Source organism: Bufo gargarizans, chromosome 3 (assembly GCF_014858855.1).
Source record: "Bufo gargarizans isolate SCDJY-AF-19 chromosome 3, ASM1485885v1, whole genome shotgun sequence".
NCBI classification, from domain to species: domain Eukaryota; kingdom Metazoa; phylum Chordata; class Amphibia; order Anura; family Bufonidae; genus Bufo; species Bufo gargarizans.
The window spans coordinates 120,661,630-120,797,674 of record NC_058082.1 but is presented as its reverse complement, the minus strand read 5'-3'; the positions used below and the strand labels follow the sequence as shown (position 1 = coordinate 120,797,674).

General features: G+C 45.6%; 1 protein-coding gene across 4 annotated transcripts; it reads right to left on the bottom strand.

Moving 5' to 3' along the window:
* Window positions 1-15,699: 15,699 nt before the first annotated feature.
* BAZ2A (bromodomain adjacent to zinc finger domain 2A) lies at window positions 15,700-98,212 on the bottom strand. 4 transcript variants are annotated; one of them, XM_044287293.1, is made up of 29 exons: window positions 98,077-98,212; window positions 87,303-87,440; window positions 86,244-86,774; window positions 81,425-81,622; window positions 80,049-80,264; window positions 78,050-78,223; window positions 62,755-62,815; window positions 62,245-62,353; window positions 56,098-56,199; window positions 55,178-55,385; window positions 54,955-55,016; window positions 53,206-53,313; window positions 44,828-45,070; window positions 43,965-44,219; window positions 43,657-43,871; window positions 43,101-43,175; window positions 41,819-41,975; window positions 33,085-33,147; window positions 32,189-32,333; window positions 30,394-30,896; window positions 27,458-27,656; window positions 26,315-26,470; window positions 26,027-26,187; window positions 24,999-25,291; window positions 24,770-24,902; window positions 24,543-24,689; window positions 23,574-23,779; window positions 20,770-20,913; window positions 15,700-20,507 (listed from the first exon to the last, which is right to left on the bottom strand). In XM_044287293.1, the coding sequence occupies exons 2-29, from the start codon at window positions 87,436-87,438 to the stop codon at window positions 20,339-20,341; spliced, it is 5,169 nt and encodes a 1,722-aa protein (XP_044143228.1). In that variant the 5' UTR covers window positions 87,439-87,440; window positions 98,077-98,212; the 3' UTR covers window positions 15,700-20,338. The 4 variants fall into 4 exon arrangements, with proteins under 4 accessions (XP_044143228.1, XP_044143230.1, XP_044143229.1 ...); XM_044287295.1 differs by having other exon boundaries at window positions 24,999-25,273; XM_044287294.1 differs by having other exon boundaries at window positions 80,058-80,264.
* Window positions 98,213-136,045: the final 37,833 nt, after the last annotated feature.

Genomic DNA, 136,045 nt, shown 5'->3' with positions numbered 1-136,045 from the left:
ACTCACCCCCTTCCCGCTCTACCCAGAGTTAATGGTCTGAGAAACTCAAGTGACCGTTTGCGGTGCTAAAAGTCCAGAGCAGTAAGTTCAGGGAAACGTGTCACCAAAAATGTTATCTGCCAGTTAAAACCAGATAGCATTAGGAAAATTGCTTTCCAGCAGCTCCATGGTCCATAGACACACTGGTCAGGAGGGGACCTCATTGACTTCTATGGGAGAGTTTTCTAGGCATGCCCTGTGACGGATGCAGAGGTCATTGTACACGGAAAGAATAGATGAGCTGGGACAATCACCGATTGTGAATGGTAAATCCTGTCTGATCTGTCTTATATCATTAGAAGCAGGATTAGAATGACAAATAAACAGATCACTGCAGTAAAGTGGTCTATACAGACCCAAAAGTAGCAATTATTATTAAGCTTAGTGGCCAGAGTGAAAACTGCAGGATTTTATTGTTTTTGTTTAACTATAGATATTGACATGGAAAATTAAAAATAATATGTTAATTTTAAAAAAGTGATTTAAACGGTACATCATTTTCTGATGACACATTCCCTTTAAGAGCCAGGTCAGGACGTAGAATACATGGAGTGGCTCCAAAAATGATATCCAGAAAACTGCCCACCTGTTTTTGTAGAAAAAAAAATGACCTATAATATTCCCATATAGGCTGTTAATATGTGATAAAATGTCATAGTAGTGTCCCTTTAACTAACAATATTTACTGTAACATTAGAATACGAATACTAAAGTCCAAAGAAGAGGATTTAGCATAAACGTGATACCTACATCATCACATTTTAAATGACTTCCATCGATTTAACAGAATAAAAACAGTTTTGTAAGAGTGTTCCTCTCAGTAAGGCCCCATGCACACGGCCGTTGTTCACAGCAGTGTGCGGGCCGTGGAACCGCGGCCTGGATCCCTCCTGAGAGCAGGAGCGCACGGCGTCACTGGTTGCTATGACGCCGTGCGTTCCCTGCTGCCGGCACAGTACAGTAATACACTGGTATAGATCGTACCAGTGTATTACTGTACTGTGCCGGCAGCAGGGAGCGCACGGCGTCATAGCAACCAGTGACGCCGTGCGCTCCTGCTCTCAGGAGGGATCCAGGCCGCGGTTCCACGGCCCGCACACGGCTGTGAACAACGGCCGTGTGCATGGGGCCAGAGTCACATGGAGTTTCATGGACACCACTATGGATCTTATGGATGATATGGGAGGAGATGTTTTAAAAAAAACAATGCAAAGGAAAAGTAGAATAGTACCCATGGCAATTATTCAGATTACTACAGTATCTTCAAAAAATATTCAACCCCTCGGTGTTGTTCCTGTTTTTTTATTTTATGTAATGGATCTGACAAAGTAATCTACATTATTACAGTGGAATGAAAAAAAAAGCATAAATAAAAAAATATATAAAGTTGTGAGTTCATATGTACCACATTTTTGGCTCTATAAGAGACACCTAGGTTTTAGAGAAGGAAAATAATAAAAATAATTTTTCATCAGACCAGACCCCCAAAGAAGACCCCCAATCCTCATCAGACCTCAGATGAAACCCCCAATCTTCGTCAGACCTCAGTTTTTATCAGACCCCCAATCCTCATCAGACCTCAGAACAGACATAAAATAAAGAACTTACCTCTCCTGCTCCGGACCGCCCCACCGCTCGTGAGATGCAGCACGCTCTTCCTGCTGTGCTGCGCTGTGGGCTGACGTTGCACAGCGTCCGGTCATAGTGCATTATGTCCTGACGCTGTACGCAGTCAGGACACAGCACATCTCTGGAGGAAATCCAAAGAAAAAAGCCATTGATTAAAACAAAATTGCAAGTTCCTGTATGTTGCCCTCACTGATGGCAGCAAAGTATATTGACATGCCCACTGATTTCACAGTCTGTCACTCCTGTGACGGCATTCAGTACTTTTAGGAAATCTAAATGTATATGTAAATTACTTTAACCCTTTCCAGACCTCTATATGTACAGCGGAAGTCCGATCTTTAAAAATGGTGCTCATTCACATGCGTAGCAGACACCATAGCCGCCATGTTTCTGCTGTTTTAAACACCAGACACCTGGAGCTAATAACTGCAATTGCCGATAATGCAATCTTCAGATGCCATGGTCAGTTTATAAAAAATAAACAATAAAAAAATTAAAGATCATTTGCACCACAATGACCCAAAGCAGCTGTACTATTAAAATATATACATATTTAACCTGTACAGTGAATGTCATATTGGGGAAAAAAAATTAAATGGCCGATTTGACATTTCTTTTCTCCCAAGTTGGATTATGTGGATGTGTAATGCAAGTACAGCAACCTGTTAAAAAAAAATGTGCAGAAGAGTTTGCCTGCCGTGAGGGGACCGCCCATTGATTGCATTGTCTAACATATACACCCCACATCTGGATGCTTATGTCAAAGTCAGCTAGTGAAGTGCAGAGTACTGAGGACTACTTGAAAGAGACACTTTGGAGTATCAACTACCTCAGCAGCTGTGAAACCTGTAACATCCATAAAAAGTGCATTTGTGAACAACTGTCAGTCCATTGCATGCTTAGAGCTGTCCTGTTTGCATTTCATTCTTCAGTAAAGAACTGTTGTGATGCACCACTGCCTCATCATTGCTTCCTGCACTACTACACTGCAAAGTGTTGGCATCACAACACCGAGACCCTGTCTTGCACCTACCTCAAAGCAACCAACATCAAGGGCACCTCAACCGTCACCAGGCAGTAAAACCCCAGAACCGGAGTGTGCCCCGAAAAGGTGCACCCTTCTCATCACTGTACGTCAGCCCAGGGAGATTCAGAACCGTAAGCACTAGGGATGAGCGAATCGACTTTGTATGAAACATCCAAAGTCGATTTGATAAAACTTTGTTCCAATACTGTACGGAGCAGGAGGAATATATTGGCTCCGATGAGCCAAAGTTATTGCTTCACGAAGTCTTGCGAGACTTCGGGTAATAACTTCATAAATTAATTTGTACTGTAAAAAAAACATTTCCCGAACTCGGGTTCGGTTCGAATTGCAGGATTTTTTTTTAAATGTCCCTTCCCTTCTACAAACACACTGCACACTGGTATTGACAATTTACAATGGTAGTACAGTGAGTTAAATGAAATTGCTATATTAATGCAGTACAATTTGCAATACAATGTTAACTAAAACTGGTTTATTAATGCAGTTACGGTATTGCAGTAAAATGTGTTCACAAAAAATGCACTCTCTCTTTACAATACGAAGAGCGAATTAAAACTACTAAATTAAGCAGTTATCATAGTACAATGCATTCATAAAACTGCATGCTATATTGACACAATACAATTGGGGCCATTTATCAAACTGGTGTAATGTAGAACTGGCTTAGTTGCCCATAGCAACCAGATTGCACCTTTCATTTTTGACATCTCCTTTGGAAAATGAAAGCTGGAACCTGATTGTTAGCTATGGGCAACTAAGCCAGTTCTATTTTACACCAGTTGGATTAATGACCCCAAATGTATTTACAGTACAGACCAAAAGTTTGGACACACCTTCTCATTCAAAGAGTTTTCTTTATTTTCATGACTATGAAAATTGTAGATTCACACTGAAGGCATCAAAACTATGAATTAACACATGTGGAATTATATACATAACAAAAAAGTGTGAAACAACAGAAAATATGTCATATTCTAAGTTCTTCAAAGTAGCCACTTTTGCTTTGATTACTGCTTTGCACACTCTTGGCATTCTCTTGATGAGCTTTAAGAGGTAGTCACCTGAAATGGTTTTCCAACAGTCTTGAAGGAGTTCCCAGAGATGCTTAGCACTTGTTGGCCCTTTTGCCTTCACTCTGCGGTCCAGCTCACCCCAAACCATCTCGATTGGGTTCAGGTCCGGTGACTGTGGAGGCCAGGTCATCTGGCACAGCACCCCATCACTCTCCTTCATGGTCAAATAGCCCTTACACAGCCTGGAGGTGTGTTTGAGGTCATTATCCTGTTGAAAAATAAATGATGGTCCAACTAAAAGCAAACCGGATAGAATAGCATGCCGCTGCAAGATGCTGTGGTAGCCATGCTGGTTCAGTATGCCTTCCATTTTGAATAAATCCCCAACAGTGTCACCAGCAAAGCACCTCCACACCATCACACCTCCATGCTTCACGGTGGGAACCAGGCATGTAGAGTCCATCCGTTGACCTTTTCTGCGTCGCACAAAGAGGTGGTTGGAAGCAAAGATCTCAAATTTGGACTCATCAGACCAAAGCACAGATTTCCACTGGTCTAATGTCCATTCCTTGTGTTATTTAGCCCAAACAAGTCTCTTCTGCTTGTTGCCTGTCCTTAGCAGTGGTTTCCTAGCAGATATTCTACCATGAAGGCCTGATTCACACAGTCTCCTCTTAACAGTTGTTCTAGAGATGTGTCTGCTGCTAGAACTCTGTGTGGCATTGACCTGGTCTCTAATCTGAGCTGCTGTTAACCTGCGATTTCTGAGGCTGATGACTCAGATGAACTTATCCTCCACAGCAGAGGTGACTCTTGGTCTTCCTTTCCTGGGGCGGTCCGCATGTGGGCTAGTATCTTTGTAGCGCTTGATTGTTTTTGTGACTGCACTTGGGGACACTTTCAAAGTTTTCCCAATTTTTCGAACTTTCTTAAAGTAATGATGGCCACTCGTTTTTCTTTACTTAGCTGCTTTTTATTGCCACAATACAAATTCTAACAGTCTATCCAGTAGGACTATCAGCTGTGTATCCACCTGACTTCTCCACAACGCAACTGATGGTCCCAACCCCATTTATAAGGCAAGAAATCCCACTTATTAAACCTGACAGGGCACACCTGTGAAGTGAAAACCATTTCAGGCGACTACCTCTTGAAGCTCATCAAGAGAATGCCAAGAGTGTGCAAAGCAGTAATTAAAGCAAAAGGTGGCTACTTTGAAGAATCTAGAATATGACATTTTCAGTTGTTTCACACTTTTTTGTTATGTATATAATTCCACATGTGTTAATTCATAGTTTTGATGCCTTCAGTGTGAATCTACAATTTTCATAGTCATGAAAATAAAGAAAACTCTTTGAATGAGAAGGTGTGTTCAAACTTTTGGTCTGTACTGTACATTAATGCACCGAAATGCGCAATTACAAGTGGTAGCTAAATTGAAACAGGTTTTCAGTAACTAACAGAGGAGCAATTAAAGGTGCCCTGCTTTGAACATACTGGTAAAGTAATGAGCTATTTAATTATACACGGTAGCAAAGTTGCCGCTGTTTTTGTGGTAAATAAAAAAAGAGCAATTATACTTCCCCTTCACACACTGAATATACTGATGTGCTTAATTATACAAGGTGGTAAAATTTAAAAAGGGAGCAATTGCGCAATGTTTGCAGCAGAATGTATTCTATTGATGCTGGTGCGGGAGGTGCTGGAAATAAGCCTATAAAATACTTAACTCTAGAAACTTTTTTGCAAAAAATGTTGTAGATTGCAGAATCTGCAGTGCAGCTGTGTGAAAACAGTATGAAACATACACACACAGGACTCTAATTGACCAGTCCCTCCCTCCTACTCTATACTTTCCCTGATAAAATCCTGACTTTTTTAACTATTGATTAAATCTACCTAATTAGATATGTCCACATACTCTCCATACCACACCTAGATTACTGGATTGTGTCTATAATTGCTTTTTTGGGCAGACACACGTTCTCAGATTGCAAGCAGAAAAGGCATGCCCTGGGGGAAGGGGGGGGGGGGAAGTAGGGTCATAGCGACCCCCAATTAGGGACAATGCAGGATTACACTTACCGGTAATCGTTTTTACATGAGCCCATGACAGCACCCTTGAGAGACCGCCTCCATCCAGGACAGGAAACAGGAACTTCCATGGAGAGCTTTTAAGGAGGCGCTCTTCCCCCATAGCACCAGTTAATTTGGAGAACTTGTCCTAATCTTATTTAATCTATATATATATATTTATAATTTATAATACATAAATACCGGTACATCATTTCTAAAATCATAGGGCAGAAATAAATCCCGGGTGCTGTCACGGGCTCATGAAAACTCAATTACCGGAAAGTGTAATCCTGAATGTTCCCTACGCCCATGACAGCAACCTTGACAGACGACTAGAATAGTAACTAGCCTAGGGGGAGCAGAGGGGAGGGGGGGACAACTGCTTGTAAGACCTTTCTTCCAAAGTATAAAAGGTAATTAGAGTACAAATTTAAAGGGGTTCTGCAGTTTGTTTAAACTGATGATCTATCCTCTGGATAGATCATCAGCATCTGATCTGATCGGCGGGGATCAGCTGGGCGCGGCTAAGCTCCGTTCACTTGAATGGAGCTTAGCCCCGCCCAGGGCAGTTGATACTAGTCGTGACATCACTGGGCCAGCGGTAAACAGTGAAAAGGCAGCGGTACTGCTGGAGCGCCGCTGCCTTCTCAAACAGCTGATCGGCGGGGGTCCCGGGTGTCAGACCCCCGCCAATCAGATGCTGATGATCTATCCAGAGGATAGATCATCAGTTTAAATAAACTGCAGAACCCCTTTAATCTATAATGCCAGAAAAAGGCATATGGAGACTTCCAAGTGGAAGCCGTACATATTTGCTCTAAAGAAGCATTATCCCTTTCTGCCCAGGAAGCAGAAATAGATCAGAGACTCATTCACTGAAGAATAGGCTAAAGCAATAGCCTCCACTATCCATCTAGCCAAAGTTCTAGAGGAAACCTCATTAGCCCTATTCTTCCCTTCGAACTGCACAAACAGTTGAGAAGACTTCCTCCATTGACTGGAAACTCTTAAATATTCTGAAAGGCATCTTCTGACATCCAGACAATGGAGCCTCCCTCTTTCTCATTCTTTGGGGACTGACACAAAGATGGAAAGACATTGTCTTGGGACCGATGGAACAGGGAACCTCCCTTGGGAAGAAAAACAGTATCAGGCTTAGGCTACATGCACACGACTGTATGTGTTTTGTGGTCCACAAATTGCGGATCCGCAAAAAAAAAAAAAAAGGATGACATCCGTATGCCATCCGTTTTTTTTTTTGCCGGATCCATTGTAACAATGCCTAAAACGGACAAGAATAGGACATGTTCTATTTTTTTTGCGGGGCTACGGAACGGACATACTGATGCGGACAGCACACGTTTTTTTGTGGACCCTTTGAAATGAATGGGTCCACATCCTATCTGCAAAAAAACAGAACGGACATGGAAACAAGCAATGTTCGAGTGCATGTAGCCTTAATGAGAACTCTAGCCTCCAGAATGTTAGTATAAGGGCTCATGCACACGAACGTATTTTCTTTCCGTGTTCGTTCCATTTTTTTGGCGGACCGTATACGGAACCATTCATTTCAACAGGTCCGCAAAAAAAAAAACTGAGGTTACTCCGTGTGCATTCAGTTTACGTATGTCCGTATTTCCGTTCCTCAAAAAAATAGAACATGTACTATTATTGTCTGCATTACGGACAAGGATAGTACTGTTCTATTAGGGGACAGCTTTTCTGTGCCGCAAAATACGGAATGTGTGCATGAGCCGTAAGGAGGAGAGGCAGAAAAAACAGAGAACACGCCAACCCTTCTGGCTGAAGTGAAAGCCATGAGAAAAGCTGTTTTAAAAGACAAGGTCCTAACTGGAAAATCCTGGAGAGGTTCGAAAGGAGGCTCCATCATCCTTGATAAGACCAAATTAAGATCCAACGGAGGAACTGAAGACCTAAGGAGAGGTTTAATTCTACTAACTGCCCTAAAGATGTGTCTAATCCAAGGATGATTGGCAATAGGGGAGTCAAAGAAGGAGCTAAGGGCAGAGACTTATACTTTTAAGATAGCGGAGCGGGTGCCATAGCCGCGGCTCATGTCCACAAACGGCAGTAATGTCGATCGCGGACATTTAACCCCTCAGATGCCGTGGTTCAGTTTCAGCTGGGCATTTGGGAGCTGTTTTCAAGCAGAATAAAAGTGCTTTTCCTGGAAATGGAATATAGGCACAAAGTGCACACAGGTATGTCTGGAATGTTTGGAAAGAGAGAGATAAGGCGGCTCAACTGCTTAATAGAATGACAGAGGTGCTGAGCTGCTGGTTTGACTCACCCAGAGAAAGTAGTTTAAAATAAGGAAGTAGCAGGCACACTTATAAATGGGATTAATTAAAATAGTTTCATTTTAAAATACTTAATTGAAATTTAGTAAGGATTTTTGAAGTATAAGGTGAGTAAGTGAGGAAATCTGGGCACTGGTTGTGTGTGCCAGATAAGGGATGGCTGGTACCAGGTTTTGGAATATTCTGTGAAAACAAATTAGTGATCTAGTCCATTTGGATAAATGGTATGTATATATACACTACGTGCAGAATTATTAGGCAAATGAGTATTTTGACCACATCATCCTCTTTATGCATGTTGTCTTACTCCAAGCTGTATAGGCTCGAAAGCCTACTACCAATTAAGCATATTAGGTGATGTGCATCTCTGTAATGAGAAGGGGTGTGGTCTAATGACATCAACACCCTATATCAGGTGTGCATAATTATTAGGCAACTTTCCTTTGGCAAAACGGGTCAAAAGAAGGACTTGACAGGCTCAGAAAAGTCAAAAATAGTGAGATATCTTGCAGAGGGATGCAGCACTCTTAAAATTGCAAAGCTTCTGAAGCGTGATCATCGAACAATCAAGCGTTTCATTCAAAATAGTCAACAGGGTCGCAAGAAGCGTGTGGAAAAACCAAGGCGCAAAATAACTGCCCATGAACTGAGAAAAGTCAAGCGTGCAGCTGCCAAGATGCCACTTGCCACCAGTTTGGCCATATTTCAGAGCTGCAACATCACTGGAGTGCCCAAAAGCACAAGGTGTGCAATACTCAGAGACATGGCCAAGGTAAGAAAGGCTAAAAGACGACCACCACTGAACAAGACACACAAGCTAAAAAGTCAATACTGGGCCAAGAAATATCTCAAGACTGATTTTTCTAAGGTTTTATGGACTGATGAAATGAGAGTGAGTCTTGATGGGCTAGATGGCTGGATTGGTAAAGGGCAGAGAGCTCCAGTCCGACTCAGACGCCAGCAAGGTGGAGGTGGAGTACTGGTTTGGGCTGGTATCATCAAAGATGAGCTTGTGGGGCCTTTTTGGATTGAGGATGGAGTCAAGCTCAACTCCCAGTCCTACTGCCAGTTTCTGGAAGACACCTTCTTCAAGCAGTGGTACAGGAAGAAGTCTGCAAGGTAAGAAAAACATGATTTTCATGCAGGACAATGCTCCATCACACGCATCCAAGTACTCCACAACGTGGCTGGCAAGAAAGGGTATAAAAGAAGAAAATCTAATGACATGGCCTCCTTGTTCACCTGATCTGAACCCCATTGAGAACCTGTGGTCCATCATCAAATGTGAGATTTACAAAGAGGGAAAATAGTACACCTCTCTGAACAGTGTCTGGGAGGCTGTGGTTGCTGCTGCACGCAATGTTGGTGGTGAACAGATCAAAACACTGACAGAATCCATGGATGGCAGGCTTTTGAGTGTCCTTGCAAAGAAAGGTGGCTATATTGGTCACTGATTTGTTTTTGTTTTGTTTTTGAATGTCAGAAATGTATATTTGTGAATGTTGAGATGTTATATTGGTTTCACTGGTAAAAATAAATAATTGAAATGGGTATATATTTGTTTTTTGTTAAGTTGCCTAATAATTATGTACAGTAATAGTCACCTGCACACACAGATATCCCCCTAAAATAGCTAAAACTAAAAACAAACTAAAAACTACTTCCAAAAATATTCAGCTTTGATATTAATGAGTTTTTTGGGTTCATTGAGAACATGGTTGTTGTTCAATAATAAAATTAATCCTCAAAAATACAACTTGCCTAATAATTCTGCACTCCCTGTATATATATTTAGTAATAAAAAATTAATTAAGATTGAAAAAATTGTAATATGAAGAAAAAAGAAAGAAAAAAGAAGGAATGGCAAAAATATTAAAAATATTGGGTCTTTTCCGGTGGGCTCCTGTGGATATAATCTCCTTTCCCAGTAGTTGGTAAATAGTCTATGTCCCTTTAGTTATATATATTTTTATGATTGCGCTATGAAATGATAGTGTTGCACAGTCATGTACAATATGGTCTGATGTGAAGATCTTGCTTGTGGAAAAAACAAAAAAAACTGTGGGGGAATTGGTGTTCTGGACCTCGGTACGGCATCCCGTACTGTCTTAGATTCAGAATTCACTTACAACCACGCGGTGATGCCCTCCGTCAGTGCTCCAACCAGGTATTGCTTGCGGCTCTGCTCTCCGGCTGCCGGCGTCCCACGTGGTATCCAAGTGCGCGCGTCTGTTGTCTGACGTATAGCGTACACGTGACCTTGTGTTGGTCTCGTGATCGGGATCCTCCGGGCCGTTTTGAGTGAGGCAATAAAGTCACGGGAGCGCTTCTGCTTCTGAATTCTTGGTTGTACACGGTTGTTGATGTATTGCCAATGCTCCTCCGTACTCTTAAACGCGTTTCGGGACTTCACTTGGTCCCTTCTGGAAAAGACACAATATTTTTAATATTTTTACCATTCCTCCTTTTTTCTTCATATTACAATTTTTTATATCTTAATTATTTTGTTATCACTAACTATATACAGGTCCTTCTAAAAAAATTAGCATATTGTGATAAAGTTCATTATTTTCTGTAATGTACTGATAAACATTAGACTTTCATATATTTTAGATTCATTACACACAACTGAAGCAGGTCAAGCCTTTTATTGTTTTAATATTGATGATTTTGGCATACAGCTCATGAAAAACCAAATTTCCTATCTAAAAAAAATTAGCATATTTCATCCGACCAATAAAAGAAAAGTGTTTTTAATACAAAAAAAGTCAACCTTCAAATAATTATGTTCAGTTTTGCACTCAATACTTGGTCGGGAATCCTTTTGCAGAAATGACCGCTTCAATGCGGCGTGGCATGGAGGCAATCAGCCTGTGGCACTGCTGAGGTGTTATGGAGGCCCAGGTTGCTTCGATAGCGGCCTTAAGCTCATCCAGAGTGTTGGGTCTTGCGTCTCTACACTTTCTCTTCCCAATATCCCACAGATTCTCTATGGGGTTCAGGTTAGGAGAGTTGGCAGGCCAATTGAGCACAGTAATACCATGGTCAGTAAACCATTTACCAGTGGTTTTGGCACTGTGAGCAGGTGCCAGGTCGTGCTGAAAAATGAAATCTTACTCTCCATAAAGCTTTTCAGCAGATGGAAGCATGAAGTGCTCCAAAATCTCCTGATAGCTAGCTGCATTGACCCTGCCCTTGATAAAACACAGTGGACCAACACCAGCAGCTGACATGGCACCCCAGACCATCACTGACTGTGGGTACTTGACACTGGACTTCAGGCATTTTGCCATTTCCCTCTCCCCAGTCTTCCTCCAGACTCTGGCACCTTGATTTCCGAATGACATGCAACAGTCCAGTGCTGCTTCTCTGTAGCCCAGGTCAGGCGCTTCTGCCGCTGTTTCTGGTTCAAAAGTGGTTTGACCTGGGGAATGCGGCACCTGTAGCCCATTTCCTGCACACGCCTGTACACGGTGGCTCTGGATGTTTCTACTCCAGACTCAGTCCACTGCTTCCGCAGGTCCCCCAAGGTCTGGAATCGGTCCTTCTCCACAATCTTCCTCAGGGTCCGGTCACCTCTTCTCGTTGTGCAGCGTTTTCTGCCACACTTTTTCCTTCCCACAGACTTCCCATTGAGGTGCCTTGATACAGCACTCTGGAAACAGCCTATTCGTTCAGAAATTTCTTTCTGTGTCTTACCCTCTTGCTTGAGGGTGTCAATGATGGCCTTCTGGACAGCAGTCAGGTCGGCAGTCTTACCCATGATTGCGGTTTTGAGTAATGAACCAGGCTGGGAGTTTTTAAAAGCCTCAGGAATCTTTTGCAGGTGTTTAGAGTTAATTAGTTGATTCAGATGATTAGGTTAATAGCTCGTTTAGAGAACCTTTTCATGATATGCTAATTTTTTTAGATAGGAATTTGGGGTTTTCATGAGCTGTATGCCAAAATCATCAATATTAAAACAATAAAAGGCTTGAACTACTTCAGTTGGTGTGCAATGAATCTAAAATATATGAAAGTCTAATGTTTATCAGTACATTACAGAAAATAATGAACTTTATCACAATATGCACATTTTTTTAGAAGGACCTGTATATACACCATTTATCCAAATGGACTAGATCACAATTTTTTTTCACAGAATATTCCAAAACCTGGTACCAGCCATGTCTGGAATGTGTCTTCAAACTTCTGTGGTGCAGTGCTCTTAGTTATAGTGGTAAAAATGAGGCGACAGACTAACTTTAAGACCTTCCTGAAGAAAATCGAGAATTCTAGACTTAGGCGGAGGACTTAGAGGATCAACCAAGACATTAGAAAATTTTAAGAAAGCTATCCAAACCCTAAGATAGTTAGCAAAGGTTACAGTTTTCCTGGGAGGACAAAAGGATAGAAAATACTTCACCAGGTCCTTCTTGGTCAGAAGGGGGCAATTAGAATGAGCCTTGTCCGTTCCTGCCTCAGCTTCTGCAATACTTTTGGAAGAAGTCTTAGAGGAGGGAAAGCATCCAGAAGTTGAACTGGCCAAGGAAGAGAGAAGACTTCTAGCCCTTACAGAAGGTCTTTTGGATTCAGGGAAAATAAAGTTTGCATTTTCTGTTTTGTCTGGTTGCGAACAAATCTACCCGAGGATGACCCCAAAGATAGACTCTCTTACAGAAAACATCTTGGTTTAGATACCACCCCCCCTGATTGAAGGAAGAGAAAAGACAGGAGGCAGAGTCATGTATGTTGCTGCTTGGTGTGAGATAATAGCAAGTGATCAGTTGCACTTACCGTTTTTAGTTGTGAGAAGTCACAACTGCTTTTCTTCACTTTGCTTATATTTTCCCGTCCAGCATAAGGGATGCCTGCGCTGCAGCCTAGGTTCCTGCCCGTAACACCAAAGCGGTCCTCGGGATGAAAAAAATCGTAGGAAAGCAGAAGAAAATCAGAACCACTATGTCTGCTCTGTGGCAGGAACATGATACCGGGTCGGTATAGAAGAGCAATATTTATTTTATTAATACAGGTCTACGCGTTTTAAGGGCGGAACGCCCCCTTCGTTTGGACAGTATTACCTGATCTAAGGAGCTTCGGCTCAGAAAATCCGCCCCTCTGTTTTCTGTTCCTTTTAAAAGGAACAAGAGGCATAATTAGAGAAAAGATTTTTGCAGCTAAGGACATTAAAGCCTCTGATCTTGTCCCTCCTTGCCTGTTTAGGTAGGATACTACCATAGCATTGTCTAAAAAGATCTTTACCCCTTTTCCCTATAACTTGGGCAGAAAACCTTTTAAGGCTAGAAAGACTGCTCTTAGGGCCCTTTCACACGAGCGTGACAGATTAGGTCCGGATGCGTTCAGGGTGCGTTCAGTGAAACTTGCACTATTTTGCAAGCAAGTTCAGTCAGTTTTGTCTGCGATTGCGTTCAGTTATTTCCGCGCGGGTGCAATGCAGGTTTACAAACATCTCTTAGCAACCATCAGTGAAAAACGCATTGCACCCGCACTTGCTTGCTTGGCATCCGTGGTGATATTTAGGGACTGTATCACCTGAGGAGTAAGAGGAAGTGGGGCATCTAGAGGGAACCATGAACCCTGCCCCTCTTCCAGAATCTGCCAATGAAGCATCCTGGAATAAAAAAAGGGACCAATTCACAGCTGGGATTGTGGAGGTCATTCTGCCTAAGATGGACATTCCCTCCCTGATAGTCCGTTTCCTTGAAGCAACAAGACTATGCATCTCTTCTCTTAGATAAGATGCTTTGTCCTGAGGGTGGACACTGCTGTTTTACAGAGTCCAGGATTAATCCCAGGAAGACACACCTCTCTGTAGGAGCAAGTTTTTTGTTTTGTTTTTTTCAATTTATCTGCCAACCCACATTTTATAGAATTCCTACTACTTCTGAAAGACGGGAAGACAGAAGATCTATGGATTCTTCTACCACCAAAAGGTTGTCAAAATAGGGAACAATTAAAATGCCCTTTTTTTAATCTGAGCCATTACTTCCCTCATTAATTGTGTGAATAGTCTGGAATTAGCGGCCCCCCCAATTAGTGAAAAATAGGCCTACACAGAGTCACTGGGGACCAGAGAGGAAGCAGTTACCTGGGCTGCCTAGTCCCGGCAGAAGCCGAGGGCTAAAGTAGAATGGGGGCCGAGGGATATAACCAGGGACTAGAAGGGCCAGATGGTGACAGAGGGAACCCCGATGGATGGGATGAAGGGGTTTCTAACCAGGTTAGGGAGCATACTGACCATCCGACATGTTCGGGCACCGCAGGATCACCCCTTCTGTAAACTTGCACCTAAGTGGGATTACCCGCACCCCAATGCGGATGCAGTAATGGGGGACTGGGTGACTGGTGAGGTACAAGCCTGCCGGGAGTGCTAGTAAAGTGGAAACCCACGATGAAGAGGGTAAACACCACCTGGGCAGAGCCAACTTTTTTTTTATCTAGTGTTGCCTCTGAGAGGGAGCTGGGTGTATACCCATGGTGCTGTGTCCCCCTAATAATATTAACAAGAAAACATGATTTAAACAATAGGTCATTTTCGGATGACATATTCCCTTTAATAGCACCACTGCCTTCTCAAACAGCTAATTGGTGGGGGCCCCTGGTGTTCAACCCAACAGATCAGATACTGATGACCCAGAGGATAGGTCATCAGTATAAAAATCTCGGAAAACCCCTTTAATTATCTCAGTCAGATCTTGCTGTTGGTTTGAAACGCCTGGCAACAGACCATTTTGAATATGACTTTAAATTTGTATCGTGGTTATCTAATGTAAACCATGAAATTACCTTTCTTTCTTGCTTCCCAGCATTGATTATCATGACAAACAGACTGGGCATTCTTCCACTTGATACTTAAAAAGCTATGTGCATTTGCCTGGAGAGATCTTTACCTTTTAGGCAAATTGACAGACTGTTTGTCAAACCCTTACAGGCCAGAAAGGGCAAAGCAGCTAGCACAGCCTCCTTCACTACAGTAGGAGACCAAAGGGTTTTATTTCATTTTACTGTTTGTTAGAAAGCATCCCAATTCCTAATCTTGTCCATGCTCATACATGATCTACACCGGCTGCCTCGGCAAAAATTGTTGGTCCCTTTTCAATATATTTGGCAGACAGCATCATGGGTCTTCGCACGTAGCTTTTAGAAGCACTGCAAGCTGGATGTCCCATCTTCTGAGTGTTAGACCTTTGGCAGAATAATCATAAATGCAGTCTTGCAAGAATTCTTCCCTCTCTCAAGTTCTCTAAATCCAAGTATTGCCATGGACTATGAGACAGGAAAATTTGCTTTCCTGAAATTTTCTTTTCCTTTAGTCCAAGGCAGCAAAACCTCAACCAATAAATGATTTTTGTGGCCATTTGTTTGCTTGCTGGCTTTTAGTAGGTTCTACCCTTTCTTGGTTTGGAATCCAAAGCCCAGTGATGCTGCCTCAGGTTCAAGGAAGAAAAAAAAAAAAAAATCAGACATGGCACCTATAGGACATGGTTTTACAATACATAGAAACTTGTTATAAACCGATTCAGAGTTTGTGCTTGTGTTGTTTCGAGGTATAAAAGAAAAACACAGGTAGAAATTTATTTCTATGACATTTTTATTTCATTTCAGCTGCTAAAGGGCACACTACAGCACATGTGCAACAACGTGAAGTTCTAAATTTTTTTTTTTGTTTCATTTCTTAAAAACGAGATTGGTCCTAAAAATATAGAAAGAAATAATTTTAAATTCACAGAAAAACTGTACATTTATCAAAAGTCACTATAACACAGTTTGGTTACATATATATATAAAAAATAATATAGGAGAATGTGAGAGCTGGTGGGGTAAATCCTGGTGTGGGTCCAAGCACCTTATAATCTGCAGGACTGGCCTTGAAGTGGAATGCGGTCATACAGAGATGCTTAGCGCACTGGTAGACGATCCACACTCATACTCTCATTCAGTGTCGCAACGACTAAACCTGTGTTTATCCTATTCTGAATTTGAATTATGTTGTTGAGCATATTTTGGGTATATGTCTGCTACCAGTTTTGATACATATACCTTCCGTCAATGTGGCCTGTGTCTTAAACACAGCAACCCTCATAATTGTAAAAACACACACACTGCACTGAAACGTTGGGGCATCCGTCTCACAAGCTTACAAACTGGATTATTAAAGAGAGCAGACAGAGCTCAGTTACGGTATCAGACAGTCAAGTTGATAAAAAAAGGGTCCATGCACAGCAAGAATAAAAAATACCCACATTTGCCAATGATTATTGGGCTTGTGATAAAATAATGTGTTCATCAGGAAGAGGAGGGCTTAACAGCGGCCATGATGGTAAAGCAAAACATTGGATGCTTCCATAACAGAGGACGAACCCAAACTCATAAGAGTGCTGCCATGTAACTATTGACATATAGGACAATAATTCCTACTAAAACTGATTCCATGTCTTTTTGGGATGGTTTCAGCTTGGCAAAAAAGACTGACACCACAAGTTGTAACAAAAGGCTGCCTTCAACCTTAAAGTGATTGTCTGTTTTTTTTTACCTAAAAAGCTCCACATTTTTTTGCCAATTAATTTATTGATAGATCCATACGGTGGCAGGAAAAAAATCTGGTTGCCTGTCTCAGGAGTAGCTTAGTGGTAACTGCATAGTAAATACACCCATGAATGGTAGCTGAGCTGTACCAAGTTAGCACAGTCACTACAGAGTGGACAGAGCCGTCTGCTTCTGGCTCCATGGTATTATTTCTGGTGCTGGCAATTGGTCATGAATATCTTGCCTTAAAAGTGGAGTTCCAACATTAGCTTAATGTTAGGGTCCTTTCACATGGGCAGATTCGTGCCCGGTAATGATCACCAGTCAATGATATCAAGAAGCGAGGGCTCTTTTAAGGAGTTTCACATGCACAAGTAACTACGAACGGCCACAAATGATGGGATAGTTCGTGCACACATCAGTTTACATTAATGTCTGCAGTGCACCCCGTTGACACAGGCATATGTACCGCCGACAAAAGATCATTGTTATGTCAGCATAGAAGAATTGAACAGCCAACAAATGAGCTTGTTTTTGTTAGCTGATCGGCTGGCCTTTTATGCGGGGTAATGATCAGGCCGAACCAATACTCCTTTCATCTGAAAACTGACCTATGTGAAAGACCCTTTAGACCTAAAAAATAATACGACATTCAAAGGTGGACATTCACTTTAAAGCATGGTATAGCGAAAGCCTTGTTAGAGGAGTACTAACATGCTATGTAACATACAAATTTCATATTACGACAGCTTTAATAAAGGTTAACCTGATCATTTCTGCTTGTAGCATGAATTCCCAGAAAAAAAAAAAATAGACATTAAACTCAAGTACTGAAAATATACCAAAAAAGGCTTTAACATTACTTAAGATACGGCAGTCATTTAGAGAAAAATAAATATGTCTGCATTTTATAAATTCATTTTAAAGTCTGTTGTCTACTACTCAATACAAAAAACAAAACAAAAAAAAAAAATCTTGAATATCCTGCATATAAAAATATCTGAGTGCAGTGCCAGCATACATCTAAAGATCTACCCTCGCCCAGTTCCGCCTCAGAACACATTTCATATATGAGGGAACAAGCTAAACACCAAACGCAATCCCCACGACAGGGAATAAGAATAATCCAGTGTCAAATTCCAGAGGATCATTTTCTCTTTGATGTAAAAAGATTAAATTTTATTGGGTTTAGTGCATAGGACATTATAGTTTATTGCTTTACAATGCAACACACTGGTTGCAGCCGAGTATTGCTCCATATATCAACTGCACTATCCCATTGATGTTCCTATTACTTGCAGGACTCAAAGCAAGTCAAAAAGATTCGACCACATTGTTCAGTTCCAAAGGATGTAAGATTGCAACATGTGCGAGTCTTGGACTTTCAGATGTGAAGGGATTAAGACTTGCTTCCTCTAGTGAATGAGATTTTGGTGACGTTCGGCTAGGAAAGATCACCCTTATAAAGTGCAAGATCAGCTATACAAAACGAACCTGAAGACGACGAGACTGAAATGTGTAGATATCAAAAGCCAAAATATATTTCTGGGGGGGGGGATTTTAAGCTGGTCTATGATATCCCCTGTGGAGCCGGAGGATCGGCCTAATTTATGGTGAAGTACAGGCCTCGTTATAAATTAGGCACATCCTCCGGCTGTCTGTGTGCCTAAAGTGACATCTACGCCAACTCGGAAATGGCGTAGATTTCAGGTCTTCTTTTAGGTCAGAAAACTGGCGTAAAATATGATAAATATACCAGGGTTCACGCCTAGTGGTTCACGCCTCCCTTCCTTTTCAGTAAAGTGGCGAGGGCGCGATGGCATTTAAAATGTTGCAACATTTTTACACCAGAAAACTGGCATGGAGGGGAATGATACACTCTCCCTATATTTGTAGGCAGAACTTGGATCAAAGGAATGGGGTGAAATGTGCTGGCACTGCAGTGTCTATTATGGAAGGAGAAGATTTGTCTCTAGAAAACATGAAAAAGTAAAATGAACTTTCAATGCAAAATAAATTATAAGGGGCTGACTGAACCAGACCGCACAAATCTACTCTGGTTTACACTTCTATACATATGCCAAGTGTTATGTATATACCTATACTCACTGCAGCATTTACAGAAAGAACTGGATTAGCGGATGGATCCATGATCCATAATAACTCTGGACAGACCTCATGAAATTAAAAGAAGAAGCAACATTAAATACTCTCCTTCAATCTACACAATGGTCCTGTACTATGGTCTTGGAAAGACAAGAGACCTCAGTAAAGCAGTGGAGTATTAATTGTTGTAAATCAGTTTCTGAAACATTCCAGCCAAAAGATGAACCACTCGATTCTTCTGAGGAAACGAATGAACTAAAACTAAAAACAAATGCCAATAGTCACCATCAGGGTGAAGGTATAAAACAGACTGTTACAACACTTATTCGTAAAAAATAGTCTTCAGGGGATTGGTTCTCTGAAAAATGTTCAAACAGTCAAGATATTAAATACTAAAAGCAAATGGCTATACAACAGACACCATGATAAATAAATACACAAAGTAAATAAAAATTGAGAGGTCACATCAATTCTACACAACGTATTATAAAGTCAAATGAAGAAAATACAAAAACAAAAAAAGTGTAGCAAGTGTCCTCTGGAAACCCTGTAGTGCTTAAGGCCTATAAAGACCAAAGGTACTTCTACTAGGTGATAGCTAGTACCTCTGAGTCTAAACATTAGGGGGCAAATAACAAGAAAAATAATAAAAGCCACTGGCATGGGAGGAGGTAGTGCCAAAAGATGATGGGAACAAAAAATGGCTTACATAAACAGTGATTAACCAAAGGAAGCAGCACATTGAAGAAAACCTGGTTGGAGCCTGGGGCACACAAAATTATTGTTCTGTCAGAGCTAGTGCACTGAATACTGGCCATACAACACCACACGCTATAGGACAGATACCTCATCTATGGTCCAAACCAAAATGCACAACATCACTATTGCTATTGAGTAGGTCCTGGTGCCCGATGTAAGGGTCAAAAACCCGGCCTCAGGACAGAAGTGAGCAGATGCTGAAAGTGTAAAAAAAAAAAAAAGAGAGCTTATGAACAACTCAAGCACACAACTAAGATGTATATCATAAGGTAAGTTTGTGCCCATTGTCTGTGAAGGTATTGGCTATGTATACATGTACAGTATAAATATATGCATTTTGCACATTATGCTAATGTAAAGGTAGGAATGGAATACATGTAAACGTGCATATTTCAGCTGAATTATCCAAGTTCAGTAGATATTAAACATACTGGCTCATGTACACATGGACACTCGGTAGGCATGTCTACATAAGCATACTTAACACTGAGATGTGAATGAAGATGCAGCCAAGATGAGCTGGGCACAGAGGAATCTTGGAGCACAGCTACTTCTAGTTGAGGCAAGGCTGCCCTGGTGAAAGAATTCCACCTCAGAGACACCGAGGGAAGGTAAGGAATTTGGACACACTGGGTTAGAAGAAGGGGCCCAAGGGCACCAGAAAGCGAGTGAATGAAACCCTAAGTTGCCATCATTTTCCTTCAAAGAGGGGGTGTGCACCTTTGAAAGATAAACGGACAACAAGAGAGATGAACCCGTTTTTCAGTGTTGCAGAAATGCACATACAAATGTTGAGCTAAAAAAAATTCTGCGCTTTAGTCTCAAAGGGAATTGTTTTCTTGCTCTTGGTTAAATTCCTCCCATCGGCTTTCGTAGAACTTTTTCAGAACGAGTCCGGCCTTCCCTACTTCAGAGTCATCCTCGTTAAAGAGTTGGCAATTACTGAACACCAGCTCGGCATCTTCTGCAAATTCTTTACAGCTGGAATATCTAGAGACAAGAAAGACGGAGGATGTGATAAAAGGATTGGGGCATGCTATGCATCTCACACAATGGGAAATCAGCTGATCCTAAATAAGCATTGAGTAATAATTTCACCTGACAAAGCTGTTCATGTGAAAAGAACCAAATCTATTTTTGTTTGCCAGACCCCAAAAGATCATACATTTATCTGCCATCACGTGGAAAGGCAATAACAGTTCACAGGCCAACCGCTTTAAGGCAATCAGGAGCATTCTTCTAGAAGACTTACCTTCCATTCAGCAACTTGTTCCGCATAGTAGAAAAATCCATAGGGTTTTTGATGATTTTCCTGTATCCAGGAACAAGGCGTGGGTTCACAGGTTCTAGGAAGGGCCAGGCATCGTCATGCGACTCCATCTCCATTAAGATGATTCTAAATAGACACATATACGTGATTAGACTATCACCTACACTACTATCTGCCATTACAACTGTACTCTTTAGGTGATAGAGAATGGAAGTCACCTGGCATTCAAAGTGCCAAGATTATATTATACCACCAGAGCATCAGCAGACACAGGCATATCAATGATACAAAATGAAATGGCATGGCTAGCAATTAGCTATGGCTGACCAAAATCATCCAAATGGTTGAAAATAATTTTCGTTGCACAAATTGTAACCAATATTTCTATTATAGTTTACCATAACCCCTTCGCGCACCTGGACTTAACCATCTGCCCTAGATATGTTAGGATTGTATGGAGCAGATTCATGGGCTATGCCTGCTCCATACAAGGTGGGTATCAGCAGCACTACACAGCCGACACCTACCTCCAGTGGCCAGGATTAGAGATAGAGATATGGTAAGTATTTAGCCCCTCAGATGCTACGGTCAATACCAACCGCAGCATCTGGGAAGTTAGATGTTAGATACAGGGAGGGTGCTCCCTCTGTCCTCTGAACGGCACCTGTGCAATAGAACCACAGGGTGCCAATCCTTTGCTATGGCAGCCAGGGGCCTTCTGAAGGACCATAGGCCAGCCAGTCAAGCACTCAGCTATCTTCGAAACTCCCAGAGAGAATAAATGGAGTAGCAGGGTGCATGCTCGACCTCTGCTCCATCAAAATGGGGGAATGGGATCAGTGGGGGTCCGGCCCCCTAGCAATCAGCTAGTTATTAACTTATAAAACTTGGCACGATCCCTTTAATAGAATGCTGGGAAAAATAACTATTCGTAGTAATACGGAGACATTGCTGTGAATAGTACGATCGCAGCTTCAAGTAAAAATAGGTTACACATTTTTTAAATATTAAAAACCCAAAATATTAAAAGTTTGCAAAAAAAAAACAACTTTCGCATATAAAAATAAAATTAAAAAATAATTGGTATAGGCACATCCAGAAATGGTAAAAATATGAAAATATAATATTTGATACTCTAAACGTTTTCAAGCTTGGTGAAAGACATTAAAATGTAATACCAATGCTAGAATTGCCTTTTTTGTCACCTTACAAAAATAATTGCATGAAAATTTTTTTTTAATGTTTAAAGTTGAATGTTCCCCAACATCAAAACTACAAAAAAAAAAAAAGAAAAAAAAAAAATAATTACGGCCCTTGGAAAAAACAAAAATATAATTTCCTAAATTGTATACATCCTGAAAGGGGTTAATATATGTGCCCTGGGATGTCTGAACAGGTCTGTCATAAATAGAATAAAAGCCAACCATTCCATTCATATGAGCATGTTAGTCATGGGCCTGCAGTCTGCCCCCTCTTTTCAGTGTGCTTATGGGAATGTGTGCTCATTTGGACAAAGGGGCATTGGTGAGGCTGGATGAGAAGGTCCTGCAGTCAGTGTACCAATTAGTTTCAAAAGTGTCTAGTGGGGTTGAGGTCAGGACTCAAGTTCCTCCACACCAAACTCATTAAATCATGTCTTTAGGGATCCTGTCTTGTGCACAAGGGTACAATGATGAACATGGCAAGGGTCTTCTCCAGAGTGTCACCACAAAAGGCTAAAATGTGTCTTTGTGCATCTTATGCAACAATAAAAGGGGTTGTCTGGGATTTTAATATTGAAGACCTAACCTCAAGACAAGCCATCAATATAAGTGGGGGACAACTGGACACCCCTGCCTCTTCACTGTTTATACATATAGTAGTAGCTGTGCTGAAAAATGTAGCATTGTCCCATTTACGTGAAAGGAACATTACCCTTGACTGAAAGTAAGGGACCTAGCCAAAACCCAGACCATTATCCCCTCCTCCACAAAATTATACAGTAGGCACGATATACCAATAGCAAAAACTGCCACTGAAATGTGATTCATCACACAGTTTCAGCGCTCTGGTCCAGTAGAGGTGTGCTTTATACAACTCCAGCCAATGACTAGAATTGCACAGGGTGATCTTGCACTTGTGCTGATGCTACTTCCACAAGAGGTTTGGAGAGAGTGGTCTACCATTTAAGGCTGAGCTGTTGTTCTAGACCAGTGATGGTGAACCTTTTATAGACCGAGTGCCCAAACTGCAACCCTACAACCCACTTATTTATCGCAAAGTGCCAACACGTATGTAACCTGAATACCACAGTCCAGTATAGTATATCTTCCATGTACTTTATCATTTAGCTATAATAGCCTGCCTGCGTTCAGTGTGCTGTTCATAGTGCGCCTGTGCTGATGAATGGCAGGAGAAGTCTACAGCATATTGGTACACCATAGACTTTATCCAGGGGGTGAGACTCTGGGTGCCCCCTCCGGCACCCATGCCATAGGTTCACCACCACTGTTCTAGACACTTCCACTTCACAATATTAGCACTTACAGCTAACACAAGCAGCTCTAGCAGATCAGAAATTTCACAAACTGATTTGTGGCGAAGGTGGCATCCTTAGCCAATGCCAAGTTTAAAGTCAGTGAGCTCTACAATACGACCCATACTACTACCCCACCAATTTTTCTAGACATTAGTAAAAACTCAAACTCCTGAACACCTCATCAATATGACTGACTGATGGTATCAGAGCAAAATGGTTTTCCGTGGTCCATCATGATGATACGATTGAGAGTAGCTCTGTGACTTACTCGCAAAATGTTAAATCAGGGCACTGGCTTCGCGTTCCAATTCGTTTCCGTTTTGCTAGTGATGCTTCTGCTGGAGAAGGTTGAGAGACTGCTGATGGCTCTTTTCTACGAGACTGCTTCAAGGGACTGTTGTCTTGATATCGTTGCACACTTTTTTTGAATCTTTTTGAGGAGCCACCGGGTCGTAGATACTCGCTTTCTCCTTGCTAAAGAAAAACATGATATTTAGTTACACAAAACCAGTAAAAACAAAAATTTCAACTTGCAAGCAAAACACTTTTTTGTACAGATATTAATTACATTTACGCCTTTCATATGCATACCTGCTTTACTGGTTGCCCTGGGTAACAGACAGCAGTGTTGCTTCACTCTGCTGTCAATCATATGACTTAACAGCTTTGCGCTAAAGCCAGGTGCAGCAGGTCATTTCTGCAGCGGATTCTGCCTTGCACTCTGCCTCACCAGCTTAACCCGACTTATACGTCTACTTCTACTTCCCGGGGGGAAAAAATGGAACAGGTGCTTTCTAAATATGGAACTCTTTCTGAACAACTTATTTCTCAAAGTATTTACACCAGACAACTGGCATAAACACATGGATAAATCTTGCCCAAACAACTCAAAATCCTCTGCTTCCCTTTATATAATACATGATGAATCTTTTTGATATCTAGTGCCTCCTAGTGGTAGCTGGGCATATACCCATGGTACTTTGTCCCCAATGCCATTAACGAGAAATTGTTTGACTGCAGCCACCAGTAGGGGGAGCTCAGTAGATAGGTATTCCGTTTCCATTGAACTTAATGGAAGCTGTAAAAATCTCTGGGCTCTAAGCTTACCCTAGTGGTGGCTGCCAGAAAATGCTATGGATTTATGTTAGGAACAAAAGTTCAGTGCCAGGCCCCCCTCCCCCCAAGACCTATAGCAGCCACGTGGTATGCCTCCATGGCGAAAATGCAAATCACTTACCAAAGAGATACAGTTGGGACAAAACCAGTCTCCTTCTGGAATGTCCGTTATCGGAGGTCGATGGCAATAAGTGTGGCAGCCGCGATCACAACTATCACACAGCAGCAAGCAGTCATCATTGTCACCTTTTCGACAATAAATGCAAGTCTGTAAGAATGGTAGAGTTCATTAAACCATATAGTACAAGATATTAAACAGTAACTGTAGGGGTGCCCTCGGTCTCTTACCACTTTATTAACGGAACGCTCCCAAGCTAAGGACTTCTCAAGCTGCTGCAGACAAAGGGAGAGCTGAGCCGAATTTCGGCATCGATCCACTGTTTGGTGCCACAAACGAAGACGCGATGTAATGCTGTACTGACTGCCACAGACGGAAAGAAGTTGTACAGATTCGGTACATTATTTATGTGTTAAGTGAAAAGGAAAAATTAAGAGACAATAGGATTCCTGCTCTTACGTTTCAGTGGTAGTTGATGTCTCTGGGTCAGTGATGACAATCTTCTCATGCTGCACCTCGCTCAGTATCCACAGTGGTTCCTTCAGGTATCTTCTTTCCACATTCTGTTCCAGGTCCAGAAGCCGCAGCACAGCTATGTCTAATGGATTATCTGGCTCCCTGTGTGCTCGGCCTTCTCTTTTCACTTTTGCTAAAATATCATCTGATGCTTCCACTTTGTGCTCATAGTATTTTAGGTCACTCCGAATAGAGTCTAACCCAGGAGGGGTCCAGCCCTGTAAAAGATATGAAGGCTAAGGACGGTTATGAATGTCCAGTCAGGAGATCAAAAGCAATATATATGTCACTACATACAAGCGACGACTATCTATTTATTTTGCTCCTTGGCAATTTTTTCGCTCAGTTCCACCAGAGTAGATCTACGATCTGTGACTACAGCTTAGGTACAGTGTCTACAGGGACTATGAGGTAGTCGGAGACACCTCCTGTCTCAATATTGAGGCTGCCGCTCTCTTCCTCCCCTTTGAATGTGTAGAGGCAAATAAACCTTAGTAAGGGGGCGCCCCTGGAGAGTTGCTTTAAAGGGAACCTGTCACCGGGATTTTGTGTATAGAGCTGAGGACATGGTATTGCGGATGTGCTAGCGGCCATCTAGCAACCCCAGTCCCCATAGCTCTGTGTGCTTTTATTGTGCAAAAAAAACGATTTGATACGAGTCCTGTCCCCGAGATGAGTCGTGTCCCCGAGACATCTCACATACAGGACCCATCTAATTTAATTTGCATATGAATCAAATCGGTTTTTTGACACAATAAAAGCACACAGAGCTATGGGGACTGGGTATTGCGGGTGTGCTAGCGGCCATCTAGCAACCCATGTCCTCAGCTCTATACCCAAAATCCTGGTGACTGGTTCCCTTTAAAACCATCAGACACATTGTTTTCTACAACCTGCGAGACTAGTCTGACAATGCTCGTCTGAAATAAAACAAGCTCAGTAAATTAGAGAAGAAAATGAATGGGACTGACCCGCAGCTGCAAATCTGACATCATGACCCTCTGTTCCAAGTCTTCCACCCGCTGTAGAACAGAGATATCCACCTGGAATGTCCGCTGCTCAACTGACCATTTGTCCAGTGTTTCTTGGCTCACAGGGTGGCCTTCAGTGGGTTTGAACTGAAAGAGTGCATCTAGGTGCACAGACACATGGTACAAATACAAGTTAGCACAACCACCACTTTGTCATTAAAGTATACATTCATAATGCACAGAAACAATTTCATATTTTTAAATAAAAAAAATAAAAAAACCTCTTACCAGTGATTGGCCTCGTGCACATCTCCTTGAGGTGCGCAAGATGCTTTGTGAGAGGTTTGTGCAAGGATTTTTCACGTATACCTCGTGGATGAAGAGCTTTCAGCAAGGATTCCAGCACAACTGGGTCCTTTATCCACCACCAAGCATTTTTCATATCTGTATTTTCAGAAAAGCACATAGAACTGATCAGGTAATTTTAATTCAGAAATATCTTATCAAATACTACAAAAACAGAACATGCAAGAGTATTCTCCGATGTTTTGTTACATTCCGATCTGGAATTAAAACAGATTTTTATTTAGATTTTTTTGCAAAGGACCTGACAAAAAAATTCAAATTCTTACAGTGGAATGAAAAAAAAATCCTTGTTTTAAATAAACATTGAAAGTCATGAGTGCATGTGTGTCCACCCTTTTTTTAATGACCTGTCACAAGATGAGAGTATAAAAATACGCCTGTTCTGAAAGGCACCCAAGTCTGTAACGCTACTGAGCAAGCGCCATGAAAACCAAGGAGCTCTCAAAACAGGTGAAAGGACATAGAAAGTCGTGGTGTAGTATAGATCAGGTTTGGGTTACAAAAAACGTTGAGCCTGGTGCTGAACTCCTACTTCTGCTCCCGATATTAAAACACTGTATTTTCATGCCGATTACTACAGCTTCACTTCAGTCAAATTCCTATGCACTGAGCTCCTCTACAGGCAGCTGGTTTAGTAATATATTATCTGAAGGGAGGCAATGATTTGTATGAGGGAGATTTATCAACGTATTTATGCCAATATGCTTTTGAGAAAACAAAAAAAAACAAAAAAAAAAAAAAAACATTAATTGTTATTTAATATTTCTTCCGACATGTTTGAACTCTGTGCTTTGCGTTCTGCATTGCCTGGGAGTGATTGACACACGCGTACTAAAAAACTGGTTGAGGCAACGGAGCCCATACTAAAGTTTTGCTATGGGGCCCTGTGAGATCTGTGTATGCTCCTGCCTTCAGCAGAGAGGATCCATTCTAACACATATGGGTGAAACACTTACCCGTAACCACCGCATGTCTAAGCTAGTTCAATACTCTAATATACAAGACATTATTTAACCAAAGTCATTTCCACTACTGTAGCCATAGCTCACTAAACCAATAACTTACTTTCTGGTATAGGCCTTTCTATCAGTTGATTGTAGTACTTTTGCTCTATTTGGGTGAACAGTTTACTGGACGGCCGGCCTCTTTGTGTCTCCCGTGTCGTGACATTGCCCTTAGGCTTGTTACATACTTGGCAAACGGTAGATACAGATGGCAGCTGAGAACCAACAGGCTGATGCTGTTCATTTACCAGTCCACTGACCTGTGTAATGCAAGAAGCTGGTATCAAAGTGTTTTATGCAGGCTACATCAGTATGGAGATTTCTGAATTGGCTACCATAAGCTCTATGGCTTCAGGATCCACAAAGGAGAGCGAGTGGTGGAGACGCATTCAGATGTCTTTATTGGAGTTGCTTTTTAAAGTGCATTAAAGTTTAAGCAAATACATTTTGAGTTTTTAAGATTCCCTGCTAGCGGTCATTGTCACGTTGTTCGTTTTCAGTCATTTACTAGGAACCTATACATTCCTCACACAAATCCCAAATCCATTTTTAGAAACCTTACACAAAATGTGTGCCTCAATATTGCCTCCACCTGACAAAGCTTTGCTTACCTTCTCCCTCACCTCTTGGATCTAACTAACCCTTAGGCCTCTTTTACACGGGCGTCATGGATTAGGGCCAGATAAGATGCGGGTGCATTGCGGGAAAATGCAAGATTTTTCTGCGCAAGTGAAAAACACTTTAATGCGTCTTGCACGCGCGTGAGAAAAAGCGACAGGTTTGGTACCTAAACCCAAACTGTAGATTGCTATTATTTTCCCTTATAACCATGTTATAAGGGAAAATAATACATTCTTAATACAGAATGCATAGTACAATAGGGCTGGAGGGGTTAAAAAAATAAAATAATAATAATTTAACTCCCCTCATCCACTTGTTTGCGCAGCCTGGCTCGTCTTCTTTCTTCTTCTTTGAGGACCTTTGGTGACGTCACTGCACTCATCACATGGTCCATCACATGATCCATCACCATGGTGATGGACCATGTGATGAGCGCAGTGCCGTCTCCACAGGTCCTTTTCCTCCTGGACAGCAAAGAAGACAGAAGAGAAGCCGGGCTGCGCGAACAAGTGGATAAGGAGAGGTTTTTTTTTAACCCCTCCAGCCCCATTTTACTAAGCATTCTGTATTAAGAATGCTATTATTTTCCCTTATAACCATGTTATAAGGGAAAATAATAATGATCGGGTCTCCATCCCGATCATCTCCTAGCAACCATGCGTGAAAATCACACCGCATCCGCACTTGCTTACGATTTTCACGCAGCCCCATTCACTTCTATGGGGCCTGCGTTGCGTGAAAAACACACAAAATAGAGCATGCTGTGATTTACACGCAACACACAAGTGATGCATGAAAACCACCGCTCATGTGCACAGCCACATAGAAATGAATGGGCCCGAATTCAGTGCGGGTTCACCTCACGCATTGCACCGGCGAGGAAATCTCGCCCGTGTGAAAGAGGCCTTAGGCTTCTTCCAGATAAGCGGGTCCAGTGCGGAAAACATGCCCCATGTGTAAGCATGGTTCCCTGTTATGGACACTGCTCATTTCACCGGATAGCATGGCATCATAATGATTTATAATGCTGTGTGTCTCTGCCTAACATTGCATCTACGGAATCATACTAACATAATACCATCAGTATAATTGAGTAGATGCAAGGTTGGTCAGAGTCACACAGCATTATAAATCATTATAATAGCATGCAGTCCTGGGAAAAAGAGCAGTGTCCATAACTGGAAATCACACTCACACTGGAGTGTGTTTTACACACTGGACCTACTCATCTGAAAAAGGCCTTAGGATCAATTTCAGATGAGTGTGTTCACTGCATGAAACAGACTCCATTTTACAGTTAGAGTGGAGGTCAGGCAGAGACACACAGCATTATAACTCATTATAATGCTATGCGGTTCTGTCACAAGAGAAGTGACCAGTCCAGGAAATCATTGCCGCAGTGGAAACGCTCGCCTGAAACTGCCCTTATATATTATAAGCTCATACATTGAAGAGTATCATTCCTAAAGTTTGTTATCTACATGGTTTACATATAATCTGCTGCATTATGAACAGTAGATAATTTTTCTTTATTAGTCTGGTAGCTGACCTCATCATGGGGGTGTGGTTATAGTCGCAGGCAGATGACAGGTACTCAGTCACTCATTGTACTGGGTGCAAAGTCTGTCAATCACATTACCCCCTATATAAACTTTTAGTCTGATAGGGTATTCCTTGCTGCCCAAATCCCCTGAAGAAGCCAGTTATCTGGTGAAACATGTTGGGGGGCAGATTTAGCTTTTAAATCAGCAATCCACTCAACTGTCAGTTAGTTAGCAGTAGTCCGGACGGCCTACTTTTCAAAGCTAGAGTAGTTTAGCAGTGTGATACGGTATTCAAACCGTGAATGTTATGTACGCAGTGTGCACCACCAAAGGGATAGACAGAGGTCAGCTAACATATGGTATCATCCATGTGCTGTATTAGAAGTGGGAAGGGTGAGTTCAGCTCCCACAGCCTAGATGAAGGTGTCACTGCAAGCGACATGAAGGCAGCCAACTGCCTATAAGTGACAGGGGTGAGAGATGGTGCACGTGCTCTCCCTCCTGACTCACTGAGCATCATTTGACCACGCAGAGGTGTGTTTACTGTATTTTTAATCTTTTTATATTATTTGGTTCATCAAGTAAAATTAATTAAAGGTATAAAGCATGTATTTTAACCCAAATAATAATAAAAGTGAAGTATTACATTTTCACCTGGGACAACATAGGTTCAACGCCTGCATAGGCATCTGTAAATAAACTATTTGATAAACCTTACCCAGGGTATGTCTCAAATATGAATAAAGAACTGTAGATGATGGCGCTACTATTGAAATAATATACAACTTAGCACATTTAAAAATAAAAATTTAACCTACATAGTAAAATTTACCTGTATTGGCTGTGTAGTTGCAGTGAGAGAGGATGGGGAAAGGAGAGTGTTTGACTGCAAGTTGGGATTTGGGGAATTTTCAGTGCAAGGAGTCCTAAGGAGCGAGTTGAACAACCGGTTATCCTTCTCATCTGTGTCGGTAGAACCCGGACAGGGCCCAATGTCAAATGTAGACGTTCCTTCAGTGTGAGGAGGACTATTCTCAGGTGTCAACACCGCACTGTTCATAATAGAAGTTTGACACCGTGTCAGCCACGACAGCACTGTTGTCTGGATTATTCCTTGGTGGCTTTCAGGAGGATGCGTATTTGTCTGCAAAAGGCCATTTGGTGGAGCTTGCTGAGACCCAGGACACTGACAGTATTTACAATGCTCTGACTTCCTTGGTCGACCTCGTGAGCGATTGAGTGCAGAGTAATAGTTATCTTCTGTCCCTTCTTCCTCTTCATTCTTCACCCCAGAAAATTCTGACAGTTCGGGTAGTGCAGTGTCGGAAGTTTCACCTGGAAGAGAAACTGGTGTTACAGTTTACATTATTATGCAGCTGAAGACAATGGTTGGCTGTAGCAGTGAGGTGCTGAATCCAGGTATGTCATCTACTACCGCGACGTGTCTGGTTCTGTCACCTCACTGCTGCAGTCAATCACTGTCCTCAACCCTAGACTGCTGAGGACAGCGATTAGATGCAGCGATTACATGCCACGTCCAAGTATATTATGGATTTTTTAGTTTTTTATTAAGACATTGTAGGGATGGTCTGAGATTTTTAATTATCCTAGACAAACCCTTTAAAAAGAGATTATCTAGGACTACAAAAAAATTTGCATGGGGGCTGGGTGTGGTGTAAAAAGAAAAAAAACAGCTCGTCAATCAATGGCCTCAGCGGTGACATATACATGAAACCACCGAGGCCAGCTGTCACATGTATTTAGGGAACGTTAGACTTCCAGTATAAAGAGAACAGGAGCTGTGGGACTGGAACCAGGACACTGACATGGCGAGTGGGTTTTTGCCTCTTTTTCACCGTGTCAGGCCCGCTTCGCATTTATTTTTATTTTTTTATCAGTCTCGGGCGACCACTTTAAAAGGGGTTATCCAAACCCTAAAATGCGCGGGTACCTCATACTAGTTATACTTATCCTGCTGGCATCGCTGGTGACGCTAGGGAGGCTTGTTCCCATCGTGGCCTGCTATCGGTTCAGACCATGAGGACACTATCTATCCTTATGGTCTGAACCATAGGAGTGATCTTGTTTTACATTTATTTTTCTTATTTATAGCTTTAGATATATGCATTTATTAGCCACATGCTATATATCCTGTTTGTATATTTGCTGATTTTCAGATATTTTTGTTTCTGTATTTTATATGTTGGACGCATCCCCTTTGGGTGTGGGGGTAAGACTTTGTAGGACACATGCAGTGGCATATTCACCTCCATTGTCAGTAAGGACTGGATTAGTCTGAAGCAGGGATGCTCAACCTGCGGCCCTCCAGCTGTTGTAAAACTACAACTCTCACCATGCCCTGCTGTAGGCCGTCCAGAAATGATGGGAGTTGTAGTCTTGCAACAGCTGGAGGGCCGCAGGTTGAGCATGCCTGGTCTGAAACATTCTATTTGGGAGCGATTGCCTGGACCAAGTTCACGCCATGTTTCTGCTCTTTTAACGCATATTATAAAGAAGTAATATTTTAGCATGACATACTAGTTCCAAACCACATTATTTCTATCTACTGGTGTCAAGACCCATGCACTAACAAGAGGGTAGATGGATCTGGTTCTATATGTACTCACCAGAACTGTCTGTCATTCCCTCTACAAAGATGCCGCCTATGTGTGGAAGCAACCAATAGAATCTGCGGTACCGATCCTGACCCAGGGACATGCATCGAAGCCTCTGAGAACAGCTAATGATTTTCTTTCTCAGAAACGTTTGACGCTGTAAAGCAAGATTGCAAACAGAAAACAGTGAGAAATCAATTCAGCGTACAACACGTAGACATGAGAAACTTGCTCCCAATGAGTTCTGCCAGATTTTCTGCTTGTTCGTAAAACAAACAGTCTTGTAGAAATCCAGCAGAGAACACATGGGTTTATTTATCCTGCTGATGTCTTCCCTTTTCAGATGAGGCACAGATTAGGCTCCTGCTCCAGCCACCTGTCTTACAATCCACCACATGGCAGTGAGGAGGGGGACATGGCTGAGCATCTTGGACACAAAGACAATTTCTTTATAGGATTCTCAGTTTTAACTGTAAGCGTATACAACACACAAGGAGACATTCTGACAGGGCCCCGCTCTGACTCCTGCTGGACGGTTCTGCTCTGGCTCCCCCCTGGCCATCTGGGCTTGACAGAAAGGTCGCCCTCTATTTGTGCTTGGGAACTGTCCATCAAGCAGAGAAGGGCAAAGATAAGACAAGGAGAGCTGCCCAGTGCACAGGTCCTGTGTCAGAGCCTTTCAGACTAAAATGTATTTTGTGACGAGGGAGCCTGTATTTCATGGAGCAGGAATATGCCGACAGGTTCCCTTTAAATGGCACTCTACTGTGACTATGCTTTAAAATGCACAACTGAAAATCCAAGCTATTGCCATTAATACGAGATTCATTCATTAAAAGTTTATTGCAGGGATTTATGTTTATATGGTGACTACAACATAACCCATACTTTGCACAAGCGAGTGATACCTTGGTGAGTTTTTCTATCTGTCTTTCGAGATCCAAAGTATTTACATTAGAGGAAATTTCTCCCTGCAACAGAAAAACATGAAAGCCGAATATCACTTCTGTTTCTGCTCAATATTTCATTACTTGTGAAAATGTATCTTCGTCTACACAGGTTAATCATATGCTATTGTTCTATATGAAAACGTTTCAATCTAACAAATACGCAGAGGTGAGTATTTAACCGAAATCTATTCGGCTTAATGCACACAATCACGAGTGCGTGCGGAATTTTGTGCACAAAATCTGCATCATAGATCATGTACACTGTGTATTCTATGAGAATTTGAAATTCTCATGTACAAAATGCAGATTTTTTTTATCCACAGCATGTCAATTTATGTTATTTTTCATGACCGAATTTTATGCGTATTTTCTCCATTCACTTAAATGAGGAGAGTGAAATCCACATGATGCACGCATACAATGTGCATTCGCACAAAAATCCACATGCAAATCCACATCTGATACAGATCCTCAACATGGATTTCCCTGAGAACACCTGCAGATTTCAGTGCGGATTCTCCACATATAAATCCTGACATGTCTGTTTAACAGCTATTTGCACTCCCCCTGTAATACCATTTCTGGAGCTCCTTGATATATGTTGTACCATTCATTTATTATTCCCTGTAGAAGTTAAAAATGAATTGCTAGCAGTTTGCAATGAAGGTCCAGCTGAGTATTACCAGTCTGGGGTGTTTCCCTGCAAAGTCTGCCTCTGAAAGCACTGACTGGATAATGCCAGACTGTGCAGGGACACCCCCCCAACTGGTTAACACCCAGCTGGACCATCACTGTAAACTGCTAGAAATTCACTCATAACTTCTAAAAGGAATAAATGTCACAACATAGAACCATAAGAATAGATGCTCCAGAACGGTTTTTACAAGAGGTGTGCATGTAGCTGCTGAAACACGTGTCAGGAGAGGTTCCAGTTCCTCTTTAAAGAGAACCTGTCACCTAGAAAATGCATATTAAACCACCAGCAGTACCTTATTACAGCCTGTAGCATGATTATAAAGGTGTCTGTGTCTTTTCTGTGCAATGCAGTGAAAGTCTAAAAAACTGACTTTTATTAAACTGGCCACACTATGAAGTCAAGGGGCCAGTGGCCTTCTTGCCTGAAGTCTAGCACACCCGCCCCCTTTACCTCCCCTTAGCATTTGATTGATAGAATTTCCATCACTACTGGACGCTTGAATGTAGTCTTGCGCGTGCGTTGTGTCCCTGCAATACCGGCGCCTGCCCACGGATCCATTCCGCTATGATGTATTCTGCAAGACTACATTCAAGCAACCGGCAGTTAGGCTGGGTTCACACCTGAGCGTTCTGAAACGAGCGCTCTGTATGCGCGATTGTACGGGCGTTTACAATCGCGCATACAGAGACTGGCGTTCACACATTGTCGCGCGTTCCCGAATTTCTATGTGCGGGAACGCGCGACAAACGCCCAAAAAAAAGCTCAAGCACTTGTTTGAGCGTCGGGCGTTTTACAGCGCGATCGTACGCGCTGTAAAAAACCCAGGTGAGAACCATTCCCATAGGGAATCATTGGTTCTTGCCTGTTGTGCGTTTTACAGCACGTAGGAACGCGCTGTAAAACGCTCAGGTGTGAACCCAGCCTAAAGGAATTGGGCATCCCATCAATCAAACACTATGGGGAGGTAAAGGGGGCGGGGCGCGCTTGACTTCAGGCCGCTGCCCCGTTGAATTCCAAGACTATCGTTTACATAGCGTGGCCCGTTGAAAAGGAGATTTTTGTATAACTTACCAGTTAAATCTCTTTCTCGCTCTTCCTTGGGGGACACAGACCTTGGGTATAGCTCAGCTCCCTAGGAGGCGTGACACTAAGTAAAACTGTTAAGCCCCTCCTCCATCAGCTATACCCTCAGCCTGGAGATAGAGGCTACCAGTTGCGTGTCCAAGTAGTGAAAGGAAACAACCAACAATGCAAACAACAGCCAACAACCCAACGGGGCGCCAGCCAAAACCCTAGAACCAAACACAGAAGGGTGGGTGCTGTGTCCCCCAAGGAAGAGCGAGAAAGAGATTTAACTGGTAAGTTATACAAAAATCTCCTTTTCTCGCCCATTTTCCTTGGGGGACACAGACCTTGGGACGTTCAAGAGCAGTCCAAGAAGGGAGGGACCATAACCCAAGGCGGACCACCGGAGCATCAGGAAACCGCAGCCTGCAAGACCAGGCGGCCCAAAGCAGCATCCGCCGACGCGTGCGTATGCACCCTATAGAACCTGGTGAAAGTGTGCAAAGAGGACCAAGTGGCCGCTTTGCACAACTGCTCAGCCGAGGCACGATGCCTCTGCGCCCAGGAAGCCCCGACTGCTCTGGTGGAATGAGCAGTGACGCCGAAAGGCGGAGCCCTACCCTTGGCTCGATAAGCCTCAGACACCGCCAGTTTAATGAACCGGGCAATGGCCACCTTGGAGACCGCCAAACCCTTGCGCGAACCCTCCGGGACCACAAACAGGGAATCCGTGCGCCGGAAGGATCCGGTGACCTCCAAGTAAATCCTCAATGCCCTGACCACATCCAGACGGTGCAGTTCCCGTTCTCTGGAGTGGGAAGGAGAGGGACAGAGCGACGGAAGGACGATGTCCTCATTGATGTGAAAGGCGGAGACCACCTTTGGCAGGAAAGCCGGGACTGGTCGGAGCACAACCTTATCCTGGTGGAAGATCAGGAAAGGTTCGGAACAAGAAAGAGCCGCCAACTCAGACACCCGCCGGAGAGACGTGATGGCCACAAGAAAGATGACCTTGCAGGACAGAAGGCGAAGGGAGACCTCCCGCAAGGGCTCGAAGGGGGCAGATTGAAGCGCCGAGAGCACCACATTCAGGTCCCAGGAAGGAACCGGAGGGCGATACGGTGGAACAGAGTGAGCCACCCCTTGCAAAAAGGTCTTAATCGGCCCCAGAGGGGCCAGGGGACGCTGGAGAAGAATAGACAGCGCCGAAATCTGTCCCTTCAGAGAACTGAGGCCCAGCCCCAGGTCCAGGCCCGACTGGAGGAAGGACAGGATCGTGGGAAGAGAAAACCGGAGAGGTGGGACGCTCCGGGACTCACAGAACCCCAGATAGGACCTCCAAACCCGATAGTAGATCCTCGAAGATACGGGTTTACGAGCACGGATCATGGTGCGGACAACGTCCGCGGAGAAACCCCGTCGCGTTAAGACGGCGGTCTCAACAGCCACGCCGTCAAACGTAGCGAGCCTAAATGCTCGTGGAAGATCGGACCTTGAGAGAGAAGGTCCTCCCTGGAGGGCAGTGGCCACGGAACGTCTGCCAACAGCAACATTAGGTCGGCGTACCAGGACCGACGGGGCCAATCCGGGGCGATCAGAATCGCGGGAACACCCTCTGCCGCGATCCTCCGAAGAACCCGTGGCAGGAGGGGAAGAGGAGGAAAGATGTACAGAAGGGAGAATTGGCACCACGGAAGGACAAGCGCGTCGGCGCCGTAAGCCTCCGGGTCCCGTGCCCTGGATACGTATAGGGGAACCTTGCGGTTGAATTTGGAGGCCATGAGGTCCACGTCGGGGCGACCCCAGCGAAGACAAAGGGCCTCGAACACCTCTGGGTGCAGGGACCATTCTCCCGGATCGATGGTGGACCGGCTGAGGAAATCTGCCGCCCAGTTGTCTACCCCCGGGATGTAAATCGCAGACAAGGCTGGCACGTGCGTCTCCGCCCAGAGGAGAATGAGGGACACCCCTTGCATCGCCGCAGCGCTGCGGGTGCCTCCCTGATGGTTTATGTACGCCACCGCCGTGGCATTGTCCGATTGGATCCGAACAGGGCGGCCCCTCAGTAGATGGGTCCAGTGTCTGAGGGACAAAAGAACTGCCCTCAGCTCCAGAATGTTGATCGGAAGTCTGGACTCCGATAGAGACCAAACGCCCTGGACGGATCGGGGAGGGAAAACCCCCCCCCCCACCCCCGTAAGCTGGCGTCGGTGGTAATCACCAGCCAGTTCAGTGGAAGGAAGGACCTCCCCCTCAGAGGGAGATGCAACCACCAGTTGAGGGAAGCCCGAGCCAGGGGAGGCAGAAGGAAGGTCCTGTCCAGACTCCTCGGTGATTTGTCCCAGGCCGACAGAATCGCCCTCTGAAAGGTGCGGGAATGGAATTGTGCGAACGGCACTGCCTCGAAACAGGCAACCATCTTCCCCAGCAACCGCATGCCGGATCTGAGGGAAGGCCGGTGATGACGGAGAAGGCTGCGAACCGACCCGCGAAGGGCCAGACGCTTGTCCGACGGAAGACGGACCTCTGCCAGTTCCGTATCCAGGAGCATCCCCAGGAAGATCAGCCGTCTGGAGGGGGTAAGGGAAGACTTGGGGTGGTTGATAATCCAACCAAACCGCGTCAGGGTCTCCAGAGTGAGATCCACACTGCCGGATGCCTGTGAAAGGGAGGGTGCCTTGACCAAGATGTCGTCCAAGTACGGAAGAAGAAAAACACTTCTTGAACGTAGAAGGGCCAAGACAGGGGCCAGGACCTTGGTGAACACCCGAGGAGCCGTTGCTAGACCAAAGGGAAGGGCAACGAACTGGAAGTGATCGTCCCCCACCGCGAAGCGTAGGAAGCGGTGATGACATGGAGCAACCGGAACGTGGAGGTATGCATCCTGAACGTCGATGGAGGCCATGAAATCCCCCTTTTCCAGGGAGGCCACTGCGGACCGGAGAGACTCCATCCGGAATCTCTGCAGGCGGAGGAAGCGGTTCAGGCGCTTCAGGTCCAAGATCGGTCGCACCGAGCCTTCCTTTTTGGGGATCACGAAGAGGTTCGAGTAGAACCCCCTGAACCTTTCCGTCGGAGGCACCGGGGCGATGACACCCTTGTCCATGAGTGAGCGAACGGCCGCGAAGAAAGAGGCCGCTCGTACGGGGTCCCGCGGAGGACGGGACCGGAAGAAACGGTCTGGCGGAATGGCCGCAAATTCGATCTTGTACCCGCAAGATACAATCTCGAGCGCCCATGCATCTGAGATGTGGTTCCGCCAAACGTTCCTGAAAAGGAGAAGGCGGCCCCCCACCCGGGTGGGTGGGGGCGCACCTTCAGGCAGAGGGCTGCTGGCCTGTGGTAGCCCGTGCAGGCTGGGTCTTGCGCCAGGTAGGTTGCGCCCGAAAAAACGGCTTCTTGCGTCTATCCTGGGTTGGGCCAGAGGAAGAAGAACCGGCCCCGGGTCTAGATCCGGAGGGCTTACGAAAGGACCGAAAACGGGACGAACCCGCGCGACCCCGTGGGGCGCCCTTTGGCCTGGACTGGGGAAGGAGAGTACTTTTCCCGCCCGTGGCCTCTGATATAAGCTCGTCCAGGCGGGTCCCGAACAAGCGGGAACCCGTGAACGGTAGACCGGCCAAGGAGCGTTTGGAAGCGGCGTCCGCCGCCCAAACCTTCAGCCAGAGTTCCCTCCTGACAGAAACCGCCAGGGCAGAGGAACGGGCAATGAGGGCCCCCGCATCCAGGGAGGCCTCACAAATAAATTTTCCAGCCTGGATAATTAGCTGGGCTAAGGAACGGAGGTCCTGAACAGGAACGTCCGACCCCAACTCCTGCTCCAGCTGCAAACCCCATTCAGAGACCGCTTTGCCAACCCAGGCGGAGGCAAAAACCGGTCTAAGGGCTGAACCAGAGGCAGAAAATATTGCCTTGGAAAGGGATTCCGTCCGACGGTCCTCAGCGGACTGGAGGGAAGATCCGTCCTGTACAGGAATAGCAGTGCTTTTGGACAGGCGAGCCACAGGAGGATCCACCTTGGGCGGAGATGTCCAGGTGGTCACAGACTCCGCCGGAAAGGGATAACAAATGTCCAGCTTTTTTGGTGTAACAAAGCGGACGTTTGGCCGAGTCCAAGCCTTGGATACCACAGAAGAAAAATCTGCATGTATGGGAAAGACCTTGGAGGCCTGTCTGGGTCGGAGAAAGGACACGCCGGCCTGTTCAGAGCTGGGGGGGTCATCGTGTATCTGAAAGGTATCGCGGATACTAGTGATAAGATGCCCCACCGCGGATGACAATTTTGACGGAAGCTCTGAGTCCATGTCCACATCCGAATCCGCCAGTTCTCCCTCAGAAGGCGTATCCCTTTGAGAGGATAGGCTTGACTGAGCTCGCACGCATGGCGGAGAGAGCGAAACATCAGGAGAAGATGTGCGCTCAACCCTTGAACGTTTCTGAGTACGCCGGGCCCTGGAAGATTCACTGGGAGGCAGGGAATCAGTGGGGGCGGCAGAAACGGCATTCCCAGCAGGTGCGACAGGGATTTCGGCAGTCTGCGGGAGAGGCGGTCTATCCACGAGACGGCCCACCACGTGTGTAAGGCTCTCCACCGCCAGAGACAGAGACCTAGCCCAGTCAGGGGGTTCAGAAACAACAGGGGGCACAGCAGAAAGCGGGCCCTGCACCGGGGCCTGACATGCAAGGCAATGCGGCTCAGATTGCCCACTTGGAAAAAGTGCCTTGCAGGCGGTACAGGCGTGGTACCAGGGTTTGGGGGCACCCGTGGGATCAGACATGCTGACAAGTGGTCGTACCTTGATACAGGGACAAGGGATTGCAGCGGCTATGACCAGTGGGGTTAGGAGAGGGTTAACAGCCCTACCAGTGCCTCAGAAGAACGTCAGGTCAGATCCCTAGGAGCGAAGGTCCAGATCAGCAGCCGCGAGGCAGCCAGAAAACCAGCGTGCGTCCCCAGCGATGCACCGGTGTCTCCCACGTGTCTCCACTTCAGTCCGGAGTGAGGAAGCGCGGCAAGCTTGAGCAGAGACGCGGGAACAAGCTCCGCCCCCTCCACGCTTGAATGTTTCATAACGAAACTCCGCCCCCATGACGCGCGCGCGAAAAAAAAAAAAAAAAAAAAAAAAAAAACACCCGCACCCCGTGCTGCCCGAGATTCCCAGGCATATGTTGTCAAAGAAGGGCCCGCAGGCCCCAAAAGCGCGGCGGTATAACCGGACGTCGGAAGGTAAGGTGGTCACCTGACCCCCGTCCCGCCGAACCGAACCGCCGATGCCGGGCCTAAGCCCCGCCCCCTCGATCCCGGTACGGAGCGGGCGGCGGCAGGGAGGTAGTAAGAAGCAGGGGCTATCTTTTAAGCAGCGGGCGGCGGCGGGATGTGTAAGATCGGGAGGTACATGAAAAGCAGGCAGATGGGGAGATCCCACAGAGCGCTCTGAGAAGCGCAGGAAACGGCCAACCACGGGTGCCCCCCCCCGAACCCAGTGCAACAGGGACAGGGAATAGGCTGGAAAAGCCATCTTACCTGTCTTCACCCTCATTTCCTTCCAGCAGGGTCGCCCCTTCAGCCCCTGGCACCGCAGTGGCAGGAAGCTGGAAGAGGGGCTTGGCGTGCGGGCGACCCCCTAGCTGGCGGGATGTAGGGGAGCCGGTGCTGCCCAGATCCTCCTATTGCTTCAGTGGGGGAGGCAGCAGCGCAAATACGTTGGCACTGGTGCAGCTCAACCCCGGGAGAACAGAGAGGTCCAATGCGTCTCTGGTATCCCTAGGAAAAAACAAAAATAAAATAACAAAAATTAGAGAAAAAATTAAAACAAGGAGAAAACAGCCCTGCAGTAGCAGGGGGTGTCTTGCCTCCTTGGACACTAAGCTAAAACTGGTAGCCTCTATCTCCAGGCTGAGGGTATAGCTGATGGAGGAGGGGCTTAACAGTTTTACTTAGTGTCACGCCTCCTAGGGAGCTGAGCTATACCCAAGGTCTGTGTCCCCCAAGGAAAATGGGCGAGAAAAGTATTTTGCATTGCACAGAAAAGACACAGACACCTTTATAATCGTGCTACAGGCTGTAATAAGGTACTGCTGGCTGTTTAGTATGCATTTTCTAGGTGACAGGTTCACTTTAAAGGGGTTCTGCACTTTTATTTAACTGATGATCTATCCTCTGGATAGATCATCAGCTTCTGATCGGCGGGGGTCCGACACCCGGGACCCCCGCCGATCAGCTGTTTGAGAAGGCAGCGGCGCTCCGGCAGCGCCGCGGCCTTCTCACTGTTTATCGCCGGGCCGCCCGCCCACTGACGTCACGACTTGTATCAACTAGAGTGGGAGCGGCTAAGCTCCATTCAAGTGAACAGAGCTTAGCCGCGCCCACTCTAGTTGATACAAGTCGTGACGTCAGTGGGCGGGCAGCCCGGCGGTAAATAGTGAGAAGGCAGCGGCGCTGCCTGGAGCGCCGCTGCCTTCTCAAACAGCTGATAGGCGGGTGTCGGGTGTCGGACCCCCGCCGATCAGAAGCTGATGATCTATCCAGAGGATAGATCATCAGTTAAATGAAGGTGCAGAACCCCTTTAACTTAAAGAATTGAAGACTGTGGCAGATGATTCATCATCTCCCTGCACCAGAAAAGTGGCTTAAAAAGTTGCACGTTTTTTTTTTTTTAAGAAAGGGGGTGTGGCAAGGGCAGTAAGGGAGCATGGCCAGCCGCCGCAATAAGTTTATCTTAATTTCCGCCAGTTTTCTGGGGCAAACAAAGCCAGAAATTTACAGCAGCTCCGTTTAGGCGCACGGATTGCCGGAGGATGTGCCTCATTTATGCCAAGTAGAAAGAGCCAGTCTTGATAAATCTCTTGTTTTTCGGAGAATATATTTATTACACAGATGAGGTGGCTGTATGGTGAAGCCTTGTTTAAAGCTCAGTGGTTATGATTTACCTCTTCATCCTCAGGTGGTTTCAGTAAAACAGATTCGTCACCCACAGCATCTTCGTTTTCCTCATTATTGCGGGTGCTGCTTCTTGTCTGATACTCCTCTGCACTGTTAATTTGGAGGTCTTGCTGTCCTGTCTTCTTTCCTAATGCAAACTTCAACCTGTGGGATATTAATATTACTTTACCAGATAAGTGAAAGACCCCGGATTTCTGTGCGTCTGTCACTACTTTAGGCTGCCATCAGTGAGGTGAGATATTCCCGTTAATGACTGGCAAAAATTTTTGGGGTTTTTGCCTTTCCACACTTCAGCAGACATAACTTTTTTAGTTGTTCACCAACGTGGCTGTAGGCTGTTCACTAACATGGCCTTGTTTTATGCGAGAGAAATTGTGATTTTTTGGGGGGTGATTTTTGGAGTATATATATATATATAACTGTTTAAATGTTACAGGTAAAGGATTAAAAGCCAGGACTGGCGCCTCCTCCAGCCCCACAGCTGTTGGTGACATAACTGGTTCTTATAGCAGAAGAGCTCCAGCAGTCTTTTACCCTCCTCTACTGCAGACAGAGGACCCGCACTGCCTGCCATGGTCGTTAAGAGGTTAAATTCTTTTTTTTAAGTATTATTTTTATGTACTCTAGTGCAGAGGGAAATAGGAAGACTGTCTTCAACAATACATTGGCAGCTACACCACAATCTACAAAAAAATAAAAAAAATACATGGTTCTGCACAGTAAATCTGGCCTTCTTTCTGCCCCCAAAATTATGAATGTCACGTATAATACTGGGTGAGACTGACTGGTCAAGTGGTGACGATGATGAGAGGTCAAAAATACATATTTTACATATGGTATCAGAGACCATAAAATGTTTTGTCTTTCAAGTAAATGAACCTGCTGGTTATGTATTCCTTAAAGTAAACCTGTCATTGAAAATGAAATACAATCTGCAGCCAGCATGTTATAGGGCAGATTGATACAAGTTGTACTGGAACTTTTCGCACAAAATTATATTTTATTCATTGAAATCTCTGCTCAGTGAGTCACGTAGGCGGTGTCACTCAGTGACTGACGGATATGGAAAGAATGTCAATCACTGATTACGACCGCCCACATGACTATTTAGCTCAGAGTGAGCCCAGATTTACATAATTAATACAATGCAAGTTACAGTGAAACTTTTCTATCAAAGTTATGTTCTAATTTTACTCCGCTCCTCCTGCACTATAACGTCCTTTCACAAAACCTTTTGACGTGTCATTGCAACAGCTTTGGTGGTGTTACCTGCGAATTTTTCCCTCAATTATCCACTTGTTCTTTCTATAATTAGACATGTTCTCCAGAGTTTTATCAATTTCACTGCAGAAACAAGCAAACATTTAATGTTACGCGTTTATAGAAGATAAATGTACATAAAAAAATCTGATAAAATTCTAGGAGATATTCTTTAAGAAGAAAGATTTTATTTAAAAACATGGGGGCACATTTATTAAGACTGGTGTTTTAGACGCATCGACCTCTACATAACTTCGGAGGATCCATCGCCGTTTCTAAATGTAAGACAGATTCTTTGCTCTCTTACATTTAGACCATTTTCTACGCCTAAACCATAGAAAATGGCCTGTCCCCTTTCCCGCCACAGCGTAGAAAATGGCCTGTCCATTTCCCCGCCATTTTTTAGACCTGGTGTGAACAGGGAAAAATCGCAGATTGCAGCGCAAAGGACCTTTACGCCGCAATCTGTGCCAGGTGTACTTCTGTTTAATAAATGACCCCCATAATTTAGTGCTAACATTTTCTAAAATATAAAAACTGGTCGGTTTAAGAAACAAAACCTCACCTGATAATCAGAGTACTGGCATTGAGTTCATTAATAAGAAATGCAAGCACAGCAGCTTTGATGTGTGGTGGATGTGCCTGAAAAGGATGAGTGCGGAGGCTTTCACAGACCTCAATGTCACCACCATATGCCTCCAGGAAGATACGGAGTATTTCAGATACATTTTCCCTGGTTAAACTGATTTCTGAAACTTTTTCTCCCAGGATTTTCAAAGACTGCAGACAGACAAAAAGACACATATTGATTTTGGGAGGGATTTCTACTAGGTAAACCATACAACATTGGTTAGCATGAAGCTGTTCGGATACCTGGCAGAACGATGGAAGCCCAGGGTCAAACAGTGCAACCTTCAACAGTTTCACCAGCAAGTCTTGCACCTCCCATAAACTGTCACCCATATTGAAGAGTCCTTCCTGTAGGGTGAAGAGGCTGGGTACATCCTTAGTTTCATCCAATCCAAACACTTTTCCATACGACTGTAGAAACTCCACTGTCATTAAGCAATGATGGAAGGCACTACCGGGTAGCACTACTCCCGGAACATGCGGAAAGTCTGGCAATGGCTGAAATGAAGACAGTATTCAAAAAATTAGATGAACATTTGACAAATCCTTGAGGGATGTTAAGTAACCGTTCTCAAAAGCACCAATTCAACAGCATTCAATACAAGTTTTAAATTTAGAAACAAATGGAGAAGTAGGTAAGGTGCAGTCAAAGTCCTGTCAAGTCTCCTTGCTCTCTGGAGACATTTATGTCTTGCGCTGAGAACGCTAGTTATAGACGACAGGCTGGATTATATGGCAATGCAGCTTGACAACCATTTGTAAGACTATAGTAGTTAGGCACTCAATTGTATGTCACCAGGCGGCGCAGAAAATAGTCAAGCTACAATATTCCTACTGCCGATGTATTATTTAACGGGCTATTCCCATCTCAAACATGTATGGCATATCTACTGGAAAACCTATTCTGAGATGGGAATATTCCTTAACGTTTACCACCAAATGTGATTAATGGTGTACAAAATTCCTCTATTATAAGAATGTGGGACAGAGTCATATGGCTGAAACAAACTATCAAGAACACTTTAACACGTATAGGAAACATGTATATCTTCTATGGCACAATACTGTAAAACAGCCCTCATAACTGTTCTAGGCGGATCACACACCTGATGATCAGACAAACACATATCTTCAGTCGGCTTCTTCATCTCCTCCAACATAAACTGCTGGCGCTTACGTTCTTCCAGGCGTCGCTGTTGTGCAAGCTGCTTCCTGTCTGGCTTTGGAACAGGGGGAGTTGCCACTTTTTCCTTCAGTTTTCGCTTTGCGTTCTTCTTTACTTCTATCTGCTCAGCCTCCTTTATCTTTTGCGCCTTTTCTTCTTTTTCCTTCGCTTTCCTTTCTCTTAACTATTAAAACAGCATTAGTTACTAAAACAATCAACTAAACCACAATAATTATATCACCGATACACTTGAAACTGTGTATTGTGGTCACTATAGGATATATAGTACCAGTCAAACGTTTGGAAAAACCTTTTCATTCTATTTTTTTTTTTACATTGTAGATTCATATTGAAGACATGAAAATGATAAACGAAATCATATGTAATTAAGAAGTAATCAACAAACTGTTGAACCAGAATATTTTATTTTTATTTTGGATTCTTCAAAGCAGTTCCCCTTTTGCTTTGACGGCAATGCACACTCTTGGCATTCTCTCAATCGGCCTCAAAGCCTTGTCAAGAGTTAATTTGTGGAATTTCTTGCCTTCATAATATAATTGAGACCACCAGCTGGTCCCTTCTAATAGCTAATCCCCCACCAATCTGATATTTATGACCTATCCAGAGGATAGGTCATCAATATAAATTCGCAAATAACCCCTTTAAAGACATCAAGGTCAGTCCATCTGGAAAATGTCCAAAATTAGAAGGTTATCCTCAAGGGCAGTCATGAAAATCATCAAACACAAAGATGAAACAGACTCATGAGGACTGACCAGGGAAAAAAAAGACCAAGAGTTACCTCTGCTGCAGAAGATAAGTTCATTAGAGTTACCAGTCTCAGAAATCGCAAATTAACAGCATCTCAAATTGGCGTCTACATAAATGCTGTACATAGAACCAGACACATCTCTGTTCAAAAGAGACTGCGAGATTCAGGTCTTTATGGTTAAATTGCTGCTAAGAAGCCACTACTGAGGAACAACAAAAATAAAGGAATTGCTTGGGCCAAGAAACACAAGGAATGGACCAGTGGAAATCTGTCCTTTAGTCTGGCGAGCCAAAATTTTTGATTATTGATTATAACCGCCATGTGTGAGAGAAAAAGCGAGTGGATGGTTTCTTCATGTGTGGCTCCCACCATGAAGCGTGGAGTAGGTGTGACACTGTTGGTGATTTATTCAAAATTCAAGGCACACTTAACCATGGCATTCTGCAGTGACACAAAATCGCATCTTGATCTACCTCATGAAGCTGACAGAGAATGCCAAGAGTGTAAAAAGATGTCCTCAAAGCAAAAAGGGGGCTAATCTGAAGTCGATATAAGACATACTGGTATTCTGGTTTAACATTTTGTTTACTACTTAATTCTGTATGTGTTCCTTTATTTTTTGCATCTTCAATATGAATATACAATATGAAAAAAATAAAAAAATAAAAAAGTGCAATGAAAAGGTGTGTCCAAACATTTGACTGGTATGACTAGTACTGTATATACACTACTGGTTAGACACATCAACATTTACAGTTATTATTGGTTTTACACAGTTCAAGTCCAGCCAATAACATGAAATGGTACAAAGGAACAAAAGTAAGGTTAAATAATAAAAATATTAAATCTTAAAAACTTAAACGCATCCTAGAAGTGTAGATATGTCCTATAGAAAATATGCACACAAAACAAGGGATCTGAGTACAGTTTCCTATACCATCAAAAAGCACTTGGAAACCGGAGGAAACTGACAGGAAGAGGCCTGAAAGACCGAAGACCACAACAAAATCAGAAGACAAGTATTTGAGAGTCAACAGTTTGCTTGATTGGCAGTTCACTGCACAACATCTTCAAGTACAGCTTTATGCGGTGAAAAACTAGATTTCTCATTAGTGTCATTGGGGGACACAGCACCATGGGTATATGCCCAGCTACCATTAGGAGGCGACACTAGATATCAAAAAGGTTGGCTTCGCCCAGGTGGGCTATACCCTCTCCACAGCCACTAGACTAATCAGTTTAAGTCTAGTGTCCGTAGGAGGCAGACATAACCTGCTCTGTTTTTTGCAGGTCTTGCTGCTTTTTATTTTTATTTTATTCTTTTTAAATTTCTTCTGCAGGTCTCTGCCTGCTGCAGGATGGGGCTCCATCGTGGGTATCCACTTTAGTTGCACCCCCTGCGGGCACACACTCTGAGCTCCTCGCCGAACACCCAGTCCCCCATTACTGCATTCGCAGTGGCATGCCGGCAATCCCACACAAGTGTTGAGTTTGCCGAAGGGGGGACCCTGCAGCGCCTGAAGACGCTGGATGGCAAGTATCTCCCCTGTGTCCCTGCCCCAGGGGGTCCCACGGGTTAGCCACCCCCCCTTTTTTTCTGGCCAGGGGATTGGATTCATTCTATTAGAGGGACCTGGGTAGGTTCCTCCTTCCCCTTCCTCCCTTGGATATCCTTTTCCTCCCTGGCCACCCATGCCACTCTCGGCCCTTCCCTCACCTCTTTGGGGACACAGCTACTTTAGTCCCCGGCTTCTGCCGGGACTAGGCCGCATCTTCTCTGGCCTGTCTTCGGGCCCCAGGTGCTCCTTTTGCCTCGTTTCTTCCCTCCCTGAGCGTCACTCCTCCTCAGGAGCCCCCCCACACCCATTTTTTTCGTTCTGGAGGGCCCCCGGTCTCCCTCGGTCCCGTCCCGCCGACGGCACACCTTTTCCGGCCACGTCATTAATCGAGGCCCCAGCTTCGTCCATGCCTAGGGTCACTACACTTGGGAGGGTTGGTTAACCATGGCCAATGTTTTTTTTCCCTAGGGTGGATACATAAAATTTTTCCTTGATTTTCTGGCTATTGTTGTCCTCAGGTGGTCCCGTTCTGTGGACCCTTCTTCCACCCCAATGATTCTTCCACCATCTAGCTGGCCGGTTCCCTCTGGAGAAGCTACTCACAGCATCTCTGACCGCTCATAGTCTGTATGACAGTTGCTTCTTTGGGCCCGATTCTTTGCCCTCCTGGGTCCCCATAGGCTTGTTGCCCTCTTGAGATTCTATCCTCTCTTCCCGTTCCGCCAGGTTCGGTACCTGGTATCTGGGAGTTTATTGCTACGGTTTGCAATTTACATCGTATTGGTCACTTTTGAGATGGAGCTTTCCCTCGTTTTGAGAACTTTTCCTCCTTAGGCTGTTTGGAGTCCGATCCGTTCTACTCCAATATCTCTCAGACAAGTGCATCTCCGCTTGTATTACCAGGGCCTGCTACTGGTTTCCTTTTCCCTGAGACTTCATGTGGGATATCTCTGGTCTTACGTTTCACAGCGATATTTTGTTATTTTTTCAGAGGCTTGATCCTCGCCTCCTTTTTATGGGAAGCAGGTCTTTACCTTCCCTTCTCCTGGCCATTACCTAGGAGCCCCCTCCTCCCCCAGGGGTTGGCTGCTTTCTCTAGCAGGATGGAGTTTCCACCTTCTCATATGGTGTTTCTCTTCCCACCACCTGCCTTGCTGTTGAAGGAGGCTTGCTCCCTTCCCATAGCGAGTCCTTCCTATGATTTCTCTCAATTGTTTAGCCTCCAGTGCTTCCTTGATACCTCTCTACCCTGGACTTTACATGGGTTGGCCACGGACAGGCCGTGTTTTTGGTCTGAGACAATTGAGTTTTTCCTTGCTGGACCCTCTTACTGGTCAGGTCCCTTTTCTTACAGACCTTCTGAATTGCCTTCATTTTGCCGAGGGGTGGTCCACAGGGTCTTTTAGCCTGTTTCCAGGAAGTTTTTTTCCTTAGTTAAGGACTGCTTCTGTCCTTTTTCCAGGCATTTTCTCTCCTGCCAGGCACACTCAGTTATTTTTTCTTTTTGGGTCTGTCCTCTTATGGATTCTCCTCCTGGAGCATCCTTCTATATGCAGAGAGCTAGGTCTTTAACAACAGACGGTGCTGTGCTGCTCTCCTGTTTCTTCAGGAAGAGCCCTGGTTCTTCCGGATCCTTCCTCTGTCTCTCACTAGTGCGCACTAGTTCAGTTCTTGGTCCTAGTGCAGGACATCCAGCCCTGCTCCCTATCAGCTAGCGCTTTATTTTTCCCACCTTGGGTGGAGCTGGGCGTTTACCTTGTTCCTTCTTGCAGGCCTTGTTTTCCAGGCACTTGTCCTTTGGATCCTGACGGTCTCCCATATTTTTCCTTTTCTTTGGAACCATTTCGTGCTATGGCTTCTCCTGGTCTGGTTGGGTCACAGGGTTCTCCAGCACCTGGGAGTCCAACTTTTTGCATGAGATTTCCTTTCCACCCTCAGGGACTGCTTTGGGACGTCCCATGGTGCTGTGTCCCCCAATGACAATGAGAAAATTGGATTTTTGTGCTTAGCGTAAAATCTTGTTCAATTTATTGGGGGGCACAGATCCTACCCCTTGCTTTAAATTCTCTTCCTGTCACCAGGCTAATGTTTTCGTTTCATTCCCCGGTCCAGAACATGTTGGTTCTTCGCTTTTGTTTCTCTCTCCTACTGCTATTGGTATAAATAAACTGATTAGCCTAGTGGCTGTGGAGAGGGTATAGCCCACCTGGGAGGAGCCAACCTTTTTGATGCCTAGTGCCTCCTAGTGGTAGCTGGGCATATACCCATGGTGCCGTGTCCCACAATGAATTGAAGAAAGGGATTTTACGGTAAGCACAAAAATCAAATTTTTTGTACTTACCGTAAAATCTGTTTCTCTTCTGTTCATTGGGGGACACAGGAGCTTGACCATGGGTATAGCTGCTGCCACTAGTAGTCGAACAATAAGCACAAAAAAGTGTGAGCTTCTCCAACCATCAATACCCTTCCTACAGGTCGAAACTTGCCCCTTGAGAGAACTAAAAGCCAGCCCCAAGTCCATGCCCGACTGCAGAAAAGACAAGGGTCACGCCAACGAGAAACGAATGGGAGACAGCTGGTGGCGTTCACACTAACTAAAGTAGGACTTCCAGATCCAGGGATAGATCCGGGAGGATGACTACTGCCTGACACGAATCACGGTATGGACAACAGTATCCGAGAAACCCCGAGCCCTTAGTACAGTAGCTTCAATAGCCATGCCGTTAAATGTAGAGACCTTAAATTCGGGTGGAAGATCAGTCCCTGCGACGCCAGGGTTCGTCAGCGAGGAGGGAGACTAGGGATGTGTGCCACACTTGGAGTGGCCAATCCAGGGTCACGAGGATGACGGGCAGACCTTCGGACCTGATTTTACGGAGAAGATGTGGAATGAGGGGAAGAGGAGGCAACACAAAGGGAAATGTGAACTGACTCCACGGGATCCCTAGGGCGTCCGACACCAGAGGATCCTTGGATCTCGCAACGAAGTTCTCTACCTTGCGGTTGAAGCAAGAGGCCATAAGATCCACATCCGGCCGACCCCACCGCTCGCAAATTGTGAGAAAAACCTGCGGATGCAGAGCCCATTTGCTGGGATCGAGACTCTCCCGGTAGAGAGAGTCGGTAATCCAGTTGTCGACGGCGGGGATGTCAACTGCGGACAGAGCTGGGATATGGCTCTCTGCCGTGTTGAGGATAAGCGCTGCTTCCAACATGGCTGTGGGGCTCCGTGAGGTATGCAACTGCCGACGAATCGCCCGCAATTCCAAAATATTGATTGGAAGGGGACCAGGTGCCCCCCCGGTGGCTGGCGTCTGTTGTCAATATTATTCAGCGGAGGGGAGGAGCGGCCCGACGTCAGCATCATAGAAATCAAGCACCACTGAAGGGCCCAGCGCGACGGATGAATCAACCCAAGGAGGCTGGGGAACAGTCCCAAATAGTCAGAATGTACCGCTGAAGAGCCCTGTATGGAACGGAGCATAGGGCTTCAAAGGAAGAGACCATGTGGCCCAGAAACCTCATGCACTGACGAATGGGAAGAGGCTGGGGCCACAACAAGGAGAGGATCCGACGACGGAGAGTGGAGAGTTTGTCCGGGGGCAAGAATACCTTGGCTCGACTGGTGTCGAACAACATGCCCAGAAACGTCAGCCGCCAAGATGGGTGAAGACATGACATCACCAGAATCCACCCGAAGTGTTCCAGGGTGTCAGGACTATGCACAGACTGTCCGCCGTTGCCCAGAATGACGGACCCTTGATCAGGATATCGTCCAAGTAAGGAATCGCCCCTGGCATGATGCAGGTGTCCCTGAAGAGGATCAGCATCCCAGAGATCTGCAGGGGCCCTCCTGAAGAAGAAGGTGGGTGCGGCAGAAGAAAGAAGCGCAAAGGATTCGTGCCACAACTGGGAAGGAGGAGGAGCAGGGAGAGATTCATGCCCCGCCCCCACCATTGAATTGCAGCCTCCAGGGAGCTAATAGCGCTGTCCAGCCCAACTGCTCCCCCGAAGGAAGGGGAGCACAACCAACTGAAAAAAAAATACTCCTCTGCGAGGAACGCCGATCCAACCTGGATGTCTGTGATGCCGGCGGTGGTGAACGTGCCCCGGAGATGCCGCTGAAGAGTAGGCCGCAGGGAGGCTGTCGCCTCAATTAAGCATTATCCCCCCCCCCCCCCCCCCCCCCGGTGGGGGAATGGCTGGGGTGACTGGAGAACTAGGAGATGTGTCTCCGGGCCCAAAGCAGAGAAACCCCCCCACACACTTTTCCTGCAATCCACGGCATGAGAGCGATGCAGACGGGAAGGGTCTGGAAAATTATAGGGGTCATTCACCTAACGAACCGAGGTGTTGCGGGGGGGATGATGTGGAGACGTGAAGCTGTGACAGGAGAAGAACATACATACCTGTCTGGTGACTTCTGACCCTGCCACTTTCCCTGTCGGTGTGCTGCTCCTTGGGGAGGACCGCTACACCGGAAAAAGGTGGTAGGGGGCTTACCGCGGGCCAGCCATGGTGATAAAAAGGATTTGGAAACCTCTGGTCCTTCTTGTCTTCTAGAGCCCGGAAACGAGCAACGGGCTTGGAGACCCTCTGATCTCCCATCTCTTGGGTGGGAACACAGGCTTCCTGTAGCCCAGCTAACAAGAAAAAAGGGGAAAAAAGAAAAAAAAAAACTGCAGACCTGCAAAAGCAGATATGTCTGCCTCCTACGGATACTTAGCTAAAACAGTTTTAGCTTAGTCCCTGTAGGAAGGGTATAGCTGGCGGGAGGAGCTCACACTTTTGTGCTTAGTATCTGCCTCCTCGTAGCATTAGCTATACCCATGGTCAAGCCTGTGTCCCCCAATGATACGGATAAGAAATAAGGCTTCAAGCTACAGGGCTGACAGGTTGAGTAGCAGTAAGAAAGCCACTGATAAGGCTGCAAAATAAAATAAAATAAATTGTCTTGGCGAAGAAGCACCCCAGTGGACTACTGAAGATTGGATGATGGGTTTATAGACAAATTAATCAAAATTTAACATTTTCTGCTCTATAAGACATGTGTCTTATAAAGTGAATATTGATGAGCGCTTCCATTATGGAAGCATTCATTAGTAAACAGGAGATGCGGTCCTATGGTAAGGCGTCTCATACAGAGCGAAAAATTATATTTGGTACATCATGCAGGGTTTTTGTATGCAGTAGAGTAGGTAAAAGGATGGTTCCTCATTGTGGGACACCAACTATCAAAAATGGAAGAGGAAGTGTGATTGTCTGGGGCTCTTTTACTGGATCGAGAGCTGCTTGCCACACTGAACTAACTCTTCATTGTTTACCTACTTCCCATTTGATGAGCAGATGTAATTACATCTCCACTGTACCATTCACTTCAATGGGGCGGCTCCTTCCCATTTAAGTGAATAGGACAAAGCCATCCCATAGAAGTGAATGGGATGGCTGAGATGCAATTACACCTGCTCACTGCTGTGGTGAAGACTGCGAACAGTGCAGGGAGTCTCCCCGCCACCGATCTGATAATGATGACCTATTCCGAGGATAGGTCATCAATATAAATAAAGATCACAACCTCTTTAAACCCCATTGAGCTTGTTTTGGATAAACAGGACAAAAGGATGAAAGCAAAAGGACCCTACACGTGCAGCACATTGGTGGAAACTTTTGAAACAATTTTGAGCAGAACTTTCTGAACAATATCTGAATTCCATCGTAAAAAGAATGCCTTGATTGTGTTCAGCTGTTATCTACAAGAGGTGGCTACTTTGAGGAGTGATGAAAAATCTAGATTCAATTTTGTCAAACAAAATGATTCCATGAATTTTATCTAAAGATATATATATAAAGATATATATAAAGATATATAAAGATATATATAAAGATATATATAAAGATATATATATATTACACACACACACACACACTGTGTGTAGATCTATTCAAGGGTTGAAGAATATGGATTCCAGTAAAGGCTGATAAACTTACTTTTAGTTTCTTTGCTGCCTCTTCTTTAGCTTCTTTTAGTTTCCTAGCTGCCTCTTCTTTAGCTTCTTTTAGTTTCTTTGCTGCCTCTTTAGCTTCTTGACTCCTGGCCTTAAAAATAAAACGGACATAAGTTGATAAAGATCATCGAAAAAGAAGTTATGACTGGTGACAAAATCATTAAATTACATTGTATTTATTAAGGAGCATTTAGATCCTAGGCTCTAATAGCATTTTTATTTGCTCGTATGTGTTAGTTAGGGAACTAAAATGAGGTTATTCATAATATCGACTGGTAACTTAATCATACGGCACTTCTCACAGAGGCTCAACATCAACTGGATGATGTACCAAATTTTTATACACATCCCAACCTGCAAGGAATATTTTTGAAAGTGGTTTTCTGAGATTTTTAAACTGGTGACCTATCCTCAGGATAGGTCATTAGTATCTGACTGGTGGGAGTCCGACACCCAGGACCCCCACCATTCAGCTGTGTCACGTGGCCTAGGAGCAGCTTCGCCCCATTCAAGTGAATGGGGCTGAGCGCGATCCCAAGCACAGCCGCTATACAATGTACGGCACTGTGTTTGGTGAGCACTGAGAAGGCCGCCGACTTCTCAAACAGCTTATTGGTCTGGGGTCCCAGTTGTCGGACCGAAACCAATCAGATACTTATGACAAATCCTGGGTGTATCATGCCAAATGTCTCTCAAGAGAATTCATGGTCACAAAACCTGCAGTATTTCTATGCTCAAAGAGATGCTGCAGCAAAACTCATTGAAGGAGAAGTCTTCTACAGGTAAGGACTCTTTCACACATCCGTGTGCATCCATGACAAGATGGTCATCTGTGAAGATGTCAGAGAAGGATCTGTTTTTGGTTCCTGTGTCTGTTCTTTGCTCTCCATGTGTCATCCGTATTCCACGTACAATGCCAGGATGAAAATTATCTTCCAGTGCATCTTCTACCAATGGTCCGGGACAGATACTATCCATGTTGTGTCAGTGGTTTTCATAGACCCAGTCTTCGATGATCGTGTTTAGTCTGCATCACGGACCAAAGCAGTGCATGTCTCCGTAGTTTTCCACAGTGGAAAATCATTGAAGTGTAAATATTAACATCAATGGTTACGTGTGCTGTCTGTGGAGAACACGGACAACACACATCCGCGATTCACTGTGAAATAGGCCTTAATATAAAGCCTTTCATAAAAAGTGAGCTACAGAAGATGAGATGAAGTCACACAAAAAAAGAAAAAGAAAATAGAGAATAATGTGTTCTAATGTCAGACCCAACTGCTGACTCCCATATCCCCTGCATGTGCTATGTAACAGCAGAGTTTGAAGTAAAGCGGGCAGCTTCAAGTCAAGATAAACATGCCCCTTTCCCTGCCCCGTCGCCTCTGATTGACAGCAGATAGTTCTCGACTGCTCAGCAAAGAATGCCAAAGTCTCACACATGCCCCCACACTGTTAGGCTGTTTTTAGCGGTTCAATGCGCAGACTCACGGATGCGAGTAGGCATCAAGACGTTTTACACGCATCAATGTCTGGACAGAGAACACTCCACCATTAAGTTAATTGATATTGGGCCACAAAAAACTGGGTGATGAACATTGATGAACCTAGTCTAAAATCTGGGGTTAGTCTTTGATGATTGTAATGTGGTTTTATGCACCACAAAATGGTTCAGTCCTTAGGACCATAGAGCAAAATGAGCACTGTTCCACTGTTCCATATACAGACTTACCTTCCTTCTCATTTTCTTCCTTAACTTACTCAGCTGCACTTTTTCTACATCACTAAGAATATCTACATGGGAGACAGAAACAGATTAAAATTAACCCAGCAAGGTATACTCATACAGTGTTTAAGGGAATATATTTTTTAATACGTGTTCTGTATCTATAGATAAAGCAAACACATCTTTAAAGAATAATGGAACCCTTTAAATTACATAGAGGTCTCTATACCTTGATTTTCCAGCTTCCTCAATAGTTTAGCATCAGGTTTGCTCAGAAGATCAATCATCTTCACTTTTGGAGGACGACCTCTTCCTCGCTTCACCTTATTCTCCTTGGCTCTAGCTTTCTCCATATTACGAGGACGTCCCCTTTTCCCTGTAATCGCCAAAATCCGTGAAGGAATTTCCTCTGATTTCAACAGTACCCACTTTGTGCCCTGGATCAGAAAAATAAAGAGAACTCGTCAAGTTAACTTACAATAAATCTAAGTTGAGCAAGCAGCAGTATTTTATTTCCATTAGGGTCCATTCACACGTCCGTGTGTGTTTTGCGGATCCACAAAACATGGACACCGGCAATGTGCGTTCTGCATTTTGCGGACTGCACATCGCCGGCACTAATAGAATATGCTTATTCTTGTCTGCAATTCAAGACAAGAATAGGACATGTTCTATTTTTATTTTTTTTATTTTTTTCGGGAACGGAAATGCGGACCCGGAAGTGTGAGTCCGTATTTCCAGATCCGCATATCGTGCGGCCCCATAGAAATACATGGGTCCACAATTCCGTTCAGAAAAGTGCGGAACAGAATTGCGGAGGTGTGAATGGAGGCTTATCGTGGTTGTGCCAGACAGACATTATATATACGCAAGTACAACTGGGAAGGGGCAAGATTCCTTGCATCCCTGCAACAACCCTTTAATTAAGAAGGGGTCAAACAAGTGCTGTCAGTGCTAAAGTAAGAAGACGTGCATTAATTCATTACCATGGAAACAGACTGGCCATACCGTTTCCAAAGATAGCTTGGAATTGGCTCTTTCCAGGAATGTAACTTTTCCAAGAGGTATTTGATTTGGATAAAGAGTCAGCAAAGTCCTGCCAAAGTGCTCCGAGTAAGTAGTACTGAGTAAGAGTGGAAATTGACTCACCTCTGGAGTGTGACGCTCTTCATAAAAATCTCCAACTGGCATTCTTGGACTAAAACTAAAGTGTTCTCTTCTGACGTGAGGACCAGAGTATTTAGAGAGGTACTACACAACAGAAAGACAAAGGTGAAAAATGTATAACACAAAAGATCACATGAGGTGAGCCATGAAGCGACCACAGCATGCAAACACTTGATTTACAAGGTTAAAAAGACCCCCACCCCCAATAAAGTAGCCCAGGGTGCACAGTTAATGAGGACAAGTGTGGTAGGGTTGACAACAGTGTGGGTTCACTTAGGACAGGGATGTCCAACTTGTGGCCCTCCAGCTGTTTAAAAACTACAACTTCCACCATGCTCTCAGCTGTAGGCTTTCCGGACATGCTGGGAGATGTAGTTTTCCAACAGCTGGAGGGCCGCAGGTTGGGCAGCATCCCCGACAGAAGAAGATTTACCTCTTGAAGTAGAAGGGTTGGGAGAAACTGAAAAGAGATTGCTTGAAAAAGTGCCCAGTGGTTGATTTTTCTGTATTTGTGAGGAGAGGTTAACAGGAGGATGAAGTTACAATCTATAGGGTCTATTGTAATGTGTGTATTTGGAAACCATTTGTTTGTACCAGGATTAAGGGAGGGAGCTTTTAATTGGTGGCTAAGGAAGGGTATTTTGAAGACTAGGCTAAGGAAGGGTATTTTGAAGACTAAATGTTTTTTGATTGATGGGAAATTGGGGAGTCTGGTTAGCTACAAAATGGGAAGTTCCGGCTAGTGAGGTTCTCAGGCTTTTGCAGATTATTCATTTTATGAGAAGGGACAGGTTAGAGAAACATGGCTTGAAATCAGATTCTATAAGAGGAATGATCGCTGGGTTAGATTTTGATATTAATAATTCGCAAGATAACAAGTTAGATAATACATTGAAATGGCAGCAATATTTAGAACTTGACTGGATGAGGGAAAAATAGAATAAAATAAGTGAGAACTCCGAGTACAAGCAACAGACAAATGTCAGTTGTGGAAATATCTTTAAGCCTATTTGACTCCAGTTCAGATGTAGAATACCGTAGAAGATGAATGTTTTAGAGGTTGTGGTGAGAGAGGAAGTCTGACAGGTATACAAGCTATTCTAACCCCTGATGTACCGCATGTCTTTTGGAAGCGCAGCTGGACAGAATATCAGAAAAGAAGAACACTACCAGGGAGAACATGCTGAATCAGAGTAAAGTATATCTGTGAAGAACAAGAGCTCGAGGGTGTGATCGAAAGGTTAAATCTAAGTGTGGGAAAATTTAAGATTACACTTACCGGTAATCACTTTTCCATAAGCCCATGACAGCACCCTTGAGAGACCGCCTCCATCCAGGACAGGAAACAGGAACTTTCGTGGAGAGCTCATAAGGAGGAGCATGGCCCCGAGACCACCAGTTAATCGCAAGAACTTGTCCTAGACCACACTCCTCTTCTTTTTTTTTTTTTTTTTGTATATATATATTTATATATTTTTTTTTTTTTTTTTTTTCTATATATCCTTTTTTTTTTTTTTTTTTTTTTTTATATGAATATCAGGGTGGGAATAAACCCGGGTGCTGTCATGGGCTTATGGAAAAGTGATTACCGGTAAGTGTAATCTTAAATTTCCCTTTCGCCCATGACAGCACCCTTGAGAGACGATTAGAATAGAAATCCCTTTATTTCTTAGGGTGGGACTACCGCCTGGAGGACTTTCCTACCGAAGGCTAGCTGTTCTCTATTGCCTAGGTCCAATCTGTAGTGACGGAAGAAGGTGCTAGGCGACTGCCATGTGGCTGCTCTACAAATTTGTTCTAGGGTAGCGTCAGCCCTTTCTGCCCAAGTGGTGGAGACTGATCTTGTAGAATGAGCACCAAAGCCCCCCGGGGGCGCCTTTCCAGCTGAAGAATAGGCCAAATTAATGGCTCTTACGATCCATCTGGAAAGGGTTCTAGAAGAGGCTGGGAGGCCCTTATTTTTCCCACTAAACTGAATGAAGAGCTTTGAGGTTTTCCTCCACTGACTAGTAGCCTCCAGATAATGAGATAGGCATCTTTTTACATCTAAACAGTGCAGTTTTTCCTCTTTTTCATTTCTCGGATCTTGGCACAGGGAAGGAAGGATAATGTCCTGCGTTCTATGAAACATAGAAACCACTTTCGGTAAGAAGGAAGGGTCTGGTTTAATGAGAACCCTATCATCTAAGATGTTAGTGTACGGAGGCGGGGTAGAGAAGGCTGAAATCTCACCAACCCTCCTTGCTGAGGTAATTGCCACAAGAAACGCTGTTTTGAAAGACAAAATCTTTATAGGTAACTGTTTAAGTGGCTCAAAGGGAGGTTCTGTGAGGCTAGTAAGGACCAAGTTGAGGTCCCAGGGGGGAATTGAAGGTCCAGGTATAGGCCTAAGCCTGCTGATGGCTTTAAAGAATCTTCGGACCCACGGGTGGCTAGCGATGGGAGAATCAAAGAACGCACTCAAAGCGGATACCTGTACTCTAAGAGTACTTGGCCTCAAATTTTTTTCATGTCCAGCTTGCAAAAAATCTAAAATCCTACACATAGGTGGGGGATTTAAAGGATTCACTGGATCCTTGGCAAACTTCTGGAAGGTGTTCCAAATCCTGAGATAAATAGAGGAGGTGACATCCTTTCTGCAGGATAGTAAAGTGGAAACTACGCTCTTGGAGAGTCCTCTACTTTCTAGGATTTCCCCCTCAAGAGCCATGCTGTTAGGTGTAGCTGCTTCACACTCGGATGATTGACTGGTCCTTGGGATAGAAGATCTTGCCACTCCGGGAGAATCCAAGGGTCCGTCAAGGATAGCTTCCTCAACCAGGTGAACCAGGTTCTTCTGGGCCAGAAAGGAGCAATTAAGATCACTGTTGTTCTTTCTTGTCTCAGCTTCTGTAAGAATCTTGGAAGAAGCCTTAATGGAGGAAAGGCGTAGAGGAGCTGGTTCGGCCAGGGAAGGGAGAAGGCATCTATCCCTGTTGGTGAATCTCTCCCTAAAAAGATGCAAACTTGGGAAGGAATTAAATGGGATTTTTCTCCGTTTATTTGCCAGCCAAGGTCTTCTAGGATCTGCACTACTTTTTTGAGGTGCGCTTCTAGAATGGATTTTGACTCTGCTACCACCAGGAGATCGTCTAAGTAAGGTATTAGTAAAATGTCTTTTCCCCTTACATGAGCCATGACTTCTGCCATGACTTTCGTGAAAAGTCTGGGAGCTTGAGAAATCCCAAAGGGAAGGGCTGTGTATTGTAAGTGCTGGATGTGACCTCCTATAGAAACCGCGACTCTGAGGAATTTTTGACAGTCTAGCCGAATGGGAATGTGGTAGTACGCATCTCTTACGTCTATCGTAGCCATGAAGCAGCCCCTGAATAGATGTTTTATGACTGATTGGATTGACTCCATTCTGAATTTTTTGTAAGAGAGGAATTGATTTAAATCCTTTAGATTTATAATAGTTCTGAATGTTCCATCCGGTTTGGGGACCAGAAAAAGGGAGGAGTAAAAACCCTCGCCCTTCTCTGCCTCCGGCACCGGAATTAGAACATTTTTCCGAAGTAGGGATACAATCTCTTGTTGTAAGGCTAGATTTTTCCCCGGGTTTCCTAGAAAATTCGTGATTTTGAATCTGTCCGGTGGGCGGGAGACAAACTCTAGACCAAACCCCTCCTTTATAACGCCTAAAATCCAGGGACTTGAGGAGATTTTCTCCCAGGCGTATAGGAAGAGAGAAAGTCTGCCCCCCACGGGAGAGAAACCGTCATTGCTGTGATGGTTTAGAGGTTGAGGAGGATTGGGAACTGAAGAGAAATCCCTTGCTTTTCCTATTCTTGTTGTCAGCTCTGAAGTCTTTCCTCTGCCCCCTAAAAAAATCTTTCTTGTTTTTGCGAAAAAAACGTTGTTTTTTCGGGGGTCTGGAGACAGGGAATCCTTTTTTATTGTCCGAGGCTTTATCCAAAAGGTCGTCTAAGACGGATCCAAAAAGATAATCGCCCTGACAAGGAATTGCACAAAGCTTATTTTTAGATCCCGTGTCTCCCGACCAACCTTTTAGCCAAATAGCTCGTCTGGCTGAATTTGAAAGAGCAGCTGACCTAGCATTTAATTTTAAAGCATCGGCTGATGCATCAGAAATAAAGTCTACTGCTTTAAGTAGAGTGGGGAAAACGGTTAACAACTGATCTCTCGGGGTCTTGTTCTGAATGTGAGATTCTAACTCCTCTAGCCATAATTTCAGAGACCTAGCAGTGGATGTGGCGGCAATATTTGGTTTGAATGCTTGGGCTGAGGTCTCCCAAACTTTTTTCAAGTAAACCTCTGCTCGCTTATCCATAGGGTCTTTAAGAGAACCTAAGTCCTCGAACGGAAGGGCCGATTTTTTTGAAATTTTTGCAACAGGTGCATCCAATTTAGGGGGTCTGTCCCAGTTTACTGAGTCTGCCTCGTCAAAGGGATATTTCCTTTTTACATTTTTTGGCACAAAAAACTTTTTATCGGGTCTTTTCCATTCCCTCTGAATTAAAAATTTTATATTCTCGTTAACGGGAAATACTCTAGATTTTTTCTGCCCGAGATCACCAAACATGATATCCTGAACGGATCTTGGGTCTTTGGGTTCGTCTACTTTCATAGTCGCACAAACTGCTTTTAGTAAAGCTTCTGTATCATCGGGGGAAAAAAGTGGCCTGCCCGTGGATTCCTCATCCTGGGACGAGTCTGGGCTATCTAGGATTTCTCCCGTATCGCTTTCCTCTAAAGGATCTGAGTCAGATCTATTAGCCGTGCTTGATCTGGTTCCCAGGGAGGTAGAGGCTACAGCGGGAAAGCTCTTTTTGAAATCTTTCAGGGAATCCGAGACCTCCGTCTTTACCATCTCCCTAATACTCTGTAGAAGGGATGGGGACTCCTCCTCCACTAGTTTCTCAATACAACTTTGGCATAGCTTTTTCAACCAAGAGGGGGCCAGTTTCTTTTTACAGACGGCACACTCCTTCCCTCTGGTCTTTGAAATTGCCTTTCTAGGGCCCTCTTTTGTAGTCTAAATGCAGGAAGAAACAAGAGGGAAAGGAGATTTAGCTTAAAAAATGAAATAAATGGTGGGGAATGATCCCCCTTACCCCACCAGGAGTACCGGTCTGATCTCATGACCCTCCTGTTGATCGGCGCGTAGGGCACTCTCCTCCTCCATACTGCTGTGGGATAGAGAGTGACTCCCCGGATCCAAAGGAAATCTGGCTTCCTGTAAGGCTGGCTGGCTGGCTGGGCTGCTGCTGACCGTGCGCCTGTGGGTCCGATCTCCTCGGTCGGGTCCTGCTGGAAATCCTCTGCGGCCTAAGTAGGAGAAGGCTCTTCCTACTTCCGGAACGCACGCTGCGTGCGTTCCAAAAACCGGAAGTCTCTACCGAGACCCGGATCTCGCTGGCATTGCGAGATTTTAGTTCCCCCTGCGCGCGGCAAAGAAGAAGGCCCCGGCCCGCCTGAGCACTGTCGGGCAGGACCGGCGTGCCGAACGCACCTCTCGGTGAGCCCGGGACTGCAGAGTATCGCCAGCGCAGCGTAAGCCAGACCCCAGCAGCAGACCCCAGACTCCGGCCGGCGGCTCCTAGAGGAGACTTATGCCGGAACAGGTAACCTCACTTTAGAACAATTCCTCCGGGGCCCTGCAGCCTAGCTTTTCTTTTCCTCTCTCCACGAACCGTCCTCTGTCTAGGACAGGAAACAGGAACTGGTGGTCTCGGGGCCATGCTCCTCCTTATGAGCTCTCCACGAAAGTTCCTGTTTCCTGTCCTGGATGGAGGCAGTCTCTCAAGGGTGCTGTCATGGGCGAAAGGGAAAGATTAGATGCAAGTAGGTTTGATGAAATCTACATTTGACGCGATATGGGAATTGTGGAATATTTTTCTAAAGAATAGGATGTATAACTAATGGGTTTTTTTAGGGTGGGGGTTAACATTTTTGGTTTAATGTGTATTTATTCTGTTATGATTTGGATGCATATTTTATTGCCATTATTGGAAAATTAATACAAAATATATATTAAAACGACTTCCAGGGAATTATAGATCACATTTATCTATAGAACATTTATAAGACTACAACCTTACTCCATTACATGGGTTAAAGCAGCATTACCTTTATAACCTCAGGGAACTGTTTCATTCTTTTCCCACAGGGAGCATAGTACCAGGTCTCTCCTTGCCACCGGTGACTGCCCTTCTTTATCCGAACTTCACGCTTCCAACTGCAAAACCAAGGTCACAGTATGGTCACCGGGTGTAAACCTAAAGTTTACAGTTACAGAAGACTACTTCACAGTTCTACTCGGTCTCAGTCTCTATGCACTTATAGGTATAGATTTTTATTACACGTACAGTCAGGTTAATAAATATTGGGACATTGACTCAATGCTAACATTTTTGGCTCTATACACCACCACAATATATTTGAAATGAAACTAACTAGATGTGCTTTAACTGCAGACTGTCAGCTTTAATTTGAGGGAATTTACATCCAAATCAGGGGAACGGTGTAGGAATTACCACAGTTTGCATATGTGCCTCCCACTGTACATACTAGTAGTTTTGCAGGTTACAGACTAGGGATTTTTCCACAATTCAAAGCATTAAAACTAAAGTGACTTACCCATGCAGGAGAGGGTACCGCACGTCTTCAGGAGTAGCTACCCTCCTTCGTATTGCAGCCCCTGCCAGATAAAAGCATTTATTTATTTTGTTTAACTCTTATTGACACAAAAGAAATAACACCGACATCTTACAATCGTGCTGCATGTCATAATACAAACGGGTATAACAAGTCCATTTCGTGTAAGTATTCCAATCATCCACTGCATAACATTCCCTATCCTTTGTTGGAAGTTTGTCCTTTGACTCCACTAAACCGACCGATCCAAGGATCCCTGGGCTGTCGACAGTGCCTGTTGCAGTCTAGAGGCCGAGTACAACGTGTGTGGAGAGCTGCACCACAAGCCCCGGACCTTTTCAAATTTTTGAGGTTTGTTACGGTGTTTAAACACCAACACTAAATATGATAATTTGATTTATCTGTAATTTCCACATGGATAGAGTCGGTGTATTGGCGTCATACTATCCCAAGGCAATACATTTACGTGTCATAAATAATGACTCTCTCAAAAATACTGTCATGTAGTGATCCAAGTTATCTTCGTTCATAAGTCCCAGCAGGCAAATCTCAGGAGTGCAATCTATCTGAACCGGCAACTCCATATCATGTGCCAGAAGTCTGCTTCTAGTTCTCCACATCGTGGGCATGCTGTGGATGATGCTCTACCCATTCTGTAGAGCCTAGTTGGCGTTAACTATGTTTGGTGAATAATGCACAGTTGTATTATTTTATTATTAACTGCTGGCGATACCTGTAAATAGGATTCCAATAAATCTGTTACGGATTCTTCTGAGTGTGGATATCATTCTTTTCCATTTATCCATTACCTTCAGAGGGCTGTTCTTGACCTTTGCTTGTACTTAATGGGAATAAAATGCTGACACTAGTCCTCTGGGACCCTGGGTTTTAACAACCCCTATTAGTGGGTACTACGAGATTGGTGTTGGTGCTTGGGAATATGGTCTGTATGGCCGACCGAAGTTATAAATATGAAAAAGTAGTGAGTGCGAAGAATATTGTACTTCTGAGACAGTACTTCAAACGTCATTAGTACTCCCTGATCGTATATATCTCCAGGAGTTTTAACGTCTGCGGCCTGCCAACTTTCAGCCTCCATGACTACTTGTATCTGTGGCAGCAATTGATTGGTTCATAGGGGTAGATCTGAGACAACCCACGTGAACTGGGTCAGTCATTTAGCATCTTTCCAGATAGTTTGTGCCAGCCTATGCAGCGGCAGCAGCGGTCTCTGGAATTTAGGAGGCATTTCCAAGACTGACCATATTGAATAACAGTTTAGGAAATGCTTTAAGAAGTACTCTGAAGTGGGTAGGACCTCCGCAGTATACCAAGTTCTAATAAGTCTCATCAGCTGACCTGCTAAATAATATATATAGTAATCTGGTAAAGCCATACCGCCTTCTGTTTTTAGTCATTTTAATGTATCTAGACTTAGTTTAGCACGTGATCGTCCCCATATAAAAACTCTAGCCAATTTCTCTAAATATCGATTTAGGCATAGGTACCTCTGAGTGTTGGAGGGCGTATAACACCTTGGGATGTATAATCATTTTAATAAGATTAATATGTCCTGTCACCAAGATGGGTAATGTTTTCCAGTTTTGGAGCTTGTTCTGTATATGGTCCTTTAAGGGGTAAATATTGAGAGACAGGGACTGGGAATATCTTTTAGTAATATTTACGCTTAGATACTTGAAGGTATCAACCACCTTTAGTCTTTCCACATGTGAGGGATCTGTCCAACCCGTCTTGCCTAGAGGCATGTAGACTGATTTCTCCCAATTGATTTGCAGGCCCAAAAACTCCCCAAATTCATTTATTAAGGCCACTGCACCTTTAAGGGAAATGTCAGGTGACGATAAATATAGAATCAAGTCATCTGCACATAGTCCTATACGGACTTCTGTCTCCCATGGTCAACCCGGTTCTATTGCTGCTGGTCCTCACCCTAATTGCCAGAGACTCAACTGCCAGTGCAAATAGGAGTGGTGACAGGGGGCAGCCCTGCCTCGTACCTCTATGAAGAGGAAAGCTTGCGGATAGCTCTCCATTTATCAATAGCCTACTGACAGGGCTGCTGTACAGGAGGGAGAGTAATCCATTTGAGAAATTGTGGGCTAAATCCAAACTCTTTCAGGCAGTTTATCAGCTAGGCCCATTCTATAGAATCGAATGCCTTGGCAGCGTCCAATGAAGCCAGGGCCCAATCCTCATTTAAGGAGAACCCCACCTGTGTAACTACCTGGACCTGCCTGATGTTCTCAGTGGTGGGTTCCCCTGGCATGAATCCTGTCTGGTCTGCATGAACCAAGGATTACCTGATTTAAACGAATGGCCAGAATTCTGGTCAGTATTTTGTAGTCTACATTTAATAATGCTATGGGTCTAAATAAGCCACCCTCTAAGGGAGCCTTCCATAGAAGTCTCAGGCAAGTGTCCCCTTTCCAAGGAGAATTGGAGGGTGGATAACAGTTGATAGTACAGAGGATAGTACCTCCACATATTTAGCATACACTTCTTTGGAGACCCTATTAAGGTCTGATATTGCTTGTGTTATTTCTTCTAAGCCAATTGGTTGGTCTAGTTGGGTACATTGTGTTGTAATAAGAATAGGTAGGGATATGCCCTCTAAATACGCAGCTATCTCCGAATCAGTTGCTGTTATGCTAGATATGTATAAATCTTGATAGAAGTGTGTAAAAGTGCGGAGAATCGCCTCTTGCGTGTCGTGTAATTGTCCTGCGGTGTCTCTAACTGCTAAAATCGTTGAGGAGGGCGAATTATGGCGGACTAATTGAGCCAGTAGTTTAGCTGAGTGATTTCCCAGTTCGAACGCTGTCCGTTTCATGAAAAATAATTTCCTATCAGCCTTGTCCTTAAGTGTCACTAAATATGATCTTCCCGCTTGGAGCCATGCATTTCTGTTGATGTCTGTCAGGTGATTAATAAATTTCTGTTCCGGTGTAGTACACCGGATTTCCAGTTCCGCCTCCAAACGTTGAGTCTTTTTTTTATAAAGGATATGCTGGAGTGTAAGGACCCTTGAAGAAATGCCTTTAAGGTATCCCACACCAGTGCTAGGTTAGGTTAGTTTGCGTGTATTTCCAGAAACTCTCGTAGCTGGTAAGGGATGCCATCTGCTGATCCCAAGAGGTTCAACTAGAATGGATGTATATTCATCCTGTACATTATTGATGGCGTGCCCCGCATAAGAGTGCCCAGTATCGGTGAGTGATCCAATATCCCCCTGGGGAGGGACGTTATCGCACAAAGATTTAACATCACTAACTTGTTACCTAATATATAATCTGTTCGGGTTAAGGAGTTGTGTCCACCACTGTGACAGGAGAATACCTTGTTTGTGGGATATTTAGCTCTCCAGAGGTCCAGCCATCTAAATTCAGTCAGAAACTTTTTAAGTCTTGAGGAAGTCCCTATGTTTATTGGGTCCGCATTGCCCAGAAAGCAGTCAAGAGAGGGGTCTAATGTCATGTTTAGATCTCCCATGCAGATTACTCTAGCTTGTGGATAGGTGGCTGCGAATGTAGCAGCCAGGTGAAGAACTTGCATAGAGCCTGGGGGTGGGTTCTAAATCCCTATTAATGTATATTGTACATTGTCAATTAGAGAGTGAACAAAGACATATCTGCCTTCTGAATCAATGACTCGGTCTTTCATCTTCCAGCACAATAGTTTGTGTAGTAACAGGGACACTCCTCGTGAAGAAGAGGTATGAGTGTGCGGCCCACGAGAGGTGATAGCGATAAGATGCGTCTCTTGCATACACAAAATCTGTGGATTAGAGTGTCTGATAAAAGCAAGCACCATAGATCTCTTTTGTGGTGTCCCCAAACCCCTAACATTCCATGAAAGTATTTTTAGCTCAGCCATGGATTCCAAGGTAGGTATAGGTGATCAGAAGTGAAGTCAAGCGCAGTGGATGTATTAGCGTGCAACATTGCTACATGAATAACTGTAAATAAAACAAAATTATTGCAGAACCGAAAAATAAAAAATTGCGAAGAATCTGGGTTGCCTAACCTTATGTTGTCTGAGTGTTAGGTCTGTAATAATTTCTTAATTTTGTAGGCCAGTAAAACCGCGATGCCCCCGCCTACGATGTCAGTTGGCAGAGACACCGATGTATCCATTTTACTTAGGTGCATGTATATAACAAGGCCCTATATCATTAACGAGAGTAAGTCAAAATGTAATGAAGACATTACGGAGGAATTAACACTAGCATATGTCTTGGTGAAAGCAAACCAGTTCGCCGATGTCGTCAGGTGACTAGTCTCTAGATGTACCAGGAGTCTCAGCATCTTGGGGATCTTCTCCACAAGGCCAGCCATTTAGAGACTTCTCCAGGTGAAGTAAAGAAGACCGCTTTGTCGCTGTCCATCACTCTGAGTTTGGCAGGATAGCCAATAGAGTAAGGGATGTTAGCTTCTCTCAGATGTCTCTTGACATCCATGAAGGTGGCACGTTTTTTCTGCAGTTCCATGGAAAAAACGAGATTTTTGTATTACTTACCAGTAAAATCTCTTTCTCGCTCTTTCCTTGGGGGACACAGAAGACCTTGGGTATAGCTCATCTCCATAGGAGGCGTGACACTAAGTGAAAACTGTTAAGCCCCTCCTCCACAGCTATACCCTCAGCCTGGAGAGAGAGACTGCCAGTTGCGTGTCCAAGCAGTGAGAAAAGGCAAAGTCCAAAAGTGGAACCAACAAGCCAACTACCCAACGGGTAAAACAAACTCTGAAACCGTGCAAGAAAAAACAAGAATGGTGGGTGCTGTGTCCCCCAAGGAAAGAGCGAGAAAGAGATTTTACTGGTAAGTAATACAAAAATCTCGTTTTCTCGCCCAGTTTCCTTGGGGGACACAGAAGACCTTGGGACGTTCAATAGCAGTCCAAGAGGGGAGGGACCACAGCACCAAGGCGAAGCACCCGAAGGCATCAAGAAAACACCGCCTGCAGACCAGGCGGCCCAAGGCAGCATACGCCGAAGCCCGAGTATGCCCCCAGCAGAACTCGGTAAGGTGTGCAAGGAAGAAGTGACCGCCCTGCACAAATGAATGGCCGAAACCTAACACCCCCGCCCCAGGAGGCACCGACTGCTCTGATGAAATGAACGGTGACACCGAAAGCAGAACCCTGCCATTGGTGCGATAACCACAGCAAAAAGCCACATTGAGAAAGCGGAGGAGGCCACCCTGGAGGCCATCAACCTTTGCACTGACCTCCTGGAAACACAAGAGACCGAACGCCGACCGGAGTCGGAGATCTCCAAGTAAACAACCGCAAGGTCCAACAACCTCCCAACGGCAAAGCGTCCGTACCCGGGGATGGGTGGAAAGGACGAAAGCCTCGTTGATAAGAAGGCAGATAACACCTTCAGAAGGAAGGAAGGAAGAAAGGAACAGGACGGAGAACAGCCCTGTCCTGGAAAAGGACAGAAGGCACAGAACACGAAGGGCCATCAATCAGGCACCCGTCAGACATGATGGCAACAGAAACACAACCGTACAAGACAGAAGGAGTAGGAAGAACTCCTGCAACGGCTCCAAGGGAAAGACCGGAGCGCAGAGAGCTCAGTATGTAGTTCCCAGGGCGGAACCAGGAAACGATAAAGAGGAACCACAGAGCCACTCTGTGGCAGAAGGACATGACAAGGCCCAAGAGGGCCAGGAAACGCTGGAAGGGGAAGGACAGCGCAGACACTTGACACTTCAAGTAACAGAAGTCCCAGGGTCAGGCCGGACTAGCGAAAGACAGAACCAAGGGCGAGAAGGCAGAGTGGGGGAATGCCCCGCTTCCCACAAAACCCCAGGTAAGAACCCTAAGCCCGACAACCAAACCTGTACTAAACAGTCGGGAGCGAACACTAGCGTGCTCGCAGGAATCACCCAGTAAGCGGAAGAAAACCCAATGGGATCAGGCGCAGACCAGTAACACGGCCGAAGGATCGGAAACCACGGTCCTGTCGGCCCCCGAACAACATAGCCCCGTATCCGACCGGAGTGGGGGAGCAGAAGGACAGACGGAAGAAACCCGAAGGGTCTGCCCAGCATCCGACAGATGCCCAAACCAGACAGGCCAAGTCCAAGTCGATGTAGCCACCAAAGAAAGGAGTTCCACAGCCCCGTGTGGGAGATCCAAGGACAATCCTGACCGAAGGGCAGTCCTCCCAAGGCACTGAGAAAGTAAGTCCCACAGGACCATACACCCAGAACGGAAAGGCAACCTGCACCCAGTGGGAGGACAAAACGCGGTAGGCCCGGCAAACCGCTAGCACCGCCAGCGAGAACGAGGGAGATGGTACGAGACCGCAAGTAACACCGGAACCATCCAAGCGAACAACCATGCTCACCCCAGAGGAGGGGGGGGGGGGGGCAACGACGGAACAGCCACTGAGGCCTGGCCGGGGCAGCAGCCACATTGGAACGACAAACCCAGAGCAGAAGCCAAAAAAAAAACCGAGCCGGCGAGGAAAGGAAGAGCCGAATCCCCTCTACTCTGTGAGACTACCTGCACACCGTCGCAGCAGGCGAATACCCTGAAGAAACCAAGGTGGAGGTCCCAGGACCTGGACAATCAAGCACCCAAGAAGAGTTGGGCGACCTACCCGAGAGGAGCAGTCTGAACCTGGCAGCAACAGACTGGAGCGCAAAGGGCGCCAATAGGAAGGACCCACACCACACTGCATCCGAGAAGAGGAAATGGTAGTAGGCGAGGGAACCGTAGTCCCGCCAGAGCCAACGTAGAGGTCGAGCGGCACTGTAGACAACACTCTCGACCCCGACCGGTTGCGTAGGGAAACAATGCCACTAAATGACGAATGGGTACGCATCAAGGAACCCCGAACACTCCCCAGGTGGAAAGGCCAACGAACATGGTGGGTGCCGACAACAACGGGACCCCACCGGAGAATGGGTACCACTCAGCTCAGTGCAGTAGCGAGCCAGCAGAGCCCGTCTACGTACATACAAGATATACAGCTGTGAATACATTGAGCATCCATTGTCGCGTGTCGGACAACAACACCTTAGGCTCACAAGTGGACAGAACGATCTCCTCAGAGAAAGTGCAAGCTTGCGACAAGCAAACACACCCCAGAGAGAAAAAAAAAAAGTATGTCGCAGGAAGAAGGGAGGCATACGTACTAGCAACCCTGCAGGTAGCGAGAAGGCCAACCCACCCAAGGGAGGAGAAGGCATACACGGCCCAAAACAACGCACAGAGCGCACAGCCACAGCGTCCCACAGTATCCACGGAAGTGTAAAGTGCAGCCCGAAAGGGAGTTATGCACAAGACCAGTACCGGCATGCGAAGGAACGCAAGTAGTCCGCCCGGAAAAAAAGGGGGGGAAGGTACCTGGCAACTCTGCCGATGGCAAGAGTGGAAAGGCCCTGAAAAGGGGGGGCATGCACCGGATATCCTAGCAATAAAAGATTGTGCAATAATCTACCCAACACCGAATTTCGCGAGAGTGCAACTACTCCGCCCATGAAAGGGGAACGTCCAGTACAGTATACACACGGACAGCCGTGAATCCCGTGAGCGTACAAATTTCCGCCCATGGAATGAAGCACAAGGCCAGCACCATTCCCAAAGGGGGTGCAAGCAGCGCACCCCTGCTAGAGCCATGCTCACGGCCCGCAACGCATTTGGTGAAAATGCAGTGACCCAAACAAAAAGGGGGGAGGGGGGGTGCACAAGGCTACCATCGCATCCCAGGAGAGCGCGAGCATCCGCCATGGATGGGGGTCATGCACCTGGCCGGCAACGTGCTGGCACAATGACACCCAGTCAGTAAAAAAGGTGCATGAATGTCGCCTGAGGAGAAGAGGCATGGCCACGCCGGCAGCAATCCAGCGCGAGTGCGGAACACCGCCCACGGAAGGGGGCCATGCATATAGCCGGCAGCGGATCTGGTGAGAGTGCAAGCACTCAGGCACGTGGCCAGCAACCTACCGCGAGAAATGCAAACCAATAAGAGTGCAGCCATCCGCTTACGAAAGGAAGTCATGCACATGGCCGGCAGTAAATCCAGTAAGAGAGCAGTGTTCCGCTTATGGAAGGGGGACGTGCACATGGCCAGCACCGCATCTGGCGAGAATTCGGAATTCCTCCTATAGAAGGGTTTCATACACATGGCCGACAGCGAACACAGCGGGAGTGCAGCGTTCCGCCGAAGGGGGTTACATACATGGCCGGCAGGGAATCCAGTGAGAGTGCCGCGTTCCCCTAAGGAGAGGGGGGGGGGGGGGTCGTACCCATGGCCAACACTGAATCCGGTGAGTGCAATTATTCCGCCCCAGAAGGGGGACATGCACCTGTCCAGCATTACAACCAGTGAGTGCAGCGTTCCCCTAAGGAAGGGGGGTGTCGTGCCATGGTCAGCACCGATCCGGTGAATGTAGTATTCCACCTATAGAAGGGGGTTATGCACATGGCTAGCCTGCGGCCAGAGAGCGCAGAATTCCACTCAGGAAGGGGTTCATGCCCATGGCCAGCACCATAACTGGAAAGGTGATGTCCTGCCATAGAACGGGCGGAAGAGGGGGCGCCTACACTTGGCTAGCGCCGTATCCCGGTAGATGGCATGGGTCCGCCTAAAGAGGAGACTTGCAGCCGGTCAGAACCGCAGCCGGGGAGCGCGACATGCCGCCTACGGAAGGGAAGCATAGCATGCAGCCAGCACCACTGTATCATGCTGCAGCGTCCTGCGCAGCCATTCCGTTATTTAATAACTCCGCCATGGAAGCCCTCTTTTTTTTTTTTTTTTTTAAAACATAGCCACTCTGAGGCAAGAAAGGGCCACCATACAGTCCTCCCAAGGCACTGAGAGACATAGCCTCGTATAGGCTTATTAGGAAGCCCACCAGGACATAGAGGGGGTCCTCCAGAAGGGAGCCGGCCCTTGGAGATAGCCGGCACCCAACAGGTTAACAAAGATCCGGCCTGGGGGGCGGCGCTGCGATCCTCTGGGGGGGCGGAGGACGTGCGGGCGGGAAGAATTCGCGCCGCGAGACGTTCCCGCCCCCTCCAACAGAGGCCGGGATGTTGCGGCCTAGTAGGACCCGAAGCCGGGGCCTAGATTTTTGCGGCGCCCGGCCGGCCAAGAGGCAACGACGGTGAGCCGGGACCTGGAGGGAGCCGGCTGTCGCATGTACCAAACGGCCGCGGGTGCCCAACCCGCGGGCCGGCAGAGACAGAGGTCCGGAGCAGCAGGCCAAAGCCTGGGTCAAAGTCTGCGGCACCCGGCCGATCGGAAGCATCAGCAGTCGGCCGGGGCCTGTTGGAGCATCGTGCAGGCCGCGAGGCCCTGCGTCTGGCAGCGCCTGGAGCGGCCCTTTGGCTCTAGCACACCGGTAAGGAGGGAGACCCCGGAAGCCAGCACTGCACCCCCTGCCCTAATGGACATCTGTAGTTCCCCTAAGGAGGGAGAGAGAGACAGGGGCAGCTAGCGTGGGCCCCCTACTGAACTGCGACCGGCAAGGGGGATGGACGGCATAACCCCTGTGTTAGGGGCAGCTAGGAGCAGGTCTCTGGCCCTATATTCCTCCACAGCAATGCCATGCTCACCCCTGTGCAATCCCCTATGGAGGGGCATTGTATTGTCGCCCTGCGGCCACCAGTATGGTGGTGGTGTGGGGCTATATAATTATTGGGCAACAGCTAGCCCAGGAGCCAGCGTAGGTCCGCCGGGACCAGCATGGGAGTCCAGCACGCAGGATGGCCAGGGAGGGGGACGTAGGGCTGGAGAAGCCTCTCTCTTACCACAGCCGTCTTCACCCTCGGTCCGTTCCAGCAGGGTCGCCCCTTCAGCTACTGGCACCGTAGTGGCAGGACGCTGGCGAGGGACTTGGCGTGCGGGCGACCCTTGCGCTGGCGGGATGCAGGGGAGCTGGGCTGCCCTGGTCCACCTTGCCTTCTGTGGGGGAGGCAGCAGTGCGGGAGCCCGGCACTGGCGCAGCTCAACCCCGGGAGAACAGAGAGGTCTAGTGCGACTCTGTTGTCCCTGATGATCTGGAACAAAAAGAAATAAAAAAGTAAAAATCAAAAAATTAAACAAAGGAGAAAACAGCCCTGCAGTAGCAGGGAGTGTCTTGCCTCCTTGGACACTAAGCAAAAACTGGCAGTCTCTCTCTCCAGGCTGAGGGTATAGCTGTGGAGGAGGGGCTTAACAGTTTTCACTTAGTGTCACGCCTCCTATGGAGATGAGCTATACCCAAGGTCTTCTGTGTCCCCCAAGGAAACTGGGCGAGAAATGGAGACTCTGGCGTTGCCATACTTTATTTCTTGTCGCCTTCTTGCTAGAGCCAATATCCTGTCCCTGTCTTTGCAGTTAAGGAACCTTGCAAACATGGGGCGATTTGGTACCCCCGGTGGAGGAGGTTTTGCTGGTACTCTGTGGGCCCGTTGTACCACGTAGGCCAAGGAGAAATTTGCATCTGGAAAAAGTTCCTTTATCTAATTTTCCATAAACTTATCTGGCGCCCAGCCCTTGCTCTTTCAGGCAAAAAGATGATTCTGAAGTTGTTTTTTATGGAGCCTATTTTCTAAGTCGTCTGCTTTCTGCTTCCATTGCTCCGCTTTGGTATTAAGATCACAGTAGTGGTGACGTCCCCTATGCGGGATATGTGTTCTTCAGTGTGTTAGACCCTTTCTGGCAGGTTATGCAGGTCTAGGCGCAGTAGTCCCAGATCTATCTTTACTTCGTCCAGTTTTCCTGTGAGGGAAGTCTTGCAATGCAGTAATGGTTTCCAAAACCTGGGTTACTTGTTTAAGAGTGGGTTCTTCATGAGCTTCCTCCTGGGAAGTTACTTGGGTCGGTATTTCCGATGCTGTACTTGCCCTAGTGTGTATATTCCATTGCGGTAATGGCAACCGCGCCCCGTCTTCTGGTTGTCTAGCAAATTTGTGCAATTTTTTTTGTGGCGCTCTGTGTTTTTTGTGGCCCCATTGTTATATCAGAATAGTAGACAGTTCTGTGATAGTTAGGGAAGAATTCAGGGCTCAAAAGGTATAGCGTGCTCTATATATGCAATGATATAGGTAGCAGGCTCAAGGCTTATATTCTTCAGAGATTTCTGGTACCTTTGTATACACAACAGTGGTTTGCTTATGAAGTCAGGCAGTTCGGTCCTGCTTTCTTGAGCTATTTATACAGGAGACTGTATTTAAGCTGCTGGGTGATCAGGGATATTGCTGCATGTGTCGCTGCAGGGATCTGAATCTGTCTGGGCTCTTTTCCCTTCCCCCGGAACTGCGGAGGTGCCGACAAGATGGACAACTGGCGGGAAATTTCTTGTTCCTGTATGCCTCACCAGGTCCGGAGTGTCAGATCTTACTGCCAGTCCTCTGCCTGGACCCACACGTGGCTCTCTTGCTCCGCTTCCCGGAACGTCTGCTCTGCGCTCTCTGCCCGGTAAGTTCGCATGGCGCTGAGTGCTATATGCTGCAGGGCTGGGTCAAGATAAAGTTGCAAGAAAAAGTATGTGAACCCTTTGGAGTAATATGGATTTCTGCACAAATTGGTCATAAAATGTAATCTGATCGTCATCTAAGTCACAACAATAGACAATCACAGTCTGCTTAAACTAATAACACACAAAGAATGAAATGTTACCATGTTTTTATTGAACACACCATGTAAACATTCACAGTGCAGGTGGAAAAAGTATGTGAATCCCTAGACTAATGACATCAAGAGCTAAATGGAGTGAGGTGTCAGCCAACTGGAGTCAAATCAATGAGATGAGATTGGAGGTGTTGGTTACAGCTGCCCTGCCCTATAAAAAACACACACCAGTTCTGGGTTTGCTTTTCACAAGAAGCATTGCCTGACGTGAATGATGCCTCGCACAAAAGAGCTCTCAGAAGACCTACGATTAAGAATTGTTGACTTGCATAAAGCTGGAAAGGGTTATAAAAATATCTCCAAAAGCCTTGCAGTTCATCAGTCCACGGTAAGACAAATTGTCTATAAATTAAGAAAGTTCAGCACTGCTACTACTCTCCATAGGAGTGGCCATCCTGTAAAGATGGCAAAAGCACAGCGCAGACTTCTCAATGAGGAGAAGAAGAATCCAAGAGTGTCAGCTATAGACTTACAAAAGTCTCTGGCATATGCTAACATCCCTGTTAGCAAAACTACGATACGTAAAACACTAAACAAAAATGGATTTCATGGGAGGATACCACAGAGGAAGCCACTGCTGTCCAAAAAAAACATTGCTGCACGTTTACAGTTTGCACAAGAGCACCTGGATGTTCCACAGCAGTACTGGCAAAATATTCTGTGGACAGATGAAACCAAAGTTGAGTTGTTTGGAAGAAACACAAAACACTATGTGTGGAGAAAAAGAGGCACAGCACACCAACATCAAAACCTCATCCCAAATGTGAAGTATGGTGGTGGAGGCATCATGGTTTGGGGCTGCTTTGCTGCGTCAGGGCCTGGACGGATTGCTATTATAGAAGGAAAAATGAATTGCCAAGTTTATCAAGACATTTTGCAGGAGAACTTAAGGCCACCTGTCCACCAGCTGAAGCTCAACAGAAGATGGGTGTTGCAACAGGACAACGACCCAAAGCATAAAAGTAAAATCAACAACAGAATGGCTTAACCAGAAGAAAATACACCTTCTGGAGTAGCCCAGTCAGAGTCCTGATCTCAACCCGATTGAGATGCTGTGGCATGACCTCACGAAAGCGACTCACACCAGACATCCCAAGAATATTGCTAAACTGAAACAGTTCTGTAAAGAGGAATGGTCAAGAATTACTCCTGACCGTTGTGCACGTCTGATCTGCAACTACAGGAAACGTTTGGTTGAAGTTATTGCTGCCAAAGGAGGTTCAACCAGTTATTAAATCCAAGGGTTCACATACTTTTTCCACCTGCACTGTGAATGTTTACATGGTGTGTTCAATAAAAACATGGTAACATTTAATTCTTTGTGCGTTATTAGTTTAAGCAGACTGTGATCGTCTATTGTTGTGACTGAGATGAAGATCAGATCACATTTTATGACCAATTTGTGCAGAAATCCATATCATTCCAAAGGGTTCACATACTTTTTCTTGCAACTGTATCTGTCACAGGCTCAAATGGTCATGGATCTGCCCGGATTTGTCCAGATCTGTGGTCCCAGCCGTAGAGCTCCTCTCACTTGTGTCCGGCCATCTTGGCTGTTGGCCACGCCCCCTCAGATAAAAGCATTTTGAAATGAAAACTATACTGTATTTAAAAAGAACCTAAAGTCATTAGTCACAAACAAATGGAGGTTTCTGGAGATATTAAAAATAAAGTTGTGATCATAACAGCAGACATTTTCCAGGGCTTCCGACCACTAGTCTCTCTCCTCCTGCCAACAACTGAATGAATGTCATTGTATAGACAAAGCAGATAAGAGAGACTGCATCTTTGCATCAATTTTAAGTGGTACTAAAAAAATTACATTACCCTGTGACTGTTTTGTTAATTTGTGGGCGACTTAACAACAAAGATTAAGCATATCACTAGTTCAGCAAGTATCATTATCAGCGGTGAGTTTATACACTGTGTACAGTTACAGGGACATGCCATTCAGCCATATGCTCTCAAATGGTCACACTTGTAGTACAGAAGGAGAAGACCTCCTAGAAGAGCGAGTAGCACACCCACAGCATACCTACTCGGCCCTGTACTCAATCAGGATACTTGTCAACTCCTTAAAAGGTGTTGTTCAGTTTTCTCATACTGATGACCTATCCTCAGGATAGATAATTAACATCAGATTGGTGGGGGTCTGACCCCGGGAATCCAGCTGATTGGCCGTTTGGCGCTACCTTCTCTTCACTGTTTACCGGCTGGCCTTTGACACTGCAGCCGAGGAGCAGTGTAATTACAGCCACAACTACAGTTGTAGTTACACTGCTCCACCTCTGCAATGTGGACGAGGAGCAGGTCAACCGTGAACCACTGTCTCTTCAAACAGCTGATCTGCCGGGTGCCGAGAATCAGACCCCCACCAATCTGATATTGATAATGTATCCTGAGGATAGCTCATCAATGTGGGAAACTGGACAACCCGTTTAACGTGGATTTTTACTTGCATCTGGAACACTGAGATTTCTAGGAATTAAGCAGGATCTTTCACTGGTCCTGACATTACAGTATTAGTACCTGGCCGTGTAGGGCATTGATCAGTAGAATTTTTTCAGATACTCTGCTCTGTTGCCCCGCTGTGCCTCTGGTTCTTATTTGACGCTCTCTATGCTAATTAATAGCATTGGTACAGGGAGGAGACAGTCACGTTTCTCAAGGGGCGGCTTCCCTGTGAACTGTCCAATCGCAGCAGAGAGTGTCACAGCCAGGGAGGAAGGTGAGCTGTTTTTTCTCCCTGGCTGTCCTTCTCATAGGAGAAGGAGACGCCCCTTAAGAAATCTGGCCATCTCCTCCTCCCTGTACCAATGCTAGCATACAGGGCGTTAAAAGAGAACGGGGGGCACAGTGGGGGAACGAAGCAACGCATCTAAAAAGAAAAAAAGCGCACTGACATTTACTCATCATGTCCTAAACTGCCGGGTACTAATTGTAATGTCAGGACCAGTGAAAAGTCCTCTAAGTTAGCCACAGCAATTACAAGTACATCAGCCAAACCCATTCATTTTTGAAGGACCGGAAGACCATCTAACAGTAATGTGGGATTCCTGACCTCCAATGGCAGATAAGGGTCAGACATGTTGATTTCGACTGCCCAATCTTTTTGCTCTCTGAGAGATCAGTGCTGCCACATGTCTTTACCAAGCCAAGCATCCAAGCGTATGAGGGGGATCAGATGTCAGGAGAACAAATCGACAGCTAGGTGGTTGTACATTTCAGACTGTACTTGGGTCACAGTTTTAGCCACAAACATGAGATTTTACCAAAATCTTTTTCCAAAAAGTTGATATTTGATTAAATATGATTTTGTTTTAGAACAGTTTTTTTTGTTGATTGAAAAGTGTGAAAATTCTCCTGGCAACACATATAGTAAATAAGGGGTAAAAGGGGTATCCCCATCTCAGCCATTCCTGGCTAAGAAGATAAAATCGCTGTATAAGGCAGCCAGAGTTATGGAAACAGCCGAGCTAGCTACAGACCTAAGAATACTGCCACAACCACTTTAATGAAATCTTATGGTTGTATTATGAATACAAATACAATATTACAAGGCTCATAGCCGTGCGATATGCCACTAAGGCATCATTTACACTTCTGTAGGCCAATCGGGACTTACCCTTTACTTCCCCAGGCTCCATGTCTTCTTCCTCCTCGGGGTCGGGGACAGTAGCACTTGGTTCGGGGGTTGCATTATCTGTGTAAATTTCAGTCTGTGAGTTGCTCTCTAATGCAGCACTGGGTTCTTCTGCTTTACTTCCTTCTGGACTTTTATGCATTTCAGGCTTATTATCTGTAAACACAGCTATGCTCAGCACTGACATACACAAAAGTAAAAGCTTAAAGAGGTTATCCTGGAAAAGATCGGTGGGGGTCTGAGTTCTGGCAACCCTGCCAATCAGCTGTTTCAGGGAGCCGCTCTGGTAAGCGCAGCCAGCTCTTGCCAGCTTTCTAAGCACAGCGCCATACATCGTATAAGGGCTGCTCTTGGTATTGCAGCTCAGCCCCATTGCCTTGAATGGTGCCGAGCTGCAACTAGGCCATGTGACCAATCTACAGTGATGTCACGGCCTAGGAAGAGGTGTCTTCTACCAGCTAATCGGCGGAGGGTACAAGGTACTGGACCCCCACATATCTGATAATGATGACCTGTCCTGAAGATGAATATTATACTGGATTTTGCAAAAAACTAACACATGAAGCAAAAAGATAACCATGACTGACAGAAATAACTACAATAAACAGCAACTATGAAATTGTCAGTAATAACAGTAATCAGAAACTTGTCAGCAGCAAAAATGTATATTGCCAACAATAGAATAATCCTAATGTCCTAGAGACTTCAGGGCTTCATATATACAGAGCTATGTGATTTCCATGATTATGTGCCATAGAAGAATCATATGCCTCTGTATCGCTAACGGATATCTGCACAGATTATGCAGTAATAGGGTAGTAAAAGTAATATGGCACTTTTGCTGATGCACAATCTTTTAATAGTGTCGTTGGGCAGTGCAAAGTAACAGGGCAGTATGTACAGTGCTGCAGTCTAGTAACAGGGCAGTATGTACAGTGCTGCAGTCTAGTAACAGGGCAGTATGTACAGTGCTGCAGTCTAGTAACAGGGCAGTATGTACAGTGCTGCAGTCTGGTAACAGGGCAGTATGTACAGTGCTGCAGTCTAGGTAACAGGGCAGTATGTACAGTGCTGCAGTCTAGTAACAGGGCAGTATGTACAGTGCTGCAGTCTGGTAACAGGGCAGTATGTACAGTGCTGCAGTCTAGTAACAGGGCAGTATGTACAGTGCTGCAGTCTGGTAACAGGGCAGTATGTACAGTGCTGCAGTCTGGTAACAGGGCAGTATGTACAGTGCTGCAGTCTGGTAACAGGGCAGTATGTACAGTGCTGCAGTCTGGTAACAGGGCAGTATGTACAGTGCTGCAGTCTGGTAACAGGGCAGTATGTACAGTGCTGCAGTCTGGTAACAGGGCAGTATGTACAGTGCTGCAGTCTGGTAACAGGGCAGTATGTACAGTGCTGCAGTCTGGTAACAGGGCAGTATGTACAGTGCTGCAGTCTGGTAACAGGGCAGTATGTACAGTGCTGCAGTCTGGTAACAGGGCAGTATGTACAGTGCTGCAGTCTGGTAACAGGGCAGTATGTACAGTGCTGCAGTCTGGTAACAGGGCAGTATGTACAGTGCTGCAGTCTAGTAACAGGGCAGTATGTACAGTGCTGCAGTCTAGTAACAGGGCAGTATGTACAGTGCTGCAGTCTAGTAACAGGGCAGTATGTACAGTGCTGCAGTCTAGTAACAGGGCAGTATGTACAGTGCTGCTCCCCACCCTGCGCCAGATTTATCACGCTGTTCAATAAGTTTGGAGCATCTAAGATTTTTGTCTAGAGCTGTTCCTCCAGTTCTTGCACGCCACCTGCCTAATGGAGTAAATTTACTCCTTTTTGGTGAATTTTTAGAAAGTGGAAGTTGATAAACCTGGAGTGCAGCTAAGTAAACGTTATACACAACCGCTTTCAAAAGTGGCAAGAGCTGCGTAAAAATGCAAAAAGTCACATAATTTTGCACAAACACAACATGCTCCAGATACTGCCCACTTACTGTAACTACCTTGAACTCCAGAGTCTCCCAACTCAGGAGATACAGACACAGAACGAGATAAACGAGGGGTCTTCAGTTCTCCAACCACAGGATAGAAAGCAGCATCTGACATTGATATACATCCAAAATCTGGAGATTTGACCAGTGGATTCTCGTCTCTTTGTTGCGCTCCAACTTCTGTTTCCTCCCGATCATTTAACATACTGCTGACTGATTCTATTAATTTACAAAAAAAAATTAAAAATGTATTATATGTAATATATATATATATATATTATAGCCTCTAGGAGTGAGGCAGGCCTTGCTGTTACACCTAGACGCTAGGCTCTCTCTACAACTGCTGTGCCCTCTCCACTTTAGCAGGAGTCAGGGCGTTTACTTCGCCTGGCCCTGTCAATCAAAGTCTTGCACTGCGCTGTTGACTTCAGTATCCAGCACAGGTGTAGTCCAGGAAATTCTCTTTTGTGCTGCGAGTGCAAGACTTTAGCAGAAGTCGGGGCCAGGAGCTTATGCCACCTGGCCCTGCCTATCAAAGTGCAGAGGGCGCAAAAGTTGCAGAGAGAGCAGAGTCTCTAGGTGTAATGGCAACGCCCCCGTTGCTCCCTTAGAGGCTCATTTACATATATTAAAACATCATTTTTTGTAGCAATGCGGGCAAATATGAACATGAGACCAACACAGATGCCTCCAGGTCAGCACATGCAGTGCACATGCAACAGGTCAGCCAGTTTAAAATCTAATGCCCAAAATGTAAATGCAGCCATTTGCCCAGGGTAAAAAAATAAAAATCCTACCACTCATGGATAATAGTTTTGATTTGTTAACTACACTGCAGGAGGTCTCTCAGGACTTTACCCACTTTTGATATTCATGGAAGCCGCATTCCCTTCAGAGCTACCTACAGTAATGTTTTTATACTAAATTAAAACATGAATAAAGAAAGCAAATTCTAAATTAGTGGAAGAGGGGAGAAGAAAAGGCAGAACATAAAAGGTAACCAAAAAGAGAAAGAAAATCAATTGGAAATTGTCTGAAAATCAAATGAGGAGATACAGCTTTCTTGTTGTAATTTTATAAAATGATGAAAGGCAGGATTTCACATAACTTGAGAAATAGCACCCAATTAAGCCTATAGTACAAAGAACTTATTGGGGGGGGCGGGGGGGTTATTAAAAATACAAAATACATTAATAAAGTACATTACAAAAAGTCTTATGACATTCGGGACATTTTAAAATCTAAAATATCACCTATATGTACAGGTAGACAGACCTTTCACATGCACCATGACAAAGTATTATATACAATACATAAGTAATATGTACCCATACATTACGTTACAAGGGCAATGATTTGAAGCATTTATTGTAACCTACCATCAGTGGCTTCATTTTCAGAGGCATCCGTGTCGGTATCTATGTCGGAGTTGAGGACATGGCACTCTTCAAGTTGGGTTGGAGGAGGAGATGGGTCATTCATACTACCGACATCTGGAGCCGAAAATGGGCTAAATACAGCGGGACTAAGTCGTTCAGTTGCCAGATCTGGTCCGTTGTGCTCAGATATTTTATTACCTATATTGCAACACACGACTGTCAGCGCAGTTTATCATTTGTACTGTATAACATGAATAAGGACCAATGCACATAAATGGTCAATAGTGACAACTGAGCAGAACTGTAATAACTACTGTATTGTTCATACCATAAGATGCACCTGACCATAGGACGCTCCCTAGGTTTAGACAACAGGAGAGTAGAAAATATTTTCTTCTAATTAAAACTTAACTTGTAGTTTAAAGGGAACCTGTCACTTCCCAAAACCATCCCAAGCCGCCAGCAGTACCTGCGTGTAGCCAGCAGCGTGTTTCTGATGATGCCTTTCTTCCTGAAGGCAGATGCGGCAAAAGTACTGAAAACGTTCCTTTATCCCCTGCCGGCGCGCTCCTCCACACATGCTGGAAGTCAAGGGGACAGCGGCCTCCTTGCTTCAAGTCACGGTAACCGCGCACCCTTCGCTGTGACTGGCAGTTCAGCAAAGGCAGCCGAACTCTCCTGCATAAGCGCTGTCAGTCACCGCGAAGGGAGCACGGTTACCGTGACTTGAAGCAAGGAGGCCGCTGTCCCATTGACTTCCAGCATGTGTGGAGAAGCACGGCGGCAGGGGATAAAACAACGGTTTCAGTACTTTTGACGCATCTGCCATCGGGAAGGAAGGCATCATCAGAAACACGCTGCTGGCTACACGCAGGTACTGCTGGCGGCTTGGGATGGTTTTGGGAGGTGACAGGTTCCCTTTAATGAAGTGGAGGGGTCAATGTCACTAAGTTTATTAGGGTAGAGGGGGTTAGTAGTTTTGGTCAGCTCCTGTTAATCCTAGTGTGACATCTTTTGACCATTGGCGCTTGTAGTCAGATGATAGGAGTATAAACAGTGCAATACAGTACCCACTGTGTAGTCCTCCTCTTCTCACCGCTCCAACTCCTCCCACTGGTGACATCATCAAAAGTCCTTCAGCTACACTAGGGCCCCTTTCAGACGAGTATTCTGCGTGGGTTCAATGCGTGATGCGAATGCATTGCGCCCGCGCAGAATCCAGACCCATTCATTTCAATAGGGCTGTGTACGTGTGCATTGGTTTTCACGCATCACTTGTGCGTTGCGTGAAAAATCACAGCATGTTCTATATTCAGCGATTTTCACGCAACGCAGGCCCCATAGAAGTGAATGGAGCGGCGTAAAAATCGCATCCGCAAGCAAGTGCGGATGCTATGCGTTTTTCACAGATGGTTGCTAAGAGATGTTGTTTGCATACCTTCAGTTTTTTATCACACGTGTGCAAAACGCATTAAATTACATTGCATCCGCACAATAAAAACTGAACAAATGAACGCGATGGCAGAGAAAACTGAATTACTGTTTGCGAAATCGCTCATTTTTCACTGAACGCATTTGCAACGGATCGGGACCTAATCTGCACACGCTCGTCTGCAAGGGGCCTGTCAGCTCTTTCATGTATTTCCCTGCTGCCTACAGACCTTCAGCATGGGGAGGGAGGCGTTTCTCACAGTGCTCTCCATGATCGCTCAGCCTCCCCTCCTGTCTGCACTGATCACCTCGATCAATGTCACGCAGGGAGAGAGAGAAGTGTGCAGATACACAGCCATCTCATTCATACAGAAAAGCGCTGTATGGGTGTTCTGCTGGATCATTAAGGAAGCAGAAAGGGGGTTCTGGCACTGCTAGACCACCCTGACTGCAAACTTTAAGACACGGTCACTTTAAAGCAAAATGTTTCCTGGGAAAAAAAGTGAGTCTTTGTAATTACTAAGACTTCTTGTAACTCACACTGATACATGCATTTCATATGTTGCTTCTCCTTATATATATATTTTTGATAGTCCGTCTATGGATGTGTAGTTATTAAGGGTACTTTCACACTATGCTCACTGATGGCATTAGTAAGACTGATCAGGATCTTGATCAATCTTAAAAATGCCGGATCAGTCAAAAAAATGCATTGAAACCGTCTTTCCGGTGTCATCCGGCATTTACTTTTTTCACCTTTTTTTCGGTCTGCGCATGCGTAGATCGGAAGGACGGATCCGGCATTCCGGAATTTTGAATGCCGGATCCGGCACTAATACATTCCTATGGAAAAAAATGCTAGCATTCCGGTAAGTCTTCAGTTTTTTTTGCCGCAGATGAAACCGTCGCATGCTGCGGTTTTCTCTTTTGCCTGATCAGTCAAAACGACTGAACTGAAGACATCCTGAACGGATTAGGGTACTTTCACACTTGCGTTTTTCTTTTCCGGCATAGAGTTCCGTCAAAGGGGCTCTATACCGGAAAAGAACTGATCAGTTTTATCCCCATGCATTCTGAATGGAGAGTAATCCGTTCAGTTTGCATCAGGATGTCTTCGGTTCAGTCGTTTTGACTGATCAGGCAAAAGAGAAAACTGCAGCATGCTACGGTTTTATCTCCGGCGAAAAAAACTGAAGACTTGCCTGAATGCCGGATCCGGCATTTTTTCCCATAGAAATGTATTAGTGCCGAATCCGGCATGCGCAGACTGAAAAAAAGGTGAAAAATAAATAAATGCCGGATCCGTTTTGCCAGATAACACCGGAAAGACGGATGCGGCATTTCAATGCATTTTTCTGACTGATCAGGCATTTTTAAGACTGATAAGGATCCTGATCAGTCTTACTAATGGCATCAGTTAGCATACATTTTGCCTGATCTTGCAGGCAGTTCCGGCGTCCAAACTGCTTGCCGGATCTCTCTGCCGCAAGTGTGAAAGTACCCTAACTCTGCATTCAGAATGCATGGGGATATACCTGATCAGTTTTTTTCCGGCATTGAGCCCCTGTGACGGAACTCTATGCCGGAAAAGATAAATGCTAGTGTGAAAGTACCCTTAGTTTCTTTGACAAACTTTTTTAATCCAATGTTGCAGGTTGTAAATAGTGTTCAATTTACCTGAAGTAGCTGCATGTCCTTAGCAAAACTACATGGCTTCATTGCCTACCAGAGTTCAGCTTTTATTTTTCTAGGCCACTTTAGAGGGTAAAAAAGATGGCCTACACCTACACAACTCCTTTAAATTGAACTTAAATTTCAGAGTTCCCTAGAAGAATACATCACAAAACTCCACACTGGTCGCACCTGTCAGACAATTTTTCCACAGATTTCATTAACTGCAACACCCAGGTTGAAATTTATGAAAACAAATCCATGGGACTGAGCTTCCCGCACATGTCCTGACCACTACACAGAGCAAGGAGCTGTACTATTTCAGGTGTGCAGCGGCTCCTTCTATTAGCTGATCTGACACCCCACCAAATGAGATGTGCACGACCCGTGTATCGAAAGAACCACGACTAGGAGGAGTTGCTGGACTAGAATAAGCATCAGCCAAGTTACCCCAACCAGACAACTCCCTCTAGCTTAGCTGGACACCTTTAAAGGAAATGTATCACCAATTTTTTTTTCTGCCCATTAAAACCAAATAGTAACATTTTTTTCTAATCTCCTTTTAGTTTCTGATTACAGAATTTTTTATTCCACTTCTTGAACATGATTATGGGGGCAGCCATCTTGCCAGAACTGTTCTGAACAGCACTGAAAAAGAAAGTTGCTTTACGGCAGCCCTATGGTCCATAGACACACTGGTCAGGAGGGGACCTCATGGACTTCTATAGTAGAGTTTTCTAGGCATGCCCTGTGACTGATGCAGAGGTGATTGTACAAGGAAAGAATAGATAAGCTTTGACAATCACCTATTGTGAATGATGGATCCTGTCTTATCTGCCATTCTAATCCTGGCTGTAATGATATCACCTCTATGTATAGATAAGCAGGTAACTGCAGTAAAGTGATCTGTACAGACCAAGTACTGGTGTCTAGTATTAGGCTTAGTGGCCAGTGCGAAAACTGAAGGATGTTATGGTAATTGGCGTAGAAAATAAAAATAACCACCAATTATTCTTTTTTACAAATCTTAAATATAAAACATGATTTAAAAAATAGGTCCTTTTCTGATGACACATTTCCTTTAAAGGGGTTGTCCAGGTTCAGAGCTGAACCTTGACAGCCCTCCATTTTCACCCAGGCAGCCCCCCTCACATGAGCATCGGAGCAGTTCATGCTCCGATGCTCTCCTTTGCCCTGCGCTAAATTGCACAGGGCAAAGGCATTTTTCTGAGTTCCGGTGACGTACCGGGCTCTCTATGGGGCTGACAGGAACCCCGGTGACGTCACCGGCACTGATGGGCGGGATTTGGCTCTGCCCTAGCCAGTAAAACGGCTAGGGCAGAGCTAAAGCCCGCCCCTCAGAAGTTACCGCCCGGCAGTGTGTTATTGAAAACACAAGAGCCCGTGCCCTGCGCGATCTAGCGCAGGGCACTGGAGCGCATCGGAGCATGAGATGCTCCGATGCTAGGCTCAGGGGGGCTGCCGGGGTGAAAATAAGGGTATGTCCGGGTTCAGCTCTGAACCTGGACAACCCCTTTAAGTAGGACCAGAGTCTCTCACATTCTGCATGACTTCTAACAAACAGCCAAAACTTAGCTCTTAAAAAGGAGAATCCCATCATACAAAGTGCAGACATATCGCTAGGCTATGCCATTGATTTATCATCCGACACCTTGGACCGACCACGAGAATGAAGGGGATGCTGTGGAATACACACCTGTTTGTGCATCAGAGCAGCCCACAGCTTCGGTCTTGGTTCCATCGGCCTCTAATATTTGTGCAGCATTAGACTCTATCCCCTGCTGTCTTTCCTGGCTTTGAGAGGTAACAGAGACGCATTGTATGCTAGAGATCGGGGATGCCGGGGCTGAACGAGATGTCTCAGAAAAGCAATGCGTCTCATTTACTGCAGCTGCCACTTTTACATTAGAATGACTAAAGTTGAACAAGTCTTGACCAGTGATGGTGAGAGATGCCGGATGGCTGGAGGCAGAGTTTTCCCAGGCGTCCTGTGAGCTTCCTTTACAAAACGGGCCATTTGTCAATGGAGATGCTAAACCATTGAGCTGATGTGGACTTTGCCCATGACTGTCAATCACAATAGTAGACTTGGGGTATTTCCAGAGGTAGTCGAAGTTCTTGGATGTAGAGTGACTGGTACTAATGGCATCTGATGCGTACGTCCCATGAGGATTAGTTGGTATGGAGGGGGAGATCAGGCCATTCACTGGCATGTCGCAATTCAGACCTAAGAGGACAAATGTCAGACATTAGGCTAACTTATTATGACAACTTCTGGATAAATGCCTCTTCTATAGCATGCAGTATAGGGGGCCGTACACTAATTATTGTGCTGAGAAGCAGTTATAGATCAAAGCTGAGCTTGTGGATGTGCGATCTAATTATTTTCTCTTTTTTTGAACTTCTGGATACTTTAATTATAAACTAATAGTTAAAAAAAAATTTAAAAATGAAACGTTAATTGCTGCATGATGGAATTAAAGGTATAATAAAGCTTCCCAGCCAACAGTAACCAATCCAGAAGAGGATCGGCAGCACCACATAGGGTACCTTCACACGTGTTGAATTCGTCATAGACAAACCCAACCTGTAGTTACTGAGTGATCTGCGGCAGAAATACTAGGCCGAGACTCTGATGGGCAGTTTGAGGCCGTAGATTTGACAGCTTTTTCTGTGAGGAATCAGTGAGAATAAGTTGAATGTCACTTATTTTCACACGTGGAATTGCTGAGAGATTTAAAAAGCCCGAGTTCACCTTTTGCTTGCTGAGGAAATATTACAAGAGAATTATTTGTGTAAACCGGTTCCACCAATTGAGGCAGCTGTTTCAGTCCTGAGGCGCTGGATAATGGAGGCGGACCAGAGCTTCCAAAGTGATTGTTTGTCTCCATGTCTACAAAGCAAAAGGAGTTAAGAGTTAAAAGATATAAAAAGATCACATAATAACTTTAACGAACAATTACTTTCAATATGAATGATTTAGGACATGCCTAATGGTGCCTACCCGAGAAGAACTCTTAAAGGGGTTCTCCGCTTTCGACAATCCCTACTTGGTAGAAGGTTCCCTCCACAATGAGCAGACAAAGTGCCCCCTGCTAGTAATAGGCTCATCACTGGGGGGAAACCTGCCGATAAGTTTTCCATTTCCCTGCAGCATCACCACAGGTGAAACAAAGCATTACACAGCGCACGTTCAAGTGAATGGGCTGACCAATTAAAGGGGCTGTCCGGTTCAAAGTTAAACTCACCCAGGCAGCCCTTCCGAGATGAGCATTGGACCATTTCAAGCTCTGCTGCTCTGCCTTGCCCTGAACTGCAGAGGGAAAGGGCTTTTTCATTAGATCCAGTGACATACTGGGTCTCTGCTAGGCAGAGGCTTCAACCTAGCAGTGTTCCCCAGTGATGTCGCCACCATTAATGGGCGGGCTCTAGAACTGCTCCAGCGGTGTAAATTTGTAAACACAAATGCTCTAATGCTCATCTCAGAGGGGCTGCCTGAGTGAAGAAGGGTTCAGAGCTGACCCTTTAAAGAGGATGTCCCATTTACTATATTGATGACCCACCCTCAGGATAGGTTATCCATATCAGATCGGCGAGGGCCTGACTGCCTATTCACTTGAATAGGATGGAGCAGTCCCACTGAAGTGAGTAGGATGGAGGAGCTGTAACTACACTGCTCACTGCTGTGATGTCAACAGTGGAGAGAGGGCAGCGGCAGAACAGCTGAGCGGCGGCGGTATCGGCAATCAGGCCCTCGCCAATCTGATAAAAATGAAAACTCCTTTTTCGATTCATAATATTAAAAAAACAAAAAAAAAACAGGTTATTTATTGTGAAAAAACAATTGTCTGTAAAAAATTGTCTGTCTTGCAAGAATTGTCATTGTCTGTAAACTTGTCTTAAGGTGGCCATGCACATAAAAGTAAAGTCGGTCGGAATGGCAGATTTCGGCCATTCCAGCCGACTGTCATTTGAAAAACTAGGGCAAACAAGCATTCGCAATTGCCACCGGCAGACTCCTGTCTGCCGAAAATGCAATCCCCCCCATGCCGGAAAACTTTGGCGGTTCATTGGCTGAAACTGCATGTTGATGGCATGATCGGCTGAATTTAGCCGATCACCTGCCATTGTGCTCAAGGACCAGGAAGTCCGCCTTGTCGGGCAGTTTAGTTGTTGGGACCATTTGTACGGCCGATCATTATCGCAAATGTATAGACAACTTTATTTAAAAAAAAAAAAAACATTAATATTAATAAAAATAATTAAATTATCAAATTGTACCAATAAAAACTAGTGCCCAGTCCACATAAAAACGCTGACTGAAAAGTAAAATAAATAAATAAATTATATATATATATTTAAAGAAAAAACACACAGGCGGCACCACCCTTAGTATATGGGTGCAAAATCCAAGGACGGCAGCAGGTGCTTACCCCGTGTTGTAGATACAAAAATTGGACTGCACTCCCAGCAATTCGTGAAGAAAATCTTAATTTATTCACCCATCTATGGCAAAGCGACGTTTCGGCTCCAACTGAGCCTTTCTCAAGCCTTGAGAAAGGCTCAGTTGGAGCCGAAACATCGCTTTGCCATAGATGGGTGAATAAATTAAGATTTTCTTCACGAATTGCTGGGAGTGCAGTCCAATTTTTGTATCTATCTATCTATCTATCTATATATATATATTATAATATAATATATTATAAGGACATAAACCTGGTATCCCTGTAATTATACTGACCTGCAGAACAAATTCACCTTGTAATTTTCACCACAAAGTGAAACCGTTAACTGAAATCCAAAATAACAATGGCAGAAATGTGTCATTCCACCGCAATTTTTTTTTTACAGGTCTCAAGTAAATTATATAGATCAGAAATTGTGCCATAAAAATAAAAAAATCATTCACAGATTGCGGACATTTTCAAACACATAATTTGACCTGTAGTGTGGATTGTAGCAAGGATGGATGCAGCGCCAGAAGTGCGGCCATCGGGAGGGATGCGGGTGATGGGGAGCGGGGTAAGTATAACTTGTATGAGGTGCCCGGACATTTTTTATGGGGGGGGGGGGGGGGGGGGGGCATTATAGGTGTTTGATAACTCTTTTAAAACCTTTATAATGAAAAAGTAATTTCATTTTCCACTATACTTTCTATGGCAGTTATTTATGGTTTTCAAAATCTCCGCTTGCTGTCATTCAACGGGAACCTTCATTTTAATCTCAGGCATAGAAATCTGCCTTGGTCATGTGATGGTTACCAGGTGCCTGACATGATCATAAAAATGGGGGCCCCATCCATACCCCATGGAGCCTCCTGAATTAAACAAGCCCCTCAGGCACTCGGACAGACGGTCCATTCATTTATTTGGGGGTTCTGGAGATAGCCTAGTCTGATCATGTCCGTGAAGAATCCAGGTCTCCGTTTTTGGCTCTCCGTGTGCAATCCATATTCCACAGACACTGCTAGGCTGAAAATCAGTTTTTAGGGCATCTCCTACCTACGGTCCATGAAAACCACGATCCAAATAGGATGTGCGAAAACACCGATTAAAGGGAACCTGTCACCTCCAAAAAACATCCCAAGCCGGCAGCAGTACCTGAGAGTAGCCGGCCTCAGTACCTGAGAGTAGCCGGCCTCAGTACCTGAGAGTAGCCGGCAGCGTGTTTGTAACGGTCATTTTCTTCCTGCAGGCAGATGAAGCAAAAGCTGTAAAAACGTTCTTTAATCCCCTGCTGGCGCGCTTCTCCACAAATGCTTGAAGTCACAGAGGCAGCGGTGTCCTTGCTTCAAGTCACGGTAACCACGCCCCCTTCCCTGCCCCTTTGCTGTGATTGGCAGCGCTTATGCACGACAGTTCGGCTGGCTTTGCCGAACAGCCGGCTGTCAGTCACAGCGAAGGGGACGTGGTTACCATGACTTGCAGCAAGGACACCGCTGCCTTCGTGACTTCAAGCCTGACTAGAGAAGCGCGCCGGCAGGGGATTAAAAGAAGTTTTTACAGCTTTTGCTTCATCTACCTGCAGGAAGAAAATGATCGTTACTAACACGCTGCCGGCTACTCTCAGGTACTGCTGCCGGCTACTCTAAGGTACTGCTGCCGGCTACTCTAAGGTACTGCTGCCGGCTACTCTAAGGTACTGCTGCCGGCTACTCTAAGGTACTGCTGCCGGCTACTCTAAGGTACTGCTGCCGGCTACTCTAAGGTACTGCTGCTGGCTACTCTAAGGTACTGCTGCCGGCTTGCGATGTTTTTTGGAGGTGACAGGTTCCCTTTAAAGTCAATGGTACGTGTGCCGTCCATCGAGACTACAGACATGTGAAAGAGGGCTCAGAAACGACTGTTTCTTTATGGGATGCCTGTACACAGACAGGTGTAGATGACTATGCTTTCTTATACAGTCTTGGCATCAAGCAAATGGGCTCTATGGAAATCCTGAGTGTAATGCATAAAGGCAATAGGCTTAGATGCAGAGATGTGACCTGTCTGCCTGTAGCAGTGGTGGCGAACCTATGGCACGGGTGCCAGGGGCAGCACTCAGAGCCCTCTCTGTGGGCACCCGCACCCTGGATAAAGTCTATGGTGTACCAATATGCCTTAGGCTACTTTCACACCTGCGTTTAGGTGCGGATCCGTCTGGTATCTGCACAGACGGATACGCACCTATAATGCAAACAATGGTATCCGTTCAGAACGGATCCGTTTGCATTACCATGAACAAAAAAACAAAAACAAAAAATTATCATTGTTTATGATAATGCAAACAAATGATCAGTTTTGACTTACATTGAAAGTCAACGGGGGACGGATCAGTTTGAAAATTTTGCCATATTGTGTCAACTTCAAACGGATCCGTCCCCATTCTGGTGTCCGCCTGCTGAGCGGAGCGGAGGACAAACGGTGCCAGACTGATGCATTCTGAGCGGATCCGCATCCACTCAGAATGCATTGGGGCAGTACGGATACGTTCGGGGCCGCTTGTGAGAGCCTTCAAACGGAACTCACAAGCGGAGCCTCGAACGCTAGTGTGAAAGTAGCCCGACGCTGGGTTCACACCTGAGCGTTTTAGAGAGCGTTCAAACGTGCTGTAAAACGCTCAACACATGAAAACCAATGCTTCCCTATGGCCCTGGTTCACACTTGAGCGTTTTACAGCGCGTTTGAACGCTCTGAAAAACGCTTTACGTTAAAAAAAGTTCTTGAGCTTCTTCAGGGCGTTTTGTCACGCGGTCCCGTACATAGACTTTCGGGAACGCGCGACAATGGGCGTTCGCTTGTCTCTGTATGCGCGATTGTAAACGCCGGTACAATCGTGCATACAGAGCGCTCCTTTCAGAACGCTCAGGTGTGAACCGTATGAACAGCACAGGCAGAGCACTGAATGCAGGCAGGATATTATAGCTAAGTGATAAAGTACATGGAGGATATACTATACTGGACTGTGGCATTCAGGTTACATTGCCGTGTTGGCACTTTGCGATAAATAAGTGGGTTGTAGTTTGGGCACTCGGTCTGTAAAAGGTTCGCCATCACTGGGCATATACTCTAGCTGCAGAAGGCACTGCTGGCAATATCATGGACTATGAGACTCACTAATGATTATGATGTGTATGGCATCCAACTACTTCACCACTTTACAGACGTGACATTCTTACAGGATGTGGACACTTTTGCAACCTCATCTTACTACCAACTGACAGGAGGGGAACCACACACGGCTGCAGGATCAGACTAACCACCATGGAGACACATCGGTCTGCGGAGGGGGGGCATACAGAGGTTGCGCTACATTTTTTTCTGGAAGAGTAAAGATACTCCTCTTACCATTTTTGAGGAGTATTTTTAGCTGATGAGGAGTACAAAAGTTACAGTAATTCAAATGGTTAATACGAAGGCCTACGTAACATTAAGGGGTTACTATTTATGCAGGAAAACCATTACTAGTACTGTATCTAGAACTGTCTTCCATGCATAAATAGCAAATTTAGACAATTTTAAATTTAGCTGGGTCACTGTTGCGCTGAGGGGGTCGGCACCACTGAGGCCACTGTTGCGCTGAGGGGGTCGGCACCACTGAGGCCACTGTTGCGCTGAGGGGGTCGGCACCACTGAGGCCACTGTTGCGCTGAGGGGGTCGGCACCACTGAGGCCACTGTTGCGCTGAGGGGGTCGGCACCACTGAGGCCACTGTTGCGCTGAGGGGGTCGGCACCACTGAGGCCACTGTTGCGCTGAGGGGGTCGGCACCACTGAGGCCACTGTTGCAATGATTTTATGAGGTTTAAAGGGGTTATCCTAAGATCGATATTTATCACCTGTCGTTAGAGGACCCCTCACTAATGTTGAGCGAACTTGTAAGTTCGGCGTCTAAAGTTCAGGTTATCGAAGTATCCCGTTATGGATTCTATATTCCATTATGGATTCTATATTCCAGAACGGGATTCTTTGATAACTCGAACCCAAACTTTAGACGCCGAACTTAAAACACAAGTTCGCTCAACACTACCCCTCACCTTTCCTGATTTGTCTGTTTTGGTAACTACTTGCACTCCCCATGTAATAACAATCCTGGAGCATCTATTCTTATGACCTTATGTTGCACCATTCCTCTGTTATTCCTGGTATTAGTTATGAATGACTTGCTAGCAGTTTGCAGTGAAGGTCCAGATGGGGGTGTCACTGCACAGCCTGATATTATTCAATCAGTGCTGTCAACTGGTAACATCCAGCTGGACCTTTATTGCAGACTACTAGCAATTCGTTCATAAGTTCTAGTAGGAATAATAGAGGAATGGTACAATATAGAGTCACAAGAATTGACTCCCCAGAATTGTTATTGCATGTCGTTACTAAAACAGACATGTCCCCTTCAAGTACATGATCGCTGGGGGCCCCACCTTCGTTACCAGGTTGTAGTGTTCTCTGGGTCAAGAATGGATAAGTAAATAGTGTTGATCTTGGGACAATCCCTTTCATTTTTGCTGCTGTTTCTGTGCCGCTGGTTACTGGGGTTTGCCATCCATCACGTGGCCATTGCTGCCCACCAAAGTTACGTCCTTGTAGATGAGCTCTCAGGTGGGTATGTCGGTGCCACCGGGGCTGTTGGTAGACTCTGAAGAGACCTGAGGCACTGGCGGAGCAGGACACAGGCACAATGGATGGTGGTACATGCTGGTGCCAAGGGCACAAGCGAAAGACCCGGGCACAGTCACTTGTTGTGGATCTAGGTGACGTCATCACGCAGTGATAACCACTGATCTAGGGTGCAGCAACCTTTGGCACTCCAGCGCTGCTGTGAAACTAAAACTCCCAGCATGCACACTTGCTCAGCTGTTCTTGTAACTCCCAGAGAAGTGAAAGGAGGATACTGGGAGTTGTAGTTTCAGAACAGCTGGAGTGCCGGAGGTTGCTGATCCCTGATCTAGAGGCTGTCATTTTGTGTTATGCTTGATCTTGCTATAAAGGGGAGTTCGTCTTCCATGACCAGGTTGCCCTATCTCATGCCACAAAATTGCCACCACCGCTGTGGTTATTGGATTATTCCGTTTTACAGCGAAGACTTCATGCGCTTGGCAGAGGGACTGTATGTCCTATAAGCAGGAGACTGAAGAACTTAGCCACTTTTCCTCACTGCTGAGTGCGGTAGTGAAGACGGTCCCCTAGACCTTCTATTGAGGCCGTCTTCAGTACCGCACTCAGCAGGGAGGAGAGACGGCGCTCGGGTGAAATTAGAGAGGAGAACAAGGCGCTCAGATCGGGACCCCCACTATATTTCACAGCAAGCCCACTTACCCCGCCAGTGAGTATTGCGCGCCTCCTTCCTCACTTCAGAGCGGTGTGCCATAAGCTCTAGCAGCCGGCTCACACTGACCAATCACAAAGCTCCTCACTGTAAGGAGCCTTGTTATTGGTTGTTTCAGGCAGCATTGCTGCGCTTCCCGTGCAGTTCACAGCGCTCACTGCGCTGATGAATGGCAGGGAAAAGTCTAAGGCGTATTGTGTACGCCTTAGACTTTTTCCAGGGAGTAAAATGGCCTGAACAGGCGTCTATGACGCTTGTACAGGCGTTGTTGCGACCTCTGGGTACATACATTCACGGTTTTGGTTTTAAATCGAGTCTCTTTGTAAAATTGCTTCATCTATACACTTCTTGTATCCAGGGGTTATGACCACCCTGCAATCCAACAGCAGTGGTCGTGCTTCCAAATTACACAATAAAATGCCGGTCCCCCCTGGTAGTCACAGATCACCGTAAACCAAAAATCTAACCTTTAATATTTCCTAAAATAATTTGTAACAGAATCCCCATAGATAGTATAACAAACCATAAATAAATCTCTATAGCCTTGAAACAGGAGGTGGAAGAATAATATCCTAAAGGTTGGGAGCACAGGAGTGCGCACAGGCCGCTGCTATTCCCTAGTGTGGAAGAACGACCACCACTGCTGGTATACAGAATGGTCGGATACAAGCAGTGTATAATGTGATGGAAAAATGAATCATGTAAAGGAAGCAATATGGACAGTCACAATACATTAGTGAGTGCCTTGTGTTAAATTCCTCTACATGATAAATACCATTTGTTGAAGTGAAGACGACCCCTTTAAGCCTAGGATATTCCCTACTACAGGTCCAGGGAGAAGTTTAGGATATTCCCTACTACGGGCCCAGGGAGAAGTTTAGGATATTCCCTACTACGGGCCCAGGGAGAAGTTTAGGATATTCCCTACTACGGGCCCAGGGAGAAGTTTAGGATATTCCCTACTACGGGCCCAGGGAGAAGTTTAGGATATTCCCTACTACGGGCCCAGGGAGAAGTTTAGGATATTCCCTACTACGGGCCCAGGGAGAAGTTTAGGATATTCCCTACTACGGGCCCAGGGAGAAGTTTAGGATATTCCCTACTACGGGCCCAGGGAGAAGTTTAGGATATTCCCTACTACGGGCCCAGGGAGAAGTTTAGGATATTCCCTACTACGGGCCCAGGGAGAAGTTTAGGATATTCCCTACTACGGGCCCAGGGAGAAGTTTAGGATATTCCCTACTACGGGTCCAGGGAGAAGTTTAGGATATTCCCTACTACGGGTCCAGGGAGAAGTTTAGGATATTCCCTACTACGGGTCCAGGGAGAAGTTTAGGATATTCCCTACTACGGGTCCAGGGAGAAGTTTAGGATATTCCCTACTACGGGTCCAGGGAGAAGTTTAGGATATTCCCTACTACGGGTCCAGGGAGAAGTTTAGGATATTCCCTACTACGGGTCCAGGGAGAAGTTTAGGATATTCCCTACTACGGGTCCAGGGAGAAGTTTAGGATATTCCCTACTACGGGTCCAGGGAGAAGTTTAGGATATTCCCTACTACGGGTCCAGGGAGAAGTTTAGGATATTCCCTACTACGGGTCCAGGGAGAAGTTTAGGATATTCCCTACTACGGGTCCAGGGAGAAGTTTAGGATATTCCCTACTACGGGTCCAGGGAGAAGTTTAGGATATTCCCTACTACGGGTCCAGGGAGAAGTTTAGGATATTCCCTACTACGGGTCCAGGGAGAAGTTTAGGATATTCCCTACTACGGGTCCAGGGAGAAGTTTAGGATATTCCCTACTACGGGTCCAGGGAGAAGTTTAGGATATTCCCTACTACGGGTCCAGGGAGAAGTTTAGGATATTCCCTACTACGGGTCCAGGGAGAAGTTTAGGATATTCCCTACTACGGGTCCAGGGAGAAGTTTAGGATATTCCCTACTACGGGTCCAGGGAGAAGTTTAGGATATTCCCTACTACGGGTCCAGGGAGAAGTTTAGGATATTCCCTACTACGGGTCCAGGGAGAAGTTTAGGATATTCCCTACTACGGGTCCAGGGAGAAGTTTAGGATATTCCCTACTACGGGTCCAGGGAGAAGTTTAGGATATTCCCTACTACGGGTCCAGGGAGAAGTTTAGGATATTCCCTACTACGGGTCCAGGGAGAAGTTTAGGATATTCCCTACTACGGGTCCAGGGAGAAGTTTAGGATATTCCCTACTACGGGTCCAGGGAGAAGTTTAGGATATTCCCTACTACGGGTCCAGGGAGAAGTTTAGGATATTCCCTACTACGGGTCCAGGGAGAAGTTTAGGATATTCCCTACTACGGGTCCAGGGAGAAGTTTAGGATATTCCCTACTACGGGTCCAGGGAGAAGTTTAGGATATTCCCTACTACGGGTCCAGGGAGAAGTTTAGGATATTCCCTACTACGGGTCCAGGGAGAAGTTTAGGATATTCCCTACTACGGGTCCAGGGAGAAGTTTAGGATATTCCCTACTACGGGTCCAGGGAGAAGTTTAGGATATTCCCTACTACGGGTCCAGGGAGAAGTTTAGGATATTCCCTACTACGGGTCCAGGGAGAAGTTTAGGATATTCCCTACTACGGGTCCAGGGAGAAGTTTAGGATATTCACTACTACGGGTCCAGGGAGAAGTTTAGGATCTTCACTACTACAGGTCCAGGGAGAAGTTTAGGATCTTCCCTACTACAGGTCCAGGGAGAAGTTTAGGATCTTCCCTACTACAGGTCCAGGGAGAAGTTTAGGATCTTCCCTACTACAGGTCCAGGGAGAAGTTTAGGATATTCCCTACTACAGGTCCAGGGAGAAGTTTAGGATATTTAGTACAGGTCCAGGGAGAAGTTTAGGATATTTAGTACAGGTCCAGGGAGAAGTTTAGGATATTTAGTACAGGTCCAGGGAGAAGTTTAGGATATTTAGTACAGGTCCAGGGAGAAGTTTAGGATATTTAGTACAGGTCCAGGGAGAAGTTTAGGATATTTAGTACAGGTCCAGGGAGAAGTTTAGGATATTTAGTACAGGTCCAGGGAGAAGTTTAGGATATTTAGTACAGGTCCAGGGAGAAGTTTAGGATATTTAGTACAGGTCCAGGGAGAAGTTTAGGATATTCACTACTACAGGTCCAGGGATAAGTTTAGGATCTTCACTACTACAGGTCCAGGGATAAGTTTAGGATCTTCACTACTACAGGTCCAGGGATAAGTTTAGGATCTTCACTACTACAGGTCCAGGGATAAGTTTAGGATCTTCACTACTACAGGTCCAGGGATAAGTCCTGGGATATACAGATGATATCCAGTACACAGGCTCCAGGGCGCCTGAAACAATGGGAACCTTCCTGGGGATTTAAATGCAGGGCTGAGCTCCATTTGCTTCTCGGATGAATCACTCACATATCGGAGGGAGAAACTGTTCAATCATAAAATGGAGCGAGCAGGTGACGAGCGGCGGGAGCGCACGGTGCAGTACAGCCATATTAATGATGGGATTATTAGCAGGAGGCCATTACAGTCAGTGTGGCCTTACACCGGGTGCGGGGGCTCCTCTCCCCGCGGACTCTCCATCATCACATAAAGAACTTGATGAAGTGGCCGCTCCGGGGACCTGTCCCTGACTCCGCCGCAGTGAAGTCACTGGGGCCTACACTCCCCTCTGAAGCCCCGGGGTCTCCCGCGTCACTCCCCGGCTGCCCGTACTCACCTGAAGCCGCCAGAGAGCGGTGTAAGTGGCGCTAGTCGCGGCCTGTTCTCACATGGTCCCCGGCCTGGCCTGGGGGAGGTAGCAGGACGAAGCCGCGGCTCCGGGGGTTGGAAGCTGAGTGTGTGAGAGCGAGGCAGGAAGTGCTGGCGTAGGCCGCGCGGTCCTAGAGGAGCCGGCTGTACTCCAGGCTCACAACTTGTCCCATAGGCTGTGGATGTGAGAGGAGCGTCCCTCCAGAGTGGAGTGTGCACTCACTTGTTATCGAGGCTTCATGGAACATCTGTAGATAGAGTCATATGTTATCGGGAAATGTTAGGACCTCACCTCAGAAATCACAGGGCCCTGGCACAATGAGAGTGGCCCTATCTACCTCTAATTAAAGTTATGGAACAATGGCTGGGCTTCTTGGAGAATCCCCAGAGGCAGACAACCACAGCATCCTCAACAGCCATGGCCACCTCCCCAAAAAAGGACCACATAGACCTTCCAGGAGTATGATACTGATGACTAGGGATGAGTGAACTTCTGTTTTCAAGTGCGGCGTATAAGGTTGGGGTTATCTTAGCTATCCCTTACCCGAACCTTGTACGCCGCACTTGAAAACAGAAGTTCACTCAACATTACTGATGACCCATCCTAGCGATATACCCCGTGTCCAAGATGGGAATACCCTTTGATATGTTGCTATGAGATTTCAAAAGGTTTGTAAAAGCTAAGTGACTCTTTAAAGGTATAGATTGTAAAATGCCATATATCACCAACTAAAAAGTCCAGCGTTCTTGCACCTGAGTGGGCCCTCAACCTCTGGGCCCCAGTAGCAGCTGATATGGCTGATACGGTTCTAGTTACACCCATGTTCTTGAGGATTTTTGTCTAGCAACCATCTATGAACCATCAATGAATCTCCCCATGAAATATAATACCAACAGAAATCAATGTGAAAATTGTGCAAAACACACGGGGCCACATTTACTATGCTGCTTTAGACAGTGCAATTTTATTAGTCACATTTACTACTGAAATTGTGACTGTTTTGAAGTTTTAGACTAATTTACGAGTTGTCAAATTTTTGCAACCTTTTTTTTCTACCTATTTACAGTATGTAGGTGTGCCTTTTTCACAACTGAATTCGGCGCATGGGGGGCGGGGCAGGCAGTCAGCCTGGGCCCCTACACAGACCAGAGCAGCTGATGTATCCTGCTGCTAGGAACAAGGTGAGTGTGTGGAGTTTTTTTTATCTTCCCGTGAAGGGGTACAATGCCGAGCAGAATCCTGTGAAGGGGCACAGCTGGGCATAACCTGTGAAGGGGGCACAATGGTGGACATAATCCTGCTTAGGGGGCACAGCTGGGCATAATTCTGTGAGGGGGCACAGCTGGGCATAACCTGTAAAGGGGGCACAAGCTGGGCGTAATTCTGTGAGGGGGAACAGCTGGACACAACTACTGTGAAGGGGCACATATCTGTCGGCACATATCTGGACATAACCTGTGAAGGGGGCCCAATGTGGGCATAACTACTGTGAAGGGGCACAATGTGGGCATAACTACTGTGAGGGGGCACATATCTGTCATAACTACTGTGAGGGGGCACATATCTGCATATAACCTGTGAAGGGGGCACAATGCGGGCATAAATACTGTGCAGTGGCATAAAGGAGGAATAATTACTATATGGGGGAATTTAGGGGACTGGGTGGAATTAGGTGTTTAGTTATGTTTTGGGCAAAGTACAGGCGTGTCCTAGTGTGGAAAAAATGTGCACACATGGTGTCCCTCTTCCTTCTTTTCAAAAGTTGGGAGGTATGCCATTACCAAAAATGTCACGCAAGATTACTGGGACAAATGTCGTTGTGTAGCCCTAGCCTTTTACTCATCAACTTCTGTGCGACTTTTAATAAATATTCGACAGAAGACGGACAGCTGAATCAAATACACCTGTCTGATTTTTACACCTAAAAACAGGTGAGCTTGATAAATGCGCCCAACTTATTTTCGTGTGCCAGTACTAGAAGTGTCTCATTACACCTGGGGATATTTTGCCTAAAGCCAATCTGTCACTTGTTTTATGCTACCCCATCTGAGGTCATCATAGACTGGTGACAGAGACCCTCAGAAGAACACTGCCGCACTTTTCTGAACTGACCCAGTCGTTTTGCTGAAATCAGTTTGGTGAAGCTGCCCCCATCTTTCTGCTAGGCTCCATGGGCAAGATGGTCTGCTTGAAAAGGCTCTAACAGCCGAAACGTTGCATCTGGAATAAATCTTCACTTGAGGACGTGCTGTCTCCATCCGATTTTTCCACTTTTGCTTTCTAGGGTCATCAGTGCAACTTTGTATTTTTCCGACACTTTCCAATAGAAATATTTGCAAATGAAGGCAGTAGCCAGTACTGTGCTGGGGTGGCAGATGTACTCACATGAAGATGGACGTATAACGAGACGCCACCACTGTACTGCTATGCATCATCTTCATAGACCTATCTTGCATCTGTAATCTTTTTAGGATTATTTTACAACTACATTTCGTGTCCAATCATATATCTTACTGGGTACAACTTTCTACTAGTGAAATATCCTTATTTGTGAATAACCGTAAATTATTGGACGTCGTATGATGTCATTATGATTATATTTTACTCTGGTGGTCCTCTGTTATGGGCAAGGAACAAGGAAAGATTTTATAATAAACTTTGCGGCATAATTCCATGATTTTGAAGATGTTAGATTAGTATGAAGAACTTAAAGGGAACGTGTCGTCAGAAAATGACCTATGGTTTTAATCGTGTTTTTATATTAAACATATGAATTTTTGATTTTATTTTTAATCTTCCATGTCAATATCCATAGTAAAAATAATAATAATAATAGAATCCTGCAGCTTTCGCACTGGCCACTAAGCCTAATAATAGGGCCACTTCTTGGTCTGTACTGATCATTTTACTACAGTTATCTCATTATAATTAGAGGCAGGATTACAATGACATCTATATATATAGATAACACAGGATCCACCATTCCTAATAGGTGATATCACAGCTTATCTCCTCCCTCCTGACCTCTGCACAGGTCACAGAGCATGCCTAGATAACTCTCCCATAGAAGACAATGAGGTCCCCTCCTGACCAGTGTGTCTATGGACCATGGGGCTGCCGTGAAGCATATCTCCAAGATGTCCGCCTCATAAGCATGTAGAGAAAATAGAGTAAAAATACATGCAATCAGAAAATAAAAACAGATTAGAAAAAAGGGTATGTTTCATTATCTGGTTTTAAGTGGCAGAAAAAACTATAGGTGACGCATTCCCTTTAAGGAAATGTTAAATCCCTAAGGCTACTTTCACATTAGCGTTGTTGGGTTCCGGCAGGCAGTTCCGTTCCGCCTGCCAGATCCGGAAATCTGTGTGCAAATGGAGATCATTTGTTTCCGGATGCGGATCCGTCTGACAAATGCATTGAAATACCGGATCTGTCTCTCCGGTATCACCTGGAAAAACGAACCCGGTATTACATTTTTGAAGGTCTGCGTATGCGCAAAACCGGAAAACCATATCCGTCAATGCGGCAATTTCCTAAACACTTGGTACCGGATCCAGCATTAATACATTTCAATGGAAATTAATGCTGGATCCGGCATTCCGGCAAGTGTTCCGAAATTTTGGCCGGAGAAAATACCGCAGCATGCTGCGGTATTTTCTCCGGCCAATTACCGTAAATAGGGCGGAACGGAAGACATCCTGATGCATACTGAACGGATTGCTTTCCAATCAGAATGCATTAGGGCAAAACTGAAGCAGTTTTTTTCCCGGTATTGAGCCCCTGTGATGGAACTCAATACAGGTAAACTTTAATGCTAGTGTGAAAGTCCCCTAAGTCCATTTCAGTTTTCTCCTACAATTCTGAGAACAGACAACATACAATCTGGAAGATATATTCAATAATTCAGTATATGCCACCCTGATACGGCCTTATTCTTCTATTCTTCTCCTGTATATTAGCTCCATTTATCTGAGTACATATTTTGCTTATTGCTATTTGCTCCGCTGTACAAATCGACTGTTGTGCTTTGAAAATGTCAAAATTTTAGAATCATTGGCTTTATTTGCTTGGAGTTAATTGTAGCAAAATGATTACTGGCTGCTGATTAGGTGTAAATGCATGATTGACAAGGACGTCTTTGATGAAACACACAAGGGAGAACATACCTAATGTTGGCTACACAGTGCCAGGCAGCCACTGGTACACAGCTTGGTCACTTGGATGGCAAATCCTATGACATGCAAATGCTCTGCCCAGATTTCGTCACTGATCGGTATACTGTGATCATAGGAATGTGGAAGATATTGCCTTTAAAATACTCTTTCCAGTCCACCTGATCACATTCTCCTCTGCCATAATTTAACATTATAATAAACCAATTTTGCCGCCACTATGGGATATACCGTCCCAGGACTGGCGCCATCCGGGAGGGAACACAGCGTGGGTAACTGTTCTTTGTCTAATCGACTTTTGTATGTTCTTATGCACTTGCACTTTTTATTGGTTTTTACTTTAGTACACGGACATATGTATGAATTGTGTATCCGCTGTGGTCTCCCTCCAGGTGATGCCGCTTTTCCCTGCACTTGTATCCTCTTCCTTTTTTCAATTTTTAATATGTATGTCATTTATGTCTTTTGAAATCATGCAAAAATAGGTATTTAATCACAAGCGGTCTGGTAGTGATTTATAGGTGTAACATAATTTAACATTAGTTGGGTGTGTTACAGGGGCTGTGCAAGCCTACTTACCTGCTTCTCAGCACTGGCTTCCCCCTCCTTCTCTCCCTGGCCTCGGCTGCTCAGCTGCACTCACAAGATATAAACTTCAATTTTGATGTAGCTGCAGCCAATTGCTGGCTGCGGCGATGACCTGCTCCCCTTGCATCACATGATCATTTGACATGACGGAAGAGGAGCACAGCAGGTCACCACTGCGGCCAGCAATTGGCTGCAGCGGCATCTAAATGGAATTTTACATCCTGGGAGCGCAGTGAAGCAGCTGAGGCCGGGGAGAAAAGGAGCAGGGAGCCAGTGCTGGGAAGCAGGTAAGTAGGCTTCCCTTCCCAGGTCTGCCCAAGAGAGTTTATTTTTATTTTATTTTTTTACCAACCCTATTCCTCTTCATATCTGCATTTACCCATGATTGCAAAAAATAGAAAGCGTTAGTATTGATGCCTTCATAATAGACTCACGGAGGGATTTATCAAACATAGCAGCCAATCAGATTCCACCTTTCATTTTCCAAAGGAGAGCTGAAAAATGAAAGTTGGAATCTGATTGGTTGCGAGGGGCAACTAAGACAGTTTTTTCACTTACCAGTTTTGATAGATCTCCCCCACAGAGTTATCATCTCGGGTTATATGCTTCTGTGACGAGTTTACCGTAAAAATAATTCAGCCGCTATTTATATCTATCTGAGCCTCTGTTACTATAATAAATATGTACAAATAGTAAGAGTCAGGTAGAGTTCACATTTCCGTTTCATTTTCAGTTCATCTGATCTATCAGAAGAACAGAAAAACAATGGATCCAGTTCATCAGTTATGCCCATTTGGCGCCCATTTGGCACCCATTTCCGTTAGAGATCCATTATTTTAAATAAAATAAAAAAAGTTTCCATCTTAAAAAACGGATCTCTGATGAAAATGGCTCAGACGGATACCAAATCTGCATAACTGATGCACTGGATCCGTTTTTTTCTGTTCTTCGGAGAGAACAGAAGGACGGAAAATGGAACGGAGACGTGAACTCTCCCCAAGACCTCATGCACTCGACCATATGTATGGTCCACATCAGATCCAAATTTTTTTGAAGATCAGATGTGGATCCATTCATTTCTATGGGGCCCGCAAAAAAAAATGCGGACAGCACACCGTATGCTATCCACATTTGTATGGACTTTCTACGGGCCGGCAGACTAAAATAAAACGTCCTATTCTTGTCTGTGCTGCAGACAAGTATAGGACATTTCTACAGGAGTAAATATTGTCGGCATGCACGCAGCTGGGATCCGTGTTTTGTGGATCCCTGATTTGCGGATTGCAAATCTAATACGGTTGTGTGTATGAGGCCTAACAGAGCCTCCAAAATAAGGTATACAACCACGCTTCTTTGACCTGCCATGAAGTTGGACTAATCTAAGTTTTCTCAAGACTCTCTGGTACCCATGTGATGTAACCCACCTCACCACATACTACAGTAGACCGGCACAAATCCTGGGTCACAATCACAATATGAAAAAATAATATGATCAGTACCAGAATCGTCTTTGCCACAATACTGATACTTAAAGGGGTTCTCCAGGAATTAAAAAAATAAAAATACTTAAATATTTGTTTAGAATAAATATATTCACTAATACCTTTCATTACTTAGAATGGCTCGTTTTGTCTAGAGAGCAATCGTTAGGAGAAATAAAATGGCCGCTGTCCTATTAGTACACACAAAACCTGTCCTAATCACAGAGGAGGACAAGTTACTTCACCACAATGAGGCATAGGGCAGTGGCCGGACTGAGGGGGGGCGGAGCCCCCTTTAGGGGAGGCCCCCATGACGGGGGTTTGGTTTAGTGAGCTGGGGGGGGGGGGGGGAGTGGTCGGGCTAGAGGAGAGGGAGGGGGCTTTGGCAGGGAGAATAGGTTAGGATAGGTTGGGGGGAGGAGGGGGTGGAGTTAAGGGGTTAAATAGGCAGGGAAGAGGAAGGCTGGGGGCCATTTTAGGTAGAGAAAGAAGCTGGGAAGAATCACCTGTTGCGATGGAGCGTCTGGAGGCCATGATCGGCGAGTTGCGGGCAGCGGCGGAGGTGAGAGGCCCAGCGTGGGTGCAGGAGCAGATCCAGCTGCTGTTGGGGGGGCCGAGTGAGGTGCCTGTCTCGCCTCACTCGCCGGTATCACGGCCGCGGCGGGCCAGGCCGCCGGCGCGCTTTTCCCCTTCCACTTCCCCCCCTAGGGCTCAGCGCCGTATCAGGAGCCCCTCTCGGGACCCTTCACGCCGGGTGCCGCCGACGCCAGCTTCTACTAGGCCCCGCCGTGGGAGGAATCCTCAGTGTAGGCGGAGCCTTGTGGGCGGCCGGGCCCGGCCGTCCTCTCCTGCAAGCGGCGACGGCGTGGGATCGGGACCGGGCACTGCGGGCGCCCCTGTAACTCTTGGCACGGGGGCGGCCCCTCGGCGTGGGAGAGCAGGCAATCAGCGCGGGGCGGCTGCGTGTGGATCCGGTGGCAGCAGCAGGCCTCAGGCGGCAGACAGGGCGGGAGGCTCCGCCCCCAGGAGCAGATCTGGTGCCATCGTTAACCCCGGCGTCCCTGGTTTGCTTGGAGCCAGGGGACAGGAGCCGACAGAGCCCAGGAGATGTGCGGAGGTCCGGACCGTGGAGGGACCCTGTTGCGGCGCGCGTTCCTGCCCTGCCAGGAGGCAGGGTGAGGATGAAGGTTCCAGCGGCGTGGACTATCCGGGTGAGGACGTCCCTGGTCCCGGCGGGTCCAGGGGACAGAGTGACGGCGACGGCGTGACGCAGAGGAGGAATCTTCAGGAATCAGGACCTGCGGCTGATGGGGACACAGCGCCCAGGCAGCCAGGTGAGATTGCATGGGGTCCACTTGCGCAGGTTGTGCAGGGTGTGGGGGCTGGGGTGGCGGGTGTTTCTCAGTTGGAATTGAGTAAGGGCTTGGGGCAATTGTTGGGGGGTCTGGCGGGGTTGGTGGCCAGTTGGGGGTTGAGTGGGGGGACACCGTTGCAGGCCTGGGGCGTGCAAGGGGGGGCGGCGGGTGCGGGCTCGTCGGGGGAGCCGCAGCGGAGGTTGCCGGCTGCGGGGGTGTCGGTGCAGACGCAGGCGGGAACGGATGGGGAAGAGGATGCTGTGCGGGTGGATGATAAAGCAAAGGGGGAGATTTACGTTTGCTTTGAGGGTCCGTTGGGGGCGCATTTGAAGTCGGAGGTGAGGGAGAGGATTTGGAAGGGGGAATATGTTGAGATATTTTCCTTGCTTCCTTTGGAGCGCTTCAATCTGGATAGGGTGCGGCGGGAGGATGGTAAGCGGGAGGAGGAGGAGAAGCGGCGGTATCGGTTAATACCGAGGACGTTTGCTAATTGGTTGCAGGCGTTCGCGATATTGGCGAGTGTGATTGGGGAGAGGACTCCGGAGGCTTGTTCGGGGCTGTTTTGTTATTTGGACGCAATCGGGGAGGCGTATCGGGTGTATGGGGGAGTGGCGTGTTTGCGGTATGATGAACAGTTCCGGCAGAGGAAGGCGGTTCGCCCTGAGATGCGGTGGGACCATAAGGACATTGCGTTGTGGCTGAAGGTTACGGCCCCGGTGCGGACGGGGCAGCCCTTTCGGGGGGACAGTAGTAGCGGGGGGTCGAGCAATACAACGGTTGCCTCCGCGAGGGGACTGTGTTTTGCCTTCAATGACGGCACCTGTAGGTTCGGGCCTAAATGTAAATTTAAGCACGAATGCTCGGGCTGTGGAGGGAGTCACGGGGCAGCGCGGTGTTTTAAGGGAGGCAAGCAGAGAGGGGGGGATGGTTTTGGAAAAGGGGGTGACGCCGGTGCGGCTGGAAAGGATGCAGCCGTACTTAGATAGGTATCCCAATAGGGAGGCGGCGGTTTTGTTGGTTTTGGGTTTTGCGGAAGGTTTTCGGATTCCATTTGTTCCAGGTGAGGCGGTGTTGCTCAAGAAGAATTTGCGGTCTGCTAGGGAGCATCCAGAGGTGGTGGGGGAGAAGTTGGGGAAGGAGGTGATGCTGGGGCGGATGGCGGGTCCGTTTTCGGAGCCACCGGTTTACAATTTGCGGGTGTCACCGCTGGGGGTTGTACCTAAGAAGGAGGCGAATAAGTTTCGCTTGATTCATCACCTGTCGTTCCCGAGGGGCTCCTCGGTCAATGACGGTATTGACCCGGCGGTTTGTTCTGTAGTTTATACGTCGTTTGACGCGGCGGTCGGTTGGGTGAGGCGTTTTGGGGCGGGAACGTTGATGGCTAAGACAGACATTGAGGCGGCGTTTCGGTTGTTGCCGGTTCATCCGGATTGTCAGCATTTGTTGGGTTGTTTTTGGGATGGGGGTTCTTTGTGGATCGGTGTTTGCCCATGGGGTGTTCATTGTCGTGCGCGTACTTTGAGACTTTCAGCTCGTTTTTGGAGTGGGCGGTTGTGGACTCGTCGGGTTGTGAATCGCTGATTCATTACCTGGATGATTTTTTGTGTATAGGCCCCCCGGGGTCGCCGGTTTGCGCGTTGTTGTTGGCGACGTTGACTTCGGTTTTTGAGAAGTTTGGGGTCCCGCTGGCGGAGGGTAAGACGGTGGGACCGGTGTCGGAATTGAGTTTCCTTGGCATAGTGATTGACTCGGTGAGGATGGAATGTCGGTTGCCGGGCGATAAGCTGGAGGATCTGAAGGGTTTGGTGGCTAGGGCACTGCGGGTTAAGAAGTTGCAGTTGCGGGAGCTTTAGTCGCTATTGGGGAAACTTAATTTCGCTTGCCGGATTATGCCCATGGGGCGAGTGTTTTGTAGGCGCCTGGCACAGGCAACTGGGGGGGTTGTGGCCCCGCATCATTACGTTCGGTTGGGTAGGGAGCTGCGGGCGGACTTACGGGTTTGGAGTTCTTTTCTGGACCAGTACAACGGTCGCTCGCTGTTCATGGGGGACATGGTAGAGGCGTTTGATTTTGAATTATTCACGGATGCGGCGGGGGGTGCAGGTTTTGGGGTTTTTTGTGGGGGCCAATGGTGTGCTGGAGTGTGGCCGGCTGTTTGGGTGGAACGAGGTTGGGTGAAGAATCTGGCTTTGTTGGAGTTGTTCCCTATTGTGCTGGCGGTTGTGTTGTGGGGAGCGCGGTTCCGGGATAAGAAGGTTCGTTTTCACTGCGACAATTTGGGGGTGGTTCAAGCGATAAATGGACTGTCGGCATAGTCGCCGCTGGTGGTGCGGCTGCTGCAGCGCTTGGTGTTAGAGTGCTTGTTGCTGAATGCTTGGGTTGTGGCGGTGCATGTGCCGGGGGTTGACAATTGTATTGCTGACGCCCTTTCTCGTTCGCAGTGGACTCGTTTTCGGCAGCTGGCTCCGGAGGCGATTGGATTGGAGTGTCCGGGTTGCCTGTGGGAGCTGCTGGAGGAGCGTTGAGGGGGCTTATTCGGGCGTCATTGGCTCCAGGTACGTGGGATGCGTATGTGCGTGCTTGGAGGGTGTGGGAGGACTGGTGTGCCGCGTTGGGGGGAGGGATGGAGGAGCCGGAGTTGGTTTTGTTAATGTTTTTGGGTCATGGTAGGGAGCAGGGTTGGTCGGTTAGCAAGATAAACGGTTACATGGCCGGGTTGGCTTTTGGTTTTAAGGCCCGGCGGATGGTGGATGTGACGAAGTCTTTTTTGGTGGTGCAGGCATTAAAGGGTTGGAGGAGGATGGGTGCTGGGGTGGACGGGAGGAGGCTAGTTTCGTTTGGGTTGTTGCTTAAGTTGGGGGGACAGTTGCGGACGGTTTGTCGGTCTGAGGGGGAAGCGAGGTTGTTCCGATTGGCTTTCTCGCTGGCCTTTTTTGGGGCTATGCGGGTGGGGGAGTTGGTTTGCCCGTCGGTGAGTCGGGTTGGTGGACTATTGAGGAGGGATGTTGAACTGTTTGACGATAGGGTGGAGTTTATTATTCGGCGGTCGAAGACGGATACGTTGGGAAAAGGGAAGAAGGTGGTGCTTTTCCGGGTGGAGGATTGCGACATGTGCCCGGTTCGGTGTTTGCAGGATTATGGGTTGAAGGGGGGGGACGGGTCCCCGTTGTTGGTTCATATGGATGGGACCTTTTTGTCTCGCTTTCAGTTTTCTGCTATTTTTTCGAGGTGTTTGAGCCGGGTGGGGGTGGATACGGCGGGGTATTCTAGCCACTCCTTTAGAATCGGGGCGGCGACAGAAGCGACTAGATGGGGTGTGGGTGATGATGTGATTAAAAGAATTGGCCGTTGGGAGTCGGCCAGGTTTAAATCTTATGTGCGTTTGGATCGGTTGTAATGTGGGGGGTTGGTTGTTGTTGGGTTTATGGTGTTCGTGCAATGCGGCGGTATTGTTCTTTTTGTTCTCTCGTTTCAGGTACGGCGCCCGCTCTGGTGTGGATTGTGGGGCATTCCTATGTCTTCTGGGGGGCCGTCCGGGCAGCGGTTCGGCCGGACGGTCAGCAGCTGGGATTTGACAGGGAGTCTGCGGTGGTAAGGTGGATTGGGAGGCGGGGTATGGTGTGGAAAGGGGTGCTGCCAGAGATTCATAGGTTTGTGAGGATGGATAGGGCGCCGGAGGTATTGGTGGTACACGCAGGGGGCAATGATTTGGCGGCGAAGCCTATCCGGGAGTTGATTAAGGAGATCAAGTGGGATTTCTTGAGGTTGTGGTCGTTATTTCCGGATATGGTGACCGTATGGTCGGATATTGTCCCTCGGCAGGTGTGGAGGGAGGCTAGGTCTCTGGATGCAGTGAATAGGGCGAGGATAAAGGTGAACAGGGTTGGTGGGGCGTTTTATGGCTAGGAACGGGGCGGTGGTGGTCCGACATAGGGATTTGGAGGCGGGAACGGGGGCTTTTTGGAGATCGGACGGAGTGCATTTGAATGCAGTGGGATTGGATATGTGGAGTTTGGCGTTGCAGGAGGGCATTGAGGTGGCCCTGAGGTTGTGGCGGAACGCCCGGAGTTGAGGTGGTCAAGTCCGGTCGTTGGTGGCGGTGGGGGGGGGGGGGTCCTTGGAGTTGGGCACGGTGGAATCTGAGGACAATTGGGGGGGCCCCACGGTGGGGGCTGGACTCCCAGGTGGACCGAGCGGTTGTGGTGAATCGAGGGGGGGTCATTCGATGGTGCCTTTGAGCTGGGCGGTACGGCTGGAGGCAAGAATGGCTCACCCTGATTTGACAGCTCGATGTTTTGGGGCTTCAAGGACCTCCCCCCATTTCGGTTATACTGTATTATGTTATGTTATGGTTGTAAATGTTATTTAATAAAAGGCTGCTGTGGCCATTACATTTCCAATTGGTGGTCCGAGTTTTATTGGAAAAGGGGGCTCTGGGGGTGGAAATGTGTAATGGTGGTTAGAGGTGAGTAAGGGGGTACGAAAGTAATGGTTGAGGCGAACGTGGATAACCAATACCCTCGTCATGCTGCCTCATCCTCCGCTCAGGAATCATGATTCTGAATACAGGTGAATCTCTGGGAATGGAGAGGATGTGGAGACATGAGAGGAGGGTGAGGTGTGGCTAATGAGCAGCAGCTCTTGTTTACAGTCTCCATTACCACAGCTCCACATTACCACACTCTGTCCTGTCCGTCCTCTCTATACTTCATGTCTTCTCATGAACTAAATTCACCAGAGATTCAGCTAAAGTTCTTATCAGCTATATTCAGGATTATAATCCCTGACAAGTAGAGAGCAGGAGGAAGATGAAGCAGCTCTTTACCTCAGTGTTGTAAAGTAACTTGTTAACTGTAAGGTTTTGTGTGAACTATTGGGACAGCGGCCATTTTGTTTCCCCTGATGATTGCTCCCCAGACAAAACGAGCCATTATAACTAATGAAAGGTATTTGAGACTATATTTATAATAAAGTAATATTTAAGTATTTTCATTTTCTTAATTCCTGGAGAACCCCTTTAAGGGGAGATTTATCAAACTGGTGTAAAGGAGAACAGGCTTAGGTGTACACAGCGACTAATCAGATTCTACCTTTTATTTTCCAAAGGAGCTATGAAAAATAAAAGGTGGAATCTGATTGGTTGCAGTGGGCGACTAAGCCATTTTTCCTTCACACCAGTTTGATAAATCTCACTAGTAATTTCTATTTGCAAGGCTGGTGAAAGGCCATTACTAAAGCTGGAGCATTTTTATGACCCAAGCTAAAATTTCATACAGCGATATTGTGATTTCAGGGAAGGCATCGCACTACTGGGCTGTCCTTCATCTTTGACTCATTTTGCCCTATTACAAGCCTGTGGGTTATTATTTATTTAGCTGTGGTTTCAAATTCATATTGATTTATTTCTAAATGGTGAAGTAATATTTGCAGATTGTGCACATTACATCTCATAATACGGGAAATTCTGGACAATCAGATATTCATTGCAAACAATTATTTTTTTTATTGTTTCATTTACTGCTGTTTTTACAACTTGGACATACCACCAATCTATTAATACCAAAGTATTGTTTGTATTGTATTTGTAATTCTCCCTGGCAAAACTGTATTGTTGGTACCATATTTTTCACCCTAAAAATTGCACCTTTTTTCCCCCAAAATGGGGGGAAAATGTCAGTGTGTCTTATGGGGCAAATAATAATGAGCACTTCCATAATGGAAGCGCTCATTAGTACAGGAGGAACGGGAAGCAGTGAATGCAGCACTACCCTTGCGGGCTCTATACTCACTGCTTCCTGGTCTTCTCCTGCAGGCACCTCACACTGTGCGACGTCGGGTCATAGAACAGCAGGAAGACCACTGGATGTCGGGAGCGGCGGCCGAAGCAGGAAAGGTAAGTACATTTTTTTGTCTGCTCTGAGCATGGGGGCCTGAACTGAGGTCTGAATGTGGGTCATTCCCATTGGGGGTCTGATCTGAGGTCTAAATGGGGGGTCTTATTCACATTAGGGCTCTGATCTCAGGTCTGATTGGCAGTCATTCACATTGGGGTTTAGTTTGAGGTCTGAAGGGGTCCTATTAACCACTTAAGGACCACAGGTTTATACCCCCCTAGTGACCAGGCCCTTTTTTACAAATCGGCACTCCACAACTTTAGCGGTTTATTGCTCGGTCATGCAACTTACCACCCAAATGAATTTTACCTCCTTTTCTTCTCACTAATAGAGCTTTCATTTGGTGGTATTTCATTGCCGCTGACATTTTTACTTTTTTTGTTATTAATCGAAATTTAACGATTTTTTTGCAAAAAAAATGACATTTTTCACTTTCAGCTGTAAAATTTTGCAAAAAAAACGACATCCATATATACATTTTTCGCCAAATTTATTGTTCTACATGTCTTTGATAAAAAAAAAATGTTTGGGCAAAAAAAAAAATGGTTTGGGTAAAAGTTATAGCATTTACAAACTATGGTACAAAAATGTGAATTTCCGCTTTTTGAAGCAGCTCTGACTTTCTGAGCACCTGTCATGTTTTCTGAGGTTCTACAATGCCCAAACAGTAGAAAAACCCCACAAATGACCCCATTTCGGAAAGTAGACACCCTAAGGTATTCACTGATGGGCATAGTGAGTTCATAGAACTTTTTATTTTTTGTCACAAGTTAGCGGAAAATGATGATGATTTTATTTTTTTTATTTTTTCTTACAAAGTCTCATATTCCACTAACTTGCGACAAAAAATAAAAAATTCTAAAAACTTGCCATGCCCCTCACGGAATACCTTGGGGTGTCTTCTTTCCAAAATGGGGTCACTTGTGGGGTAGTTATACTGCCCTGGCAATTTAGGGGCCCAAATGTGTGAGAAGAACTTTGCAATCAAAATGTGTAAAAAATGACCGGTGAAATCCAAAAGGTGCACTTTGGAATATGTGCCCCTTTGCCCACCTTGGCAGCAAAAAAGTGTGACACATCTGGTATCGCCGTACTCAGGAGAAGTTGGGGAATGTGTTTTGGGGTGTCATTTTACATATACCCATGCTGGGTGAGAGAAATATCTTAGGTCAAATGCCAACTTTTCCCATTTTTTTATACAAAGTTGGCATTTGACCAAGATATTTTCTCTCACCCAGCATGGGTATATGTAAAATGACACCCCAAAACACATTCCCCAACTTCTCCTGAGTACGGCGATACCAGATGTGTCACACTTTTTTGCTGCCAAGGTGGGCAAAGGGGCACATATTCCAAAGTGCACCTTTCGGATTTTGCACGGCCATTTTTTACACATTTTGATTGCAAAGTTCTTCTCACACATTTGGGCCCCTAAATTGCCAGGGCAGTATAACTACGCCACAAGTGACCCCATTTTGGAAAGAAGACACCCCAAGGTATTCCGTGAGGGGCATGGCGAGTTCCTAGAATTTTTTATTTTTTGTTGCAAGTTAGTAGAATATGAGACTTTGTAAGGAAAAAAGAAAAAAAAATGAAAAATCATCATTTTCCGCTAACTTGTGACAAAAAATAAAAAATTCTAGGAACTCGCCGTGCCCCTCACGGAATACCTTGGGGTGTCTTCTTTCCAAAATGGGGTCACTTGTGGCGTAGTTATACTGCCCTGGCAATTTAGGGGCCCAAATGTGTAAGAAGTACCTTGCAATCAAAATGTGTAAAAAATGGCCTGCGAAATCCGAAAGGTGCACTTTGGAATATGTGCCCCTTTGCCCACCTTGGCTGCAAAAAAGTGTCACACATCTGGTATCGCCGTACTCAGGAGAAGTTGGGCAATGTGTTTTGGGGTGTCATTTTACATATACCCATGCTGGGTGAGAGAAATATCTTGGCAAAAGACAACTTTTCCAATTTTTTTATACAAAGTTGGCATTTGACCAAGATATTTTTCTCACCCAGCATGGGTATATGTAAAATGACACCCCAAAACACATTCCCCAACTTCTCCTGAGTACGGCGATACCACATGTGTGACACTTTTTTGCAGCCTAGATGCGCAAAGGGGCCCAAATTCCTTTTAGGAGGGCATTTTTAGACATTTGGATCCCAGACTTCTTCTCACACTTTCGGGCCCCTAAAAAGCCAGGGCAGTATAAATACCCCACATGTGACCCCACTTTGGAAAGAAGACACCCCAAGGTATTCAATGAGGGGCATGGCGAGTTCCTAGAATTTTTTTTTTTTTTGCATAAGTTAGCGGATATTGATTTTTTTTTTGTTTTTTTCTCACAAAGTCTCACTTTCCGCTAACTTAGGACAAAAATTTCAATCTTTCATGGGCTCAATATGCCCCTCACGGAATACCTTGGGGTGTCTTCTTTCCGAAATGGGGTCACATGTGGGGTATTTATACTGCCCTGGCTTTTTAGGGGCCCTAAAGCGTGAGAAGAAGTCTGGAATATAAATGTCTAAAAATGTTTACGCATTTGGATTCCGTGAGGGGTATGGTGCGTCCATGTGAGATTTTATTTTTTGACACAAGTTAGTGGAATATGAGACTTAGTAAGAAAAAACAAAACAAAAACAAACAAAAATTTCCGCTAACTTGTGCCAAAAAAAAATGTCTGAATGGAGCCTTACCAGGGGGGGGGGGGTGATCAATGACAGGGGGGTGATCAATGACAGGGGGGGGGATCAATGACAGGGGGGTGATCACCCATATAGACTCCCTGATCACCCCCCTGTCATTGATCACCCCCCCCTGTAAGGCTCCATTCAGACATCCGCATGATTTTTTACGGATCCATGGATACATGTATCGGATCCACAGAACGCATGCGGACGTCTGAATGGAGCCTTACAGGGGGGTTATCAATGACAGGGGGTGATCAGGGTGATCACCCCCCTGTCACTGATCACCCCCCCTGTAAGGCTCCATTCAGACATCCGCATGATTTTTTACGGATCCATGGATACATGTATCGGATCCACAAAACGCATGCGGACGTCTGAATGGAGCCTTACAGGGGGGTTATCAATGACAGGGGGTGATCAGGGTAATCAGGGTGATCACCCCCCTGTCACTGATCACCCCCCCTGTAAGGCTCCATTCAGACATCTGCATGATTTTTTACGGATCCATGGATACATGGATCGGATCCACAAAACGCATGCGGACGTCTGAATGGAGCCTTACAGGGGGGTTATCAATGACAGGGGTGATCAGGGTAATCAGGGTGATCACTCCCCTGTCACTGATCACCCCCCCCTGTAAGGCTCCATTCAGACATCCGCATGATTTTTTACGGATCCATGGATACATGGATCGGATCCACAAAACGCATGCGGACGTCTGAATGGAGCCTTACAGGGGGGTTATCAATGACAGGGGGTGATCAGGGTAATCAGGGTGATCACCCCTCTGTCACTGATCACCCCCCCTGTAAGGCTCCATTCAGACATCCGCATGATTTTTTACGGATCCATGGATCGGATCCACAAAACGCATGCTGACGTCTGAATGGAGCCTTACAGGGGGGTTATCAATGACAGGGGGTGATCAGGGTAATCAGGGTAATCACCCCCCTGTCACTGATCACCCCCCCTGTAAGGCTCCATTCAGACATCCGCATGATTTTTTACGGATCCATGGATACATGGATCGGATCCACAAAACGCATGCGGACGTCTGAATGGAGCCTTACAGGGGGGTTATCAATGACAGGGGGTGATCAGGGTAATCACCCCCCTGTCACTGATCACCCCCCCTGTAAGGCTCCATTCAGACATCCGCATGATTTTTTACGGATCCATGGATCGGATCCACAAAACGCATGCTGACGTCTGAATGGAGCCTTACAGGGGGGTTATCAATGACAGGGGGTGATCAGGGTAATCACCCCCCTGTCACTGATCACCCCCCCTGTAAGGCTCCAATCAGACATCCGCATGATTTTTTACGGATCCATGGATACATGGATCGGATCCACAAAACGCATGCGGACGTCTGAATGGAGCCTTACAGAGGGGTTATCAATGACTGGGGGGTGATCAGGGAGTGTATATGGGTGATCACCCGCCTGTCATTGATCACCCCCTGTAAGGCTCCATTCAGACGTCCGCATGTGTTTTGCGGATCCGATCCATGTATCCATGGATCCGTAAAAATCATGCGGACGTCTGAATGGAGCCTTACAGGGGAGTGATCAATGACAGGGGGGTGATCAATGACAGGGGGTGATCAGGGAGTGTATATAGGTGATCACCCGCCTGTCATTGATCACCCCCCTGTAAGGCTCCATTCAGACGTCCGTATGCTTTTTGCGGATCCGATCCATGTATCCGTGGATCCGTAAAAATCATACGGACGTCTGAACGGAGCCTGACAGGGGGGTGATCAATGACAGGGGGGTGATCAGGGAGTTTATATGGGGTGATCATGGGTGATCAGGGGTTTATAAGGGGTTAATAAGTGACGGGGGGGTGTGTGTAGTGTAGTGTAGTGTTTGGTGCGACTTTACTGACCTACCTGTGTCCTCTGGTGGTCGATCCTAACAAAAGGGACCACCAGAGGACCAGGTAGGAGGTATATTAGACGCTGTTATGAAAACAGCGTCTAATATACCTGTTAGGGGTTAAAAAATTCGGATCTCCAGCCTGCCAGCGAACGATCGCCGCTGGCATGCTGGAGATCCACTCGCTTACCTTCCGTTCCTGTGAGCGCGCGCGCCTGTGTGCGCGCGTTCACAGGAAATCTCGCGTCTCGCGAGATGACACCTATTGGCGTTAGTGTGACCTGGGAGCGCCGCAGAGATGACGCCTTTCGGCGTTAGTGTGACGGGAGGAGGTTAACATTGCCGTAGTGATGAGCGAATTTCTCAAAAATTTGATTCGGCCGGTGGGTTAGCCGAATTTTCCAAAAAGATTTGATTCGATCCGAATTTATTTGCGGCAAAGAGCTTTAAAAACAGCTATTTCCTGGCTGCAGAGAGCCTGTATAGTTGTGTAGAACACTGTGCCTTGTAGTAACACGCAAGGGAGTCTGCTGTGGTAGTGAAATAATGCTGTGAGTCAGTATGACATGCAGATGACAGGCGTCGCTCTTAGAATCACTGCACACTTCACTTATTAGGGCAGTCACGGGGCCAAAACTGACCAAATAACTCAAGTATGAACTCAGCCTTACAGGTCGATGTTAGTGCCAGGTATAAAGAACCGTGCAGAGGCCCAAGATCCTACAGAGCGCACTTCTTTTACACCGTCATCAGCTGATTCCACATAGATGTCTACAGAACCTGTTCTATTAAACGCTTATACCCCCAGAGGAAGGTTTCCACCGAAACGCGCGTCGGGGTGTGCGGTCCTCCTGTGGAGTTACTACTTTAAATTACGGTATGTGACTTTTTATGCTTACATTGTATCTATTACTATTGTTGAGCCTTTGATAGGATTTTATCATGCTCTTTTTCCACTCATACGTGGCTTGCACATGCACTTTATCATGATATCTGTTGCACTTTACTAAATAGTTATTTACTCAATTGATGATATATGTACCTGCAGAGCTGCTACTGTTTAACTGCTTATTTGCGGTTTGCACTTGCACTTTTTATGTATGGCATTTTCTGCCTCCATCGATTAAGATATCCACATTTTTTGGATTTATGCAATAGATTCTTATCCTTAGGCTCTATTTTATGTCACTTGTCTTACCAAACTCTCCCAGGGTTGTACCGCACTTTCGTCATTGATTTGTCTGTCATCTCGTATTGTATGTTTTTTAATCATGTATTTCAATAAATATTATTTTTATAGCTTATCAACTCTCAGCGTTCGTTTATAGGTTTTTCAAGTTATCTCTGAGTTAGCTCTTTTGCTGAGGGGTTTATGCCACATTACTGCTTCACGCATCCCTTTATGTAACCTATTTTGTATCTAAACGCTTATACAAGTAGAGCCCTCCTGACAGAGTGGAGAGGGTGTCAGCAGTAAGGTTATGTTGACGTCACTTATTATTTTGCCTTTCCTCTGATCCGTCAGAGCAATAACCCCCAAAAAAACAGGATTCCATTTGCTTTCACTCGGTCAGCATTTGGTCGGTAATCTATCAGTATTGCTAAAGCCAAAAAAAACAGGAGTGGATCCAAAACAGAGATGACACATGAATGGAATATTTGCATGTCTTCTGTGTTTTGTACCCACTCCTGCTTTTGGCTACCAAATCAAAAGCCAATTCTGATGGGTACATACAGGCCTTACAGCTGCTGCACAGACAGGATCCGTTGTGAGGTGGCAGCAGCATCAGGAAACCACAGAGTGACCCGGTGACAGAGTGGGGAGGTGGGTGGAAATAACAGTACCCGCTGACGATGGTGAGCGTAAGAAGGAGAACTTGGCATCAGATGTGTGGCATCAGGCGGGTGGCAGCATCAGAATAGTAGCAGGTAGCCAGAAGAAACCGGTATGTTTTGTCATGGTTTGGGTGAGCCAGCATGGATGATCTAATCTGATGCATCAGGCATTGGTGGGTGAAAATCCTGGCTGATCCACGCCTGATTTATCTTGACATAGGTCAGTCCCTCCACATTTTGGACAGGCGAGTTCTCCTTGGGGTAACTATGGCCCCCGCCGCACTAAACACCCGCTCTGATGCCACACTACTGACCGGGCAGGGCAAACTCGGCCAGTTGCGGCCACAAAATCCAGTTTGGCTGCCCAGTAGTCCAGCGGATCTTCAATGTAGGGTGGCAGGGTGCTGTCCAAGTATGCCACCACCTGCTGGTTCAGGTTCTGCTCCAGGTCTAGCTGCTGGCAGGGACAGTTTTAGACAAAGTGTGACCCTGGGCAAACACATTCACACATAGACTGCCAGCACCGATTGCGGACTACACATGGTTTCTCCATGCAGATTCTCGTGCAGAGAAACTGCAGTGTAATACAGTACCAGCAAGGTGTATAAGATTATCTTTAGGCCCCTTGCAGACGAGCGTGTCCGGATTAGGTCCGGAGGCGTCCCGGTGCATTGCGGCAAACCCGCGCGAGTAGGTACGCAATTGCAGTCAGTTTTGACTGCGATTGCGTTCCCTTGTTCAGTTTTTATCGCGCGGGTGCAATGTGTTTTGCACCCGCGTGATAAAAAACTAACTGTGGTACCCAGACCCGAACTTCTTCACAGAAGTTCAGGTTTGGGTTTAAGGTTGTGTAGATTGTATTATTTTCCATTATAACATGGTTTTAAGGGAAAATAATAGCATTCTGAATACAGAATGCTAAGTAAAATAGGGCTGTAGGGGTTAAAAAATACTAAAAAATAATTGAACTCACCTTAATCCACTTGTTCGCGCAGCCGACATCTCTTCTGTCTTCATCTGTGAGGAAAAAGACCTGTGGTGACGTCACTGCGCGCATCACATGGTCCATCACATGATCCATTACCACATTTACAAACGATTTTCACGCAACCCCATTCATTTCTATGGGGCCTGCGTTACGTGAAAAACACATAAAGAGGAGCATGCTGCGATTTTCACGCAACGCACAAGTGATGCGTGAAAATCACCGCTCATGTGCACAGTCCCATAGAAATGAATGGGTCCGGATTCAGTGCGGGTGCAATGCGTTCACCTCATGCATTGCACCCGCGCGGAAAACTCGCCCGCGTGAAAGGGGCCTTAGGATAGGTTATCAATATCAGATCGGCTGGCGTCCTTCTCCCAGGACACCTGCCGATCAACTGTTGGGAAGCCAGAGATGTCACTGTATATCAGTCACATGGCCAAGTTGCAGTTCAATGTACGGAGCTGTGCTTGATAAACTATAAAGAGACCACAGTGCTCACCGGAGCTCTTGTGAGCGCCATGGCCTCTTTAAACGGCTGATCAGTAGGGTGTCAGCAGTCGGATCCCCACTGATCTGATACTGATGACCTATCCTGAGGATATACCATCCATATCAAATTCCTAGGTAAACCTTTTAACTAAAAAAGACAAGAAGCAGGTTGGAAAGACAAACAAATATAGCCTTTAAAGTGTAATTATCCTTTAAAACCACTTTCTGCATGTCATAGTGACCACATACCTCTTACATCCAGGGACATCTCCTGTCATGTAGACCTTCTCTTTCCTTTTCTCCTCCATTTTCCCCAGACCACCATGACAAATTCTTTCAGCCGCGTCTAGTCTCTACAGAGTTTGTAGCACAGACACGTTAGATTTCAAAATTTTTCCATCAACCTCCCCATCCTGGTGTCCCAACAGTGTCATCCTGCTGCCACTCCCAATACTGTGACTGTTGTGCCCCCAATGCCCCAGGTACTATACTGCTGAAAAAATAGTGACCCTAATAGACATAATTGGGGTCATTTATCAAACTGGTGTAAAGTAGAACTGGATTTCCAAAAGAGCTGTCAAAAATGAAAGGTGAGATCTAATTGGTTGCTATGGGCCAATTCTACTTTACACCAGTTTGATAAATTACCCCAAATGTCCCTATAGTGTCCACAGCAGCTATAATGTCCCCTAGAGTGCCCCCAGTAATAATAACACCCTATATTGTACTCCAGGCAATAATCCCTGTATAGTGTATTACCCCACATGCCCCTACACAGTAGTTTCCCCCACACAGTAATTTACCCCACACTGCCCCCACACAGTAGTTTCCCTCCACATTCCCCTATATAGTAATTTGCCCCCACATAGTAATCCCTCCCTTAATAATTTGCCCCACATAGTAAACTGTCCCATAATAATTTGCCCCACACAGTAAGCCCACCATAATATTTTTCTCCCACATAGTAATTTCCCCCTATACTGCAATTTCCCCCCGATGTACTGTCTCTTCACATGTCCTTCTGTGTGCCCCCCTCCCATGTCCCCCAAAGTTGGCACAGAAAATAAAAAAAAACTAAATAAAAAAAAAAACTAAAAGCTAAATACTCACCTATGTTGAAGCGGGCACACTTCACTGTACTGCATCCCGGCAGCGGCGCGCGCGATGACGTCATCACGCGCGCCTGCGCCGGGATTTCACTACCGCATAGGCCTCAGGCATACTAGGCCTGAAGCCTATGGCGGGGATCGGCGGCAGGGCAGGGAACTAGTCCAGCAAAACCTGCCTTCCAAAAACCGTATGGCATTCCTTTCCTTCTGCGCCCTGCCGTGTGCCCGTACAGCGGTTTACGACCACATATGGGGTGTTTCTGTAAACTACAGAATCAGGGCCATAAATATTGAGTTTGGTTTGGCTGTTAACCCTTGCTTTGTAACTGGAAAACAATTATTAAAATTGAAAATCTGCCAAAAAAGTGAAATTTTGAAATTGTATCTCTATTTTCGATTATTTCTTGTGGAACACCTAAAGGGTTAACAAAGTTTGTAAAATCAGTTTTGAATACCTTGAGGGGTGTAGTTTATAGAATGGGGTCATTTTTGGGTGGTTTCTATTATGTAAGCCTCGCAAAGTGACTTCAGACCTGAACTGGTCCCTAAAAATTGGGTTTTTGAAAATTTCTGAAAAATATTAAGATTTGCTTCTAAACTTCTAAGCCTTGTAACATCCCCAAAAAATAAAATATCATTCCCAAAATGATCCAAACATGAAGTAGACATATGGGGAATGTAAAGTAATAACTATTTTTGGAGGTATTACTATGTATTATAGAAGTAGAGAAATTTAAACTTGGAAATTTGCTAATTTTCCAAAATTTTTGGTAAATTTGGTATTTTGTTATGCAAAAAATTTTACTTTTTTGACCCAATTTTAGCAGTGTCATGAAGTACAATATGTGACGAAAAAACAAACTCAGAACGGCCTGGGTAAGTAAAAGCGTTTTAAAGTTATCAGCACTTAGGCCCCTTTCACACGGGCGAGTATTCAGCGCGGATGCGATGCTTGAGTTGAACGCATTGCACCCGCACTGAATACCGACCCATTCATTTCTATGTGGCTGTTCACATGAGCGGTGATTTTCACTCATCACTTGTGCGTTGCGTGAAAATCGCAGCATGCTCTATCTTGTGCGTTTTTCACATAACGCAGGCCCTATAGAAATAAATGGGGTTGCGTGAAAATCGCAAGCATCCGCAAGCGGATGCGGTGCGATTTTCACGCACGGTTGCTAGGAGACGATCAGGATGGAGACCCGATCATTATTATTTTCCCTTATAATATGGTTGTAAGGGAAAATAATAGCATTCTGAATACAGAATGCATAGTAAAATAGCGCTGGAGGGGTTAAAAAATACAAAAAAATTATTTAACTCACCTTAGTCCACTTGATCGCGAAGCCCGGCATCTCCTTCTGTCTTCATCTGAGCTTTGTGCAGTAACAGGACCTGTGGTGACGTCACAGTCATCACATGATCCATCACCATGGTAAAAGATCATGCGATGGATCCTGTGATGACCGGAGTGACGTAACCACAGGTCCTAGAAAAACGTAGGTCACCACAGGTCCTGTTGCTGCAGACAGCTAAGATCAAGACAGAAGGAGATGCCGGCTACGCGAGCAAGTGGATTAAGGTGAGTTAATTTTTTTATTTTATTTTTAACCCCTCCAGCGCTATTTTACTATGCATTCTGTATTCAGAATGCTATTATTTTCCCTTATAACCATGTTATAAGGGAAAATAATACAATCTTCAGAACATCAATCCCAAGCCAGAACTTCTGTGAAGAAGTTCGGGTTTGGGTACCAAACATGCGCGATTTTTCTCACGTGCGTAAAAAACGCATTACAATGTTTTGCACTCGCGCTGAAAAATCGCGCGTGTTCCCGCAACGCACCCGCACATTTTTCCGCCACGGCCGTGTGAAAGAGGCCTTAAAGTGACACTGGTCAGATTTGCAAAAAATGGCCAAGTCCTTAAGGTGAAATAGGGCTGAGTCCTTAAGGGGTTAATAGGGGTTATTCCACAGATTTAAAAAAAAAGGTGAAATATTTGGAGTAATGCACATCATTATTTTATTTATATCAATCAAAAAACACTGTTCTCCAATATAACTTTCACCTTTTTTCTCCTTTTAAGAATTTAGAAGTAGCAATGAGTGAATAAAAGGTGTCTGGGCCTCTTCACCTGTTTTAATATGAGATCACTACCCCATGCTATTGGTCCACCACTACATGCAGGAGAAGGTGGACCAGAATTTCAACTACAGGAGAAACAGCAGGGGATGCTCCTATAGACGAAAATGTAATGTACATAAAAACTTAAGGGGTCATTTATCAAACAAATATGCCTACATTAGATGTATTTCTGGCACAGATTGTGGCTGGCGCCTCTTCATAACTCTGGCGGATCCACCGCTAGGTATAGGGTTTATTAGGACTGGACCTTAATATTTTTATCACAAGTATATTGCAATAATTAATCATTTGAAATGGTCAATTCGCCATTTTTTCGGGATAAAAAAAAGTGATCAAAAAGTCATACACATTCCAAAATGGTATCGATAAAAATTACAGATCGTTCCAAAAAAACTCTGCACACATAACTATAAAAAGTTATGGGAGTCAGAATATGGCGATGAAAAGAAAACATTTATTTTTTTCCAAAATTTTTATCAGTTTTTAGCAATTTTTTATAGTAATAAAACACAAAAAAACCATATAACTGTGGCATTGTTGTGATTGTACTGACCCGAAAAAATTAAGGTAACAGGTCAGTTTTACTACACAGGGAATGCCATAAAAACAAAACCCATAAAATTCCACCCCATTTGGAAATTCTTTTGAGTATCCCACTATATTGTATGCAATGTTAAATGGTGCCATTAGAAAGTGAAAGGCCTCTTTCACACGAGCGTGTCCGGATAAGGTCCGGAAGCGTTGCGGCTAACCCGCGCAAGTAGGTACCCAAGTGCAGTTAGTTTTGACTGCGATTGTGTTCCGTTGTTCAGTTTTTATTGCGCGGGTGCAATGCGTTTTGCACCCGCGTGATAAAAAACTGAATGTGGTACCCAGACCCGAACTTCTTCACAGAAGTTCAGGTTTCGGTTCAAGGTTGTGTAGATTGTATTATTTCCCCTTATAACATGGTTATAAGGGAAAATAATAGCATTCTTAATACAGAATGCTTACTAAAATAGGGCTGGAGGGGTTAAAAAAATAAAATAAAATTTTTAACTCACCTTAATACACTTGTTCGCGCAGCCGGAATCTCTTCTGTCTACTTCTTTGAGGAATAGGACCTTTGATGACGTCACTGTGCTCATCACATGTTCCATCGCATGATCTTTTACCATGGTGATGGATCATGTGACGGACCATGTGATGATTGCAGTGAGGTCATCAAAGGTCCTTTTCCTCACAGATGAAGACAGAAGAGATGCCGGCTGCGCGAACAAGTGGATTAAGGTGAGTTAAATTATTTTTCATTTTTTTTAAACCCCTCCAGCCATATTGTACTATGCATTCTGTATTCTGAATGCTATTATGTTCCCTTATAACCATGTTATAAGGGAAAATAATAATGATCGGGTCTCCATCCCGATCGTCTCCTAGCAACCGTGCCTGAAAATCGCACCGCATCCGCACTTGCTTGCGGATGCTTGCGATTTTTTACGCAGCCCCATTCACTTGGGGCCTGCGTTGCGTGAAAAACGCACAAAATAGAGCTTGCTGTGATTTTCACGCGACGCACAAGTGATGCGTGAAAATCACCGCTCATGTACACAGCCCCATATAAATGAATGGGTCCGGATTCAGTGCGGGTGCAATGCATTCAGTTCACACATTGCACCCACGTGGAAAACTCGCCCGTGTGAAAAGGGCCAAAGTCCCGCAAAAAACAAACCCTTATATACTGTATGAATGAAAAAATAAAAATGTTAAGGCTCCAGGAAGGTAGGGAGTAAAAAATAAAAATGTTAAGGCTCCAGGAAGGTAAGGAGTAAAAAATAAAAATGCAAAAATGGAAGATCACTGGGTACTGAAGGGGTTTGTATACTTTTTTTTAGAATCATGTAATAATCTTGAACCTACCAGGTCTTAACGGCCCAACAGAATTTTACTGCATTATTACTACTGTTTTACATATATATTTTTTTATGATTTCTTTTAGTTTTTAATAATTTTGTAAGAGCACTGAAGGGAGAATAGTCTATGACCCTATATATTCATGTAATTATATAGTACCATCACAGCAACCTATGAACTTCATTGAATTGTGTAATTTTTCAAATGTATCATGGGAAATCACTTAACTGAAATGAACTGTTCCCCTATGACCTATGTCCACGTGACAACTATCTTTACACACCTTTTGGCAAGAACACTCTGGTCTTACAATGCCCTGTGAGCCTCGGTGGAGTATAGTCACCTACACACACAGATACATACAGTAGAACACAGAGCCCTCACAGTCAACCCTCATACTTGGTCACGAATCAGTCTTCCTCCGAGTCCCCTCACTCCCCCCCCTTGTCAAGCTCGCAAGCTCAGGCAAAAACTAGAATTGGCGAAACCTGTTTTCATTCACAATCTGCCAGTGTTTTGTGATTTTATTTTTAACCCGACATCATAAGCTCCCCACAGACAGCTCTCTGGATAGTGGGCTTGGCCCATCCTACAGCCTGGGGCTCCTACACCCTTTACAATCCTTCATTAATGCAGGAAGCTGAAGATCTGACATCTTTATTCCACAGCACAATAATACCGATTCTTACACTGCGGTTTCCTTTAGAGAAATAGAAAAAATGATATATTCACCCTGGGCTTTCTCAGTTGTTCCACATGGATAGTAAAACCATCACTTAGTGTATGAGATTTGTTCTTCTGTATGTAGGCATGTTCACCTCATCCTGTCTAGTGGTCTCTAGATTTTCAGGTCCCTCATCTCCACTTTCCTGGTGTTTTGTAAGCCTGGCAATGGGAGGTTAATGTTGCCCAAATTTTACAGGCTGAGGCCTCTTGGACACGAATGTGTGCTGGCCGTGCCCGTGCTGCGGAGTGTAAATTGCGGTCCGCAATGCACGGGCACCGACCATGAGCCAGCCGCATGCGGATCGCGACCCCATTCACTTGAATGGGGTCCGCGAACCGCCAGTTCTGCAAAAAGATAGGACAAGTTCTATCTTTTTGCGGAAAGGAAGCACTCCGTAGTGCTTCAGTGGGATTCCAATCTGTTCTTCCGAGACCGCATCTTTGTATTTGCGGACCCATTCAAGTGAATGGGTCCGCATCCGTGATGCGGAATGCACATGGCCGGTGTCCCGTGTATTGCGCTCCTGCCGTATGCGGCCCGCAGCACGGGTATGGGAAACATGGTCGTGTGCAAGAAGCCTAAGGTGTATGTGGTGAAGAACCATGTCTTGCCTGAAAAGTTCCTACAACAGGTCCGGAGCGATGGGTACCGTCCCCTTTTTTGGGAGTTTGACACACTGGTAAGCAACCTGCCGACCCAATCTTAATTTATATCTATCCCTGATTTACATCACTATTACCCAGCATTTAAAAAAATAACTGGATGGAAGAACTGACAACGATGAGGTTCGCCCAATAACCAAACTTCTATAGTCTAAAAGACCTGGTTTTCTTGCAAGGTAACTCTGGTGTGCTTGACCTTCATGGTCACGCCTCCACAGGTACAATAAGACCCTGCCATGACAGCTAAGCGATGAAGAGTGCTGCATCACATAGGTAGATGTAAGATCTGGCTCTAGGCTGTAAGCTGAGGCCTCTGAGACCCAGCAGTCACCAGCTGCTCCGGCAGCTGCAGGAAATGAGGCAAGAGCTTACTGTAAAGTCTGTATGAGTGGGGTAAGGACAAGACGAGTGAGGAGATCACAGAGGTGTCTGGAGGGCAGGTCACTCACCTGGATGTCCTGCTTGGTGCTCAGGAGTAATGAGGAGTTAAAGAGGGGGTGTATCTTGGGCTCTCCCTCCACCCTCTCCGTGTATGAGCCTTTCTCGCTGGAAGCAGGTGGCTGATATTGCTTTGCTGCTGATGTCACTGTATTCACTGCCCATCATTTCCATCCAGCAGCTAGATTAACATGAATTATTTAAAGAAGTAGGATCCGTTTTCATCATTGAGGGAATGGAGGATGCAACGTTATAAAAAATAACATACAATTAATAGTCCTGCATGAGATCTGGTCTAATTGCGAACATGGTTACATTAAAGGAGCCCTTAATCTGAAGGAAAAAGCTTATAGCATTATGAGCTCCATCACATTTTTTTCAGTGTTTTTGTATGCTAGTAAAAACAAAATGTTATGAATTTCAAGCATTTTCATGGAGTTTTCCTACAAGCTTTTTTGGTGGCGTTTTTGATTGTAAATCATTTTAAACATGTGCTTTTTTTCTGGGGTTTTTCAAGTACTATAAAGAAAACTGTGGGATAATGAAAACGCCTGTTGGTAGGTACAGACAAGGACAGTCAGCCCTAACCTAGAACCCAGCCCACTTTCCCTAACTACTTGCAGTATGAGCCCTACTTGGCAGAGCCACAACTGGACGATGGTCCCTACTCTAAATAAGTGCAGAGACGGACAAACACTAACAGACAACAAACACAAAAGCAGAGTCGTACGTCAATGGGTTACACAGCCTTGCTACACAGTACCAAACGAGAGACAGACAGTGGTTAGCAGATAAGCCAAGGTCTGAAGCACAGAGGAATCACGCAAATGCAGATACAGGGAACAAGGAACCTAGCTAGTGAGCCAAACAAGATTATCACTGACAGTGGTGTATGGCCAGGAAGGGATTTAAATAGAGCACCAAGTCCTTGGATCAGAACCTGATAGGTCAATTAGGCCCCTTTCACACGAGTGCCTTAGGATGCGGTTGCGTCTTGCGTGGCTGTGCAGCATATGCCTCACGATGCAGAGGCTGAGGATTGCACCGCTGGTGCCCAGACAGGTCATTTTATTACAAAAAAAATCCACACCCAGAGACACATGTGCGTGGAGCTCCCGACTCTCAGATGATGTCGGGAACACAAGGTTTAGGTGAGCTGAATATCTTTCGCCAGAAATGTCTGTCAGTGGCTTTCTCCACTTTCCCCATAAAAGCCGAACACGTATGTGTATGGGTAAGCTCGGAGGAAGTTGGGAGAGATAGCTGTCAGCCGAACATGTGTATGGGCAGCATTAGGCCAGCAGAATACTGTCATATATTAAAATAATTATGGACTTGTGGGACAGGGATGTAATATTACCACTTTACAAATGTTTGGTGCGGCCCCATCTGGAATATGAAGCTCAGTTCTGGGCACCAGTCCATAGGAAGGATATCTTGGAGTTGTAAAAAGGAAAGGAACTGGACTAATAAGGGGCATGGAGGGTCTTAGATCTGAGGAAAGATTAAAATAATTAAATTTGAGAAGAGGCTTCTAAGGGATGACATATTTACTGTAACTAATACAAATGTAGAAATGGTCCTTACAAACAATATGGGGAAAAGCTGTTCCATGTAAAATCCCCACAGAAGACAAGACTCGTTGGTCTTTGTTGAACTATCATGTTTTAGTTTTGTGAAAAATGCAACATTTTCTTTTTTGGAGCAAAATAAACAAAACGTCACCAGATGATAAAACACCCTAAAAACAATTTTACTGGCATTTTAAGACAATTTCCTAGCATTTTTGTCTTTTTCTGTGGGTGTTGTATTTTTTAGGATGTTCCTAGAGACTTAGGAGAAAAAAAAAGCTTTAAAAAATGGTTAATCCTAGACATATGTGAATTTTCAAATTTGGCTACAGTTCTTTTCAAATATTGCCAACATTTCAGGGTTGGGTCGCTGCTTCTAAGCTCCTGTCTGTGGGCTATACATGATTTACGGTAACTATGACACCAGTATGAAATACAAACTGCATCCATTACATTTAGAGGAAAAAAGGTTTCTACACTAACTTAGAAGGGGGCTCTTTACTGTTAGGCCTCTTGCACACGAACGTGTGCTGGCCGTGCCCGTGCTGTGGACCGCAAATTGCGGTCCGCAATGCACGGGCACCGACGGTGGGGATGCCGCATGCAGATCGCGACCCCATTCAAGTGATCCGTCCGTCCCGCAAAAAGATAGGACAAGTTGTATCTTTTTGCGGAACGGAAGCAGGGAACGGAACCCCTTGAAAGCACTCTTTAGTGTCCAGGATGACGTAATGACGTAGGGAGGAGCTACGTCACACTCCCCCCTCTCCTCCCACCTCGCTATGCTGAATTTTGGCGTCCGAAGGTGCTGGTGGTGTCTAGCGGAGGTGCCCCCTCCTTGAGCTGGCGCTTCCTGGACCTTGGACCGTTCGGATTCCTGCTTTATTCTCCGTCTCTTCTACACCATCACTGAGGGGATTGGAAGTCTTGGATGCTTGTTCCCTCCTTCCCTATATGTCTCCGCCTGCCTAGGTGCTGCCTTCTGCCTGCCACAAATGAGTCATCTCTTGCCTCCACTTGATGAGGATTGGAAGGTTTGACTGTCTTGATAGCTGAGGAGATTCCTTTTGAGGAAACAGAAAACATAGTGCTAAATCTGTCAGCAGTGGAGCTACCGCCCGACTGTGTCAGGGTCCTCAACCGAGGCCTTAACTACTGTCTGGTGCAAAGCTTCAACCCAAAAGATTTTGAAATTGATCTTTTCAAAGCTATTAGGAAATTAAACCTCAGAAGAATTTATAACTCCTCAGCCTCGACTCATGTCAAAAATAAAGAAGGTGAACGACCTGCAGCAATTGGCTCTTTAGGTTTTAGCACACATGCCAACTTTAATCAGACAGAGATTTCCTGTCTGGAATGGATGGCTGAAACCAGCCTGGATATTGTTCCGGGAGTGAAAGCTACTCCGGGATTCACTGGTGGTCTCTCTTCCACATTTTGTCCCCCCTTGCCCGCCGGCAATAGCATCAATGTCTTCCACCAAAAGGTGCTTGTAGGGGTTAAATCTTTGATTTACCCCCAAGCTAACCACAATATCTCTCATGGTGAGGAGCAAGCACTGAAATGGCTCCAGTCACAGGAGGGCATTGTTGTGAAGCCGGCGGACAAGGGGGGAAACATAGTGCTACTTAGTAAAGAATACTATGTAGCAGAGGCTCATAGACAGCTGAATGATACTCTGACTTATGAAAAATTGCTGTTAAGGAGCTTTCTGCATACATATGTTGACATTAATTTGCTATCTAAAAACAAAGCTGAAAAAACAAAGCTGAAAAACTGTTTCCTATGTATCCGATGAGACCGACATGGTATTTTCTTCCGAAAATTCATAAGTCACTGACCCACCCCCCGGGGAGACCAATTGTCTCTGGGGTGGGGTCAGTGACCGAACCATTGTCCAGGTATTTAGATTGGCTATTGAGACCGTTAGTAAAAATGCCCTCCTCACATCTCAGGGACACATCTGATCTCCTCCTGGCACTGGACTCTTTCCAGTTCATTTGGTGTCCCTGGATGTGGAGGGTCTCTACACACATTCCCCAAGACAGAGGCATCCTAGCAGTGATGGAAATTCTGGAAAATACAGACAAGAGTGAGGTCTTTAAGAGTTTCATCAAAAATGGTCTAGAATTAGTTTAAAAAAAACAATGCCTTTATGTTCGGGAATGCGTGGTTCAAACAAAATGTTGGCACCGCGATGGGCACTCCGGTCGCATGCACATTTGCCAACCTATACCTGTCACGGTTCGAGGACAGATACGTGTACTCTGTGTCCAATCCTTATGTTAAACACATACAGACATACTTACGTTTCATAGACGATGTGTTCATTGTATAGCGGGGCACTGAGCACACTTTTAAGCAATTTGTGGATCATTTAAATAAAGTAAATTATGAATATGCGCTTTATTCACAAATTTGGAGGAGATAGGCTGGAATTTCTGGATGTGCTCATCTCCGTGAGCAATGGAGAGTTGGTGACCGAGGGCCTCAGGAAGCCCACGGCAACCAACTCTCTATTACATTATTCCAGTTGACAGCCGTGAAAGGTGCTGTGCCATATGGCCAATTTAGACGCTTGGCACGTATAAATAAATCAGAGGATAATTATAATAAACAAGCCATGGATTTAAAAAAACAATGAAAATCGAGAGGTTATCCCCTTAAACTACTTAACACAGCCATGGAAAAAGCGACTGCGGTAGGCCGTAAAACCCATTCTTGTCCTGAGCCCGCACCTGAAACAAAAACAGAAAGTAGCCAGATGGCCCGCCCCTTTGTATTCTCATTTAGGTATAGTCCAATGGCTGATATAATCAAAAAGGTTGTCAGAGACAACTGGAGCATTGTAGCCAGTGATACCAATCTGAAGGATATGCGAGACTCGCGCCCCTTGATTGCATTTCGGAGATGCCATACCCTACGCAACAAATTGGTCCGCAGCCATTTCAAAGAAACAAAAAAAATCGCACTTGGCTGGATGGGTGGTCACCAAAGGGCAATCGGATCTGGCAGTTGTTTCTTTTGTAGGTACAACCCTCAGTGGTCTCACATATCCTTCGGAGGTATCAATCATAAAGTAAACACACTAATCACATGTAGAAGCAAGTATGTAGTGTACCTAGTCTTGTGCAGATGCGGCTGATTTTACATCGGAAAAACGATCGGCTGCCTCTTTGAATGTATTCGCGAACATATACATTCCATCTCCACCGGTAGGGGTGTCCCCCGTCTTATTGAACATATACAATCCGTACGTAACGGAGACAGCTCAGTCCTCAGATTTGCAGGCTTAGTGTAATGACCGGTGTCACGCACAGGGAGGAAAACAGGGAAAGCCCTGCCTAAGGGAGAGGGAAAGGTGGTGACCCCTAACTCACCTTGCGGCTGGCACCTGACTGCCCTGACGTCCCTAGACGGGTTCCTCACCCGTGCGGCGATCACGTGCCTAAACCCTGGCTTTCCCTGAAATGAGCCCTAGATAGTGAACGGGCCGGTGGGATCGCTAGTCCTCACCACTGCACTAAGAGGGAAACACCAGGGAGAGGACAAACACAGACAAACACAAACACCCAGGTGGACGACAACAACTGTCCACAAAGGTCCAACAGGGATCCGGAGGGTAGCGTTCTGAATCAACAGTCAGAGAACGCAGCAACACAGCTCCAGTGGGTCAGGATAGATGTCCAGGCAGGAAGCTCTATCTCTGGCAACCAGAGAAGTGTGAGAGAGGAATATAAGGAGGTTTGGGAGTGCTGGACAAGGAACAGCTGAGGAGAAGGAGCTACGGATCCCTGAGTGAGCCAAAAGGGTTTGCAAAGCAAACCCAGAAAGCTACCATAAGGAAAACAGCCCTATCTTAAATAGAGCGTGCAGCCAACCGCTGCGACTTCCTGACCCCGGGTATAACGGAGTCAGGCGTGGTTCTCGATACCCTCGTGACACCTAGAGGTTGTTCAGAACTCACCAAAAGGGGACAATAGAGGACGGGAACTACTGAGAAAAGAAGGTAGATGGATCTTGCGCTCTAATGCCATGGGCCCCCTGGGATTAAATTAAAAACTCAACATGAGTGTTTTTTTTTGTAAAATCTCAATATTCTATGAATGTTGTCCTTGTTGTTTTTAATATTTCACATATATCTTATTTTGTAACATTGATGTACAACCCCTGTTGCTGACGTGGCCTATATTCACAATGCTATGCGACAGTCTACGCCAACACCATGCGCCTAAGTTTGCGCGCGTGACGCATAAAATATGACGTCTTTTGCGTCAAAGGGTTGACAGTATTGGCCAGATGAAGCGGTGATACGCGAAACAGCCGTCGCCACGTTCCTGTGATTGCACTGTTGTTTGTCATCTCCCTCTCTGCACCCAGTAAAATAAATTTATTTCTACTTTCGGAATTATTTTGTACCTGACAAGCCGTGCACCGCCAGATTGCGAGCCATCGTACCCCCTGCCTCCTCCATGTGATTAAAGTGGTGAAGCGAGGATCTGAAGCCGCAGTGCCACCTCAACCTACGTCTCACTTCAATACTGTCTTGTCCTCTGTTCTTAGCTGCCTACACCTGCCCTAATGCCACCTCCTGCCTCCTGGCTATAGGAATAAGTCACCTCATGCATTTATGAATAAGCTACTCTTCTATGGGTTTTGAATGTGCCTCCCTGACCCTGTTGCTGCTAATTATATATATATATATATATATATATATATATACATACAGTACAGACCAAAAGTTTGGACACACCTTCTCATTCAAAGAGTTTTCTTTATTTTCATGACTATGAAAATTGTAGATTCACACTAAAGGCATCAAAACTATGAATTAACACATGTGGAATTATATACATAACAAAAAAGTGTGAAACAACTGAAAATATTCTAGGTTCTTCAAAGTAGCCACCTTTTCCTTTGATTATTGTATTGCACACTCTTGGCATTCTCTTGATGAGCTTCAAGAGGTAGTCACCTGAAATGGTTTTCACTTCACAGGTGTGCCCTGTCAGGTTTAATAAGTGGGATTTCTTGCCTTATAAATGGGGTTGGGACCATGAGTTGCGTTATGGAGAAGTCAGGTGGATACACAGCTGATAGTCCTACTGAATAGACTGTTAGAATTTGTATTATGGCAAGAAAAAAGCAGCTAAGTAAAGAAAAACGAGTGGCCATCATTACTTTAAGAAATGAAGGTCAGTCAGTCCGAAAAACTTTGAAAGTGTCCCCAAGTGCAGTCACAAAAACCATCAAGCGCTACAAAGAAACTGGCTCACATGCGGACCGCCCCAGGAAAGGAAGACCAAGAGTCACGTCTGCTGCGGAGGATAAGTTCATCTGAGTCACCAGCCTCAGAAATCGCAGGTTAACAGCAGCTCAGATTAGAGACCAGGTCAATGCCACACAGAGTTCTAGCCGCAGACACATCTCTAGAACAACTGTTAAGAGGAGACTGTGTGAATCAGGTCTTCATGGGAGAATATCTGCTAGGAAACCACTGCTAAGGACAGGCAACAAGCAGAAGAGACTTGTTTGGGCTAAAGAACACAAGGAATGGAAATTAGACCAGTGGAAATCTGTGCTTTGGTCTGATGAGGTGAACGGTGAGTGCGACGCAGAAAAGGTGGACGGATGGACTCTACATGCCTGGTTCCCACCGTGAAGCATGGAGGAGGAGGTGTGATGGTGTGGGGGTGCTTTGCTGGTGACACTGTTGGGGATTTATTCAAAATTGAAGGCATACTGAACCAGCATGGGTACCACAGCATCTTGCAGCGGCATGCTATTCCATCTGGTTTGTGTTTAGTTGGACCATCATTTATTTTTCAACAGGACAATGACCCCAAACACACCTCCAGGCTGTGTAAGGGCTATTTGACCATGAAGGAGAGTGATGGGGTGCTGCGCCAGATGACCTAGCCTCCACAGTCACCGGACCTGAACCCAGTCGAGATGGTTTGGGGTGAGCTGGACCGCAGAGTGAAGGCAAAAGGGCCAACAAGTGCTAAGCATCTCTGGGAACTCCTTCAAGACTGTTGGAAGACCATTTCAGGTGACTACCTCTTGAAGCTCATCAAGAGAATGACAAGAGTGTGCAAAGCAGCAATCAAAGCAAAAGGTGGCTATTTTGAAGAACCTAGAATATGACATATTTTCAGTTGTTTCACACTTTTTTGTTATATATATAATCCCACATGTGTTAATTCATAGTTTTGATGCCTTCAGTGTGAATCTACAATTTTCATAGTCATATAAATCAAGAAAACTTTTTGAATGAGAAGGTGTGTCCAAACTTTTGGTCTGTACTATATATACTGTATATATGTGAATATAGATTAACATTTTTTTTTCTCTGCAACATTTTTGATGTTGCTACTAAATAAGCACTGGGGTTGATCTGGATGAACTGCTGCTGAACTTTTTCGATTTGCATGGGAAAATTACCGGGAGTGGCTTATACTGAGACTTTCTCTTTTCTTTGTTTCCTTTTTTCCCTTTTTGTGTTTTTTTTTTCTTTTTCTCTCTTCTCCCTTTGCTCTTTAACCATATTTGAAGGGTTGAAATATAACTGAATTTGAGGGGGGGATGAGAGGTGGAGAGAGAGAGAGTAGAGAAAAAGAGGGGGGAAAAAAAAAAAGAGGAAAAAAATTAATAAAAAATAAATATATATATGTATATAAGAGAGAAAGGAGAAAAGAAATGGCCCCCAAGCAAAATAGACCCTCAGCGGACTATTAGTTTAAAAAAATGGGCAGAAAACATTGGAACCGAAGAAAATAGATCAGTTTTTAAAGTCCCCTAATGTAATTACAAGAGCAGGACAAAAAGGGATGGCGTATTTAAATGATAAAAAAAATCCTGGAGCTAAAGTGGGTGAAGTAACGGAGGAGGATTTCCAGAATGAAGAGGTGAGGACGAAAGAGTTAAACTATTCATCTATTGTGGAGTCTGCCCCATTAAAAGATATCCTGGCTGCTGTTAAAAAAAATGGATATTGAATACAGAATATCTTAACGCAGCTCGGGGTAATTCAGACAGATGTGGTTCTGATAAGAGTTTATGTTACCAAGATCTGGGACAGAGTCACAACTATTGAAAAAACTGTGGGGGCTCTGGAGAGTGAGGTTAAGAGAGCTAAATCTGAAACCTCTATATTGAGAACGGAGGTAAACATTCTTAAAAAGAAAGGGTGGGGGGTGGAGCCTGACTGCTCAGCAAGACAGACATGTGTGTGTGAGCTCCTCTTCACATACCTTTGCAGACTAGTCTATTTCGCGGCTCCACAAGCCATACAATGGTAAAAATAGGCAGAGACAAGACAAGGGTCAGGGCTGATCAACCCAAGCAAAACCGGGGTCCCTCAGACATGGAGAAATACCTCCACAAGAAAGGATCTGCTGCTTCTGCAAGCAAGATGGTGGCAGACAATCAATGTGAATGGGAGAGGGACCCCGACGCTGGAGCTGAAAGAGCCCCTGTACTCCGAATCTCTCTCCAGCAACTCCACAGCAATATCCCGAAAATTCCTACAACAGGCTTTATCAGCAGCCTTAGCCCTGGTCATCCAGGATCTCGCTGAAATCAAGCAGGATGTGAAACACATTGGGCACCGCGTGGAAACGCTGGAAAATAATCAAGCAGCCATTCTTACCTACAGTCGGGCTCTGGGAGAAAACAGCATATCCCACACGGAATCACTTAACACTACCCTCGCTTTAATCGAGGATCAGGAGAATAGAAGCAGGCGCAAGAACATAAGGATGAGAGGCATCCCTGAAAGTGTGCAGCACGAGGCCTTACCTAAGGTTGCGGGGGCCATCTTTGCGAACCTCCTGGGAGAAGAGTGGGCCTCAGAAATCACAATAGAGCGCATCCACAGATCCCTGAAACCAAGGCCCAAAGATGGAGAGCAACCGAGAGATGTGGTCTGTGGTCTCTTGAGGTACATGGACACTGCAGCTTTACTAAAGTCGGCCAGAGAAAAGAAAGGGGCTCTCTTGGAGGGAGAGAGTGTT

Bases quoted from the DNA above. Each gene is read 5' to 3' on its own strand.
- BAZ2A (XM_044287293.1), bottom strand. From the start codon at position 87,438: ATGGAGACAAACAATCACTTTGGAAGCTCTGGTCCGCCTCCATTATCC. The intron at 56,200-62,244 runs GTAATGCTGCTT...TCTGTTGTGTAG, and splicing joins AGTTCCCTGAGGTTATAAAG to TACCTCTCTAAATACTCTGG. The intron at 55,017-55,177 runs GTATAGAGACCT...TCTCCCATGTAG, and splicing joins GAGGAAGCTGGAAAATCAAG to ATATTCTTAGTGATGTAGAA.